Source organism: Sarcophilus harrisii, chromosome 1 (assembly GCF_902635505.1).
Source record: "Sarcophilus harrisii chromosome 1, mSarHar1.11, whole genome shotgun sequence".
Lineage (NCBI taxonomy): Eukaryota > Metazoa > Chordata > Mammalia > Dasyuromorphia > Dasyuridae > Sarcophilus > Sarcophilus harrisii.
In genome coordinates this window covers 431,277,779-431,412,817 of record NC_045426.1, presented here as the reverse complement: position 1 = coordinate 431,412,817, position 135,039 = coordinate 431,277,779, and the positions used below count along the sequence as shown (strand labels likewise).

General features: G+C 33.7%; 3 protein-coding genes across 8 annotated transcripts; 2 read left to right on the top strand and 1 right to left on the bottom strand.

Moving 5' to 3' along the window:
* The first annotated feature begins 42,406 nt into the window (after positions 1-42,406).
* LRRCC1 (leucine rich repeat and coiled-coil centrosomal protein 1) lies at positions 42,407-81,411 on the top strand. 4 transcript variants are annotated; one of them, XM_023495951.2, is made up of 19 exons: positions 42,416-42,548; positions 46,897-47,102; positions 47,404-47,469; positions 50,021-50,188; positions 51,105-51,274; positions 51,372-51,584; positions 52,450-52,643; positions 52,965-53,151; positions 54,654-54,802; positions 57,958-58,162; positions 58,938-59,077; positions 60,196-60,397; positions 68,294-68,476; positions 70,409-70,583; positions 73,939-74,102; positions 78,663-78,871; positions 79,238-79,375; positions 79,514-79,649; positions 81,046-81,411. In XM_023495951.2, the coding sequence occupies exons 1-19, from the start codon at positions 42,439-42,441 to the stop codon at positions 81,166-81,168; spliced, it is 3,138 nt and encodes a 1,045-aa protein (XP_023351719.2). In that variant the 5' UTR covers positions 42,416-42,438; the 3' UTR covers positions 81,169-81,411. The 4 variants fall into 4 exon arrangements, with proteins under 4 accessions (XP_031802068.1, XP_023351719.2, XP_031802069.1 ...); XM_031946208.1 differs by lacking the exons at positions 78,663-78,871; positions 79,238-79,375; positions 79,514-79,649; positions 81,046-81,411 and adding an exon at positions 77,028-77,203 and having other exon boundaries at positions 42,407-42,548; XM_031946209.1 differs by lacking the exons at positions 42,416-42,548; positions 46,897-47,102; positions 47,404-47,469; positions 51,105-51,274.
* A 6,999-nt stretch (positions 81,412-88,410) lies between these two features.
* On the top strand, positions 88,411-120,531 carry E2F5 (E2F transcription factor 5). 2 transcript variants are annotated; one of them, XM_031946205.1, is made up of 8 exons: positions 88,411-88,676; positions 103,108-103,217; positions 105,178-105,339; positions 107,162-107,205; positions 109,967-110,031; positions 111,398-111,662; positions 118,232-118,276; positions 120,177-120,531. In XM_031946205.1, the coding sequence occupies exons 1-8, from the start codon at positions 88,458-88,460 to the stop codon at positions 120,284-120,286; spliced, it is 1,020 nt and encodes a 339-aa protein (XP_031802065.1). In that variant the 5' UTR covers positions 88,411-88,457; the 3' UTR covers positions 120,287-120,531. The 2 variants fall into 2 exon arrangements, with proteins under 2 accessions (XP_031802065.1, XP_031802066.1); XM_031946206.1 differs by lacking the exon at positions 88,411-88,676 and adding an exon at positions 98,446-99,957.
* A 158-nt stretch (positions 120,532-120,689) lies between these two features.
* On the bottom strand, positions 120,690-124,943 carry RBIS (ribosomal biogenesis factor). 2 transcript variants are annotated; one of them, XM_003759667.4, is made up of 6 exons: positions 124,856-124,943; positions 123,980-124,087; positions 123,728-123,834; positions 122,870-122,983; positions 121,309-121,425; positions 120,690-121,104 (listed from the first exon to the last, which is right to left on the bottom strand). In XM_003759667.4, exons 4-6 carry the CDS (start codon positions 122,978-122,980, stop codon positions 121,045-121,047), a joined length of 288 nt encoding a protein of 95 aa, XP_003759715.1. In that variant the 5' UTR covers positions 122,981-122,983; positions 123,728-123,834; positions 123,980-124,087; positions 124,856-124,943; the 3' UTR covers positions 120,690-121,044. The 2 variants fall into 2 exon arrangements, with proteins under 2 accessions (XP_003759715.1, XP_031802067.1); XM_031946207.1 differs by lacking the exon at positions 124,856-124,943 and adding an exon at positions 124,404-124,423.
* Between the last annotated feature and the right edge of the window lie 10,096 nt (positions 124,944-135,039).

Below are 135,039 nucleotides of genomic sequence, written 5' to 3'. Positions count from 1 at the left end.
TCAATACATAAGAGCATGTCCCCAAATTTTAGTGCATACTAAATTTCAATGGTATTAACTATTGAAATGTTTAGCTATTGAAACTTAACATCACAATGATATTTTTAAGATACACTATATTTATTTATTTATTTATTGACATATTTAGATAATGACTAGATAAATTATTTGTCAAATTTCTTTTCAACCTCCTTCATGATATGGCCAATTTTCACATATTAAATTTGGAATATTGTAAAAAATTATTCACAATGACCTGAGAAACTTCCTTTAATCCAGGAGAATATGGTATTCAATCAATGGCATCTAACTCAAATGGAAAGGAATTTGGGAGAGAGGAAAATGGGAGAGATGCACACATATATAAGGATTCCTATGGGCTACCTATTGATTTAAAAAACCACATATTATCTCTTCTTACCACATTTTTATTTGTGTTGTTAAATACTTCCAAAATAACTGTAATTCTAATTATATTACATTTTAATTATATTTTAATCTGTTTCAGGAAACATTTGGAAATGTGGGTGGACATATCTTTGATTCCTCTGATATAGGTTAATTAGTTCAACTCCTCTATTTTAAAGATTTTTTTTTACAAAAGAATAGAATGATTTGTCCAAATACTTTTGGTGTCTATTAGAAAGGGAAGCAATTATAATGATTTGCTAACATTGAAAACCTTATTTAGAGAGCTGGCATAATGAGTATCTGTCTGCTTAGACTGCCTGGAGGATATGTTATATTATATGTGATTACAAATGAATTGACTGTATGGATACACACACACACACACACACACACACACACACACAGGCTTGATTGTTGTCTTTTGTCCTCTAGAAGGATCAAAATGACATCACTATGTTAGAGTATAGCTTCATTATATCTGACTATGACTGATCAGACCAATCAGAGATTGGGCACAAATAGTCCATGTGAATATTTGAGGTGGATTCTCTAAATTTGCAAATTGAGCATTTTTTCTCAGATAATTCAATTATGCTTTGCTCATAGAGCACAGAACCTTCTCTGATGAGGACATCCCATATTGGGCAGTCCCTTGGCAATGTCTCCCATGTCACACAATCAATTCCAAAGTACTTAAGAGAGATTTTGAGTGTCCTTCTATCACTTTTTCTAACTACCATATGAGGACTTACCGTGTGTGAGTTTTCTATAAAATAATCTTTTTGGCAAGCATATATTTGGCATTCAAACAAACCAGCCCATCAGAGCTGTACTCTCTACAATATTTACATATACATATGTTTACATATAAATACAAATATGCATGTATGTATACATAGATGTGTGTATTTCGGTATGTTATGTCCAAAATTATAATGATAAAAATAACAGCTTAAATTGACTGTGGTCCATCAATATTATATTGTACATATGAAATTGATAACTTTAAGTTATAGTCTTGAACTTGAGAATGTCAAAATATTTCTGAAAGGGTGATTTTTACAACTGAAAATTAGGATTTGAATCTCTGTTATCCAGTTATAAAGATATAACTTCATAACTTGTGGCAAGATGACAGCATGAGTAGTTATCCCTCAGCTCAGCTCCCATATTCTCCATACCAAATCAATAAGAACTTGAAGAGAAGAAAAGAAACATCTTCCTGTGATATTAAGCCTTTTAAAATAATAACAGAAGGTTGAGTGAAGGACTTTAAAAAGTAATTAATTGAAGTTCTGTTTGGAAAAGTAACTTGAAGATATACTTGGGAGAACCTTGAATAATGCGGTAAAGGATTTGGACTTTATCCAGTAAACAAAGAAAATAGGCAAGTAAAAATTTTTAAGCAGAAGAATGAGTTGTTAAAGAGGTACCCCAAGATTAGTCAAGTTTCTGGGTAAGGAATAAAATGAGTGGAGAGAAAGGAGGCAAACTGATTACCTAGGATAGTTTTGTTGTAATCAATAAGGTGAGATGATAAGAATTGTGATAGTGAAAATGGAAAAGAAGAGATGAATGCAAAGCATCTTTCGAAACAGCAACTTTTTCTTCTATATCTTCCTCTCTTTTCATCTCTACAAAGTCAATCCATCAGAACACAATTCAAATAGATTCTCTGTGAAACTTTCCCAGATCATTTCAGTCCACAGAGACATCCCTTCTCCAAATGTCCTTTAGCACTTATTGTCTGTGGTATTTGTTTGTCATAAGAGCTTAGATTTAGAGCTGAAAAGGACTTTAAAGAAGATTAAGTTCAGGATCCTCATTTTACAGATGAACAAAATATACTCTAAAGTAGAGAAAGGTTGTGTCTTGCTCAGAGTCACATGGCTAAGGTCTGAAGAAAGATTTCAACTAACTCCAAATCCTGTATTGTATCTACTGTACCATGATGCCTCTATGACATAAGACATCTAAGACATAAGATGATATACCACTGTTTTGTATTATAATTTAATTTTTCACAATTAGATCTTATTAGTCAAGTTAGGCCCAAATTCCTTGAATAGAGTGGAGTAAAAGGATAAAAGATAACACTTGAGCAGGTATTTGGTGTAGTACTTGGAGTGCCAAGGCTTAAAGTCAGAAGGACCTGACTTCACACATTTAATAACCATGTGACCATGGGCAAGACATTTTGCCTCCATTTGCCTTAGTTTCTCCATTTCTATCACAAGATTTTGGTGAAGAGCCACAACAAAATCTCAAATTCTAGAAATGAAAATATAAATAATAGTTTGATACTATAAATTGTATAACAGTAGATGATTACTTACCTAGAATGGTTCTCAAACTGTTGCTCTCTTTATATTATTAAAAATCTTTATATTATTAAAAATTATTGAGAATCCATGCAAAGAAATTTTAAGTAGGTTTATATTTAAAGATATTACCATCTTAAAAATAAATACTAATTTTGACTTTGTAGACCCTTTGAAAGAGTTTTAGAAATCCCCAGGATTCTCTGGATTATATAGTATAAGAACTGTTAGTCTGGTGAATGATACATATGATACTTCCTGTGAGTTATGAAGAAAAAAGATCACTATGAGATAGAAGTTGAAAAAAAAATAACGAGTTAATAATTATAAAGCACTTAACACAGTGTTTCACACATAGTAAGCACTATATAAGTGTTAGGTATTATGATTATTACTAGTAGTCATAATCCTGCATAAATTCTTCTCAGAGTGACGAATTCTATAAACAGGGCCTGAAGTTCCCTGACACAGGCTAAAACTTTCTTATATCAGAGAACAAGGAAAAGTTATTGTCAGAAGGTTATTTGGGTTAAAACCAGAAATACTGAGTCAGTCATGTTGGAATTGGTAACTAGAAATATAAATTGCTATGCAGATGGGTCAGGATCAAGAGGAAGGACATAGGTAAGTAGGGATAAATTATTATTATTTGATGATTACAGTATTTGAAGACCAGATGTAGAGATGTGTTTCAGATAAGGGGAGTAAAAGAAGGATTCCATTTTCACAGAATCCAAGGTAACTTACATTATTCAGAGTCTTACATGTTTATGACACAGAATGAGGAATCATTTACATGTTAAAGATTCTTCTAAATTAAATTCAGCTGGATGCCTCCATTCCCTATTCCATTCCCACGGCATCAGAATTGCCTTTAGAGAAAATGGTCACCTTTAAGTAAGTGCTTATCTATAAGTTAACAGTCTCTAAAGACTGGTAGAGATCCCATTTCTGTGATAGTCAATGTTTTGTTTTGTTTTTTTCTCCCATCAATGCACAACTACTGTACAACAACAACAACAAAAATGGAAAATACTATGCTTTGATCCACAGTTAGTATCCATCATTCTCTTTCTGAATGTGGATGGCATTTTCTATCCCAAGTCTATTGGAATTTCCTTGAGAAGAGCCAAATTCAGCTATGTGAAACTTTCTTGTTTCACATAATCTTGTTGTCATTATGTACAGTGTTTTCCTAGTTCTGCACACTTCACTCAGCATCAGTTCATATAAGTCTTTCCAGGTTTTTCTGAAATCAGCCTGCTCATCATTTCTTATAGAACATATATATTATGTTACAATCATATATTGTAACTTATTCAGTCATTCTCCAACTGATGGGCATCCACTCAGTTTTTAGTTCCTTGCCACTACAAAAAAAGGCTGCCACAAACATTTTTGCACATGTGGGTCCTTTTCTCTCTTTTACAATGTAGGATACAGACTGAGTAGTAACTGACAGTTTGATAACCCTTTAGGCATAGTTTCTGGACAGAATTTTTTCACTCCTGTTTCAAAAGTCTCCTCACCTTGGATATTCCTTTACCTCTTGGATTGATCTTGTCCTCCCTTCAGGGAGTTCCTATCCAGGGCCTCTATTTCCAGAAATAATGTGTGTGGGCTACAATTCATTTCTCTCGTGGCTCTACTTCTGCCTCTCTTGAATTTTCTACCTACCAGACAGTACTTCTCCCCTCCCCTTTCCTAGTCAGCTCTCTTTTACATGTTGTCCTCTTTCAGAATATAAATTTCTTGCAGAAATGGACTGTTTTTGCTTGTATTTGTATTCTCAACACTTAGCACAGTGCCTGTGCGATAAACATATTATAAAGTATTTATTAAATGCTTTGTTTATCTCTCTATTGGTCCATCTATTTATATATCTATATATCCTTCAGCTATATGAATATAGTCTCAAGAGAAAAATTTCACATTGTGGATTTGTCATCATAAGGGAATTTTACGCACAAGGGTTTAAATTATAATCCATCAAAAATAACTTCTCCCCACATGGTGTTTTCTAAAGCATTCTTACCTGAGTATAATTCATTAGCAACAATTTTAACAAGTTTACTTCCTGGATCAAAGTTTATAGAAAAGTAAATAACTACAATAGTGAACAAGAAAGTTTCTTTTCTACAGTCTCTTTTTTCTGTGTCCTCCACCTCCCTAACCTCCAAATAAAGCACATCTGGTGCTTAACAACCCCCTCCCTCCAATATTCAGTACTTTCTAGAATCAACCATTCCCTCTAGCAAAGTATGATATCAGAAATCATACATTCTGATATTCCATTTAGTTGTACTCCAAGTTGCACAACAGTTGATTAACCCCTCTTCACATTTCTACTTTAGTTTCTTTTCCTAGATTCCTACAAACTTTCCTGAAAAATTAACCTCTTACTTATATCTGTCTTTCCATCAAAATACTCAAATTAGATCATTAAAAAACAGTCTGAATTAGAGCCACTGGAGAAATTCCCCAATCTTATGCCTTCTTTTATCAATTTCAAAGTCCACTAAAATCTTATTCTGCCACTTCATCATATCTAGTTACTAATAATTCTGTTTTTTCATTCACTTTTCAACTTATGAAAAACTAAGTTCTTACTATCTATTCTCACAATAACCTTGTGAAATATGCAAAATAGTTATTATCATTCTGATCTTACACATGAAGAACCTGAGGCACAAATCAAATACTATTTTAAGACTACAACATTCTCTTCTATTTTACTAGTTACTAGACTTCTGACAGTTCTTCTGGCCTTTCAAAAGTCACAGTATTATATGACCTGCTGCATTTTGTCTCTATTCAATCTCTTAAGAGCAGGGAAGAATTAAATACAAAAGAGGCATAACCAACAGTGCCATGTGTTCATGACCTCATGGTGGCCAAGGAAGAATGAGAAGATAACTCACAGCAATGTTTAATAATTTTTGTCCCACCTGTAGGTTTAAAGCATTTCTTTTTCATTCAAAAGCAATCAGGAAGAAAAAGAACTTTCATCTATTTTAAATCAGGAGCCACTTAAAAGGTTTTTCATCATTATATTAGTAATCAACAGGAAACAAAGAATACCTATATATGTTTTGAGGTAGGGAGGTAAAGGATTATTCCTTCAAGATATACTTCCAGAGACAGGCTCACTAAGTTCCCCTTAGGTTGATATCAGGAAGAAAACAGCTTACCAAACTCCAAAGATTTAAGCTATTGTTGATCAATCCATTTTGCTCCATTAAATTTGCATTACCATGATGATTAACTCTATGAGAATTGACAAAATCACCCCAAAAGAGTGTCAAGAAATTAGTAGAAAACTCAAAACAGAGCCTTGGGATATAGTCACAGTTAAGCAATAGGTTATAAATAATGAACCATGAACCTAGAAAGGATTAGTCAAACATAGGAAAAGAATCAAGGCAGAGTAGTTTCATAAAAATCAAGAAATGACAGGATAGAGAGATAGACACCTAGATAGAAAGAGGTAGCAGATGGTAAAGCAAATGCTTCAGAGTGGTAACGAAATGAGAATTGGAACTAATACATTGGATTTGACAATGGAAATGGCCATTTCTGAATAAATGGATATTATTAATGGAGATTCTAATGCTGAGCAACAAACCTGAGCAAACGAAAGTACCTAAGCACTCTCTTGCTAATGGCCCTGATGCAATCAACCTGGTGCAAAAAAACAATTGTGTAAATTCTGAAATCTCAAATAGCATCTAAGTTACTTATGTCCTAAGAGTCCTTGGTACTATATCCTGAACTTAGTTGGTACTCAAGCAATGTTTTTAATTTCTATTCTAATATTTTCTTGGAGTAGGTTAATTTTTTTAAATGTCATAGAACTTTGAGAGTAAGTTTAGAACCCAAGAAATCTTTTGGCAATAATTTAAATTAAATATATATTTAATAGAAACCATATCATTGTTCCCACCACAGTGCACACACACACACACACACACACACACTCACAAACACACATATACATAGGCACACAAGCATGCAGACTTCACAAAGATTTAAATGACTCTTTGTTATAGAAAATTTTTTGATATCTGAAAAATCTCAGACTAATCAGAAAATTGTTTTAGATGTTTGTATGGAGCCATCTAGTGGGTAGTTTGTTTAGTACATTTAAAGAGAAATATAATCTATTGCTTATGATATTATAACCAAACCTACAAATATATCCAACACTAAAGAATCTAAAATCTTAATCTAGAAATATTTTCAGCATTAACTAGCCAGTTTTGGACCAGAATTGTTTCTGATCCTTACTCTGCAAAGGCTGTATAGCTAACTTCCTGGAGCTAGATTCAAATTCTCATTTATCTAAATGAATAGCAAACAGAAATCAGAGAAAGTGTACATTTGAGACTACATATCAAACAATTCATGGAGTAAATGAGACCTCCCATTATTCGTTAGATAACTTAGGTCCACTGTGCGGAGAGGAGAGGAGAGGAGAGGAGAGGAGAAGAGAGGAGAAGAAAGGGGGGGCGGGGCGCGAATATCTTAGATATCAGAGAGAATTTCCTTGAAGTTTCTTGTGCAGTATATTGGATAAGAACACAACTGAGGTTGTCAGCTCCTCTACATGTTGACCTCTTTCTAGTGTCTTTCTCACCCTTAAGAGACCTGAAGAGAATCTATAATCATGTGTTGAAAAACAAAAGATTAGGATTTCTCTTCTCTCAGGTTCTCATTAACTCCATGCCTCATACAGTTATGGGGCACAAAGTAATAAATCGCTACCAATGAGGAAAATTTTCTGCAAATAGACTATGAGCCAGGAGTTATACTCACTATTGTATATAGACTTTAACAGGCTATAACTACACCAAAACTTTTAAGACACCCTGTTTTATACTTACTCACATAAATGCCTATCTCCCCTAGTAAATTGTAAGATCCTTGATAATAAAGATAGTATTGGTTTTTATCTTTTTCGTCTTAGTGCCTAACAGCATTTTGTACATATTAAAGAATTAAATGGCAACAAAGACAATATTAATATTATGTGGGTCCCAGGGAGTTTGGGATAAGTATAAAGAAGTAGTGAAAGGTAAGGAGAACTGATGTCAAGCTTGGTCTATTGCATAATTTTGCCTAATGTCTGGACTGAATATTTCCTTCTGTGCAATGATACATGTAGGTGCTATCTCCTTCAATTTCTTCATGAAGTTTTTAGTTATATAAATCCCATCATCTCTCTTAATGGAAGCTAAACATTTCCTATGCTCATATGACAAGCCCTTCATTCTCTTGGTTGTTCTTCTCAAGTTGCTTTTCAGCTTTTAAACTACAATTTCTAAAATACAGCACTGAGAACTGAATATAGTAAATGACATGTGATATGACAAAAAGAGAGCAGAGTGCAAAGGGACTTTTTCCTCCTTGCTCCTAGAAATTTTGCCTATATTCATTTATATTTATCCCAGGATCACGTTAAATTTTTTAAAATTGAAACATCACACTACAGACTCATAGAATTTTCAATCCATTCTGGATGAAGTATCTTAAAGATGTAAAGAAAAACATCAAGAAATGGACTAGCTGATGCTGAATTCAGGATTGGCCAAAAACTAGATTCAAAGAGTAATCATTAATGGCTCAATATCAATGAGACAAGAGGTGTCCAGTGGTATGCCCCAGGGATTTGTGCTTGTCTGTATAAATTTTTATTTTCTACCTGACTAAAAGTACTAACTGCATCTCAACTCAAAAGCCGGACACAAAACTGGAAAGGATAGGTAACATATTGGATGACTTAGTATCCAAAAAGATTTTGACAGCCTAGAGTCCTGAATTCAAATAACATTAAATTCATTGTGGAGACATGTAATTGTCTTCCCTAATATAGAAAGGTGGAGATATAGACAGAACTTTGCCTGAAAAAGATCTACTTTTCATAAGTCATTTAAGCTTTCAGTCACTCTCAAAATCATTCAATCCCCCAGGCAACTTTCTAAGGTTAAAAATTACAGAGCAGGGTACTTCCACTGTTCCCCATGCCAATGAAAACACTGCTTTTGTCCAATACAAAAAATAAATAAGCATATATGAAAAATTCAAAGAAGTATGAAAAGACATATGAATTAACACAGAGTAAATAGAACCAGGAGAAATCAATATATGCAATAATCACAGCAATGGAAATGTAAAAAATGTATTTAAAAGAAAAATAACCCTTTCTAATAATAATGACCAGTCATATTAAGAAAATGCATCTTCCTCCCTCCATTGCAGAGGTAGAATACTATGAGTGTTGAATGTTATATACCCTATCATTTTTGGGCAATTAATTATTTGGTTTTGCTATATTATTGAAGGGAGGTGTTTTGCTCTTTCTTTTCTAAATCCCATATGGAAAGCATAGATCATTGAATGGGGAAGAAGTGGGTAATATATTCAGAAACAAAAATGATGTAAAAACAACAAAAAAAAGAAATTTAAAGAAAAGATAATTCTTTTAAAAATACAAATTAATTCAATGTATCTTTTTCTGCCAGGGTTATTAGACTACAAAGAAGTATTAAAATATTTTAAATTTGTAGATAAAATATGAAGTGAGTTGTTGTTGTTTGTTCTTCATTCTCAAAGATGTTTATGACACCAGGGAGGTAATGCCACAGCATGCAAGTGAATTGGGTGTAAGTGAAGAAAGACTATACAAAGTCACCAGCCTCACTTTCTCCTCCAGAGTCATCTGAGTCCGTGGCCAGATATAGATCAGGACAATAGGAGATGACCCTGGAGGTATATGAGTAGCTATTAGGCAAATTCAAAGCTAGTTGAACAAGAGTATCCAAAGAATAGCAACTGTTTGCATGTTGACATAGGGGAAGTTGTCTAGAGAAGTACTTCAAAATCTGATTATATTCAAATAGTTTATTGATTGATCAAAAGGATAAATAGCAATTATAGTTGATACTATATTGAACTTTACATATACTATCTCATTTAATCCTTACAACAACGGTGAGATAGATCAATAAAAATTAACTCACTTCATTTTACAGATGATTAAAATGAAGCTCAGAGAAGTTTAATTTTTTTGTCCCTGATCACATGGTTTTTTGGTGTTAGAGGAAATATTTCAATGTAGGTCTTTATACCAATTCCAAATCTAGTGTTTTTCTCATTGTACCACACTGATTCTTAAATCATAAGCTTATCAAACCTGTGAATAACATAAAGCTACAGGAAACAGTATTGGGGGAATATATTCAGGATACAAAAGCTATCAAAGAATTAAAATGATAGGCAGAAGCAAGTCTTATTTAAGTCTGGAGTCTTACTCTTTGTTTCAAAAAGACTAGTGCTGCAAATAGAGGATGAGGAAGATGTAATTAAACAGCAGATCATGTGCATGTGGATATTAATAGATTTTAAAATCAGCAGGAGCAACCACTGTGCAATATTAACTAAGAAGGATAATGCAATTTTAAGCTATATTGAAGTATATACTTCAATATATGAAGTGTATTGAAGTATAGTACCCAAAATCAGGGAAATGTTATTTCCATTATATATTCTGCCCTAGTCAGTCCACATAGGAAATATTATTTCCAGAATTGGTGGACTGTATTTTAGAAGAGATATTGTCAAGTAAAAGAATACCCAGATGCAAGTGACTAGCATAGTGAGGAAAAATGGAAGTTGTGCCATTTATGACTTGATTGAAGGAATGGAGACTGTTTCCCTTAGAGAAGAGATCATTTAAAAGGAATATGTTTATGAGCCTTCAAATATTTAAAGAGTTTTCATATTGAAGAAAGATTATACTGACTCTGTTTTGTCCCAGTGGGCATATATAGGAGTAACAGTTAAAAACTATAGAGCAGCAGTCTTGACTCAATATAAGGAAAAATAATTCCTGTTAATTAGGCTTGTCTAGAAAATGAATGGGCTGTCTCACAAAAGTAATGATTTCAACATTATAAAAGGCCTTCAGGCAGAGACTGAATGACTACTTTTCAGTAATACTGTAGATGCAATATTAGCTTTATGTAGAATTTGAAACAACTCTGAAATTCTATGACTTTGGAAAACATTGCCTTCACATTGGAAAATTGTTCTTCTAAATAAAATACTAAATAAATAATTAAAAAAAAAAAAGAAAATTACTCTTCTAATTAACCATCAGTAAGACAAATGGTTTGTTATTTTTCCAGCAATAATGATAAATAACTCTGGCTTTCTCACTCTGGAATAATTCACAACCCTACAGGCATCTTCTCCCATTGGTGAATTCTTCCCAGAAAATTCATTTTGGAGAGGACTCCAGACCAACTAGACTCCATTCTTCTTCCATCTTTATTTCTAACTCTTCAGTCTTCCCCAATGGACCATTGCATGGGTATTTCTTAGTAACCCTCATTTTCAGCTCCTTTTAATGTGCTATCTTCCTTGAGGATAAACACTGACTTTCTGCTTATATTTGTTGTATCTCCAATCAATCAAGCAATAAACAGTAATTAGCACTGTTTCATAGCTTACTGAGGTATTTTTAAGTTCAAAACTACTTACCATTAAACTTCAGAGCAATAATGTCTTCAAGATTAAAAACTTGAGTCAAGTTTAGAATTTTCAGCATTTAGATTTCTCATCTACTCAAGTAAGATTCAAAGACTAAACACACTAATAAATCTCTAGCATACTTTAAATATGGCCTATGATTTGATCACAAAAATAGAAGCCTAATAATTAATACTTAACATTGTAGTATGCACTATTTCAAGTAAGGCTGACTTTTTACACTGATTTTTTTTTGTTCAATAAAAGGACTACATAAGAGGCTATACAGCATAGTCCATAAGGATTTATTAAGCATTTACTATATGCCAAGTAATGTACTAAGTTCTGGGGTTACAAAAAAAAGGTAAAAGAAAGTCCTTGCCCTTAGAGAGCCCATAACCTAATAGTAAAGGAATTCTAGTTAGAAATATTTGGGTTCTGAAAATTAATGCTAATAAAAATATTGGTCATAATATTAAGAAGATATAAATATATTAGTTGAAAATATAATTGTCCAAATATGAAAATGAAAGTGAAGTCATTTGGATAAAAGTCAGTGTTGAACATAATCTGAAGAGGAAAAAAAAATTCTGATGAATTTAACATCTCAGTGCCCTAAATAACTCTGTAATGCAATAAATTAAGGAGTTGTTGCTTATTTCCATAGGTAAAAAGAGTTTCCACACTATGATTTCCTTATACTAATGAAATCACGGGTCCAGACAAGTCCAATCTATATACTACCACTACCACTACCACCAACACCCCAAAAAATAAAAATAAAAACTCTTAAAAGAAACTTGCTATATAAAATCTTTTGGTGTCTGGTTAGGCATTTGAATGGAACCATACAGCTATTTTACTTAGAACATTTTTTTAAAATTCAGATCTATGATTTCATTGGCTGTGAGCTTCCTCTACCAATGCAGATGAGTGTATTCTCCATCATTTGCATATAGTCTTAGAAAGTTGTTTGGAATCACTTGCCCAGGTGTTTTCAGTTAATACTTTCCAGGGCTGAGACTTGAACTTGGGTCTTCTTGACTCAAAGCCAACTCTCTACTTTGTCACAATGCTTTTTTTTTTCCTTTAACATCCTTGGATAACAATTCTGATATATCTGTGTATATGAATGTATGATTTGTGTGTGATTGTGTATATGTGCATGATTGTGTGTATATGTGTATTTATGATTGCATGTTGCCTAGAGCCACAAAGTACCTAATATTGGTGAATGTAAAATCTTGATTGAAAAGTATCACTTTGAACAATTTTTTTGGCCATTCTTACGATTAACTGACTAGAGTTACTTCTCTTCTTCACACTGGAGACTTTGTGTTAATTATTCTTAAATTCCAAGGACTGAAAAATATGTTGCATCCCATTTTGCCCTTTGCCAACTTGCTGGGCCTTATAATAAGAAATTCAGGTGGAGTTTTTCTGCAATGCACCATATGCAAGATCTGTGACCCAACTGACCTGCAGAGATCCAAAGGTGCTGTGTCAGTGTAGTTTGCTCAGGATTATAGGTTCTGGCAATTTTTATATTTACATCAGTAAATCATGTGTATTAACACAGATGTCTTTTCTGATGCCCCTTTTATGTTAGTGCCTTCTCTTTGAAAAATCATCTTCAAATCAATATATCCAGTATTTAGCTTGTTTATATATAGTTGCTTGTATACTGTTCCCCATTAGACTGGGAACTCCTTTAGAGCAGGGTATGCTTTTGACTTTCTTTGTATCTCTAGTATTTAGCCATGTGACACATAGTATGTGCTCAATAAGTATATGTTGATTACTTCTTTGGGGTTTTTAACTTTATCATCGAAGAAAACAACAAACTATATCATGTCTTTTAAAGGCAATGTGATATAGGAGAAAGAGCAGTGGGTAGAAAATCAGGAGACCTGATTTTGAAATCTGGCATTGGCTAGTTGTGTGACTCTGGGCAAATTATTTAACTTCTCTTCATCTCACTTTCCTTATCCAGCGTTTTTGAATAGAAAATAAAAGAGTTGGCCAAGGGTGAGAAAAATCTTTTCTGGTCTGGGGAGAAGTAGGGTAAAAATCTCAGGATACTCATCATGAGGATTCCTTTAAATCTAAATTATTTTATAAATCTGCATGTCTATTGGCAAGAAGCTTAAAATGTTTTTACCAGAGGTATCTTGCTATTCCACAAAAAAGGGTCCATAATTCTAAACTATTGACAAAGTTAAAGTTTAACTTTAAACAAAGTTAAAACTTACTTGGAGATAAGTACTTTTACTTCTTACCTCACCTTTACTTACTGTGAGAAAAGTGCTTTGTAAATCTTGAAGGGATGTGTGAATGACACATATGTGTGTATACACATATATTTTAACTCCAATATACATTTGTAATCGAGATCTATGATTTCATGAGAGTGGAGATCTCCTCCTACAAATTCATATTAGTACCTGCTCTTCAACTTATAATTTTGGATCATTGTTGGATATTAATTAACTTGGTAGAGTAAGTTTTCTCTTCCAGTAATTCCTTAGACCAGTGAAATCACAGGTCCAGTGCTGATTCCTAGCCTACTTTAGAGGAAATAAATGTGCAATGATAGAAGTCAATTTGACTATCTTCCATCCTACATTGTCCATATATATAATTTATATTTTTAAGAATAATATTTTTTCACATCCTGTAAAATTTGTCTGTATGACAACAGTAATACCAGAATCTTCCAGACACGGAAAAGGTATGAGGTCATGTACTAGGGTCAATCTAATGGGAGAATGGAAGAATTTCCTTACTAAAATCTTCCTCCCCCATCCATTCAAATGCCATAGAAACTGAAAGTCTATTATTAAAGATTTCTTCCCCTGGATTAAATATTATTCTATTCCTACAGCTCTTTCTTGAACTTCAAATACTTCCAAAAGGCATAATACATACCCACATAAGCAGAAACATCATCCCAATTACCCTACTCAGCAATCATGACCCTTCCCTAAGAAAAGGACCCAATTTAGCTTCCAACTTTTCTTATACTTATTGGAGCTGATCCAAAAATCATAGTATTTTAGCGACCTGAGGCATTTCAGAAATCATACAGTTCAGCCCATAACTAAAAAGGACTTCTAAAATATCTCCAACAAATGATAATGAAATGTTCATTTGAAGACCTCTTGTGAAAGGAAATCAACAACGTCTCAATAACCTAATTGTTAGAATGCTTCTCCTTGCATTAAACCACATCTGCAGCTTCTACCTATTACCCATCTGAGCAAGACACACTAAGTCTTCCCTCTTCCACAGAACAACACTTCAAAAATTTGAAAACAATTTTTGTATCCTCCTGAAGTCTTCCCTTCTCTAAACTAAACACCCCTCAAAGTTACCCAAGAACATCTGTCAATCAGCAAAACCTTTATTAGTTAAAGGCAGTAATTGCAGACCCTAAATAGCAATCCTTACAACAATCTGGATCTCAGATTCCCAATTAGGAGGTGCTCAAGAGACTTTTATAAACACCTGGAAATGCATGGCTGTATTTGGAACAACTGCCTCAAGCAGTGAGTAACCATCTGCACAATTCTTTTTCATGTGTATTTTCAAATCAATACTAGCTTTAATTACTTTTAGCAATTAAAAATGAGAACCTAATATGAAAACCAACTTCTGATATCTTTATTATTTATTTATGCATTTGGGCTTCCAGATTCACAATTTCTTTATGATTTTGGTTTTTAGTTTACATTTAGTGATGATGAAGATAATCTTTCAATAGTGTGAATTTTCTTAAAATCAGCTATAAAAATTGAGGCATTCTAAAATATATATCAAATTTTAAATTCTCAACATAATGCTATACATTCATAGTTTCAATGTCCTGCTGGACTTACTCTATCTGCATTTTAGCTTGGGAAAATTTTTCCTGGCTCCAAAGTTAGAGAAGAAAGAAAACAGATTGTGTTAAGAGACTGGATTTTCCATTTCCTAAGAATAGTCAGTAATGAAAATGAGGGTAGTAAATTGGATATAGAAATATGAAATCCTTAACCCTATCTAAACATGAATGACTCACATTAGTGCAACTAAAGAGTACCTTTCATGTAAAAGAAAAAAATCATGTTAATTCAAGCTTTTTGTTTCCTTTTCCAGAAGATAACTATTCTTTCTTTTCCTCCCCTCTCCAGTTTCACTACTACAATATAAATTGTGTGTGTGTGTGTGTGTGTGTGTGTTTTAAAAGTGACTTTTTATTTAAGCGTTTTTGAATAGAAAATAAAAGAGTTGGCCAAGGGTGAGAAAAATCTTTTCTGGTCTGGGGAGAAGTAGGGTAAAAATCTTAGGATACTCATCATGAGGATTCCTTTAAATCTAAATTATTTTATAAATCTGCATGTCTATTGGCAAGTATGCTTCTTGCCAATATTTTTACCAGAGGTATCTTGCTATTCCACAAAAAAGGGTCCAGAACTCTAAACTATTGACAAAGTGCTAAATAATTTGAATTAGTCTAAAACTACTCTAGCATTGAGTTGTGTGTGTTTTTTTTTTAATTTAGATATGTTAATTCACAAAGACACTTTTAAAAAATTAGTTATCATAGAAATTGCTTTGGTGAGAACATTTCTTAAGTAAATTATTAATATGGCACCAATTTTTAAAACTTGGAAAGTCATTTGAAAGTTTGTTCACTTTATTATGAGCTAAGTCAATTCACTTCTAATACTCTTGACATATTTGTCAGGCTCAGATTCTGTATAACTAAAATTGTAATTTTTATGTTTTGCAAATCTGTATTTAGTATCCCATTCTATGAATACAGTAGCAGATTGGGTCCCCAGAGCACAGTTGAATACAGAGGCATTCAGGATTCTAGGGGGGACATTAAGAAACTATGGGCTTTTCTCCAATTCTATTTGCTCAAGTCCCCATTCTGGTTGTATTTGCATTATTATAGATAATTAATTATAATTAATATTTCCTCTAAGTCATTAGCTAATAAAATAATTAGTGCCCCACTACTAATTTCACCAATTAAAATTAACTTTTACAAGGTGATATTAATTGAGTAGATATTGCAAAAACAAAAGTAACTATTCTTATAAAGTAAGAAATAAATAAGAATCTTAAACCTTCAGAGTTGAAAGATACCTCAATGATCCAGCCTGTCAACTCGTATTAAAAAACATTCCCACTATAACATACTGACAAATAGTTAATCGGTTTTTACTTGAAATTTCCCACAAGAGGACACTTAAGACTTCTGAAGGCGGGATGTTTTAGGTATTAAGGGAGGATTAGCACCTCTGGTGTGAGGGTTTGTCAAGTCCTTTTCAGGGCTGTTTATCTACACCATCTAGATAGACGAGTAAGCTAGGTTGAAGATAACCAAGAGATTTCAAATCCATCAATGAGGTAGGAGATATCCCCTTTGAGCATATGAAGACTTTTCCAGGTGGAGTGGGTAGATGAGAATACTTTGTTCCAATGGCCATCAAAGTGGCTGAAATAGGTATTTAGAGTTTGGTCAGAAGTCAAAGATGCCTAGGTCATCATCGATCATCCTGTCACTGCATTTCAATGACTCTGGAAGAGATAGTGAGACTAGCAATGTTGTGCAACTCTCTCTCTCACTTAAATCCAATTCATCCACAATTCAAGATTTCATCCCATGATGTCATTAGTCCACTTGGAAAATGAAGGACAAACAATAATAGCCACAAACTTCTGGAGGCAACCCATTCCACTTTGAGTTAACTCTGATTATAAGGAAATTTTCCTTATAATAAATCAAAATTTTCCTTTTTAAAATTTTCACCATTTCCTTTTGGTGTTTCTCTCTGGAGTAAAACAGAATAAGTATGATTCCTCTCGGAGGGATAATTCTTTTAAGTACTTGAAACACAGTTACTCTGTCTGTCCCAGCAATCAATTCTCCAAACTAAACATCTTAGTCACTTCACTCAGCCCTAGAAAAAAAGACTGAGCTTGACATCTTTACCATTCTGCTTTCCCTCGCATATGGACAATCTCCAGTTTATCAATTTCCATTTTAAAATGTGGTACCCATAACTGAACTTAACACAATGCCTAAGTAGGGCAGAATAGAATGGTATTATCACGTCCTTATTCCTAGAATTATACCTCTCTCAATCACCTTATATTAGGGCCTATCTCAGCCTGTTGCTTTTTTATGTTTTTAATAAAGTAGAATAAAGTTGAAGATAAAATAGTTATATTGACTTCAAAATGAGATTAGGATTCTTGTGGGACCATAAGCAAGGTAGAAGGAGTCTGTATGTGTGTATGTGTGTGTGTGTGTGTGTGTGTGTGTGTGTATGACAGTAAGACAATTTATTTAGGAAAGAATAATATAATGTCATAAAGTGATAGGATTTGAATTATGTGTTACAAATAAAGATATGTAGGAATTTGTTTGACACAATGGCACAATGAGCTACCTTGATCTAAAAATAGAAAAATAAAAAGTAACATTAAGAAACATTAGAAGCCAACAATTATATTATTTCTACTAATAATACAAAATTTAGACACACTAAACCAAGAATATTGAATTTGTTCTCTCCTATCCTCCAAGAACAACAAAATGGGAAAAGGTCCAGGAAAGACCAACTTAGATAATCAAATGGCTTCCATTTGAGGAGAGAATAAAAAATCAGATAAATCAACTTCTAACAACGTCTGAGAGACTACAAGAGCAGTGTTTTTTGAAACTATAGAAGCATATGAATATAGTGAAACTAAACATATTCACTAAATCCTGAAATACAGAATTTCTCTATGGCAGGCAATGAATATATGGGTATGAGTATTCCAAGAAGTGATGTAGACTGACTAAGAAATATTCCAAAAAGAGCTTGGGATAAACATGTCCCCATGTGGCATTTATGGTCTTATGTTAAAAAAAAATTGATTTTTCATTCTCATCATACAAGGTTCAAACTAAGATGAACTTATAAATAAGTCACAGAATCAGAATTGTAATGAACTTTAGTGATCTAAACAAATAAGAAAACTGAGGCCCATAGCAGGGAAGTGACTTACCCAGTCCTCATCATAAGTTACTTTCCCACCACCTCTTTAAAATATATTAGGATCACTTACAGGGGTCCTCAAACTTTTTAAATAGGGGACTAGTTCACTGTACCTCAGACTGTTGGAAGGCTGGACTGTAGTAAAAACAAAAACTTTGTTTTGTGGGACTTTAAATAAAGAAACTTCATAGCCCTGGGTGAGGGGGATAAATCTCCTCAGCTGCCACATCTGGTCTGCGGGTCATTCTAGTATCTGGAGGCATAGCAAACCATCTAAAAGGATAACTATCAAAAAGCAAACTTCTTGTTCTCTAGGTCGTTCAAAATGCAGCCCATGTTCTGATACCACCAACAGTACTGCAGTAGTTGAATTCAAACAAGTTAATTCCAATTTATCCAAAGCATTGTCTAGGGCTTAAAGATTCCTATGAAAATGGACTTATTTTATAATGGTTAGGCATTATCAGAGAGTGGTCCTTTTGGAAAGATAATAGGGATCAGAATAGATAAAAGGATGTGGACTTTTAAAATATGAGCAAGGTACTAACGATTTAAGGAAGAAGGCAATATGTTTTGTGGTGGTAGGCAGTAGATGAATACAGTGGAAGTTTTAATTGAGTTTCTATGAAATTTGTGCATTTTACCTTTTAGACAAAGTATCTATTCTTTCCACCCTTCCTTATTTTAGCTGTCATCTCTTTTTCCCTAAATGAACACAATTCTAGAAAATCCACTCTAAAAGAGGTTTTGCTTTTCCCTTAAGTATTCTCAGAATGTATTGTGACTTGAAGAGTCATATAAAATTTAAAATTCTTATTAAAACCTGTGGCAGCAATTGATGCATCATAATCTTCACATAGATAACTTGTGTTGAGGTTTTATCAAGATGAGTTTACAAAGATGCTCACTTCAGGGGTCTATGAACATTAGTCCTTTGTCACTTTCATAGTTTTAGTTGTGACTAAACAGTTTTCTCTATCAAAAGATGGTATCAAAGTCTTCTGTAATGTTGGTGTGAGAAAAATGATACTGATTGCTTTCTGATAGAATCCATAAATATACTTGGAAAAATGCACTATCACATCATGAACAAGAGTATAATTTGTTGAAGTAAAGAGATTCGCCTTTTCAAAATTGGGAGGGGGGAGAATGCATAGATACAAATTCCCTGAAATCAGAAAAATAGATATCCAACTCCTGCAAGTATCTATATTCAATCAAAGAAACGTGGAAACAATAAATGATAGACTAGTATGGGGACAGTTTTCAGATAAGACATATGGGTTCTGAGATATATCACTGTAAGAAACTTCCTTGCATCAATCATTGGATCAGACTGAATTAGACTGAGAAGGGAGTGTCAAGTGAGTTCAGCCAGAATCTGCCCTCTCTGGAAGCAAGAGAGATTCATTACAACTTTCACCTTGGTGCTGGCTGGAGGTTGAAGAAAGCAGAGGCAGAAGCAAAGGACAAAGCTGCAAGAGCTCTTAGAACCAAGGAGAGAGAGAGGTCTCTAAGAAAGCTAACCAGGCTATATTGAAGGACACAATAAAAGATTTGAACTTTTAGCACCTGGCTGCATTTGGGTGATTATTTATTTTTAACTGAAACTAAGGCTGCCTCCAGAAAACCTCCCCAAGAAACCTTCTCCCAGAGAGAACCATTATTATTTTCAAGAAGAAAAACACCACATTTTGGTGTCCAAATGTGGGGCAAAATCCTGATTCCAGTGGAAAAGCCTCTGATCCTGAATCCAGTGGAAAGAAAATAATTAATTAAATTCTTTCTACAGCATAACATAAAGTCCTAAGTTAAGAATTTCTAAACTGCAAGTAGAAATATTCCAGCCCCCCAGACATTCAGGGTTTGACTCAAACAATATAATAAAAGATTCCCACAATTCCCATAATTAAATAACATTTTCTCCCAAGAAAGAAGACATAACTAGATCCATAATTTAATAGAAAGGAAACTGAATTAGATTCAGAACTGAATCACAACATGGAGTCAATATGGTTCACTCAATTCCCCTAATTCCCTTGTAGGTACCATTTTTAGGAAGTCATATCATCAAGTATGTATTAAGTACCTAAGAAAACATTTACAACTACTAACAATCTATAGGAGGATAATAAGGATAGTGGGGGGAAATGGTAATGATGGGTATACAAAGATTATTTGAAGGAATTGAGAATGTTTAGCCTGGAGAAGAGAAGATTTAAGGGCGAAGTGTATTAGATCTGTCCAAAAGTGTAAGTGGCCTTCTCTCTGAAGCAACTGGGTGACACAGGAGATAGAGTGCTGGGCCAGAATAAGGAAGTCCTTATTCAAATCCCACCTCAAATTTTTAGTAGTTGTATGACTCTGGGCAAGTCAATTAAATCTCTAGGCTTTATCAACTGTAAAATTGGGATACTAATAGCACCTATTTCCCAGAGTTATTGTGAGGGTCAAATGAGATAATATTGTAAAACACTTAAGGCAGTACCAGTTTTATATAATAGGAATTTAATTAATTATTTTCTTTCCTTCAGATGATAATAGATTTCCTACCATAAAGCTTTTCAAGGGGAAACTAAATGATCACTTGGCAAGGATATTGTAAAGGTTTTTCCTGTTCTTTGATAGACTTGATTAAGTGAGCTCTGAGGTCTCATCCACTTCTCAAGAGTTTGTGAATTATTGATTCAGAGCTAGGACCTCAATTTCTTTTCTTCATTCCTCTTCCCATTCTCTAGAGGCTAGCAAAATGGATCAACAATGATGTCGTCGCTTTGCACAGGCAGAAGTTAGATTAAACATTGCTATTGCTTTAAATAAAAATAATATCCCCATCCCTGCACTCCTTCTTTTCCCTTTTATTCCAGAAGCATCTAGGCGTAGTAATTAATATGATGTCTTTTTCTTATGAATAGGATTACTAATCAGTTAACAACTTAATGTAAAATCCTAAGCATCTCTCTTTGCTATTTATTTTATCTCACAAAACAAAGATTCAAACTGGACAGGAAGAATAAATGGTCTGATCTCTCTGGGCTTAACTGAAAGCCATTTCTTAATACCCCAACTTTATGATAGAGGTTGATTATAAAATTATTCTTGTTTCATTTTTTCTTTTTTTAAAGTTTTATGATGATGATGTTTTGATGTTTTGATGTTTTGTTTTATATATTTCTAAATATCTTCTTAAGGTTAAATAACAGAAAAACTTTCCTTGTCCTAAGGAAAAATAATTAAAAACCAAATTAGTCTGGAAATTAACATTTGGTTTCTGGAGTCTCTCATCTCTTTACTGAGAGAAAGGAGATGTGTATCACTAGTGTGATATCTTGATTTCAGAGACCCAAGTTTTTCTGCTGCATCACACTGTCTGCTAATAACCTAAGATCACTTTCCCTTTTAGAGAGGTTGAAAGTGGGTGTGTTTTAAGAAAAAAGTTGAAAACCTATAAGTAGCAGACAGTAAGAAAAATATTTAGACTATTCCTAATTTTGTCTTAAAATTGATTTCCTTTGATAGACTGTAAATGTTTGACACAATTACTTTGAAAAGCAAGACAAGAGGTATGGTTTCTTTTTCTAAGATTAATATCCATGGCAAATGATGGCATTGATATTCTATTATAATAAGATCAATTTGCAGTATTTCCAGGCTTATTTAAAATGAAAATCTAGCTTAATTAGGTTTGACTAAAGAAAACCATGTCTTTCCCAAATGGGAAATGAGTCGATGTATGAAATGAACCTTGAAATTAAACTTGGATTCACCCCTCTTCTACTCACCATTTTACAATAACATTGGAAGTGAAAAGGACAATACATTCCACATATTTAGGACCAATTTGAAAAAATCAGACATATCACTGGCAATACTGCATCTGTATTATCTATACTAAACTGCTACCATTCTTTGAAATGTAGCATAGTTAAAAATAAACATCATTTTAAAGATCACTTTAAACTTTGATGGAGAATCACAAGCATTTTTGCAAACTGAGAAACCTTTGAAACCTTTACAAACAGAAAAAACTCAACTCATCTTTTTACCCCTTTTGTTCATCTGGAATGCTATCATTTTAATCTATTATGAACTACAAATCATTCCTGCCATCTGGTTGCTTGAGAATAAAAATCTCTTTGTTACTCTTTTTTAAGTAAACCAGGGCCAGAATCATGGCCTTATAAATAGTTAGGAGATTAGTTGGAACTGATCAATGCATTCAGAATCCTTTATTTAGTGAATCAATAGACTGTCTATGAATCTGTCTATGTCTATGCTTCTGGGCTCCAATTACCTGCCAAGGATCATTGCAAGAAATGACAACATATCTTTTTCTGTTGTGAAACACAATAAAAATAAGTTTGATTTTTTTAAAAAAAGCATTTCATAGTACAAAATCACAGTTTTCATCCCCCTTTAAACAAGGTCTAAAAAGTATATATGTTTGTGTTTGTATTTCAGGCTTTCTGTGAAATTAATGTCACTTAGTTTTCTTCTTGCCTGATTTTATTTTGGAATAATTGTTCAATTAACATCTTTTCAAATTAACAATTTGGATCCTAATTTAAAGGGAAGCCAATAAAAGTTCTTATCATTCAAAAAGGAAAATAGAATATTATTAGAATAATAACTTTTTTGTTAACATTGTTATATGGCCTAACAACAAAAATAGATTTAAATTTTAAAAAGTGATTACAAAACATATACTCCATTTTCACTTCTAGGTGTGGAATTTCTTTTCTAAGAGTCCCTTCCTCCTTTCAGGACATGAAATCATCATTGCCTTGTCAATTCACTGTTGCATTTGGTCAAAGGATTGTTCCTTGGGACTAAGTAGCCTTGGGTACCTTTAAACTCTGTTGTAGATTCCAGTTTGTAGATTTCTGATATCATTTACATATTGTCTATTGCATCAACTGAGCTTCTTAATAGATGGAGTTGCCTATTACCATTTTTATATCCTTAATGTTTACTTATGTACCTGGCACATAGTCAAGTATTCTTTATTTAGCATCTACTAACTCAACATAATCTATCTGATCCTCATTTCTGACAGACAGATTCAGATTCAATAAAGAGAAGGTTCTAAATTATTAGAACTTTCATATGATTTGTGCCCTGCTCTTATCCAAAGTGTCCCTCTTCATCCCTTTTGGGACTTTCAAATTTAGCTTGCTCTGAAATTCATACCTGAGCAATTCACTCAGGTACTTTATACCTTAGGATGTCTCTCACATAAACATTGCATATCTGACTTGACTGTCTAGGTAAAGAAGTGCTGACTATGACCACAAAATAGTTTTGTAGCTAGTTTCAAGCTAAACAATTAGATTGGGAATCTAATTCATCACTTTAATTTTAGCATTCATACTAACCAACTAAGCCAATGATTTAACCTTAAATCAACTTTGTCAATGTAAAACCCCTACAATCAAGCAAATTGCTTAGTTAAAATACATATCATATTAAGAAAATTTTGCTAAAATCATTTGTTAAGAATTTTGAGAAAATGGCTAGTCATAATAATTAACAGCTAACATTTTACATAGTGTTTTAAGACTTGCAATGTGATAAATATGTAACACCTTATTGGAGCCACACACCATCCCAGTGAAGTAAGCACTATTATTATCCCCATATAATAAATGAGAAAATTGAGATCGACAGAAGCTAAATCCAGTAAATGATTACATATCTTGTAAATATTATAGATATAATACTAACTCAGATCTTCCAGATTCCATATACTTCACTAGCTATCTGCCTCTATGTTATTTGTATTAAAGGATGGTTCTGGTAAAAAAGGGATCCCAGTGAATGGTTATAGAAATATTAAAAAGGGGGGAAATGTCAATAAAATATTTTAATTTTAAAAAATCAGGTCATTTCTCGCAACAATAACCAATTTTCTCCTATTATCAGGATTGATTTGATTAGGGTAATTCAGGAATCAGGAAGTATCTTACAACAAAACAAGTAATGCTGTGTTCATAGCTTTCATCAGTTTGTAGAAGCCATAATATTACAGAAGACAATAGCACCTCCTTTTGTCTTGAAGATAAGCTACAGGTAAGATATGGCATTAGTGATTCTATCAGAGATGCTTTTACAAATTCAGCCAGGTTGTCTTGCTTACTTCTGGCAGGATGCAAAAGTTACCTGCTCTGTCAAATTAAGCTAAATAATCTTTATAGTCATTGATTCAGTGATTGCTCTAGACAGCATTTTATCTGACTCTGGACTATTATTTGAACTACCCAAATGAAGATCTTGTTGTATACCTGTGCTAATATGTACATAAACATTTAAAAGGGTCCCTTCAAAAATAAAGACGATTCAATCAAACAATTAAATAAGTGATGTGGTGGCAGTGTTTAGTCATTGCAGTTATGTCTGGCTTTTCATCATCACATCTGGAGTTTTCTTGACAAAGAGACTGAAACAGTTTGCAAACTTCTTTCCCACTTCATTTTACAGATGAGGAAACTGAGGAAAATGGGATTAAATGACTTTCCCAGGATCACACTACTAGTAAATTTCTGGGACTAGGTTTAAACTCAGAAAGATGAGTCTTCCTGATTCCAGACCTGGATATGCTGCTCTAGCTAGTTGAAATTAAATAAGTTGACCAATGGATAAAATTATATAAAGCTACAGAGATGTACAGAGCATAATCTAAAAATATTTCTCCAATGTTTCAAAAGATCACAGAATGTATATCACATTATATATTATATAATGTATATCTGTCTATATATTAGTAGTTGTAAAGGGCTGAAAATATGAAAAGGTGTACTTAAATCAGACAACAGAGCACTTAAGGCTAATTACCTATTCAACATGAGACAATGACTCTATTAGCATATATTTGGAAAAATGGCTCTTCTCACCGTTGGTGCTGGCTCAATGTTTAGGGTTAAGATAATTTAGGCAAAAATTAGAGCGTAGGTGAGACAAGCCAGATTTACTTGGTGGCAGGACGAGGAGGAGAAAGGTGGAGATTCTGGACTCCAGAATGGAGAAGAGATCTTTGGCAAAACTCCTAGCAGTTTGCCTGCTTTTCCCCCTAAAGACCAAGGACTTTTATTTATCCTGACTCTGGCTGATCCTGAGGCCTCCAGGGAGCTAGCCCAGACTTTACAAGTAGTACTCCTCAGAGAAGATCATTTTACCTTCACATATGGATACATAAAACAGTTACAACTAGAGGTAGCTGACTAATACAATGGAGAGAATACTGGGCCTGGAGACAAGAAGATTTGAGATTCAGTATCAGATACTAACTATGAGACCCTGGTCAAGTCCCCAAACCTCAACCTGACTCAGTTTCTTCAATTATAAAGTTGTAATATCAGCTCCATGGTGTTTGACGAGGTTCAAATGAGAAAACATTTGAATAGCCAAAACTGAGCTCATTGTCTATTTCCCCAACCCTTCTCCTCTTCCAACTCCCCTATTCCAGTCAAGGGCACCATGATCCTTCCAGATCCCAGGGTAGCAACCTAGACATTATCCTCAAATTCTTACTTGCTCCCTCCTCCTATGCATATTTAATTTGTTGCCAAAATCTGTCCTTTCACAGTGTTTCTCAGATGATCTTGCCATACAGTGCTACAAGCCCTCACCATCTAACATTTGGCTTATTGAAGTAGCTACTTGTGGGTCTGCCTATCACAAGTCTTTTGCTTCTGCCAAAATGACTTTCCTAAAACTTGGGTTTAACTGTCACTCAGAAAATTCTAATGGCTCCCTGTTTCTTCTATGATAAAATACAAAGTTCTCTGGTATACAAAATCCTTTATAATCTCCTATCATGACCTTTCCAGTCATTTTACACCTTACACACCCATCACACACACACTTCAACCCAGAGACATTGGTCTCCATGCTTTTACTAACACAAAACATCCCATCTCCCGACTCTGGACATTTTCACTGGCTCTCTGCCAGTCTTGAATGCTCCCTTCCCTCAGTGTCTGCCTCCAGGCTTCCCTGGCTTCCCTGAAGTCTCAGATAAAATGCCACTTTCCCCTAAAGTACTTTTGCTATTTTTGTACTTCTGATATATTGTTTTATCCTCAGAATCAATGTACTATAGGATTACAGTGTACTGTGGTTCTGATTGTGGTTTTCTGTCTTTATATTTGTGATATGATTGTCTACAAAAACCCCACTGCCATTCTTTAGCATGGTATGAAGATGATCTTGGGTTATCAAAGGCTATCAGTGAAGGAAGTTTCTCTCATGCTGAGTACAATACTTAGAGTACAATGACACATAAGGATTGTTTTCTGAAAGCAGCCTAGTTAAGTGAAGAATGGCCCCTCAGCAGTTAGCCCTCTCAGTGACCAAAGGGCTGGACACAGCAATTAATGAAATGAAGAGGAATACTTAGTGGCTCTAAGTCTCATGTAGTAGCAACAGCAGAATGGGGAAAAGAAGTTCAGACATGTTAAAGAATCACATGTTTTTTTGAACCATAGGATCTTAGCAGGGGCAGTGAAAAGACCTTTAACGTAGAATCAGAAGAACTGGATCTGCTTTCTAATTTTGTCCCTTAATGTCCTGTGATTTTGGACAAAATTCTTAATCCTCTATCATTTTTCTCATCTGTAAAATGAGAGAGTTGAACTAGATGATTTCTAAGGGTCCTTCCGACCTCCAAATATGTGATCCTATGATGGTATTTTATTTTTTTATTATAGCTTTTTATATACAAAACACATATATGGTAATTTTTCAACACTGACCCTTGCAAAAACTTCTGTTTCAACTTTTCCCCTCCTTCCCTCCACCCCCTCCCCTAGATGGCAGTTAAATATGTTAAAGTATATGTTAAATACAATATATGTATACATATTTATACAGTTATCTTGTTGCATAGGAAAGATCAGATTTAGAAAGAAGGTGAAAATAACCTGAGAAGAAAAAAACAAAAATGCAAGCAAACAATATAACAGAAACAGTGGAAATGTATGTTGTGGTCCTTACTCATTTCCCAGTGTTCTTTCTCTGGGTGTAGCTGGTTCTGTTCATTACTGATCAATTGGAACTGATTTGGATCCTCTCATTGTTGAAGAGAGCCATGTCCATATGATGGTATTTTAAATGTATGATTCTTGTACTATTAGTGAATTGACACAATTTTTGGAGGAATTGAATTGTATTAATATTGACATTCTAATTATTAAATGTATTGTACTATATGTAATGTATTGTATTGAATGTAATGTATTGAAATACAAAAACAAAAAGTTGCATTAATAATTAATTATAATAATACTTAAATTAAATTTAAAATTAAAATAATAATAATAATTAATTAATAAAAATTAAAAGTTGGCTCACAGATTTTTAGATAACAAAAAGAATTATTTAAGATAATGAGAAATCTGTTTACCCTGAATGTAATACTTGGATCACTGCAGTAGTTGCAGAATTACAAATTGATCTATGTCTTGCTTCCCTAAGCCAGTAGGATGATAGTATGTTACTGCATTAATTATCCAGCAAGTAAGCATAATTATTCACCAAATGAATTTATCATAGTGGATATCCTCCTTGCTCTAGCTCTCCCATATCTACCTCAGTTTATTTAAAATTGTAGCCTTTTAATAGGCTACAATATCCTTTCTGGCCAACAGAGCAGCATATTTAGTTTACAGATATCCTGTTGCATGCCTTTTAGTACTAGCAACACTATGCTGTCTAAATCCATTCTGAATGAGTTCAATTATTAACTAGTGAATTTCATGGATTATTATTCCGAATATAAATACATGATAACTAGAGTTACTAAAGTGAATGAGGTCCAAATGCATATTGGGTGATTTAGTCAAGGAACTATCCCAATCCAATATCTAATCATAGAATATCAAAAAACAATGAACTATCATAAATTTAGTTGTTTCTTAATTCTTGTTTAGCGTTAAACATTAAAAATGTTGCACCACCATTGGAAAATCAAAGTTCTTTCTTTGGGTATGGATAGCATTCTTCATTAAAAGTCCTTCAGGAAACTCTGGGATCATTTTATTGCTGAGAATAGCTGTCATTCTCAGTTGATCATCCCACAATATTGCTATTACTTTGTACACAGTATATTTCAGTTTGCATGAGCTCATGGAAGTCTTTCCAGGTTTTTTGGGGAACATCCTGCTCACCATTTCTTTTGGAATAATAATATTTCATCATAGTCACATACTATATGATGGGATTACTATGATGTGACCTACTACAATTTAGTCAGCCATTTCCCAGTTGCTGGGCATGGGACAGTTATATCTTAAAGAGTACAAATCATTCTGCTAATTTCACTTCTGATTTACTCTCCAATCTGATCTACTTCTATGGCACCTTCTTGGAATCCATTCCCTCCATCCATTTTCAACACCTTCTCATTATATTCTCTTTCCCCTTTTTAGTCTCAGCATCTTGAGAGTAGGAATTATTTGGTTTTCTTGCTTTTTTATCCCCAGCTCACAGCACAGTGTGTGTGGCACTTTGTAAGTAATTGAAGATAATGTTCTATCTATCTATCCATCTATTGATTGATCTATTTATCTATCTAGAAGCTCTGATAGTCTGTGTTTCTCCAAGTAAGAATAAGAGTCAAAGGACTTACTAGAATTGGTTGAGACCCTAGCATCCCAGATGTCATAATGGCATCTACCTATAGACTACACAATCAGAATGCATATCTAATAGCATTTTTTAAAAGAATGTCTATGCTTTATAGAATAGAGATGTCAAACACATAGCCTACAATACTCCTAAATGTAGTCCAAACCAGATTAAAATATAATTGAGAAATATATGAAAAAATTAGTAAAAATACACTAACATATAGATAACATTACATTTTAAAAGTAAATCAACATGCAGCAGATTACATTTTATCTTGTAATATAATTATTCGCTGCTTATCTCTCCCAATAGATTATAAGCATCTCAAAAACTGGGACTAAGTTGCATTTATTTTAGCATGTCCCCTAGAACCCAGAACAATGTCACACGCATGCTTTATAAACATTGAGTGAATGCATATCTTTAAGGCTAAGAACTAAAACAATTGAATGTGCACCAGCAGAAATTTTAAAAAGGAAAAAATGCCCAGCTATGTCCTAGCCACATCACCTGCTGTTTAAAGCCTACATTCTTTACCTATGCTGATAAAGAAAGTCTAAATGGAGGGATTGTGGGAACTTCAAAGGAGGTATAGTGAAAAGGATAAATGAGGAAAATTTACGCTTCTAATAGGAAGAGGGGAGAATCCAGTATCTAACCTCCTCATTATAAACCTTAGTTTAACAGTTTTATTTTAAGAGGTTTTTTTTTCTATTTTGAGGGCTTACTTCACAGAAGAAGTCACATTGGAGGAATACATGCATAAAGAATATAAGTGATATCTTTGTAGAATTTGAGGGAACTCATGCTCCATGGGAAAAAGGAGCAGAGTGGAGAGAATGATCACCAGTCTAGTGTACTCTTGCACAGGTACTCAACTCCTGTGGGGGAGGTAGAAATGAAGAGGGGAGAAGTTCTAAAACAACCTTTTGGATCTATATACTGTAGATAGATATGTAATTCTTGATTGAAATATCTCTCAGGCCATCATGAAACTGCTTATGGCATATGTGAAGGAAAGATGATTTTAAATTAGAAGATAGACTTAGGAGGAGAAAAAAGTGGAGTTCTAAGAGAAATTAATAGGAGATGAGGCAAAAACTTTTGAAAGGCAAACAGAAGTCTCAAATTTCTGCTACATGTTGCTTCTTAACATGTCCCTTAATGCTCAGCACCTGCAATACATAAACTGCTCATGCTCAGAACTTTCCAAATAAGATTATTCTCTCCTTGAGACCTGAGATTTTAGATAAAATCTCAGACTTCAAGTCCAAGAGCCTACTTACTTTTGAATGCTCCATTACCTATTTTAATTGGTAAATTTACCAATTTCTTTTTTACTATTTGCTTAGATAAATGTGTTTGTTATCTGAGTATCTTTTATGAAACAAACATTTGGTAGGACAGAGCTAAATAATCTGTTATTCTCTCTCCTTGAGAGGAGAGGGCAAGTGGCATTTTTTCTGCTACTATATATTTTTTGAAAAGCAATTAGAGTTAAATCACTTGCTCAGGGTTATACAATTAGTACATATTATGTATCTGAGTTCAAATTTGAACCCAAGTCCTCTTGACTTCAGGGCTAGTGCTCTATTCACTGTTCTACCTACCTGCCCCTACGACATTTATTCTGAACATTCAATATGAATAGCTTCTTATCCACTAATAATGAAATAGAAATTTAAACAACTCTGAGGTTCTACTTCCCACATATCAAATTAGCAAAGATGACAAAAACGGAAAATGACTAATGTTGAAGATACTGTGGGAAACCAGGAGCATTAATGTGCTGCTGGAATAGCAGTGAAATGATTCAAGCATTTTGGAAAGCAATTTGGAAATATGCCTCAAAAGTTACTAAACTCTACTACCTCACACCTCTCAGATTGGCTAAAATGACAGAAAAAGACAATGATAAATGTTGAAAGACATATGGGAAAACAGGCACACTAATGCATTGTTGGTGGGAAGTGTGAAATGATCAAATCATTCTGGAGAGCAAACTATAACTATGCCTGAAGGATTATAAAACTGTACCCAGCAGTGCCATTACTGGATCTGTATCCCAAGAAAATCTTAAAGGAGGGAAAAGGACCCACATGTGCAAAACTGTCTGTAGCGGCTCTTTTTGTGGTAAGAAAGAATTGCAAAATGAGTAGATTCCCATCAATTAGAGAATGGCTGAATAAGTTGTGAATACAACTTATGTGGATAAGATAATGGAATATTAAAATTCTATAAAAAATGAAGAACAGGTTGATTTTAGAAAGGCCTGGAAACATTTACATGAACTAATGCTAAGTGAAACAAGCAGAACCAGAAATACATTGTACACAATAACATCAAGAATGTGCTATCCACTATGAAAGGCTCAGTTCTTTTCAGTGATGCAGTGACCCAAGGCAATCCCAATAAACTTTGGATAGAAAATACCACCTGCATCCAGATAGACAACTATGGAGATTGAATGTAAATAAATACATGTTACGTTTACTTCTTTTATCTGTTTTTTCCCCTGTCTTGTGGTTCTTTTTTTCCCTTTTGCTCTGATTTTCCTTTCTCAACATGATTCATAAAACAATGTATATTATAAATAAATAAATAAAAGAAAAAGCAAAAAAGTTACTAAACTCTACAAATATCATTGATCCAGGAATACCATCATAATACATGGAATGGAGAGAAAACAATTTTTTTTATTAAAAGAAAAAAACTGACTTAATTTTTTTTAAAAAATCATCATACCTCTAAACTACAAATATGTCATACCAAACTCAGTGCTTTCCCAAGCATGGAAGAAACATATACACCTCTGACCACCTAACAACAAAAATTCCTCTTTCCTTCTCCTCTCTTTTTGCTCCAAATCACAGCAGGCAGGGGAAGGGGTCCCTATGATTACTATTAATACCAAATGACACCAAATATTGAGTATGGAAGATAGAAGTTCAGAGATTGTAAGACCATTAAGCCAGTAAGATCCACAACAAAGTAGAAAAAAAATTTTATTAAAGAAATAGAAAAGAAGTTTGATTCAGAGAAGACTTACATTTCTAACAGCAGAGGGAAAGTTCTTCTATAACCAAATCATGATTCTAGTAAAGCCTGAGCATAAATATATCCAGGAAAGTGGAGCTCAGCAGTAGGAACCCAAAGGAGAACTAAATAGGACCTAATCACTCTACACAAAGTACAAGATGGGGCAGTGCACAAAAACACAAATCAGGTGCTGAATTTAGACATATGAGTAAAGAGAAGGCATCAAAAAACTATGAAGAATAATATAGATAACAAATACCCAAAAGATAAACCCAAAAGAGAGTAATCGTATACTGATTTTAAGTGGAACAAAGGAGGAATTTCTTCCTCCTCTCAGAGGAAGAAATGGCTTGGGAATAAGAACTATCAGTCTTTGAAGAAAAGACATAAAATATGGAATCAAAAGCAAACTATATGTTCTGGAGGAAAGAACTAAAAGGAAAATAAATAGCTTAAGTTAAAAGGTAGAAAATTTTCCTTCTAATGGATTCTGTGAAAATTAAAAATAGATCAAACAGAACTCAATGACTCCATAAGAAAACTAAATCTTAAAACAAAATAAAAAGTTAAAAAAGAAGAAAATATAAAATGTTTACTATTAAAAACAACTGACCTGGAAAAAATGGTATTCTTCTAAATTCTAAATTCTTCTAAAACCATGACCACAAAGCACCAGATGTATTTCAAGAAATTATAAATGAAAACTGTCCAGATTTCTAAAACAAAGGCAAGTGAAACTACCAAAAAGAAATCTACCAGTCTCCTACTTAAAAGTAATCTTAAAATGAAAAATTTTAGGATTGGTATAATTAAAATCCAGAGCTTCCATGTCAAAGAAAAAAAAATACTGCAAACAGCTAAAAAAGTGTAAGTTCAAATATGAATGAATCATAGTAAGAAACAACTTAGAAGGAGCTAACCAATGATAAAAAGAATATATTCCAGTAGAAGGAAAAGAGATGTCCCTTCAAAATCCACAAGTCACAAGGGTCACAAAGGGAATTAAATAAAACAAACAAAGAGGTAGGGGTGATGTTCTATTCTGATTGTCCAAAGAGATGAAATAAAATGGAGGAAAGGAATACCTAACACTATACTAGGAATGAAATGGGAGAAAAGGGGAGGGTGGAATTTACTGTATCTTATAATTGAGGTGCAAGAAAAGGAAAGTTTACAAGGTTTTGAGAGAAGCTTGCATCCTATGAACTTCATTCTTATTAAAAGAAAATAAAGAAGAATTGATCACACATACCCCAGGAGATGCAGAAACAGTTTGGTGTAGTAGTACATTAAATTCAACAGAGAACTAGGAGGGATAGGGATTGGGAAGAAAAAAATCTTGGAAAGAGGGTAGAATTGGGGAAGAAATAGTCACAAAACAAAGTTCAACTTTGAAGGATGGTTGCAAAAAAAAAAAAAAGATTAAAAGAAATAAAAACCAATGAGCAAGTTTTTGTTGAAAGAGAAGAGAACCAATAGAATATTTTTATTAATTTGATTGTACATATTACCAATGTTGATCACATTCTTTTTTTACAACTCTCTTATTTAAGAGGAACAAAGAGAGGAGAAAATATGAAGGTATCATGGTAGGAAATATGCAATTAACAATACCCAAAGCAGTCCATAAAGGGAAATTTTTCTAAAATTTTCATTAATATGGGAGAAAAGAACAATAAATAGAATTGACAACTTGAAAAAAACTAGAAAAGTAATAAATCTAAAAAAATCTCCAACTAAACACAAAAAATGAAAAGCAGACTAAGAAATAACAAGAAAAATCCCACTGAGTAATGAATAAGACAGAGCTACTTATTAAAAATCTAAATACAAATTTAAGATTTAGTAAATCATATAAAAAGGGATGAAAATCAAATTCTTAATATTAAAAACAAAAAAGAATTGACAACAAATGAATAAGGAATAAAAAATCATTAAACCATTTTGAATAATCATATGGCCACAAAACAACTGGTTTAAAGAAAAAGGATGAATATTTACAAAAATATGAAATACTTTAATTAGCAGAAAAATAAATAGAAAATTAATAACTCAATATCAGAAAAAGACATTGAACATACCACAAATGAGCTCCCAAAGAAAAAACTCCCATAACCAGATGGATTCACAAGAAAATTCTATCAATTCAAAAAATATTAATTTATACATTACATAATTATTTTTGTAAAAATAGGAAAAGAAAGGATAACTAGAAAATTCCTTAGATGATATACATTTAATGTTGATACCTATATTGAGACACAAAGCAGAAAAAGAAAACTATAAATTAACAACTGTAATGAGTATTGACATAAAAATGTCATGAAATAATAATATCTAATTACATAGTACTTAAGTTTTACAAAGTGTTTTGCTAGGTTATCTGTGATGACCTGTTAGCACCCCGGATACTTTAGAATCATCTGGAGTCAGGATAAGCAAAAGTCCTTAATCTTTATTATTTGTTGAATTAATTGGTAATTAGCCTTAAGTGCTCAGACCTCAGTGCATCAACTCAGTTTCAACCCATTACAGTTATGTTAATAAGATTAACAAGTGCTTCAACATATGGGAGTAAGTACCTATTCCATCTATCACATATTAGTACTAATCAAGACAAACCATACCACTGCTCCTTTTCCATCCTCACCCTCTTCCTCACTCCCACTCTAAATTTGTTCTCTATAAAAACCTGAATTTTTATAACTTGAGTTTTATTTCCTTTTTAATGTTTTACTGGTAGGAAAAATATATGCTAGTTTCCCTTTAAAAAGTGATAAAATTTTAAAAATCATTTCTTATTTTTAAAGAAATTTCAGCCAGAAATGTACATCTAGAAGGTATTCATTAGATTTTATTTAATACAGCTGAATGAAAAATATTATACACCAGTGATAGTTTAGGTCTAAAACTAGAAATTTGATAATCTCATCACTCAATAGTGAAGAAAAGGCTTACTCAAAAACAAAACAAAAAAGGATACTAGACAAATATATAAAATGTTAGCCCCTTTACCTATATAAAGAAATTAAGCAAGTGTTGGGGCTGAATCTGAAAGACCTCACCAGATATGGGATAACAGGAGGGAGAAAGAGCATTCAATATGACCATCAGGAGACCATGTCAATTCAGAATTGACTTGTGCCTTAGATTTTTGGTCTCCTCAAGTTCTGGGAACAGTCACCTTGCTTTTTAGGAAAATAAACAGCCAAATCTACATGAGCAGGATGGTGCTACCCCAGAAGTACAGACATCCAGTGGCACTACCTTCCGACTATTACACAAATAAAACATTCTATCTCTTGTATTCTGTGTATTTTCTGGCTCTCCCTCATTTGCTACATTTAACTTACCTAATAAGTTTTTAAGTCCCAACTAAAATTCATTTTTTTACTAGAAGTTTTCCCCAAACTATTTTATATCATTCTACGAACATTGATTTCTATGGGTTCCAGAACTGACAACGTTCTGCTTGGATTCTGCTGAGATTTCTTGGATTTGGCCAACTTGTCCTTCTTCTTAACTAATAGCCCTCTGCTTTTTAAACTTTCTGATTCTGGCTACTACTTTCTGGCGTAATCCTTCTAGGCCAAAACATCCTTCTAAGAAATGAAATTTTGAGACTTTATTTTGATTGATGTTCTTTGAATCTCTAGCATTATGAAAAATGCATTTAATTAAAATGAAGCTCATTCCCTCAGACTTGCCCCTATACTGCCATTATTAATTTTGCAATTATGATTATTTTTCATTTTATAATTGAAAAAAAATAAGTTGATTTGGGTACTTTTCAAATCATAGAGCAAATTAGAAAGAATCAGACGATTTTATTGTATCTACAAATCCCTCAAAAATAAAATTATTTGCAATATCCATTTCTTTTAGAAATTCAAACTATATTTCATCAATGTATTTTATTATTTCATTTACTTGTATCAATCATCAGTTTTTGGTAAGATTTGCCCATCTGATGAAACATTTTAATTTTAAATCAGTCATAATCTGATTTTTTTTTGTATGTGTTATTTTTAATAGATACCAATAGATACCATTGCAATGACATGGACTGATAGAGTAATTCCCTCCTGCCAATGGATCATTTACATAGGTGTTTCTACCTCAGTTCCAGCGGCCTTTTATCTACTATATTTTCAGCATCAAGACCATGCTATCATGCAAACCAAAAAGGACAGATGCCTTTGTTATTTTCTATGTTTAACATGCATTCCAGTCCAGCTTTAGCTATGATTCAAACACTCATCTTTGCATCCATTATGATTTTTCCCTCAGACTTAATCCAATTAATAAATCTTACAGGTTATACAGGATCAATTCAAGTTGGGTTGACATAATAGGTCTAATTAAGTTGAGATACCAGGAACCCAATTTACCTTGCCTTTTTAAGGTAAGGAAAGCAAAAAACAAAAACAAAAACAAACAAAAAAAACATGTTTTTTATTTCTTCCTTTTTCTATATGAACTTTTTCAGTGTGTTTAATATTTAGCAAAAGCTACATGACTTGGTAGAATCCTTCCAGACCAAAATGGGCTCATATAATGACCATGTTGCCTGGATCTTCATTTTTTGCTTTATTGGCATGTTCATTGTATGAATCATGTTTAACATGAAGGGCAGGGAACTTAGTAAAAATTCCAAATGTGTGTTCAGCAGGAAAAATAAATAGATGATTTATTGAATCCTACTGGGGCAGGAACAAAGAGATAATGGTTATTGAAAAAGCAAGCAGACCTATTATTTATCTCTACTTCACACGCTTGTAGAAGCATCCTACTAATCATCAGGTTCTAAATTTCAGTCATCCTTAATGTTTCCTTCTTTCATGACCTATATTCAATTACTTGGCAAATTCTATTGATTCTACCTACAAAGCATCTCGTAAATTCATTTCACTCTCTCCATGTACAAACTGGCTACCCTAAGTCAAGCCCTTCTCCTCTCTCACTTGTACTATTTAAATACTCTCCTAATGGGCTCCTAAGGGACAGCTAGGTGATACAGGGGATACAGTGCTAGCCCTATAATCAAGGGGAACTGACTCAAATCAAGACTCAGACACTTGTTAGCTGTAGGTCTCTACCTATTAAAATCTTTACCTTCCTGTAAAGCTTAGCTCAGATATTTCTTACTAAGTAAAGCATTTTCTGATTTTCCCAACTGTTACTGTTTTCTATTTTCTCAGCTAATCTTATTTTAAATAATGTATATTATTATATATGTTATCTCAAGTAGAATACAAACTCTTTAGGGACTGTTTTTGTCTTTGTATTTTCAGTGCCTTATGTGTATGCATGTATATATACAAATGTATATAAATATCTTAATACATTTCTTTATAAATGTAATAAATTATGTATTAAATAAATTTTGAGTTGTAGAATAAAAAACAAGTCCATACACTGAGAAATAGCTTTTCTCCTCATCTTTATCCATCCAGGAATGAATTAGGAATATTTTATTTTTTCTCCAATTACATGTTAAAACAATTTTTCAAACTTTTTTTAAAATTTTAAGTTTCAAATTCTCTCTCTCCCTTCTCCACCTGAGATGGTAAGCAATCAGACAAAGGTTAAAAATGTGCAATCATGTACAACATTTCCATATTAGATATTTTGTACAAAAAGACTCAAATAAAAGAAAAAAGAAAAAGAATGAAAGAGAAAAAGTAAAAAATAATCTGTATTCAAACAATATTAGTTCTTTCTCTGGAAGCAGATGGTATCATCATTGGTCCCTTAAGAGTTTCTTAGATCACTGTTTTGCTAAGAATAGTTGTCATATACAATTCTTCATTGAACAATATTGTTGTTACTGTGTATATTTTCCTGATTCTGTTCTCTTCACTTTGTATCATCAATTCATATAAGTTTTTCCAGGTTTTTTCTAAAATCACCCTGCTTGTCATTTCTTCTAGCACAATAATATCCCATTAAAATCATATGCCATAACTTGTTCAGTCATTTCCTAATTGATGGGCATCCCTGCAATTTCTAATTCTTAGGCACTGCAGAAAGAGCCACTATAAATATTTTGTACAAATAGATCTTTTTCCTCTTTTTATGTTTTTGGGATATAGAGCTAGTATGATATTGCTAAATCAAAGGATATATACAGCTATATAGCCCTTTGAGCATAGTTCCAAATTGCTCAAAGAAGAATATTTTTAAAGTATTATATGGTAATTATATAAGAAACTTAATAGAAATTAACTGTATTTAATTTCATCCTAAGTGTGATTTCTGTAGGGAAGGCTTCCAACCTTGTTTGCAATGGAACTTTAATTAAAGCAATATATCTTTACCTTTAGAAGTCATAATGTAGAAGATAGAGAAAGCCATTGGGATTGAGAAAATCAGACTTCCCAAAGTAGGGGAAAGTGCAGGAATGAGATGTGAGGCCAAATAGATCTTCTATACCTTCACTTTCTTGAACCTTTCTCACCATCCCCCTACACACACACACACACACACACACACACACACACACGATTCTTTCTCTCTCCAGAATCCTTTGTACTGAAAAAGAAGAGGGATGTATGTGCTGGTCATTTTGCATCTAAGTCATTGAGCAATATAGATGACAGTCTTTTCCTTACCTGAAATAGAATCCATATATAAAATGTACCCATTAATTCTTGAAAATAGAAATGTTTTTTCTATTTTAATAAATTAAGTCAAAAATGATAAATGACTATTATTTTAGGTAATGGGCCAGAACTCTGCACTTGAAACAAGGATTCTTACAAAGTGCTAACTCAGTGGAATTGATAAGACAATGGTTATCTAGTTTAGCATTAATAGTGATTAATATTTCTCTAGTTCAGTATGATTGATTTAATCTTACAACAAATAATGGTTTCCTAGTGATATAATGATTGGTTTAGACTCAATATACTGCATATAAGTTGGGACAAACTCAGCCAGAGAGATATTTCATCTCCCACCTTTGTGGTGGCTGGAGGCTAGAGCACAAGCCCTGAAACTGAAACAAACCTCAAGACAGAGACTGTCTTGTGGTCCTCCTGCCTCCCCCACAAAAACCAAGACACATTCCGGAGGACCTCAAGAAAACTAGCTCAGGCCCCAAGCAAGGAAACTAGATTGTGAAGGAGATAATAAAAAATTTGCACTTTAACACCTGGATATTCTCATGGTGATTAGTCTGCTGAAAGAAGGCTGCTCCAGAGACCTTCATCAAACCAACCAGAACATTACAATTTTATATCAAAGCTATTGAAGAATAATCCTTGGGAATTGTAGATATAGTATTTTTTAACTGAGCATATGGCACAAACTGATAGAGAAAGATGGAAGCCAAAAGTCACATAGGTTTGAAAATAACAAATCTGGAGTTTAAAACTGAGTCCTCTAATTTCAGAACTGGTACTCTTTCAATTACCTCTATATTCTTTCCACTTTAGGAAGATGTTATAATATGAGCTTCTGAAGATAACGTCACCTGTTCTTCTGAATACCTAGCATGGAGATGAACTCAAAATATGTTCACTAATGGTTTTGTTGTTGTTTGTTGTTCAGTTATGTCCGGCCCTTCTATCCTTCCCAATCTCTGTTTGTCCAAGTATATATCCATTGTTTCAGTGATACTATCTGTACATATACATAGATATGTACATATATAGATAGGCATAGATATCTATGTATGTGGCTCTATCCACATGTATATGAATATATATATATGTATATATATGTACACTAATATTACAGATGATAAATTTGATTGTAAAGTAATGCAACAAAACAAATTCCCACTCGGCAGGTGAAGTTTTTATAGAGTTTGAGGAAGGAGTGACAAAATATGTATAACTTGTACTTATATTTATAAGGAAAGGCTTTGTAGAAGAGATGGCAGTTGATTGAACTAAATCTTGAAGTACTAATAAAATATCAACAGGAAGAGATAGAGAAGGCCCATTCAGCCAGATCCAGGTCATTCCAAGGCAAAAGAATATCAGAACAAAGGCATAGAAGATAGAAAGTGAAATTTAAATAAGATGTTTCTCTGGAACATAGCATTTGCACAAAAGAATACATAGAAATGAAGGTTGGAGCCAGACTAAGGGCAACCTTAGATATCAAGTTTAGAAATTCATGGACAGAGTACTGGACTTGAAGCCAAGAAGATCAGAGTTCCAATCTTGCCTCAGACATTTAGTAGCTGTGGGGCACTCAGCTTGACTTCTCTGAAACTCAGTTTCCTCATCTGTAAAAATGGGCACAATAATATTACCTACCTCATAAGGTTATTGTGAAGGTAAAGTTAAATTATATATGTGAAGCACTTTGCAAACTCTAAAGTGTTATAAATGCTATTATTATTCCATAGGCAATAGGTACCTAATGAAGAATTTTGAGTTAGGTAGGACATGATCAAAGTGGTACTTTGAGAAGATCATATGGCTGAATTGATTGGAGGAGTCAAAGAGAAGGATTCCACTTAGGAGGCTGTAGTAATTGTTAAGTTATGGTATACTTAAAGGATGGGCTAGGATAATGGTAGCAGAAATGGAAAGGCTGAAGGGACGCTTAGTAGATACTGATTTTTTTTCCACAGCATCTAATGATACACATTGCAATCCATCTATGTAATGGTCACTTTTAAGCAATTTTTAGAATTTGGAAGAAGACTTTTGTGGAGGGAATGTTTTCATTCATTTGAATTAAAATGGGGTTTGGGTTTGATGAAGGTAAGCTACTCCAGTGTAAACTCCATTGAGGGCAGGAACTCTCTGTTATTAAGTGTCTAGAATAGTAATCTGCACACATTAGGGCCTTACATACATGTTCACTGACTGAAGAATAACAAGATGAAAACTAATTATCTCTCTCCTGAAGAATTAATTCATCTCCCTCTCTAGTCCCATATTAACCATTTTTAGGGGACAGTAAATGACTTTCCCAGAGTCAAAACAGTTTCTGAGGCAAGATCTGAACTCAGCTCTCCCTGATTCCAAATATATTAGAAAATCCATTACATACCTTAATTGTACATTAATGTTGAGGTTACCAACTATCCTATAGTCATGTTGTCTTCCAACTTGTCTATCAACCTCAGTTTCTCACTCTCATTTAAGCCATATAAAAATCTAATTTTTATCAAATTATATCTTATATAATTTTATAATATAAATATATATATATATATTCATTTTTTGCTACCATATCTTTTATGTAGGTCTCTTCAAAAAGCCACTATCCTAATTCAGATTCTGATCACCTCCCGCTTAGACTATTACAATAAGCTTCTAGTTGTTCTCCCTCTCTCATTCATGACCTACTCCATTCCATCCTATACTCAGCTGCCAGAGCGATTTTCTTAAAGTTCAGGTCTGTTCACATCACTCTCCCTCCAACCTTCCTTAGTAGGAACTCCAAGATAAATCATAAAACCTTTTGTTAGACATTTTAAAATCTTACATCCAGGCCTCTTCCCACGTTTCCAGTCTTCTTACACTTTACTCTTTTCCATATATTCTTTTTTTCCCCTCCTTTTTAAAATTATTCTTTTTTCTGGTTATACATCAACATTAATTTTTAAATACACATTTCTTTATGAATCATGTTGGGAAAGAAAAATCAGAATAAAAGGGGGAAAACCATGTGAGAAAAAAAAAAAGAAGGAAAAAAAATGAACATAGCATGTGTTGACTTAATCTCACAACATTGTCCTCCTTGCTGTTCCACAAACAAGACACTTGTGTATATCTTCAAATAAGGAATATCTGCATTAAAAACCTTCTCAAGTCACTTAATCTGTCTGCCTCAGCTTCCCCAATTATAAAATGTAGTTAGCAGCATCTTTCTCACAAGAGTGTTGTAATTTGTAACACAAACATTTGTAAAAGCTTATCTAGCACACAGGCAGCACTTAATAAAGCCGCGTTCTCTCTCCTCGCAATAAAACTCATCTTTTTTATAAGTGACAAAAACCCCTGAATTTCACAATTGCCGTTTCTCTCTTAATCTCTGCCCCGATTCTTGTTTTTTAGATTATTGTAAATTTTGCCTAGGACCTTGATGTGAGCAATACAATATGTGACTCTTCCAAAGCTTTGTAACTGAAATTAACACTTAATACGGCTTTATGACTGTGTATATTGCATGTACTTCATACTTCTATGCATAAGTATGCGAGCGTGTGCACGTATGCAGGCATACATACAAACACACTTGGTCAGATTAAAAAAGCCAGCTTTCCCCAGGACGGAAAGGAGAACTCCTCTTTTTCCGAGGATACTGCACGCTTAGAGCCTGTTCAATCCGCCGCACTTTACGACGGACCCCCGAAGTCGCGTTTACTGGCATTGCCGTAAAGCAGGCGGCGGCCGGGATTTCGTGACAGGTTTCCTAGCAACGGCTTAAACCCCAAACAGTCCTCTCTGGCCTGGGTTCGGCCCGTGCGCGCTTCCCCCCAGCACCAGTTGGCCCGGCCGCCCATGGAAGAAGAGGAGGAGGATGGGGAGGCGGCGGCGAGAGCCGGGGCAGCGGGAGCCGGCGGCGGCGGCTACTCGGGAGAGCTTTGCCTCATGGACAAGGCCATTGGCAGGTAAGAGACGGCTCCAACCGGGGCCAGAGCCCGGTCCTGTCTCTTGGTGCAGCCTGAGAGGTCCTCAGTACTCTTTCTCTCTCCACATCGCGGATGGGCCAAGTTGGATCTCCGCCGTCAGCATCTGGATGTCAAGAAGCGAGTCTTAAACGCTTACTGGGCCAAGCGCTGGGTACTAAAAGCGCTGGTGGAGCGCCAAAATGGTAACATACAGTTAGAAGATGTCAGCTTTATCTTACAGTGAAATGAATATCTTACTGTCATAACGCACTTCTGGCTGCTAGATGGCCCTGGAAATAGAGACCCAGCCTTAGATTCCTTAGGCACTAAGTGATCCTGGGCAAGACATTTAACCTCATTCTCAGTTTAATCATCTGGAAAATGGGGGTCGTAATAGCTCAAAGGAGACCATTTCACTGCCCTCTGCAAACGTTGAAGTGCTGTGTAAATCTTCCGCTGTTGTGATCCTCCCCACAGCCCCTCTTTGGCGGGTGAGCAAGCCGAGACTTGGAGGGAAGAGACGTGCAAGGCGCCAAACTCAGAACTGACTCTCGATGATTCAGCATTCTCTTCAAGCTCCCTAGCTAAACATTTCAGTGCTCTATATGTTTCACTAGTCCAAATCATAGCTCAGTAGGCCAAGATTCAACTTGGAGAGCATGTAGATCTATTCTCTTCTTTTATAAAAGAGGAAAAGGAAATACAGTGACTTAAGTGTTTTGCTGTAGAGGACAGGCTGTTGGCGTTGGAATTAGGAACTCCTGGGTTCAAGTTCCCCCCTTTGATATTGCCTAGCACTTAATTACTTCTGGAAAATCACTTATCTCTCCAATGTTCATTTTCTTATGTGTAAAATGGAAATGATAGTAATACTTTTTTTTTTTAGTACCTATTTCACAGCGTTATGATAATGTATTTAAAGAGCTTTGCAGGCTTTAAATTGTAATGAAAATGCCCGTTACTATCTTTTTAAATTTTATTTTATTGGTCCAGACCTGTGATTTCATTGGTAGAGGGAATTCATCCTGGCAAAATTCACTTTACCAAGGCATATTGATATCTCCTCTGCAACCAGAGGGAGTTCATTTAGTACAGTGGAATCAGGAACACCTGCTTTTTCTTTTTTCCTCCAAAACTTATTCTGGACAAATTACTTAATTTCTATTTGCCTCACTTTCCTCATCTGTAAAATAGAGATGATAATAATAGCATCTGCTTTCCAGAGTTGTTTTTAAGGATGAAATAAGATCCTTAAACCTTAAAACTTTTTACTTTAAAAAGCTATTTAAGCTTTGTGACTTACCCAGGAACACACATTCAGTATGGATGGGAAGGGTAGATGGGGAGTAGAGGACTGAATCTTCCAGACTGTTTTTACTATGCAGATTCACATGGATAGTGGCAGAGATGGCTGCTGAATCCCTGTCTCCTTGATTTCTTATCTTTGTTTCTTTTTTTTTTCACTGTTGTATGATGCTATGTTTAGGGATAGCAACTGTTTTGTGATTTCATTAGTATAAGGATCTCCCAGATTAACAAGACTCCCTTCACCACTTCAGGCTGGCACCTTCAAAATTTACAGCCAAAGATAGCTGCTCAATTCAGGCACTAAGAGATTGTGGCTTGCCCAGAGGCACATAGCCAGTTTGTGTCAGAGGTGGGTTTGAAGCCAATTCTGTTTACCCTAGCTTCTTATAACTGGTTCACGACCCCATATGGGGTCTCATAATGGGAATGTGGGGAATCACTCAATTGTGATTTATTATCAATAAATGTTTGATTTGTATACCTATTTTATATACCTATATACCAGGACATATGAAAATTTCTCAGGTATAAAGGGGTCACAAATTTAAGAAGCCCTGCTCTATACCACTTCAGGCTGACTCTCAGGGGATTTGAAGACAAAATAAAAAATGCTTCTTGCCCTCAGAGAGTTTACAGATTAATGGGAATATAAAGACATCCATATAGATAATGGTAGTGTAGAAGTACATAAAAAATGTTCTTTGGAGAAAGTTGAGAGATTCATGGAAGGAAGAGTTAATTCTGATTGAGATTCAAGAATGGTATGGAAAACTTAATGGAGAAGGTATTTCTTGGACCTTGAAGCAATATAATTTAAACAGGTAAAGATGTGGAAAGAAGGAAGTGCCTTGAAACACTGTGAGAGTTAGAGACTTGGGTAGAATGGGGAGTGGGAGCTGGGGATAGAAGGAGGAGGAGAGGGATGGCTTGACTGGGATTAGCTAGTGGTCTTAATTTGAATGGAATAAAGTTTTTTTTTTCCTTATATTCTTACAACAAAAACAGAAATTTTATACAATAGGCTAATCTAGGAAGTCAGTATACATTCAGCTTTTTCTGCTCCAGTCTTCCTCCTAGGGGACTTGAACATGTATGTTCATATTCCCTCAAATATCCTAACTTCATTAGGTCATTAAATTACTTATTTGTCATGACCTACCCATCTTGCCTATACTCAGAGATGTTCATGTCTTTGATCTTCCCATCACTGGAGTTTTCTATCTTTATGTTCATGAACACTTGAATTCCTTTGTCTGATTATTATCTTTTATCATTCCATCTTTATCTTTGCCCCCAAACTTGTAGCCCTATTCTTAAGTTTCAACTGACCTTTAATCTCCTCTATTCTTTAGTTCTTTTTCAAGCCATCAGGCCAGGCCACTGTACTGGCTGCCCTCTCTTCCCTTTCCCATCTTAATCCTTTTACTTGACTCAGCAGTAGTTCAGTCTTTTAAATACTTGTCTGACTCTCCATGACCCCATTTGGGGTTTTCCTGGCAAAAATACTGGAGTGGTATACCATATATTTCTCCAATTCGTTTTGCAGGTGAGGAAATTGAGGCGAACAGAGTTAAGTAACTTACCCACAGTATCAAAGTTAGTGTCTTACTAGAGATGATTAGGAGAGAGATGAAAGCTTGAAATCTAAGCCTGTTTAAGTCAGTGGCTTCGAGATGAATTTGTGTTACCTGCTGAGATCACTGAAAAAGTATATAGAGGAAAGAGGAAGAACAAGGTGCTGGAGTACAACTAGCCATATGATCAGGATATGGATGGTCTGGAAACGAAGGAAATGGAGGATTGATCAGACAGGAAATGGATTGTCACAGAGCAGAATGATAAACCAGTGGGAAAAAGTGCTTGGCAGGAGAGGCTAGTCAATAGTGCCAGACGCTGAAGAAAAATGAGAACTAAGAATATGTGATTAGATTTTTTAAATAAATCATTGGTGACCTCTGAGAGCAATTTCAGCCAAAGTGGTGAGGAAGGAAACCAAATTAGAAGAGATTGAGAAGTAAGTGGTAAGTGAGAAAGAAGAACATGTGTATATAGGTGTTAAGTTTGAAAATTAAGGTAAATTGAGGCAATAAAGTTCGAGCCTGTTCATTTTATTGGTGAGACAACAAGAAGATGGGTTCTTCTTAGCATGCCAAGACCATGACAATGAATTAGCCTTTATATTGTTTTGCGAAATACAAAAGAATAGAAAATAGAGAAGAGAAAGTATGGAAAACAATATGATTGATTACAAAGTTTGAAGTATCATAAGTGGCAATAACAATATGATTGGTTAGTAACAACTTTCATTCTGCTTTCCAGAAATGTTTTTGATAAGGTCCTTAGTTGAACAGAAATAACAGCCTTCTTGACTGCCATTTGCATCCATAAGGCTTGTGAGTAGGATAACAGACCTCCCGTAATTGTCTGTATATTAGAAATATATAGAGACAACATTTTTCAATTAAAGTGGTTTTTTCAGGAAACAGCTTTCAAATTTAATTCATAGAGGAATACTGCATTTCTGAACTTAACTCAGAGAAGTTCTGAACTTAGAGAAAGAGAAACATGGTTCAGGCAGTTAGTTTTCACTGATTTCATGAGTGATGCCAATAATGAGAAGTTACAAGACTTTTGCATTACAGTGGGAGAGACATTTGTAAGAAAAATCTGGTTCTTGAGGTACTGTCTTTTTGATCTATTAAGGTGGTTCATCAACTTGCTATAAAAATGATAGTAAGATTAAAAAATGTACGTATGTGACATGAGATACTAAGATAAAATAAAATACATAATATACATATAATACAAATCATAAAGTATAATATAATTATCAATTTTTGTTATTGTGGTTTTGCTGCATCTTGAGAAAAATAAATGTCAAGCACACTTGCCCCTGCTGTTATATTTTAATTATTATGAAACACTGGTTTAATTTCTAAAATCCACTAAATCATTTAGATAGTTAAATAGGAGAGCTTATTTCTATTAAATAACATTATAAACATATTAAAATTTATTTTATCAAACTTATTTTTCATAGTCTGCTGGAAGTATCTTTAAGTTCAAAACTTCATACCATCAACCTTCATTGCAATAATATCTCCAAGATTGAAGGCCTCTCTCATGTTTTAAATTTACGGCATTTAGATCTATCATCTAATCAAATAAGTCAGATTGAAGGACTCAACACACTGACAAATTTATGTACTTTAAACTTGGCCTGCAATTTCATCACAAAAGTGGAAGGTAAGTTATTGATACTTAATTTTGTATATTACTTCCAATTAGTTTTGACTACTTACACTGATTTGTGTGCATTTTATTATTATGATTCATTGAAAATTAACTATATGGTTTCTTACTAGACAGAATGCTTTTGCAAGAAAAATATCAAACCTATTGTCACAATTTAAAATTTATTAAATGTTTTAAAAATTTTCTCAACAATAATGGATTTTGTTTGTTTTTTTCCTAACTTCATGTTTGTTGGATTACCATGAAAATATCTAGGTTTATAATAATTGGCTTTTCATTTTAATTTTTTTAGGACTTGAAAAGTTATTGAATCTAACTAGACTGAATTTATCTTATAATCATATACACGATCTTCAAGGTAAGTGAATCTGGAAATAAATGTGATCATGCTTAAAAAAAAAATTAACTTTGCATCATGAAGTATTTCAGCACAGAGTAAGTCAATATTAATTTTTTGGTACAAATAAATTTTAAATATATCAACCAATGCTTCTAACAGAACGTATTGCTTTGGTACCTCATGGACAAAGTTAACGTTCTTTCTTATTGTCACTAAAAAATGGGCAATCTGGAAGCTAGCAAGAACAGACTACTGTATAGGTACACTGAAAGGTACAGTGATAATTTCTGTTATTTAACTTCAACTGTAAAGGATATCTTGGTGGGGATGGCTCAATTCTAGTATATTAGGTATATTAAATCAATTTCATTTTGAAATAAGATTAAAAAAACTTTCAAAGGTCAAATCAGAGACTTCTGTGCTTAATATAATGTAAAAATATATAATAGTTTGATACAGTACATATCAATTGAAGTTATTTTTTCTTATCTTTTGACTTAATATTATATATTAAAGAGTTAAAGTGATAAATATAATAATGAATGGTAAGTGAACCTCACTCATTTCTCATAGGAACCTAATTAATCCTTTGCTTCTGCTATTTACTACTGCATTGAGGTCTCTTGGAATGCCAAGGGCAAAAAACAATTATGCTATATTATTCTATTTTAGATTGATTGACCTTCTTGCTTCCCTGAGAATGAAAATAAGTTCTTAATAAGTTTTTGATTCCATTCTTAAATCCTCAAACTATCAAAGATAATTATTATTCTGCTTTTGGTTATATGTAACACATAATACCTGCAGTCATATTTCATCTTTCACTTTTAGTTGAGTGAAACACATGTGGGGCTGTGCATCCTTATCACAGATTATTTCCATTGAATATTTGTTTCTCAAATGTTTATTAAGCATTTACTTTGTGTGAGGCATCATGCTAAAGTGCCACAGAACATAAAAGGGAAGAATAAGACCTGATCCATGCTAACTACTCAGTTTTCTATAGGGAGATAAAACATGTAATCAGATAACTATGACCACCAAGTAGAATATGACAAGAAGAGTTAAAATAAAATTTCAGAGAATTGCAAAATCTGTAGATTAGAACAGTCAGCAAAGGTATATAGAATAGATAGCACATGAGCTGAGTTTGTAGAATCATGGAAAATTAGAGCTATTTCAACAAAATAGATTTTTAATATCTGTTTGTAATTAAAATGTAGTTATCTGTGGCTTTGTTGCAGACATATTTTCCTGAATGTGAATTATTCGCTTTTAATGGTAGAAGTGGCATTTCATTTTTAGGTTTTCAGTTGGCAACCAGAGTTTGCATTCTTACTGGAAAATTAATATAAAACAACTTAAATTTGCTCATCACCATAGTGAACTTCTAGTGGCATCTCGTACTCCAAACAGAAAGAAAATTACAACTGCTTAAGACTTCTGAGTTAATAAAATATCACAATGAAACTTTTAATGATACCTAATACCCTATTCTATAGTATAAAAATTCCTTAAAGGATACTAAACAAACACATTAATCAATGTAAACATACTTAGGGAGGATTATTATGTTAGCATTTAAGAATTATTTTTCAGCTTAAATCCCTTCAGAAGAAAAAACTAAAAATTTTGGACATAAACAAAATTATTTTGAAATAGTACAATCAATCAGTAACCCTCTGTTAAGCTCCTACTATTTCCTATTATGCTATATCCTGGGGATACTAAAACAAAAATTATACAATTCCCCCATCAATAAGAAGCTTAGATTTTTTGATGGAATTAACACACATGCACTTAGGTAGATACAAACTATATACAAAGCGTGTACAAAAAGTGTATTCAGGGGGAGAGGATTGGCATAAGCAGTTTGGCATATCAAAAAGTGTTGTGCTAGCCCTTAAAGCTTCACGTAGGCTGGGATTCTACTTTAAAAAAAAAAAAAAGGTTTTTTTTTTTTTTTTTTGAACCCAAGAGGGATACATACTGTAGTGGTAAATAGTTTATAAATGAAAAAAATGATACTTCTTACTGGTGTTTAAATTTTTTGATTATAAACCATGTTTCTAAGACTACGCTGAATTTTTCCCCAGGAATTTAGACTGAGAATGTGTTTTTGTTTTAATCTTCTATATGCTTACCAAATAAAGGTGAACTAAAATATAGCCTCAGTGGACGTCTCTTAACTGATAAATAATATCTTGAGAGAACCAAAACCAATTATGTTGAGACATATGGAGCTGACAGACTATATTGCAAATTAATTTATTGGAATATGTTTAATAATTTTAGCTAATGGAAGGTACCAACTGACTACTAGTTAGTAGAGACAGGATATCTTTCCTACAACTGAATATCTCATAAGTTGATACTGAATTTGAACTCTTTGTCATCTTACTTATTGTTAGTAAACTATAAGAAAAAAAACTTGAGGGGACAGATGAGCTCTTTTTATATAATAACAGTTAAGCTAATTCATAAGATAAATAAAACCCCCTTAATGCTTTTGTTGAATTAAACATTGCAAAAAATTCTGTGATAACTTGTTTGTATATGTGTATTACAGGTTTTTTATACCTTCGTGGAACTAGGCATAAAATTAGTCACATTGACCTACATAGCAATTATATAAGTAGTACTCATCACTTACTCCAGTGCATGGTAGGATTACATTTCTTGACTAATCTTACTTTGGAGAAAAATGGAAAAAATAATCCAATCTGTGACCAACCAGGTATGAGCAATTTATTTTTAGCACTATATTAATGACCTTTAGAGTTTGTTAATATATACTGCATTTTTCTTACAACTATTATATATTTTTTCATTATCCTTTGAGTCATTTAAAAAATTTTTAGATTGTGGTATTCTCTGATTTGTGTTCATATGACAGCATAAAGAGTAAAAATAAATTTTTGTTAAATTTTTATAAAATAATTACATTCAAAAGACAAACAGTATACTTAAAAATCTGAAAAATAATTGAAAAACCTTTTTTGTTTGGAAAAATAACCACCAGTGAAATCACACATGCTTTGAAATATTAAGATCCCAACATAAATCAGATGGTTTTTTTGTTGTTGTTTTTGGTGAGGCAATTGGGGTTAAGTGACTTGTCCAGGGTCACACAGCTAGGAAGTGTTAAGCATCTGAGACTGGATTTGAACTCAGGTACTCCTGCTTCAGGGCCAGTGCTCTATCCACTCGCCACCTAGTTGCCCCTTATAGAAGAAATCTTAGTGGACTAGCTATAACTGATACTACACCAGACCATTTCTTGACTATAAAAATAAGAAATAAGTACCATTCTCTGAGTGGCCATCCTAACAAAAAATAGCTCTTTGAGTACATATACATCAATAACTTTATGAACACTTAAGGGCAAAGAGGTTTGACTACTATTTTTTAAACTTCTTTAGTGTCTTCTACATAGTCTTTAATGAATACTTGGTGAATTAACTAAGATGTTTTAAGAAAAATTATTTGGTGTTAGAAAAAGCTTAAATGACTTTTTGTAGGAATATTTTAATTGTAATACTGAAAAATAGTTTTATCAACTGAAAGATATGAAGTATGATATTTTTATATTATTTTAGAAGTAAAAATATTTTAAATGTTAAATTTTAATATGAATTTTTTTTAAACATTAGGTTACAGAGGGATCATTCTCCAGACCTTGCCCCAGCTAACAGTCCTAGATGGGATGAATATATTTGGTGAACCAGTGTATATGGTAGAAGGAAATCCATCAGATCTACAATGTTTAGAAGATCTTTTGGATAATCTAGTTTATTCTGATTCACAGCTAGATAAAGAGGAGGTCTAATTTTTTTCTCTTTATAGAAAAGCTTTATAATTCCAACTTTTTTATTGCCAAAATTTTTTAAATTATTTTTTTTTTTTTTTTTTTTTAATAGAACTCTGGTAACTTACCAGGAATCATACACTACATCAATCAGGAAATGCCCCAGGATCAAAAGCCTGCAGCTACGCCAACAAAAAATACATTCTGTCCTTCTGTAGAAGTTACCTCATCTGAGCCAGAACAAAATAAGCTTGGCGAAAATAATTTGAACAGTGAGATGAGAATAAAAAAATTAGAAGATCAGATTTCACAACTCCTCAATAATGTAATTCATTTCTGTCTTATATTTTTCCCCTTTGGGAAAAGGAATTTAGGGAACTGTAAAAACTGGGAATTATTTGAGAAATTCATCTGTTTAAATGATTTTTATCACTTTAACATTAACATTTAATGAGGAAATAATTATTATGGGTGGGAAATAATGATTGGAGTGAAAATAATGCAATCCTGTGTGATGACCATCCTTGGAGTCTTATCAAGGATTCCTTTGAGATCAGTCCCTCTTATCCCCTCCATTGTCATATAGTGAAAACTAGAGAAGAGGAATGACTTGTGCTAGATACTTGATGCAGGTAGTCAGCAGCAGGGGATTCCTTATTTCCTGTCATTACTTAAGAGGCTTTCATGTCCCATTCTTGAACTTTTAAACCTCAGGACTGCTTTAGAATTTTTATTCTTATGTCCTCAGTGGCTTGCTGAGTAACAGTATTTCTTATTTTCTGTGAATTTACACATATATCTACAAGTGCACATATGTGTGTATATGTTTGTATATGCATATACACATACACATATAGTTAAAATATTTGCTTTTAAAGTTACTTTTATGATGGTTTGGGGTTAAGTAACAAATTCATATTAGATTATGATATCTGCATTTTGCTTAAGCAAGTAGAATTTATAAAACTTTTTACCATTAAACAATAAAAATATACTATCATATAATAAATGTTGTACATCAGATTGGACTAAAGATTTTCTTTTTTTCTTTCTCAGGAATTCTCTTTTGGAATTTTAATCAAACATCTAGTTTAATCAGTCTTTTATCATTGTACAGATGAAAATATGCTAACATTTTATATTTTATTTTACAAATTTTAAAAATAAACCATGTTTTTTTTTTGTTATAGGCATCTAATTCTCCCCCAAATCATACATTTTTGAAAGTTGTCAAACCAAAAAGAGAAACAACTATGACTTCTGAAAGTGATTATGAAAGTGGAAAAGAAAATCATAAGAAAATGCCTAGAAGAACAAAAATCCCTTATTATAGCAAAGCTGTACAGACTTCTAAGCACCATAACAAAAGCAAACTTTCTGACAGGTACCTCTTATAACTTTTTCTTTCCAGTTCTTCAACATACAGCATATACTCCAGTATTAAAGTATTTAGACAGTGTAGATTTTATTCAGTGGATGACTCAAGCCAAGAACCAAAAATTTTGCTTGAAAATGTTGAGAACTCAAAATGTTAAAATAGGAGAATTGTTATTCTTATTGCCAAAGAACTATTAGAGTACACTTAGACCCAAAATAAATGTCTCATAATGAAAGTATTTGGATTTATTATTCCAACCATGAATACTGAGGAGAAAATAGTGTAGACAGCATGTTAAATTATTTCTCAAATTTTCTTTCATTTTAGTGGCACAGAGCAGAGTTGCGCTAAGAAATCAAAAAATCCCTCCACTAAGAATTTGTCTTTAAGATCAACTTCAAGAAACTCAGATTTAAAGATGGAAAGATCAACAGGAAATCTGGTATCACAAAGTACTCAAACAAATAAAATAGAAAATAAAAGTTTAAGGTTCACAGAAGATTCTACATACAGGGTATGGTTTTAAAACATAAACTGGGAAAGTGTGGGGTAGGGTACTAAATGTAAATATTTTAAAATAGCTTGTATGTATTTTCTAGTTTAAGCCAAAATATTACACATACTTCTTTAGTTAGAATAATTTTTATGCATCTAAATAAACTGTAAGGTTTTGAATTTTGAACAATGCATTAATTTTATTTTAGGAATAGTCTTTTAAGAACTAAAATGTAGCTAAAATTCAACAAAACCTTCTAATTCAGACTTCACTCATTTGTTTTAATAATTGAAATTTAGTATTTATGGCAGTTATGAAGCAAAAGTGTAATGAAGCAAGAGTGATAGGGTACGTATAATACTAGCATGTAGGTAAGGACACCTAGTTCTTAGTGTGTCCGCTTCATGGCTTAACTTGGGCAAGTCACTTAAGTCTCTTTAGTCCAGATTTCTTCATCTATAAAATTAAGGTGGGGTGGAGTAAATTATGTCTTGGTTCCTTCTAACAGTAGGATTGTTATCTCAATCTTGTCTTTTTAATGAACTTTTTCAAAGTAAGATTTCTAGAAATTAAAGATTCTATGTAATTGGACTACTTGCCATCAAGGAGGGGGCATGGGGAGAGGAAAGGGATTGAAACACAGGGTTTTGCAAGGGATAACATTGAAGAATTGTCCATAGATATGTTTTGAAAAATAAAAAGCTTTAATGAAAAAAAGATTCTATATATACTTTTTAGTTTTGAGTCCAGCAATTTTTAAAAATGTTAAATTGTAATATCCTTTCTGTCACTACATACCCAACTTCTCTTTACATTGGCAGACCACTGGAGGGTGGCTGATTAGTTGTTACTCTCAGAGTTTAAGAGGTAATCCTTAGAGGGTGGATTTCTAGGACTGTCATTTATAAGCCCCTATTGGTTTGTTTGCCACTGATGATCAAATTTAATTTACTACTACAGTGGTATAGTAAAAATAGAAATAGACTCTTCCTTCTCCCCCCAAATTTTTCCCTCTCAGAAAATTGACTAACTCTCAAACTGGAATACTCCATATTAGTATTCCTTGATCACTAAAATGGGCTATTTTGAACTAGTCTGATGTTTTTATACATAGTCCAAGAGGTCTGCCTTAATCTTATCCAGTAGTCATAATATATTTTTCTGTGATCAAAGTCCCCTACAGCATCTCAAATTAAGAACTTTCACTTGGGTTACAGTTTTCCATTGCTCAATTCAACTGACGTGTCTAAGCTTTCTCACTTTTGTCATTTGGAGTGAGAATAGAACCTACCCTTACCAAAAAGATAGATATTTACACATAGTAAGCATTCTTGTCTTACATAAACTTTGAAATATACTTACAAAAAAGTTTTAATATTCTGTAATTATGAAGAAAATATTCTGTAATTAACAGATTTCTCCCCCCAAAAATTCAGCACTGTTTAATGATTTTTTTAAAAGATTTATTATATAGAATTAACATCTTATTAGAATTTTCCTATATTATATAACTATTTCAGACACTTGTGCAGAAACTAGACGAAGAGAGGGAGAAGAGATGGAAAGCTGAACAAGCTGAGAAGAAACTTGCAGATCATATTAAAGAATTACAGAAACAAGTGGAAGAAGAAAAGGGTATTCATAGTATGGCCCTGTTTACCACAGATAGGTAAAGAGAATATCCTGGTGAAAAGAGGCTGCAGGAATGAATGAAAGAAACTTCTATCTTGGGTACTAAGTTCAAGGTTTAGCTTGCCTTTCACTAGCATAACTTTGCACATAATCAGATCTTACTGTTTATTAACTGAAGAGAAGTTTAAAGGGACAACCTCTCTGAGTCTATTCCATCATCTGTAAAATAATTACAAAAAACCTTTTTCCCCACAGGATTCTTTTAGATTTAAATGAAATAATTTTATGAAAAAAGTACATTTAAAACAGTAAAATAATCAGCAAACATTTTAAAAATATTTTATTTTTCCCCAATTACATGTTAAAAGAAAAAAAAAAATATATATATATATATTCAAAGTTCTGAGTTTCAAATTCTATCCCTGCCTCCTCCCCCCCTCCTTCCTGAGATGGGGAACAATCAGACATAGATTACACATATATAGTCTGTAAAATATTTCCAAATTAGTCATTTTGTTCAAAAAAGACTCAAAAGAAAAAGAATGAAAGAAAGTGAACAAAAGCATATTTCAGTCTGTAGTCAAACAATATCCAGTTGTTGTTTTTTTTTCTTGTAGGCAGATAGTATGTTTCATTAGACTTTTGAAATTGTCTTGGATCATTGTATTGCTTACAATAGCTAATTCATTCATAATTCTTCATTGTGCAGTATTGCTGTTATTGTGTACAATGTTCTTTTTCATGGTTCTTTTTGCTTCACTTTGCATAGTTTGCTGTAGGTTCTTCCAGGTTTTTCTGAAATCATCTTTCAACAAGCATTTATTTAAGAAGCAAAACATGTATTTTAACTTATTAAGTAATAATAATTATTCATTAATTATTTCATTCAATTCAGCAAACATTAAGTGCCTAGATACCAAAATGTAAGCTGCTAACTATAAATTATAATTTATAGACAAACAAAATTATCCCTGCTCTCAAGGAAATTACATTCTCCTATGGAGAAATAACATGCACACAGATAGGTCAACACAATATGAAAGTGATTTCATGAGTATGGAAAGATAATAACAACTGAGGAGATCAGCAGTACATTTGCATGGGAGATAGCCCTTGAGTTCAGTGAGTTTTTAAAGGGAAGCAAGGAATACCAAGAGGTATGGAAGAAGAGCATTCCAGACATGGGGGATAGTTGCTGCAAAGGTATGGAGACAAAAACTGGACTTGAAAACTATGAAATCAGTTTGGAAAAGAAGGCTGGAACTAGATTGTAAAGGAATCAAATGCCCCAAAAAGGAACTTGAAGATTGTCTTAAGGGTAGTGGGAAGTCTTGAGCCAATAGAGTAACAGGGTCATTTCTGTGCTTTAGGCATATCAAGGTGAGTTTTTTTTAATTTAGTTTTTAGGTATTTTGCTGAAATGATTTCTAGTTACATGTAACCTTGGCTAATGAGTAATCTCTTGATTTAAGAAATAAAAATAGTTAAAGAAAACCAGCAAACACACAGACCATAAAAACAGCATTTACCTACAGAGGATGGATTGGACAGGAGAGAGATTTAATGCAGGTAAATCAATTACGAGCCTATTGTATAGTAGTCTAGACAAGTGGTAATTAAGGTCTGAACAAGGGTGATGACTGTGTAAGTAAACAGAAGTGAATGGATGAAAAAGTTGTTGAAGATAGAATCATTAGGGTTGGCAACTGTTTGGATATGTGAGGTGATGCAGAAAGAAGAGGATGACAAAGTTGAAAGCCTCAGTAATAGGGAGGATAGTTTTCTCTACAAAACAGCTAAGTTAGGAAGATTGATGGATTTAGGATGGAAAATAGTGATTTCATTTTGGAGCATGTCAGGTTTGAGATGCCCAGAATGAAAGACGGGAGCTGAATATGTAGGATTTTTGGAGTCAGCTGCAGAAATGATAATTTAACCCATTGAAGTTGATAACTAATAAAGAAGTTTACCAATGTATAGATGGCAGGTCACGAATGATGATCCATTTATAATAATAAAGGCATGCTGCTGGCACACAAGGATGAAAGGTGTCACACATTAAAATGCAAGCCATAACTCATGCCACATTGGAAAATAGACTGGTAAAAAAAAAAAAAAAAAAAAAAAAAAAAAGGTTTATTTTCTTTCCATGCTCCACAAGAGCAATTTAAAAGATTTCCTTAGGTTACCTTACACTAAAATTAATGCTTTTCCTCCTCCCCAATAAATGATGATGTTAATCCTTGAGTACACTGAAATGCTGATTTGTATTATTCTTTGTTTTCTGAAGTTCGAAGCAGACATACTCATAGGTATATTATGGAGGGGAAGTGAAAAATGAATTTTTTTTTTGTCAGATGAACAAGAGTAAAATCAGTGAAAAGAGAAACTATTAGTTATTCTTAGTACTTTCACTTTGGTACCTATTCATTCCATACTGTGTAATCTAGTTTTTGCTTCTAAAACACTTTTATTGTAACAATTCCCTTAGAAGTCATTAAAAATATGCTAATCCTCACTTCTTTGATCTTATTGAAACTTTTGATTACCTCTGCTTTCCTTGCTCAAATTCTCCTTTGTTGCCTATGCATTTTTTAAATTCTCTTGCCTTTGTCTCTTTGATAAACTTTTTCTCCTCTTGTCCTCAAAATGGGAGAATTTTTAGGGCTCTTACTTGGAGTTTTTTAAATCTTGTTATAACTACGTGGCTTATATGTGAATTGTATCATTGCTCTGGTCCTTTGGTTTCCTAATCTGTTAACAGGGGTCCTCAAACTATGGCCCGCAGGCTAGATGTGGCAGCTGAGGACATTTATCCCCCTCACCCAGGGCTATGAAGTTTCTTTATTTAAAGGCCCACAAAACAATATTTTTGTTTTTGCTATAGTCCGGCCCTCCAACAGTCTGAGGGACAGTGAACTGACCCCCTATTTAAAAAGTTTGAGGACCCCTGCTAAGTGGATGCCCTCTATGGGCAGGTATCAGAGATGCCTTCAGAGTAAGTAGAAATTTATGAAACTGAGTTCAGATCTTCTAAAGATTGCTAGGACAACATTGCTGTGTGATCCATTAATGACTAGCATAGTCTGTGGACTGTCTCAAGCTAAGTTATAAATTTTTATTTATATAGAGAATCTATATGCAATAGTTTTTTTTGTTTTGTTTTTTGTTTCATTTTTTTTTTTACTTTAGATTAAAGGAATTGATTTTGAAAGAGAGAAATGCTAAAGTAAAGCTCCAAAACATTGTCCATAAATTTAAGAATGAAATTGAGAAACTCAATAATGAATTAAATCAATCAAAAAATAAAGAAGAGGAACAAAATAGGGTTCTGCGAACTTTGGAACAAACTTTGACAAAAATAGAGAAACAAAAAGTTCAGCAGCAGGTTGCAGAGGTAAGTATTGGTTTATTTCAATACTGTTTTAAGTTACATGAAATAGTTTAAGTTCATAGGTCCAAATCCTAACATTTTATTGTTCAAATGTTATTAGCTCTTCATGGCCCCTTTGACCCACAGCAAGCCAGTAGTATCCATGGGTTCTCTTGGCGAACATACTAGAATAGTTTGCCATTCTTTCCACAGTGTTTAAAAGAAAACAAAGTTTAAGTGACTTGCCCAGGATCACACAGGTAGTATGAAGCTGGATTTAAACTCAGGTCTTCCTAACTCCTGGTCCCAGCACTTTATCCATCTAACTATACCGTAAAGTACATTATACTAAGCCTATAATATTTAATATCCACAAAAAAGAAGTTAAAAACACCTTGAAAGTATGACCTACAAAATTCATTCCATGTCAAGTCTATCTTTACTTTCTGAAATCACAACATAATTGTGATACCACTACATGTTATGGGAATGACCAATAAAAGCTCAATAAAAATTTTGTAGATTGACCAAATTCAGAAACAAAGACAGTTCTTAAGAATCTCTGTAGGGGAACAAAATTCACTCCATATTCCTTGCATGGAAATTAACATTACATGTGGACAAGTAGTTACTACCAAAGTTTCTATAAAGCATTTGGTAGTGTCATTACTTAATTTGATTAAGCTTGATGAAAACCATCAATACTTATTTATATTCTTGATTGGGCTTCTCAGATTGAAGGAGAGCTTATTAACAAATTATTATCAAAATTATCTCCATCACTACTTTTCTTATACAGGTGAAGCGAGTTCAAGAGATAGAACTCAAAGCTTCAGCTGCTGAGAGAGAAATACAACTGCTTAGAGCATCTCTTCATCAACAGAAAGAAAAGGTACAGCAACTTCATGAACTTCTGGCAATGAAAGAACAGGAACATAGGTAAGAAGTAACTAAATAGAAAAGATAAAAAGTTTCTTTTTTTATTATAGCTTTTTATTTATAAGATATATGCATGGGTAATTTTTCAGCATTGACAATTGCAAAACCTTTTGTTCCAATTTTTCTCTTCCTTCCCTCCACCCCTTCTCCCAGATGGCAGGTTGACCAATACATGTTAAACATATTATAAAGCATAATCTAAATACAGTATATGTATACGTGTCTATACAGTTATGATTAAAAAAAACAATTTCAAGCCATTAATAGTGATAGCAAGTATCCTAGTTTCTCCAGATTTCTAAAATTGATTTCTGAGCTGACTGAAAAAATTCTAAAGTACTCAGCATATTGAGTTAAATGTCTTGTCATTGAACACACAGTACTAGTTGAAATGAATGTCTCATAAACATACCTTTTTCTATCCTCATGAAACTTTTGCCATTCTTTGAATACAACCAAAAATCAGGTGAGAGATATTCTCAGTACTTCAGAAACAGAGCCAAACATAGTTACAGTGGGGCAAGACTTGAAGAAATAGCTCCAAATGAGAAATACTTATCAGTATTTTAAGTGCTATTAAAGAATGTCTTTTCTCAACAGTATTGGGTCTGGGTACCTTAGCCAACTTTTTCTTCAACTACGTACTTAGGTACAACTTTTTCTTTGTCTGCCTGATTTCTGTCTTTATTCAAAGAAAATAGCAACAGATCTTAAGTATTCATTTTACTAAATTCCAACAAGATTCAATATTGCAAGAAGTATTAAGGCTAATTTTTGGAATACTTTTTGGACCATTGAATTTTCATTGGATTTAGGTATAGACATAGTTTTATTTCCAATTTTAAATTAAATAGTGGTTAAAATACAATTCTTGAGATTTTTTAGTAGAATATTTAGTATTGTATTTCATTTATTAACATACTCTTCAGTTTCTCTTTCAAAATTTTTATTGGATGATTTGTAAAAAAGGAAAGAAAAGCTGTTTGGGGGGGAAATAAGGCATGAACAATGAAAACTAGATGAAATTAGAAGGGATTACAAAGAAAATTGTAAAAGCCTTTTTTTTAGTTTGTTTTTAAATAAAGACAGTAGGTATTTAAATTTGTTATTTTTTCCAGGAAAGAACTTGAAACAAGAGTAACTTTGAATGGCTCTGATTTCCAGGAAGCTTTGGCAAAAGAAATAGGAAAAGAAGAAAAGAAGCATGAAGAACAAGTGAAAGAATTTCAGGAGAAAATTAATATATTAAACCAACAATATTTAGAACTTGAAGATGAATTCCGTATGGCCTTAACTATTGAAGCCAAAAGATTTAAAGAAGTAAGAATGGTATTGTCTCGGTGGTAATATTAACTTATTAGTACTTATACTTTACAAGGCACTTTGTTTACAACAATCCTTTGAAAATGACAATTCAACAGTTATTCTCATTTTATAGATAAGGTCTTTGAGGTTCACAGATTGATTGGCCTGTTCAAAGCACTTTTTTATTATGGTATCCTTAGCAATTTGATACTAGTTTTTTTAATCTTTTGATTGCATTTTTTGTCATGTTCTCTTCTCTAAATTATAATGTTCTCTAGGTGCAGGTTTCTTGAGGGGCTTCTGGGAGCAGCCTTCATTTCATTTCAATGCAATAATCACCTCACATGCAGCCAGCTGTTAAAAAGTTCAGATCCTTTATTTTCTTCTTCAAAATAGCCCGGTTAGCTTTCTTAGAGGCCTATCTCTCTCCTTGGTTCTGATAGCTCTTGCCACTAGCCCTTTGTCTTTTCCAGCTTCAGCCTCTAGGTCCCTCTGAATCCAAAGCCTCCGGCCAGCACAAAGGTGGAAGTTGGAATGGATCTGACTCTGCCTCCAAGAGTGGGATCGTGGGTTTATGACTTGTGAATTTCCGGAAGTCTCCAGTTGGCTTGTCTTAGTGGATTTGTCCTTCTGACTTGTGAATCTCACACTGAATCCTGGCTCTGAATTTCCTGGAGCTTCCAGTGTGCTTGTCCTTTTATATGCTCTTTTAGAGGTGTGAACTCTTAAAGGTGTGAAAGGCATGAACTCTTGCAGAACTCTTAACAGGTAGTAAGCACATTAATGAACTGGAGAACTGCTAAGCACCATGCTAAAATTAGATAACCGACTTAGCACCTTGTAAGAATCCTAACATTTTTATTTAAATTAGTCCAAATACTTAATTTCTCTTCCTTCTGTCTCCTCCCAAAGAAATAAAAACGAAGTCCTTATAACAAATATGAATAAGCAAAAAAAAACAATCCCCAAATTGACCATGTCCAGAAATATATGTTCCTAGTATATTGAACATTACTTCTAAGGAAGTGGGCAGAATTCTTCCTTATGTTCTGGCATCATGGTTGGTCATTGAATTGATCCGAGTTAAATCTTTCAAAATTGTTGGTCATAAAACATTTATTAATCAGTTGTCATATGCCAGGGTTGTTGAGTGCTGAGGTTATATGGAAAGACAAAAGACAGCCTTTGTTTTTAAGGAACTTATAGTTTAATGGGAGAGACAACATGAAAACTGTTTACAAGCAAGGTAAGTGATAAATAGGGGGTTACCAATAGGAAAAAAGGCACTAAAATTTAAGAAGATTGGCAAAGCCTTCATGTAAAAGGGAAAATTATATCTGGAACTTGAAGGAAGGCAGGAGGTGAAGATGAGGAGAGAGATTTCCAAGTATGGAAGACAACCTGCAGTAGGAACATAGAGTATCTTATGTAAGGAATAAAAAGGAAAGCATTGCTAGATTGGAAAGGTACTGGGGAAGGGCACTAGGTTATATAAAAAGCTTTGAATGCCCAACATGATTTTATATTTGATTGTAGAGATGGAGAGGCACTGGAATTTATTGAAAGGAGGGAGAAAGGGGTAGGATTTATGTTTTTAGATCTGAACTTTGGAAAGATCATGATAGCATTGATTAGATGATAGATGGGAGTGGGAAGAGAGATGAGGCTGGCAGACTTAACTACCAAGCTATTGCAGTAGTCATAAAACACTAAGAACTAGTAGTAATGAGTGGAAGTTATCAAGAAGCAAACTTAGATTTGATGTGGAAAAACTTCCTAGTAGTTAGAACTAGGAAAAGTGGAATGTATTGTTTTGGGAGGAGTGGTCTATTCCTTAATAGGTTGTTTTTGGGCTAAAGCTGAATGAACACTTGTTGAGTATGAGTAAAGGGAATTATTTTTGAAATATGGGTGTAAGTAGATGTCTTCTTAGGTCCATTTTCACTCTAAAATTCTGTGATTTGCTGAGCTTATTAGAAGTGATTTTGTGAATAATTTTCTGTAATAGGCATTATTCTTTTGCCACACAATTACCTGGCAGGTATAGAGGAAGATAAATTTTCATTGTTTATTTTTTGATTTTTAAAAAAAATTAATTTAGTAAAGCAAAAGTATTATTTCCTCCAATATGGCTTCACACATATGTATTTTAAAACCATTATGTTTCACATTACTTGACAGATATGACATAAATTTGTTCAAGAGACCCATGGTCACCAAAAGTATTTGCCACTGTCATAGTTCAAAAAGTAAAGGAATTTTCTATAGATTAATATCTACGCTTCCAGATGTCATTGTTCTGATTTCATCAAGCCTTGAAACATTATTACAAAGTCTCATAAATATCTCATTTCTGAAAAGAGTTCTTCATAACTGTTCATATAAGGAAAAGTCAACAAGATAAAGAATATAGATTGTACATACTGTGGCATGCAATTGAATGGACAACCTGCAATACTAGTCCATTGGTATATATTTAAAAAAAAAAAACAAGCATAACAGAAAGATAGTGAATGGGCCCCAGAAATGAACAGGAGGAAAATACAGGACTAGAGATTACTTTTGAGAAATCATGCAGAATTAAAGAGCCATCTTTTTAATATCAGTAGCCTTCCAGTGATGTTGTATGGCTGAGTCATAGAAGTTTCAAATCACTCATAGCGCAATGGAAAAACATATGAATATACTCATGCACATTACCAATGAAGTGAATTGCAATATCATAGCATAAAGGAATGAGTGAACAGGCATTTAAAATACCTACTACCGGGCAACCATTTCACAAATATAAAGGGTAGTCCAAGCCCTTAAGCCTTAAGCTAAACATAATGAGGTAGGGTACATTACTGGTTAACTCAGCCAGTGGACTGAATCAAGCGTTGAGTATTCGGTCCCAGATAGAGGGAAAAGGGCTTATTGGCAGATCACAAGGCAGAGTGATGGACAATTTCTGATTTTCTGATGGATAATGGGATAGAATTTCATCAGAGAAATGCAAGAAAAAGAGAACAGACTAGTTATGTAAACAAGAGATAATTGATTGACAGTAATCATGCTTTTTCAGTATTCACACAATGCCAACAGATAAACAAAAAAATCACCACTGACATACTGGGGAGACCCTAGAGGATTTGCTGGAGGACATGGATGAAAGTAGGTTGTAATCTATATCATTAGAGAAAATAACCACATTGATGAATTCAGGTATCAATTGAAGTGACAAAATGTTATGAAAAGTAATTTTAAATTTACTTTTGTTGCACTTTTACTCAACTCTTTTGTGCAGGAAAGTATATATACCCATACATAATACATTTGGAGGAGGTAGAAATTTTACTTACGTGTAAATTCTGATTCATATACTCAAATACAAATAAATTTCTTAAATCCTTAGCATAAAAATAATGCTCTTAGCACTTGTTACATGACTGTTGAATTGTCTGTGTGTATGTGTCAGGATGAGAAGGTAAAATGCAATGAAGAAACCAGCCTTTGTATTTTTTCAGTGCCTGCAGCAAATTCTGCAAATAAAAAGTTTCTTTTTGCCTAGAGCAGAATGTTTACAGAATGTAAATTTCCTGATTATTTGAAAATTATGATTCTTGTACTTGTACATAGTATTTATCAACTATAATGCAAAGATAACATTGCTTAGGAGAGAAAAACGATTCTGCTACCTATTGTGTAACCTTTCACAAGGATGACTTAAATCTTTTTGATCCTTAGTTTCTTCATTTATAAAATGGAAACAATAAACTGTATTCCTCAAAATGTTGGTGTGATGAAAGCACTTTGTAAATTGAGACAAAATAAATATGAACTGTTATATAATCAAAATATTTGAAAAGAATATGAAAAAATTTACTGCTTTGATATAAATGCTATAAAAACAAAAAATAAAACCAAGTATTGAATCAAATTAATGAAAAAATAGAAAACAAAAAAATGAGAATTACTGATATGAATATAACTACTGCCTTGTATTCAGTTCTGGATATGACAGTTTACATCTTTCAGACCTTTTCATGTGAGTTTACTCCATTCTGCCTTTCCCTTCCTTTTTCTCCTAGTGAAATCTTCTTTCTCATCCTTAATTTTTTTATAGCATCCCATCAAAGTAAAAAAATATCCAAACCCTCCATCTATGTATATAATCCTTCTAAATGGCCTCATAGAAATATGATTTTTAGATGTCTCATTTTTCCCTTGGGATGTAAATAGTTGAATCTTATTAATGACATATTTGTTTCTCTCCTGTTTACTTTTTTTTTTTTTGTGCTTCTCTTGAGGCTTGTATTTGAAAATTGAATTTTCTGTTCAGCTGTGGTCTTTTCCTCAGGAATTTTTTAAAGTTCTCTATTTCATTAAATATCAATTTTATCTCTTGAAAGATTATACTTAATTTTGCTGAATAGGTGATTCTTGGTTTTAAAGATGAACTCTTTTACCTTCCGGAATGTTATATTCCAATCCTTTAATGTAGAATATGCTAAATCCTGTGTAATTCTGATTATGTGTTCTCAATATTTGAATTGTTTCCTTTCTGAAATCTTGCAGTATTTTTCTCTGTCCTGAGAACTCTGAAATTTGGATATAATACTCCTCTGAGAGTTTTCATTTTAGGATTTCTTTAAGCACTAGTTAGATTTTTTCAATTACTATTTTATCCTCTGGTTCTAGCATATCAGGGCACGTTTTCTTGATAATTTCTTGAAAGATGCCTTCCCAGGCTCTTTTTTTGATCATGGCTTTCAGGTAATCCAATAATTCTTAAATTGTTTCTCTTTTATTTATTTTCCAAGTTAGTTGTTTTGCCAGTGAGATATTTAACATTTCTTCTGTTTTTTTCATTCTTTTGATTTTATTTGATTTTTGATGTCTCATGGAGTCATTAGCTTCTATTTTTAAGGAATTATTTTATTCAGTTAACTTTAGTACCTCCTTTCTGCTTGACCAGTTTTGCTTTTTAAGGGATAGTTTTCTTCAGTGGATTTTTGTAACTCTCTTTCTGTTTGGCCATTTTTTTTAGGAGTCTTTTTTTTTTCTTTTATCTCTCAAATTTTTAAAATCCTTTTTGAGCTCTTCCATGAGGACTTTTTTGGCCTGAGACTATTTCTTATTTCTCTTTGCAGCTTTACATGTAGGCATTTTGAAATTGTTGTCCTCTTGTGAGTTTGTCTTGATCTTCGCTGTCATCATAATGGTTTTTCATGATTGGGGCTTTTGTTTGTTTTTTGCTCATTTTCTAGCCTATTCTGTAACTTTTAAAGTTGTTTTATTTCTAGAATACAGGGGGCACTGTTCCAAGCTTCTTATATCACACGCCAGGAAACTTGCCTGACCTAGTCTAGCCAGCTGTTCCAAGACCCCCAGGCCTACCAAACTTGACCACTACCATGCCATGTTAGGGTAAAAGTCTCCCAACTAGCCCACTGTGCAGCTGGCCTATTGAGCCAAGACCTAATTTGCTAATCTATGTATGGACTAGGAGCCTCCTACCAGTTTGCTAGATTCTGCCTGTGCTGGGCTTTGCTCCCCTTTTTTTTCTCCCACTTTACTCAAGTGAGAGAGATCTTTCCTATAGTCCTAAGTTTTCTCAGGCTGGAAAATTATTTCACCCTGTCTTTTTGTGGATTTTGTTGCTTTAGAATTTGTTTTGAGCATAATTTAAAGTTTTTTCAAGAGAAATCAGGGTGAGCTTAGGGCAACTTCTTGCCTTTTCTCTACTGTCTTGGCTCCACCTCTTAGATATGACAATTTAAAAGGGATAAAATATAACAAAGTGTCTAGATGTACATATCCAAAGTGGCTAAAGGCCTTGATTCCATGTCTTTTAAGGACTATTTGAAGCGATTGGGGATACTTAGCCAGAAGATAGAAGTGAGGGAAGGAGTAAGAGCTGTCTGCAAAGATCTGAAATACTCTTCTGTAGAAGAGGGATTAGATTTGTTCTATTTGCTCCTCAAATGACAAACCCAGCAGCAATGATGGAGACTTCAGACTTACTTAATGTTAAGCAAGAAGCAAGAGATTTGAATGTTTAGCAAAACTTAGATATGCATCATGAAATCCTTAAGGCAAGTTCTTACTATTCTAAAAAAGTTCTAATGTTAATTTTGATTACATTAAATTAAAAAGGTTTTGCACAGACAAAAGTGATGCATCCAAGATCAGAAGGGAAGCAGAAAGCTGGGAGGGAAACATTTTGCAGCTAATGTTTTTGACAAAGGCCTCATTTCTAAAATATATAAAGAACTGACTCAAATTTATAAGATACAAACTATTCCCCAGCTGATAAATGGTCAGATGATATGAATGGGCAATTTTCAGATGAAGAAATTAAAGCCATCTGTTGTTATTAAAAAATGCTCTACATCACTGTTGATTAGAGAAATACAAATTAAGACATCTCTGTGGCATCACTTGAAATCTCTCAGATTGGCTAAGATGACAGGAAGAGATAATGATAAGTGTTGGAGGGGATGTGGAAAAACTGGTACACTAATATTGTTGGTGGAGTTATGAACTAACTGATCCAACCATTCTGGAGAATAATTTGGAACTATGCCCAAAGGGTTCTAAAACTGTGCATACCTACAGATCCAGCAAGTGTCTCTACTGGGCATATATCCCAAAGAGATCTTAAAAGGAGAGAGGGACCACATGTACAAAAATGTTTGTAGTAGCCCTTTTTTGTAGTGGCAACAAACTGGAAATGGCTTTAATAAGTTAAGGTATATGAATGTAGTAGAATATTATTCAGAAAGGCTTGGGGAGACTTAGATGAATTGATGTTAAGAAAGCAGAACCAAGAGAACATTGTCCACAATAACAAGAAGATTACATGATGATCAAATATGGTGATTAAAGGCAATTCCATTAGATAGGGGATAGATAATGCCATATTCATCCAGTGAGAGAACTATGACGATTGACTAGATTGAAGTACTGTATTTTCACCTTTTTTTTGTAATTTGTTTTTTCCCTTTTTATCTAAATTTTCTTACACAATATGACAAATATGGAAATATGTTTAAAAGAATTGCACATATTTACCCTGTATCAGATTGCTTGCTGTCTTGCAGAGGGGCTAGTTAAGGTATGGAGGGAGAAAAATTTGGAACACAAAGTTTTACAGAAATGAATGTTAAAAACTCTCTTTACATGTAATTTGAAAAATAAAATACTATTTTAAAAAGTTCCAGTATTTTTCAAAAGATCCTTTATGTAATGCCAACACCTTTTCCAGTTGTTTTCAGGACAAATATTTTGTCTTATGTAGCCCTGTCCTTATTACTTCAGCCATCCAGATGAGAATTAGACTATCAGTAATAACATTTATTTTATTCTTGAGATTTATAAAACACTTTACATACACATACACACACACACACACACACATACACATAACTGATCTTATGAGCCATACAGCTCTGAGGTATATGATTATCCTCATTTCACAGATGAAAAAACTAAGGCTCAGTGACTTATGATTACTATTATTAATATCTAAAATTTGACTTGAGCCCAAATCTTTACAAGTCCTATAGTATTTCTAGTAGCCACGCTGCCTCTATAATCCTACCAACTTTTGTTTTCACATATTTCTAAATGCTGTAGTGTTACTGTCTTTGTATCTTTTTAAGTAGTGCCTCCATTGCTTTATAGTTAGTCTCAGTAGTTCTCAGCTACTTTGACTTATCAGTTGTCTGATTGACATGATCTGGATCGTTATTATGCCTTTTATAAAGATTACTTAATCACTAGTGCATTAACAACAACAAGAACTTATCAATACAACATACACCAGTTTATTACTCATATTAATATATTAACAATACTACTAAATAATTTTAAAATTATTTGCCAAATCTTTATTTGTATACATTTTGCTTTGATTATGAAATATAGGTTAAAGATGGCTTTGAAAATATCTCAGCTGAATTAGCAAAGAAAAACATTGCCCTGGCCCGAGCTCAGCAAAAAGAAAATGAATCATCTATTTTAATTCAAGATCTGACCTCATTGGTAAAAGAACAGAAAGCAAGAATTGCAGAAGTTTCCAAATCAAAATTGGAAACAACAAATTTAAAGGTAAGTATGACATTTTCTTTCTTTTTTCATACAGGTGTGGGGAAACTTTTAGAAACAACATCAAATTTAAAGGTAAGACTAACATTTTCTTTCTGCTTTCATACAGGTTTGGGCAAACATTTTAAAAATTAATTTTATATGATCCTTTAAAAATTCTGATGTTTCTCTCCCTTCAACTTCATAGTTCACATTTAGAACTTTACTGTCTTTGTCTACATTTCAAAATAACATTTAGTTGGGATTTGATGATAGGGTTTTTTCCACCAAATAAAGTAGAATTTAATTCATATATCTGCTTGTAAAATATTAGTTCCTGATTTTTATAGATGAATCTATCGTAACTTTTAAAGACTGTATTTAATTTAAAAATTGAACTTTTTTTTTAAATTATGAGAGATTCTTTAGAATCTTTCCTTTGTGTTGTTTTCTTAACATTTAATGCACAAACAAAATCAATGAAGCTAAGAGTAAAAAGGAAGTAGTTGAATTGAGGGAGAGGGAAATCATTGCAACATTTTTTCTCTATTAAGTATCATATTTGAGATATATAAGAAATTGATTAAAATTTATAGGAGTAAAAGCCATTTATCAGTTGATAAATGGTCAAAGGATATGCACAGTGGCTTCCCAAACAAAGAAATCCATACTATTAATGACCATATGAAAAATTGTTTCAAGTCACTAATAGGGAGATACAAATTTAAAGCAACTCTGAGGTTTCATCTTACATTCATCAGATTAGCAAAGTTGACAAAAAAAGAAAAATGATAAATACTGGAAGGGCAGAGTGGGAAAAACAGGAATATTCATATGCTATTGGTAAAGCTGTGAACTGGTCTAACTATTTGGAAAACAGTTTGAAACTATGCCTTAAAAGTTACTACCTTGTGCATACTGTATCTTTGACATCCCCAAAAAGATTAAAGAAAATAGAAAAGAACTCATATGTACAAAATATTTATATCTTTTTTTTTTTTTTTTGGTGGCAAAGAACTAGAAACTAAGGAATAGCTATAATTTGGGGAACAACTAAACAGATGTCATCTGAATGTACTAGAATATTGTGTCATTAGAAATGCTTGGTTTCGAGCAGGGCCAGGAGATCATTATATACTTCAACAACAATACTATATGACGATCAATTCTGATGGACCTGGCTATCCTCAGCAATGAGATGAACCAAATCAGTTCCAATGGAGCAGTAATGAACTGAACCAGCTACACCCAGAGAAAGAACTCTGGGAGATGACTAAAAACCATTACATAGAATTCCCAATCCCTCTATTTTTGCCCACCTGCATTTTTTATTTCCTTCACAAGCTAATTGTACAATATTTCAGAGTCCGATTCTTTTTGTACAGCAAAATAACGTTTTAGTCATGTATACTTATTGTGTATCTAATTTATATTTTAATATATTTAACATCTATTGGTCATCCTGCCATCTGAGGGAGGGAGTGGGGGGAAGGAGGGGAAAAATTGGAACAAGAGGTTTGGCAATTGTCAATGCTGTAAAGTTACCCATACATATAACCTGTAAATAAAAGGCTATTAAAAAAAAAAAAGAAAGAAAGAAAGAAATGCTTGGTTTCAAGAGAAATCTGAGAAGATCTGTATGTATTAGTTGATGCAGAGTTAAGTAAAAAAGCATAAACAATTTTAACAAAACTATAAAGACAAAATGACTTTGAAAAAGTTAAAATCTCTAAATAATATAGTGAAAACCAAGACTGCAGAATACCAACAATGATGATGTCATGAGACCTACATTTTCGACATTACCAATGTGGAAGTTTATTTTTCTTGATTGTAAATGTCTGTTATAAAGATTTTTGCTTTTCTTTCCTGGGGAGAAGGGAGAGAAATTGGTGGGAAGGAGGAAAGTAAATATCTATTAATTGAAAAAATAATTTAAATGTTTTATTTATGCAGAATCGAATTCATACCCTTGAAACCATGATTGAAGAGGACAAGCAAAAGAGTGTTCAAATAGAACTTCTCAAGCAGGAAAAATCACAGCTTACTTCTCAACTAACAGCCCAGGAATCAATACTTGATGGTTTAAGAGCAGAAAGAAAACTATGGGGACAGGAGCTGGCACAGCAGGGTAAAAATTCAGTTTTTGAAAGGGAAAATAAAATAGCAAAATTATGTTTTTTAATTTTAAATCAAAGGAGAAAGGAAAAAATAAGAATAAAACTAGTCTAATGATATTCTTTAATATGCTCAAATTATTTATCCTAATAACTGAATAATTAACTAAGAAAACTAGAATTCTTTGATGGGCATAAGTTATATGTGTTATAAGATCTAAAAAGTAGGAACCTTGATTGATTTATCAGAATTACAAAATGTCCCTCTGTTCATAATCTCCTATGCTTCTACCTTTTCCATTGTCTCAATCCTTCTGAATTACATTGTTTTGTAGAATATTCTTTAACATATTTATAGATGTTAAACTATTCTAATTGCATCCTCTCAGTCTTTGATATCCCCCTGTTTTCTCAGTTCATTCCTGTTACAGTTTCATTACAGTCATATAGTCAACATACATTTATTAAAACTATTTTGTGCCAGGCACTGAATGAGGCACAGGTGTACAAGAAATTAAAGTAAAACAGTTTTGCGGTGTTTAAGAGCCTATTACATTCTACTTTGTAGTTTTGACCCTGTAATTAACTATTTCAACATATAATGTCTTTAAGGACAAAAAGTATATACTGTATTTTCAGGCAATGCAATAAAATTAGAATTATGTATTTTATAAAATTAGAAGAAGCCCCTGAAACTGTAGCTTTATTTAAAAAATTATGAAATTATATTGTAACTGAAAAGTTAATTTATTAAAGTTTAAAAAGGAAATGAGAAAAAACAGTAAAAACATAGATGACAACAGTAGCATCATACATATTAAAATATGTAATATGTAGCCAAAGTAATTTTTAGAGATCAGTTTTATCTCATGAGATGCCTTTGAGAATGAGAATGAGAAATGAGAAAACAGGAAATTCAGTAAATTCATTTTATACTTAAAGGAATTAGAGGGAGTAGGGGGAAAGAAATTGTCTAGAGGAAGGTTTTTTCAAAAGTATAGGGTTAAGTAAAAATAGATGAAAATGAAATTTTTTTTTAATTGAACTGATGAATTCATAAACTTGTTCTTTGAAAAAGACAGCCACATCAGCAAACCCTTAGGAAAGTCACAAAGAGGGAAGGGAAAATATGAATTAGCAAAATTACAAATGAAAAACGAGAAACAACATAACAAATTTTGAATAGTGTTAGGAAATAGCATACTCAGTTATAATCATTATAGTGTAAAAGAACTTAAAGGAGGCTAATGTTTATCTTCAAATATAAATGATCAAAATTGAAAGAACAGGAAATAAATATTTTAAATAGACCTATCTTACAGAAAGAAACAAGATAGGTCAACAAAGAATTATGCAAAAAAGCAAAAACAAAAATCTTGCTCAAATGGAGTCATGGGTAAATTATTTCAAACCTTCTAAAAACAAATAGTCACATATTCTTAAACATAGGAGAAAAAGGAAATTCAGCAAAATACCTTTTACAAGGAAAATAATAGTTTTGATTTTAAAACTTGGGAAATATAACTAAAAATTGTTGCCTAGTTTCCTTAATGAATACAGATATAAAAATATTGTTAGTAGAGTCAACAGTCATTTATTAAGTGTTTCCTCTATGGCAGGCACCTTGCTAAACTCTGAGAATACAATTTATGCAGACAGATCATGATCTGTCATCAAGGAATTTCCATTTTAAAATAGAAGAAGATAACACAAAATAAATGAATGAATAACGAGCTAAATAGTGGGGGTTTCAAGGGAAGGGTACCCTTAAGGGGCCATAGTAGAGCCCAGGAATGGGTGGCTGGCTTGAGTGATTTTCTTAAAATTCAAGTTCATAGGAAGAATGAATTTCCAGGAAAAGAGGTTGCTATATAATATGATAGAGAAAATCTGGAGACTAAGGAGTAGAGCCTAGAGTGTCTAAGAGAATATTGTTATATTTTAACATGAATCATTATGACCAAACAAGCTTTATAGTAGACATGGCAGACTGGTTCAACATTTAAAAAATTATTCCTTCAATAACAAAAATTTCTATCAGTAGATGCAAAGAAAGGCCTTTGACAAAATCCAGCCTTCATTCATGATAAAAAACATTACAGTAGCAAGGAGTGCCTGTAATCTATCTCAAGGGAGGCTGAGGATGAAGTTCTAGTAGATGTGTAAATAGATTAGGTGTATTTACAGAATATCTGATAATGAATTATAATGTTTTTTTGGCTTGGTGATAGCATTTTATCTTCCCTCTACCAATGCTGACAGACAACAACTTTTAGTCTCAGAGCATTGCTTGGGGCACTGAGTTAAGTGACTAACTTGACCCAGTTCTTCCTGACAACAAGTAGGCCATTTTTCCAACTGTGATAATAAGAGCAGTATTAGTTACAATACTGTCAGGAAATACTATTGATATTTTATAAATCATACTGATATTCATTAGAACCACTAGTTTTCTTCAAAGCTCAGCTCAATACCACTATTAGACCTATACCCCAAAATGATCAAAGAAAGAGAAAAAGAATCTCATATGTACAAAAATATTTATGGCAACTCTTTATAGTAGAAATGAACTGGAAACTAAAAGAGTGCCCATCATTTGGGGAATAGAAGAATAATTTTGTATATGATTGCAATAGTGTCTTTTTGTCAAAGAAATAATAAACGTATCTTCTGAGAGAATTTAAAATGCAGAATAAGTCATATTTTTGATGTGGTAATTGTAGGGATTTGTTTTGCTTAATTATGCAAATTTGAGGAGCTTATTTTTATTTAATGATGGGGATGGGGGATATAAATATCTATTCATTGGAAACTTACCATTTTAAAGCCATTTTAAAAGAGGAAGGAAAAAATAAGCAAATTCTAATTCAAATGCCCCTTTCTATTTTAGGACACTTCTGATTTCCTGCAATTGCTAGTATCTCTTTCTCAACATTATTCTTTTTTTGTATTTACTTATATTTTCACTCAATAAAATATGTTCCTAGCTTAATGCCTGACATTTGGTTGATGTTTAAGAAGTGTTTCTTGATTGATTAATAACTGAAAATATAGTGCAATGCCATTTTGTCAATTGAATTTACTATGTAAATTTTTTAAAACTCATTTTGATTGTGCTGCATATTCCAGTACAGAAGTTATGAAATACCTGAAGTTTATAACACGATATATTCAAATTTGGTGGTTTTAAAAATAGCATTGGAAGTAATTAAAGGAACAACATTTTGAATTTTTTTCTACAGTTAAATATGGGAATTTCCTTAATTCAGAACTATTTCCTTTTTTAAAAAATAATTTCCTGTAATAAAAATGTTTTTGAAATATATGATGCATTACATTTTAATAATGCTTACATTTTTTTTAATTTAGGAGCATCGCTAGCCCAAAACTGTGGGAAACTGGAGGCAAAAATTGAAGTTTTAACTACAGAGAATGAATCTCTTCGGAAGCTAAATGAATGTGACAGTGATTCTTTAAAAATTAAGGTCAAAATTATAGAAGACCAAACTGAAACCATTAGAAAATTGAAAGAAGTGAGTTTGACATTATTTTTGATATTAAATATTTTTTCTTTAGCAAGAGACATGGCAGATTTGGCAAAATTTACAATAACTGCTGGAATTAGATACAGAATTATAGTAGCTAAAAGTGATTTTAAGAGTTTTTCAGTGTCATATTTTTATGACAGATTTCATGTCAACATCACAGTTTGTTCTTTGTTTAGCTACCAACTATTTATTTTCTTGTTTTTATCTTTCTAAATGTAACTTTTTGTGGACTCACAGGAGAGGTAACTGGTTCTTTTTTCCTACTATTTGTGAAGCAGCCTTTTGTAAACAGTAAGCTCTCTCCCTTTTTTAAAAATATGGCTTTTTTTAATCTTTTTGTAATTCTGCGTTCCATTCTCATCCCCTTGATTTCAATTTTAAATATATTGAATTCAAACCACTTGTTGAAATTTATTCAGGTAAACTTTTCCCTTTAGAATACTATTAGATATAGTATTTCAAGGCCCTAAGCATCAAGTATCCTCTTTCCTTCCATTTCTAACCCTCTTACTCATGCCGTGTATTCCATGCTTTTTTCCAAAGTAAAGAACAACTAGAATTATTAAACCAACTTAATCATAAGCTAGATGATGGGATAAATTCAAAATACATTATCTGCATTGTTTTTCAATTCTTGCTCTCCTAATTATAGACTGTCACTCAGTGGAACTCCAGAGGCTTTGGAGTTCAGTTGATTTTTTAAAATATATTTTTATTTATTTCATTAAATATTTCCCAATTAATTGTAAAAAAAAAATTAATATTCATTTTTAAAATTTTTGAGTTTCAAATTCTCTCCCACCTGCCTCTCCAATACCCTTTGAGAAGGTAAGCAGTGAGATATAACCTATATATATATGAAGTTATACAAAACATTTTCATATTAGTCATATTGTAAAATATACACACACACATGCACAGAAAAATAAAATAGAAAAAATTGTTTCAATCCTCACTCAGGAGATATATAGCAATTTTTCTTATTTGATCCTTTGAAATCACCTTAGATTAATGTATTGTTTAGAGTAGCAAAGACTTTCACTTCAGTTGATTGTCATAAAAATATTGCAATTACTGTGTACAATGATGTACTCTGTATATAATGCTCACATAAATTTACATCAGATCATATAAATCTTCCCAAATTTTTCTGAAACCATTCTCATCATTTCTAACAGCATAGAAATTTTACATCACAATCATATAGCATAGCTTGTTCAACAATTTCCCAAGAGGTTGCCCACCTCTCAGTTTCTGATTCTTTGCCACTACCAAAAGAGGAACCATAAATATTTTTCTACAAATTTTGTAGTTCCTTTTGCTCTTTTCTTTGATCTCTCTGGACCTACTAGTGATATTTCTGGTTCAAATGGTATGCAGTTTTATAGACTTCTGGGCAAAGTTACAGATTGTCCTCATGAGTAGTGAACAAGTTCATAATCCCATCAATGGTGCATTAATATTCCAATTTTTCCTGTTCTTCTACCATTTGTTATTTTCCTTTTCTGTCATATTAGCCCCAATTTGTCATGTTAGGTATAAGGTGGTATTTTAAGAGTTGTTTAAATTTTCATTTCTCTAATCAGTAGTAATTTTGAGCACTTTTTATGTGATTGTTGATAACTTTGCCGCCTTCTAAAAACTTCTTTTCATTTCTTTTTACCATTTATCAATTGGAGATGGTTTTTCTTTTCTCATAAATTTAGCATAGTTCTTTATATATTTGAGAAATGAATCTTTTTTCAGAGGAACTTGCCATAAATTTTTCCCTAATTTTCCGTTTTCCTACTAATTTTGGCTGCTTTATTTTTATTTGTACAAAACCTTTTTAATTTCATGTGATCAGAATTATACATTTTACTTTCCATGATCCTCTCATCTCTTGTTTGGTCATAAACCCTTCCCTTATCCCTATTTACTCCCACCTCTGATTTTGCATCTACATAGTCTATGGGCCGGCCTCCACTTCTGTTACAGATCTCTCCTCCCATCAGTAAAATAGGTTAGGTGTACACAAGACACAATAGTCAATGACTATAAACCCAAAGACTTCCCGCTTCTGGGATAAGAACTCGGTATTTGAAAGAAATTGCTAGGAAAATTGGAAAATAGTATGGCAGAAAATAGACATTGACCAACATCTTACACACATATCAGTATTAAGTTGAAATAGGTTCACAATTTAGACATAAAGGTTGGTATTATAAGCAAATTAGCAGAGCAAAGGATAGTTTACCTATCAGATCTGTGGAGAAGAGAGAAATTTATAGCCAAAGAAAAACTAAAGAACATTATGAAATACAAAATGGATAATTTTAATTACATTAAGTTAAAAAGGTTTTACACAAATACAATGCAGCCAAGATTAGAAAAGAAAGCAAAAAGGTGGTTTAAAAAAAAAAAAAACTGCAATCAGTATTTCTGATAAAGGCCTCATTTCTAAAATATATAGAGAATTGACTCGAATTCATAAGAATATGAGTCATTTCCCGATTGACAAATAGTCAAAGGATATAAACATAATTTTCAGATGAAGAAATTAAAATCTTTTCAAGTAATATTAAAAAAGCTCTAAATCATTATTGATTAGAGAAATGCAAATTAAGAGAATTCTGAGGTACCACTTCATATCTCTCAGATTGGCTAAGATGATAGGAAAAGATAATGATAAATGTTGCAAGGGATGTGGGAAAACTGGAACATATATTGCTAGTGGAGTTGTGAATTGATCTAACCATTCTGGAGAGCGATTTGGAACTATGTTCAAAGGGCTATAAAACTGTGCATACCCTTTGTCCAGCAGTGTCTTTACTAGATCTGAATTGCATAGAAATCACAGAAAGGGGGAAAGGACCCACATGTGCAAAAATGTTTGTAGCAGAATGTAATGGCATATTATTGTTCTTTAAGAAGATGAGCCGGCTAATTTCACAAAAGCCTGGAAAGACTTCATGAATTGATGTTAAGTGAAATGAGCAGAACCAGATCATTGTACAAAGTAACAAGATTATGTGATGATCAACTGATGAATGTGGCTGATTAAATTTCCAGTGGAAATGGAATGGAAAATGCCATCTGTATCCAGAAAGAAAACTATGGAGACTGAATGGATTGAAGCATAGACTTTTCATCTTTTTGTTTGTTTTATTCTTTCTCATGGTTTCCCTCCCCCCTTTGATCTTATTTTTCTTGCACAACAAGAAATATGTTTAAAAGAATTACACATATTTAACCTATATCAGATTGATTGCTGTCCTTGGGGAGGTGGGAAATAAAGGAGAGAAGAAGAGAGAAAAAATTAAAACACAAAGTTTGACAAAAATTAATGTTGAAAATTACCTATACATGTATTTGAAAAAATAAATACTATTGGAAGTTTAAAAATATCTCTCCTCCCAACATCCTGAGTCATCTTGGGTTGGTAAAATGTGTCTCCCTGATCTTTTGTTGGTTTTGCTGCTTTAGAATTCTATTTTTGAGATATTATTTCAAAGGTGTTTTTTGGGGAATATTGGGAGAGCTCCACCCTTCACTTGATGTCCTTAATAGATTTAGAAAATAATTATACTATATTACAATGGGGCACATGTCTCAGCAAAAGATGGCAGACCTCTACGCTTTGTGAACACCAAAATTGCCATTTTGATCATGCTTTTACTCATGTACTCATGGGGAGTTAAGGAGAAAGCTAGAAATTAAAAAGTACTAACTAATAGGATTTTGTTAATATCTGTAGTTACTGTTTTCAACACATCAGTCCTAATGTTAAGTGAAGAAAAGGGTAGTAAGTAGCAGGATCAGATGAAGTCCTTATCTGACTAAATGATGTACAATAGGATGGTAGCAATATTTCCTATTTTTTCCTTTGATAATATGAGATAGAGAGCTTCAGTTTTACCATATGCCTATCAATTTGCCAGATTAACAAGTATCCAACATCTTGGACACTGAGCCCCTTCCTCTTTTTTATAAAGCAACTGTAAATATCCCTCCATGGTTTTTTTTTTAAGCAGGTTGAAGCATATGAATCTATTTTTAATCTTTTTTCACAGCTCACATGTATTCATAATCCTTTTTAGAATTAATCATATATTTTATTTTAGTTTTTAACCTCTTCTACCTCCTAAAACTTCTACATAATATATATTTCTTAATTTTTATTTAATATGAATTAATTTTGCAAATCCTCCATATGTACAAGGGATTATTTTCATCATATTAGAACATTAAAACTGAGGTTCTAATGGGATCTTGGAGTTTGTTTTAAAAAACAAATGCATCTCATTCATAATTGATTACTTAGTAAAATAAAAATATAAAGGATTAAAAATCCTTGATAATTCTTATTCACATTTAATATAAACGTGTATTAGTTATTTGTACTTTTTATAAATTTCACAGTAAATAGTTCCTTAAATACCTTTCACAATAAACTTTCAAGTTATTTCTTAACTTTTAAGATATCCTTTTCTTACATTACCTTGTAAAGTAGCAAAATAACATTTCAGGGATAGTAAAAAATAACATACTGGTTTTTCTACAAAGAACTTACAGGAAAGAGATGACATTATTAGAAAGTTACGAGAAGAAATCATTGAAATACATAAAAATACTCAAGAACAGCTTGATGAAAAAGCTGCACAACTGGAAGAGCTAATGGAGAAACTGGAGCAGCAGTGTGAGAGGAAAGAGGATCTAAAACAACAGTTGAAAGAAAAGGAAGCAGAACTTGAGGATATTGAGAAAGCCTACAGGTATGTGACAGTTATCATCCTCATCATCATAGTTAGCATTTTTTAAGTACCTCATGTGCCAGGCATTGTACATTTAAAAAAAATTTTTAATCTTCACAATATTTCTGGGAAGTAGGTTTATTGTTGTTATTATTCCCATTTTACAGGTGAAGAAAGTGGAACAAACAGAGGCTAAATGACTGTAGCCTAAGATCATATAGCTATTACATACCTGTAGCTGGATTTGAACTCAGACTTTTCCTGACTTCAGAACCAAGCACTTTATCCTCTACACTACTTTGCTGCCTTCTAAATGAATGAAAAACGATTATGGCCTATTAAATTACCATACAAATTTCTTTCTAAAGCCTTTTGCTTTCATTTCAGTGCAATTAATAAGAAGTGGCAAGACAAAGGAGAACTATTAAGTGGTCTTGAGGTACAAGTTAAACAAATGAAAGAGAAATTTGAAACCAAAGAAAAGAAACTCATTGAAGAAAGAGACAAAAGTCTTCAAAATCAAAAGTAATATTTACTTTTAAATAACTCTTGGGATTTTTTGTGTTCAGAAGCAGATATTTATGTTTTAGAAAAAAATATCCTTTTAGAAAATAAGTAAAGCCACCAAAATAAGTAAAATGACTTTGTATGTGCTTCCTACAGGGCTACTATGGAAAGGCTTCATTCTATGGATGATAGTTTTAGAAAGCAACTTGAAACAATGGTTGCAGCCCATCAGGCAGAACTTCTTCAGCTGGCAAATGAAAAACAAAAGCAAATTGATGCTGCAAATGAAAAGGTAATGTTGATCAAGACATTTTTTAACTTCCATATCCAGTGTAACATTGTATAGTTAAGTGACATGACTCATACAATTGTGGTGGGGCAGATTTCAAGACTATATCAGTGTAAAGAATGACATCTAGAGGTAATTGATTCCAAACCAAGATGTTGGTAACACTTGAGTCAGTGAGAGTTGCTAATCAGGAGACAATTTTCTAAATTTTGATTTCAACATGGATTTGCTAATGTACTGTGTTCTGCAACAGAGCATTGTATCCTTATCCACAGGCAGCGATTTCACCAAAAAAATTTTGGTTAAATGTTAATGGATTAGCACAACCTATCCTGGCCCTTAGGAAAAAAAACTGCTCAAATAAAATGCTTTTCTGATGAAGGATTACAGGCATCTTTTTAGTTAGTGATTATTTGTGAAATAGGAAGTTTAGGAGAGGCCAACAAATAAAGTCTGATTTTTCTTATTAATTTTGATATGATTCTGAGAAATACAAGTATTTACATGAATATGACAGTTGGAGATTTAGAATTTTAAAATGGAAAGGTACAGAAATAGAAAGGCAAATAAATATCCAGAGTAAATGTGATACTTAAAGTTGTAGAATGAGATTGTATCAATTTTATTAGACCTAACCAAAGTGGAAATTTATTTGGCTCAACTATACATATTTGCAATAGGTTTTTTTTTTTGGGGGGGGGGGGTTGTTTGTTTGTTTTTGCTTTCTCAAAGGACTGGAGAATAGGAAAGTGAAAAGAGCGGCATTTGGAATTGAAAATAAAATTGAATTTTCTAAAAAAGTTGCAAGTAGAGATTAAGTGAACAAGAGGGCAGACTTGGCAGTCACACCACATAGAACTAATTGTTTTAGCTATGAGAGTAGAGTAGCTTTTTGAGAAAAAAAATTTAGAGAAAAATAGCAGGAGTCTAGCTAGTTTGGAGAAATAACAATCAAGGAGCTGGACAAGAAGATGTTAAAGGAAAGACATTTATTGAGCAATGAAGTAGGAAGAAAACCAGATGTGTTTTCAAAGAAATTAAGAGATGAATTTCACAAGAAGATAATTATGTTAGATATTTAAAAATTCTACCAAACAATGAAAATGGTGGAGAAAAACAAACATTTTTATTACAATGCCCCGGTTTAAAACCATCTTTAGAATATTTTTCTGTTTATAGAACACTCATCTTAATTTTTAAATAGATCCACTTTAGTAATTTTAACTTTCACTTTATTTTAGTAATAGTAATTTTAAAATGTCACAATAAAAAATTTCTAAGGGAACAGATTCTATGAACTAATTAGATTGACTCATACATTTTTTCTAATAGTTCTTTTATAAACACATTTTGATATTAAGAAAATTTAAAATGTTCTAAATCTTGGTTTTCTATTTAGGTTTCCCAGGTTGAAGATGAGATGCGTCAACTTCTGCATGAAACAGCACGAAACAAAAAGGCTATGGAGGAAAAAATAAAGCGACTTACTTTTGCTTTAAGTGATATTCAGGAAGAATTTTGATGGTCCTGAGATTTCATCAAGTTGAAAGGGTCTTGTAAATCTAATATAGATCATATTATCAGCAATCAAATATTCCAGCTGCTGTGCCTTTAAAAATCTCTTTCTATATATTCCAATATGAATATATTTTAAAGCCTTTTTTGATCAAGTATTTACTAAATATATGTATAGTTTTGTTAAATTATTTATACTTATATGTCAAAGAATGTATTGTCAAAATAAACTGAAGGCAATTTTGTCTTATTTCTTTTAGAAGTTGTTTCCAAATATATGTACTATTTTTAAAACAGGATTTTTTAGTTTTTCTATAAGAGAAAAGACATAAGTAAATCCAAAATATTTTTTAATCATTACTACCACCCTCATGATAACTGTTAAGATACTAATGGACTGGTAGGTTGATGTTTTTAGTAAAATACTTAAAGTAGCTGAAAAGCATTTTATTGACTAAGGTCAGTCAATCAGTACTGATTTAGTTTTTGTACTATATGCAGGCACAGTGCGAGGTGCTAGGGCTATGAAAACAAAGGTGAAACAATTTCCTTGAGAAGCTTACAATTTAGTGGAGGATATGGGAAAGCTAATAACATGTACCTAGGTCTCTAAATATATAGACAGTAAATAAAAGGTAACTGGCATGAGGAAGGCACTAGCAATTGAGATTGGTACAAGTTTCGTATAGAGGATGATACTGAGTTGAGCCTTGAAGAACACTAGGCATTCTACAAGACAAGGTGAGAAGTAAAGAGATTCTAGACACAGAGTAAAGTCCCAGAAATTGGAGATGGGAATTTGCCTTCTAAAGAACAGTGAGGAGGTCAGTTTGTCTGGAATGGAGTTTTCCTGAACTGTAGTCTTCCTGAATCTAAAAAGATTGAAAAGGTAAATCAGGGTCAGGTAATTAAGGGCTCTAAATGCTAACCAGAAGGTTCTGATCTTGACCTTAGAAGTAATAAGTGAGAAGTAATAAGTAATTAAGAAAAGCCTATGCTGAGTGAAATGAGCAGGACCAGGAGATCATTATATACTTCAACAACAATACTATATGATGATCAATTCTGATGGATGTGGCCCTCTTCAACAATGAGATGAACCAAATCAGTTCCAATAGAGCAGTAATGAATTGAATCAGGTACACCCAGCAAAAGAACTCTAGATGACTATGAACCACTACATAGAATTCCCAATCCTTCTATTTTCGTCTGCCTGCATTTTTTATTTCCTTCACAGGCTCATTGTACACTATTTCAGAGTCCTATTCTTTTTGTACAGCAAAATAACTGTATGGACATGTATTGTATTTAACATATTTAACATGTATTGGTCAACCTGCCATCTGGGGGAAGGGTTTGGAGGAAGGGAGGGGAAAAGTTGAAACAAAAGGTTTTGCAATTGTCAATGCTGAAAAATAATCCATGCATATATCTTGTAAATAAAAAGCTATAATAATAAAAAAAAAGTAACACCTTCCTTTTAAATTATGTCTTTTACCCTCAAACACTAAATGTTCCAGGTAACTGATCTATTTGCTTTGTACACAAGCTCACCATTTTATTCCCCCATCTCCCTACCTTTGTCCCCTATACTGAAATTCTCTCCCTCTCTCTTCAATTTTCAGTTTAGGTAGGAGCACCTACCTAAAAACCTTCAAAAATCTTTTATTCTCTTATTAGTGCCCCTTTTCAAAATCAGTTTATTTTATACATATACTAACTTGGAGCAGCTTGATAGTGCAGGGGATAGAATGCCAAGAATCAAAAGACTTCCTCAGTTCAAATGTGTAGTCTCACTAGCTGTGTGACCCTGAGCAAGTCACTTAGCCCTATGTGCCTCAGTTCCTTATCTGTAAAATGAGCTGGAGAATTGCTATTTCCTAATAGCAAATCAATCCAGTACCTCTGCCAAGAAAACTCCAAATGGAGTCACAAAGAATCAGACACAACAGAAAAACTACTCTGTAAATATGTCTGTAGTCCCCTTTCCAATAGAATATAAGCTTCTTGAGGCAAACTAATTTTTTTTTAACTTTGTGTCTCCAGCTGAGTAGTCCTTTAATAATAACTCTGTTGATCACTAATTTCTTTCCTTTTCTCCATTACCTGCAGTTGTATCCTATTTTTATCTGTGACTTCTTGTATAAGTCATAGTTTGCCACCCATATGTGGTCCACCCCCAGTTCTTTATTGACAGCTCCAGCTGAGCATTTTTATTTAGATATTCTGCCAACATTAAACATTTTTATCCAAATTCACCTTGCACAATCCTTTGTAATCTGATTTGTGTTAAAAAAAAAAAAAATTTCAGAACCTAGCTCCCTCCTATGTATCTAGTCTTTTTACACATACTATCCAACACTCTTGTCCAGTGACAGTGGACACTTCACTGTTCTATAAATAAGATATTTCCCCCCTTTTGTATGGGCTAGCTCCCTGGAGGGCCTTAGGGTCAGCCAGAGTCAGGACATTTCAGCAAGCACCAATGGTGAGGACAGCCATCATCCAAATATATGCTAATAGAGCCATTGTCTCACATCAAATAGGTAGCCTTAAGTGCTCTCTTGTCTAATTCTGAGTTTCAGCCCTCTACATAACTCCAGATATTTTCTCTGGAAATTTATGCCTCCATGCTCGGAATGCACACTCTCCTCATATTTGCTCGACTTCCCTGGCTTCTTTTAAGTCTCAACTAAAATCCCTTCTTCTACAGGAAGCCTATCCCAATCCCTCTTAAACAACATATACCTTACTTGTATGTGTGGTTACATACACACACACACACTTCTATATATCTATATGCTTCATGTATCTCCAACATATGTGTATATCTGTATGCATATATATATATATATATATATATATATATATATATATATAAACTTGATGGGTTATCTCCATATTAAAGGAATTTCTTGAGGGCAGGAGCTGTCTTTTGCTTCTTCATGTATCTCCAACATTTAGCAAAGTACCTGATGCATAGAAGAAACTTAATATTTACTAAGTAAGTTTTTCATCAGCTTTAATACTTCATTCATCCTCTAATCAGCATATCAAAAAAAAAGGATTATATCAATCCTTACTAAACTTGTCCTTCTAGTACACCAAACACACAGAAAGCAAGAACAACATTTTTTAAATACTGTTAGGTTTGTTACTCCCCTTCTCATAGCACCTTAATGGCTTTCAGTTCTTTCTATGATAAAATTAAAGTTCCTAATTATTGGTTTTAGGACTTAATCTTGTTCCTATTTACCTTAGTGCCACTATTTTTTGCTGGTCTTGTGGTATTAACTCCAAGAAAGCAAATCTATTTACTCTCCAGATTTTAAACCACCTGTTTCTACCTGAAATTATATATCACAAATGCCATTTCCCATACATCCTCTTTCCTCTGCCAAACCACATTCCTTCCTTCAAGGTGCTATTGAAAAATTTCTTTGTCCATGAAGCCTTTTCATCATAATCCCACCTGATTCCCGTCACTCCAACATTCTTCTTAGTACTTTTGTACATCTCTCTACAGCTGATTAATACTTTTAAGTTTTTTTTTTTCTATTGCCACTTTTGGAAGCAAAATCTTTGCAATTTGCCAAAGATTTTAGCAGACTGCAAGCTCAATACAAGGCAAGTGTCACATGACTATCCCCCCAAAAAACCAAACAAACCCTTAGGTGACCTTAGACTGCATCAAGAGGAATGTTTTCTAATATAAAGGATATGATTCCATTGTATTTAGTTCACATTTGGAGTATTGTATTCTGAAACACTTGCTGAATCTGAAAAGGATTCTGGAGAGGATGATTAGATGGTGAGGAGACTTTATTGCATGTCTTATCTGACCATAACACACTGGAGATGTTTAGCTTGGAGAAGATAACATTTAGGAGGCAAATAGAAGTTTTCTTAATTGAAGGATGGTCACATAGATAAATTCTTGACCCCAGAAGGTAGAACTCAAAGCAATGAGGGGAAATTGCAAAAAGGCAACTTAAGCTTAATAAAAAGACAAATTTTCTAACAATTAAGGGTCTCCAAAAATGGGAAAGATTGCCTAAGGATGTAGTAGGTTCTCACTCAAAGAGGTCTTTACCAAACTTATAAATGAAATAGGTACACAATAATAATGATAGTTACATCAAAAGGGAAAAGTTGTTACTGAGAAAGTGAACCAGAAAAAGGCTTCACTGGGGAGCAGTTTGGGAGTTTGAAGGATGAGTAGGAATTCAAAAAGCAAAGAGGCGTCTGGAACACTGAAATAACATTGGCTTGAGAAGCAAGGATATGGGGAAAGAGATTTAGAACAGAATAGTCCATTGGCTATGGAGAGAGTACATGGAGGAGAATAATATCTATTGAGTATTTATTAAATGCCTACTATATATCAGTTACTGAGCTAGGCACCAAAATACAATAAAGCTGGAAAGATCGTGTGTTACTAGGTTGTGGAGACCCTTGAATGTTAGGCAAAAGAATGGACACAAAAGGAAGTCCCTGAAGATTTTGAAGAGTTATATGTCATGACAATGTTTATGGCCTAGGAAGATTATTATAGCTGAATAAAGAAGTATGGATTCGAGGAAGAAGAGCTAAGAAGAAGCAGAAAGACTTATTAGGAAGATATAACAATAATCCAGAAGGAATCAAAATTCTTTTAGGGGAATGGAAATAGAGAGGAGGGGATGGGTAGGAGATCCTGTAATAAGACAGAATGTTCATATAGCACATTAAAGTTTAAAAAATATATTTGCTTCTAAAAGTATTATGATCACCATCTTACAGGCACAAATAGCCTTAGAAAAGCTGAGATTTGCTCAGTTACATGATTAGTGGTAGGCCCAGGAATCAAATCTGCTCACTCCAAGAACAGTAACTTTTCCTCTAATATACACCTATTATGGAATCATAGATCTAGCACTGGAAGGGATTTCTGAAGACATCTTGTCCAAGCTTCTAATTTTATATAATAAGAAAATGAAGCCAAGATTAAATGTTTGAACCAAAGATCACACAGGTATTAAACTTCAGAAGTGTAATTAGAATACAGGTCTTCTGACCCTAGAGCTTTTCTCCTAATCCATATTGCCCCAAAGGCAGATGAAGTAGAATTTATAATGTCAAACATAGGGAAATGTATGAGGTGTTGCCAACAGAAACAGTGAAATTAGATCGAAAAGCAGTTTTAGGAATTGAGGTAATAGGTTTTGTGGATCTGGAGCCCTGGAGAATAGAGATAATAATATTTGAGAGTTGTCTGAAAAAGGGACAAAGTTGTGAAGAATATTGCCAAAGGAGAAAGCATGTGCATATATACATGCATACATATATACATACATATTGAGAGAAGGAGAAGAAGAAAAATAAAGAAAAAAGGGAAAGAGAGGAGGATGGAGAGGGAATTTACAGAATTTTAGGGAATAACCAATTAAAGGCATGGAGAAGATTTGAGAAGGAACCAGCAAAGGAAGAAGTAACTGTGTAAGAAAACCAGGAAAAGGTGATGTGTCTAATACAAGGAAAGAAAACAGCCAGTAGGAGAGGGCTAGAAGGTGATCAGCTGCAAAAAAAAACTGCAGAGAAAGGATGAAAAGTCAAAACAATACAAAATTAAAAACAGCCTTGGTGATTAATTACATGCAGAAGCCAGATTGCAAAGGTTAGGGAGAAAGGAATGAAAGCTTTTGGAAGTAAGTCTTTCAATTTAGTAATGACTTTTCAAACTTCAAAACGGTGAGTGGCTGCACATCAATTGGGAAATTTGTTTAAAATTGTAGGACATGAAAGATATGTAACATTATTGTGCCATAAGAAACAATAAATATGTAAAATTCAGAGAACCTTGAAATGTGCATAAATTGATGCAAGTGAAAAGAAGCAGATTCAGGAAAATAATATACTTAGCTACGACAGCAATGTGCATAAAAAACAAAGCAGAATGATAATGTGTAATTGTGATGTCCAAGTTTAGGCCCAGAGAAGAAATGAAGAAAAAAAATCCCCTCTTTTGTTGAAAAAATGAACTATGGAATCTTTCTTATAGTCAGATGCTTTCCCTTATGTTGTTTGATTTTCTTTTGCAGTTTATTTATTATTATAAAAGAAGTTTCACTGTGTGATGAGGAGAAAGGGACACATTTGAAAATGATTTTGATGTAAAAACAAGACAGCCTTATTTTTTTTCAATTTCAGCAAAGGGGTAGAGGCAGGAGATAGCTGGATTTGATGGGAGGAAAAAGTCAAAGCTTTTTTTTTTTTTTTTTTTAAAGTAGAAGACAAACATTTTTGTAACCAGTAATAATGTGGAGAATGATTTCCAGCGACAGTCATTAAATCTACTAAGTTTCTAAGTATCAAAATACAAATTGTTTCCAGGATCTTAGCAGGAACATCGCCCATCAGGACACGTGGGGTGGGAATGGAGTTGAAAGTAGGGATTATTTTACCCTTTGTATTTATCTCCCAGGGTCTCTAGAACAGTGCCCATACATCGTAGAAATTTAATAAATATTTTGGTTGCTTAATTCATAGGAGAATTGGATGAAATCATTCCTAAGATTCCTTCCAGCACTAAAATTATTTGATTTTACTCGAGTATATTCCATTTTTTTATAACTTGTCCTAAGTCCTATACACAGGCTTCTCTAAAGCTGAACAAAATTCTGGGTAAGAACAACAGAAATCAGTTCAGGTAAAACGGGTGTTCAAGGATTTTTCTTTTTTCTTTCTTTCTTTTTTTTTTTTTAAGTTAAGACAACAGAACTCAACAACTTTAGTGTTCAGAAGTTTATGCTGGACGCAAACTTTACTTTTCCCCGCCTCCCTTGTCCCCCCTAATTTCTTTTTATCTCCTTTGATCATTTTCAAAGGAGGTGACAAGACCAGCTTCTTCTCGGAGCCAGAGGCTAACAGAAATAAAGCACGGATGTGAAATATTAATCACGCTCTTCTGGGACGACACTCATGCCATTATCTCAAGCATCTCCTCTCCATCTCCCACTCACCCAATCCCAAAGAGAAAAAAAAGCGTCTCCGAGCAACGGCGGGCTTTGGCGTCACTTCCGGCCATTTAAACTCCTTTCTCCACCCTGCGTTTCCCCTCTTCTTCCCTCGCTCGCTCGCCCCCAGCCCCCGGGCTAAAGCGTTTTAGTTCGCAGGAGGGCGGTGGGGTCGGGGCCCGAGCCATCGCGCGGGGCCGGGGGAGGGGCGCTGCTCGGGGCACCTGCGCTTTGCGGGCGCGCGGGGTCGGCCGCGGGGCTGAGGGCTTGGGGTCTGAGCCCCGAGGCGGCGGCGGGCGGCATGGCGGCGGCGGCGGAGCCCGTGAGCTCCGGCCAGCAGCAGCCGCCGGGTCAGGGGCAGCCCCCCCAGCCGCAACAGCCGCCGGCAGCGCCCCCAGGCGGTGGAGGCGGGAGCGGCGGCGGCGGCAGTAGCCGCCACGAGAAGAGCCTGGGGCTGCTCACTACCAAGTTCGTGTCGTTGCTGCAGGAGGCCAAGGACGGAGTCCTGGATCTCAAGGCGGTAAGAGCCCCTGGCGTCCTCCGAACCGGAGACGAGGCGACAACTCGTGCGCCTTAGGCCTCGCCATCCGGACCTCGGAGGTCCTCTCTCTGGCCCGGAAGGTGGCGCTTTCTGCAGCCGCCGCGAGCACGTAGTTTTAGAGAGCGCTATCTCTCCCTCCCTCAACCGTGCATCCCTAGGAGGGCCGACTCCCCGCCCCGGAGACGAAGCCTGCGCTCGAACCCGCCGCCGCAGCTGCGGTGCCCTGCTGGGGGAAGCGGGCGGAGGGTAACCTCCCGGGCTCACGCTGGGATTTAGAAATGAACCGTTCCCACTTAGCTGTAGGCTCCCTTATCCGTCTCTTCGGGCACTTGTTCCTGCTGTGATGCAGAGGGATGAGAGGGAGAATGTGGGCTTTGATCCCCCGACGCCAGAAACCCGGCCTCTAAGCCTTCCCTAGCTTTGTGGGGACCCCCGCCCCCCACACCCCCCCCCTAAGAAAGTTAGCATAGAGAAATCGCTTTGAGGGTGAGCTCTTGCTTGGTCCGTAGGGGAAAAAAATGAAATTCCGAAATTTAGCATCCAGCCTTTTAGTTGGAAACTTTTATCCAAGGAAATGAAAGCGGTCCCCACATAAATAAGCGATGCAAAAGGTTTCTCTGGCCCTTCCTTAGGCTTTGCAGTCAAAACAAAATCCCAATTACCGAAACCCTCCGGCCATGATTTGGAAAAATGCCATAGCCCGTTGGAACTTCGGGACGACCAGTTTATTTGCTTGAATTGAAATTCAGCCAGTCAGAGCACGAAGAATAAGACCAAGTAGGGGGTGGCTGAGGGGATTGTTGTTGATGGCTGATTCCAGGTGCTTCAGACTCCCAATTTTCCAGTTCACCTAACATAACTATAACTGAAAGCGGCGAGACGCCCAGTTGCTTTTTTTTTTTTTTTTTAATTAAGATTACACTTGTTACAACACCTGCGGACCTGCAAGACGAAAAATTATCAGACTTGAAAATGTTACCTAGTAATCCCTGGAAAGCGCCAACAGTTGTTCTGAAGAGCTACATTGTTTTGTAATTATGGAAACAATTGGAGTTTGGGATCTAGTTTATCTAATAAGATACTCAAAAAGATTGTTTGTGTGTTCATCAACATAAAACTGCTTTAGTTTTGTAGCAACAATATGCATACCCTTACTTGTCTGTGTAAAAGCTGCTGCTGAAGTTGCCTTGTACTTTTATTATCTTTATCTTGATTTTACATCTTGCTTTCACTCTCAAAAATATTGCTCTGGAGGATAAATTTTGCTTTTAACTTAAAGGGAACTTAATTTGATTTTTGCCTTGACTTGGAACACCTCTTGAATTTTAAGAGACACTTTGGGAGTTGCAAAACTAGGATTAGGAGGAATTGTCCTCCTCAATGGGAGTAGCAAGCCAGTTTTAAATAACTTCCAGTGCTCATTCAATAAATTAAAATGACATGGCATTCTTGCTATTTGATTTGGGAATTTTAGCTTACTGTTTCAATCAATAAACATCTATTAATCTTCTACTATTTGCCTTGGAACTGTGATAAGCCCTATCTATTCAAAAAGAGGCCTTTTAGATAGTAATACAGAAAGTTACAAAATGTTGTCTAATACTTTGATGTTTCACATAAACATAGTTTCACTAGTAATGGGAATTCCCCTGAAAGCACAAGGCTCTTGGCTTATGTTCTGTCAAGAAATACCTGAGTCAACTAAGTTAGAATTCTAACTTAGAATCCAAACTTGTTAGATATTTTTATTAGTCATTTTGTGAATGAAGTTGGGTTTATTTTTTTTCTTCCTATATGTAATTAGGAAGAAAAAAATATATGTAATTATGTTTATAGATATTTCTCTCATTCTTCATCCATGTCATTTCAGACTAAAAGATGTTGAGACCCTGGTGTAAATTAGGTCCATTCTGTCATACCACTTGTCATTTTTTAAAAATACATATAATGAAATTATAATTTTTACCTTGCTGATCATCCCTTGTAGCCTATTCATTTAAGTAGTATGAGAAACAGCATCTACTATGATCCAAGAATTTCAGCATCTTCAAATTACAGAAACATAAAAGTAGCAAATACTTTTCATTGAACTACTTGGCAAATAAGTATCAAAAAGACAGTATCGAGTTATAAATATGGATCATTATGTTAAATTCCAACTATTCTTAATAGAAAATTGTGATGACTATGTAAGATGTAGCATGCAGATTTTATATTTGTAATAATTATAACACATTGTGAAAGAATAAAGTCTTGCGGGGATGGTGCCACCAGAGAGACTACCAGTTTTGGAGTCATGAGGATCCAAGTTCAAATCTTGCTTCTGAGACTTGATACTATCTGTATGATCCTAGGCAGTCACTTAACCCTGACTCTCTTATCCTCCTCCAAAAAAATCTATTTTGTAGTGATCTAATTTCTTTACTAAAATTAAATAATACAAGTTAGAGCATTGTTTAACTGAACAAAGTTGTTCTTTAACATAGTTCAAAATTGGGATTGCCAAAAGTTGCAGAAAAGTTAGTCTCTTATACTACTTTTGACTAACAAAAAATTATTCTGAATATCCTTTTTTGTCCCCTCTTATGGATTTTGAATCTTTCCCCCTGGTGCAGATCACAACCCATCCATATTTTTTTAATATTTTATATGTTTCATATTTTTTTCATCCTGTTCATTTTTGTTCATTAAGGAATCTGCCCAAAGCATTGGAAGTTACTAGTGTAACACTGCAGTCTACATGGCTGACCTGATGTCTCTTTCTGTTCGTAAATACTTTAGATGGTGTCTTTTACGCTACTTTTTTTGGTAAAAGGTGATTAATATGTTGCAGCCTACTTTTACCCAGCTACTCTTTCAGTTACCTGCAGTTTTGATTGTAGAGAGAGAGCTAGCTTAGAATAACATGGACACAGGAAACCTGAGTTGTAATTCCACATCTTGATCTTCTGTAGCTTTGACATCTTAAACAAGTCGTAACCTTTTAAAGTTGATACTTGTACCTTGTTGGGTTTTTTTTTTCTTTTGTTTACTTTTTAAGACATTTTTTCCAAACCCACCACTCTTCCCAAATAGAAATATTCATTTTTAGTGACAGAGGCAGTCTGTGACAATAGTGTGGGAGTCCAGTACACAATCCCTTGCATAGTCCCAGCCTAGCTGCAGCACCAGCTAAGCAGGACTCTTGCTTTAGCATACCAGTTCTTACAGCTACAGTGGGATAGGGACACTTTTAGCAGTTCCAGGGCAGAAAAGAGGGCTTGTGTTCAGGTTCCCAGAAGAATCTCTGAAGACAGCTTGGGACTGTGCACTCTCCAACCTGGAAACGGAACCCTACTTTAAAAAGAGTTAAAAGATGAGTAACCAGCTAGGAAAATGAACAGGCAACAAAAAAGCTTCTGACTATAGAAAATTACTATTGTGACAAGGAAGATCACAATACCTTCAGAAGAAAATAACAGTCAAAGCTCTTCCATCCAAAGCCTCCAAGAAAAATAAGAATTGGTCTCAGGCTATGGAAGAGCTCAAAGGAGATTTTGAAAGTCAAGTAAGAAATAGAGGAAAAACTAAAAAAAAAGAATTTAGAGTGGTTGCAAAAAGAAATACAAAAAGCTAATGAGGAGAAGAATGCCTTAAAAGCAAAATTAGCCAAATGAGAAAGGAGGTACAAAAGGTCATTGAGGAAAATAATTCCTTAAAAATTAGAATTGAGCAAATGGAAGCTAATGACTTTATGAGAAATCAAGATATAATTACGCAAAACCCCCCCAAAAAATGAAAAAATATATCTCACTGGAAAAACAACTAATCTAGAAAATAGATCCAGGAGAGATAATTTAAAAATTATTGGTCTTCCTGAAAATCATAATAAAAAAAAGAGCCTGGATACCATTCTTCCAGAAATTATCAAGAAAAACCTGTCCTGATATTCTAGAACCAGAGGGTAAAATAGAAATTAAAAGAACCCACTGATCATCTCCTTAAAGAGATCCCAGAATAAAAACTCCCGGGAATATTAAAACCAAGTTCCAGGTCAAGGAGAAAATATTGCAAGCCTCCAGAAAGAACCAATTTAAGGATAACAGAAGATTTTGCAGCTTCTACATTAAAGGACCTGAGGACTTAGAATGTGATATTCTGGAGAGTAATGAAGCTAGGATTAAAACCAACAATCACCAGTCCAGCAAAACTGAGTGTAATTCTTCAGAGGAAAGTCATTCAATGAAACAGGATTTTCAAGCATTTGTGATGAAAAGACCTGAGCTGAATGGAAAATTTGATTTTCAAAGACAGGATTCAGGAAAAGCATAAGGAGATAATCAGGAAAAGTGATATAAGGAACTTAGTAAGATTTATCTGTTTATATTCCTACATGGGAGGATATTTGTAACTCATTAGGACTTTCTTATTATTGTGGCATATAGACAAAGGGCACAGGTTTGAGTGGAATATGAAGGGATAATATCTTTTTAAAATAATAAAATTAAGGGATAAGAGAAGAATGTACTTGGAGAAATTGAAAGAGAGCAGTGAATGGTATTAATTATCTGCCATAAAAAAAGAAGAAAAAACTTGCAGTACAAGGGGGGGTGGGGGGGAGAAAGTAAGTATGTGAACCTTACTCTTACTAGAATTGGCTCAGAGAGGAGAACATACATAATATGAGTATAGAAATCTCTCTGCCTAGGAGGAGAATGGGATGTGGAAGGGAAGGTGATAAAAGAAAGGGCATATGGGGGGAGGGAGTTGTAAGTAGCAAAACACTTTTGAGGAGAGACAGGGTGAAGGAGAGAGAAAATTAATTGGGGGAAATACAGTTAGCAATAATAAGCGTAAAAATTTTTTTTTGAAGCAAGTTTCTCTGATATGCTTAATTTCTCAAATATTGAGGGAACTGAATCAAATTTATTAATAAAAAAAAAAGAGGCATAAACTTCTGTAAACAGTGATTGGACCAGTGCATAGTTCTTATTTTTGGAAATTCACCTCAGTTCCTTATGTATTTTGAGAAATAAGGCTTTTATCAAAGAAAATTGCTGTAAAATTTTTCCCCCAATTCCCTGCTTTCCTTGTATTTTGATTGCATTGGTTGTACAAAAGCTCTTCAGTGTAATCAAAATTCTCCATTTTACTTTCCATTATCCTCTCTATCTCTTGTTTAGGCATAAACTTTTCTTTCCTTATCCAGATAGGTAATTTTGTTCCTCATACTTTCCTAATTTTCTTATCTTATCACCCTTAATATCCAAATGATGTGCCCATTTTGAGCTTATCTTGCTATACGATGTGAATTATTGATCTATGCCTGCTTCCTGCCAGACTGCTTTCCATTTTTCCCAGTAGTTTTTGTCAAATAGTGAATTTATAGCCCTGTGGGCACAGATCATGTTTTTTGATCATTTATCAATTGGGGCACATTTCTTATTTTTTATAAATTTGACTCAGTTCCCTATATGCTTGAGAAACTAGACTTTATCAGAGAAACTAACTTCAAAATTCTTTTTATAATTACTATTGCTAACTGTATTTCCTTCCCACTATCCCATTTATTTTCTCTTTTCTTCACCCTATCCCACCTCAAAAGAGTTTTGTTACTGACCACTCCCTCCCCCATAGAGGAGTTCAATAGAAGATGAGATAAGGAACTTGTAGTTTAGGGAGGGGAATAAGGGAACAAATAGGTTGTTGGGGAGAAAAAACTTTAGACATTGAGAAGAGCAGCAGTAAAAATGTGAAATGTGAAACATTTGGGAGAAAGAGCATTTATTTTCACGATAGTGTAAATCTCAAGTGAGGTATAATATGAGATAAGGCTTAAGTGTTAAATTAGAACCAAAGTCTGCTATTGAGACTTAGTTTGATCTTTGATCAGTAGACATGCAGAACCACAGAAAATTTTTGAGTAGTGAAGTAAAAGGCTCATCCAAGAAGTATGAGAAAGAAATAAGTTAGCAAAATTATAAGATGAATAGAAGAAGCTGTTAATTGAGACTTGAACATTGGTCCTCATATTTTTGCCAGGCCAGGCTATATCAGTGCTAGTTTGGGAGATCCATGAAGAAACTATATTCTTGTTATTTATTTGATTAGTTGTGTCTGACTCTGTTAAGACACTGGAGTGGTTTTGCCATTTCCTTTTCCAATTCATTTTATAGATGAAGAAGCTGAGGCAAACAGGGTTAAGTGACTTTCTCAGTCATGCAAATAGTAAGAGTTTGGAGCCAGATTTGAACTCAGGAAGATGAGTTTTCCTGACCCCAGGTCCAGCATTCAATCTACTATGCCACCCAGCTGCCTCAAAGAAGAGACTATTTAGGTGAAAAGTATTAAGGGCCTGGTAATATGAATGAGAAAAAGAAGAGAGTTTGAGAGGGAGAACCTAGAGATCACATTAATGAAAAAGCCTGTGGAAACAATATTGATTTTTATTTCCAAAACTGTAAAGACTTAGTAGACATGTTTTAGTTCTCTAATTTGATGGGACGAAGAGGAAAAAAAGAGTTCATTTGAAATATTCTATTTCTCCCAGGCATATTAAAAAGTATAGCATTTGAGTAGTCAGATGATGCTTATTAGGTTTTTTGTTTTATTTTTAGTAAGTCACAAAGAACTCATTTTTAGGACCTTAATCCATAAACCCTGATTGTATGTTCCATGGTTTTTTGTTTGGTTTTTGTTGTTTCCTGAGAAACAAGCAAGTTTATGCCTGGGTTAGGTATAATTGCCTTTTTAATTCCTGTTGTTGATATTAACAGGCTATGCAGTTTCCAAAACTTAATTCTTAAGGCATCTTTAAAAGATGTATTGGGAGAAATCCTAACTAATTTGTTGTGTTCAAGATCCTAGAAAACCTGCTTACCTGGTTCTTTCTCAACTGGCAATTTTACAACTTCCAGATGAAGTGAATTAGTTCAGACCTTAGCAGCTGTTTGGAATATTTCTGAACCACAGAAGTGGCAACTGCTCCTGAGATTTCATTAAGGGTAGAAGCAACAGAGGAAACTCCTCTCCTCTCCTCCCTTCTTTAGTAATGACAGCCAGCTTCTTTGTGGCAAAAAACATTTTCATTTCTTCATAACCTTATCCAGTGTTTATGGATATAAAATGACATATTTTAATTGTTTTGATTATTTTTCTGTTTTAATAGACTGAACATTTTAAAAGCCTACTCACAATTTATTTTCCTTAATTCTGGAATTACCTTTTTATGTTCTCAGAACATTTCTCCATTAAGGGAATAACTTACAGATTTGCCTCAACTATTTTAGACCCTGAAATTGGATTTTTATCAATGCATTTTATTACTGTGCCCTCAGTTCTTGAAAGCAATCCATTCTGTTGGTGAGTAGCTATTGATGTAAGAAGAATTTCCAATGTATCCTGGCAACAAACTATCTTTCTTCTGAGGACCATTTTCACTAAGTTTGGAAAAGCTCATCAAAGTAGACTGGCCACTTGAAAGAAAGAAAATATAAAATGTCCCCAAGTCCTGTGCATTCCACTTCTACAGTGATGATTATAGGGTGTTGGAAACCAAGTCAATCTAGACTATTTCTTGTTCAGATCGTAGTGTATAAATAGATGGACAAACAGCAGACCATGTTTATCATTGTGTAAGGATTGTGTGTGTATCATTTGTGTTTATAGATGGACAATTCACTAGGTTCAAAATTAAAAAGGAAAATAAAGTAGATTGTGTTTGTGAAATTGCAGAGGTTATTTATGATCCTAGGCCTCTGAGGCAGAAATTAATTTTTTTTAAAACTAATATTCTTTTAGAGATACAATAGTCTCCAAATAATTTAAGTTGAATATTGCTAAAAAGGTGATAATGAGGCTTGTGGTGGACATGAACGGACTTAAATAATAAGAAATTGTGCAGAATAAGTGATATAAGGATGTCATTAAAGAAATGTAGGAGCAGAAAAAAAGGATAGCCTATTCTTAAGGTGAGATGAAGGGATAACTTAAACATTGAGTGTGTAAGTGGTATTCACAAAATGGTAAAAAAAAAAAAAAAAAAATAAGGAAGGCACTGAGTATAACATGAGAAAGTTGTGGGAAGCACATGGGCAAAAATTATACCACATTTTGAAGGGAATATGCATATTGATAAGATCACAATGAATTCACCCCAATGAATTTGGGGTATTTTCCATAATAAACATTTTTATTTTAGTTTCTCATTTTGGAATCTTTGCTTTGGTCATGCATGGAAATTTTTTTATGTAATCATTCTGCCAGTTTTGTCCTCAATTATTTCTTCCTGTTTACTTGCTATCAAACTAGGCTTAGAAATATTAGTGGTTATAAGTCTTAAAAAAGCAATGATAATAAAGAAACAAAAATATTTCTAGTGGCTGCTGGTATTTCATGTCTAAAGAATATAAAGTACTCAATAAATGACTTGTAAAATGCCCCTCTTCCAATATAGCATTTTTACATGTCACAAATAAAATTTTAAAAACTGATAAATTCCATTTATAGTGAAAAATTTATCAAATACCTTTATGTTAATTTACCGAAACAGATAAAAGTCTGTTATATCAAAACATAGAAGCCCTGTATATATTAAGTCAACTTTAGAACTTTTTGGCAGAAATTTAAAAGGAATTTATTAGAGGATCATGATGACAACCATTATAGTAAAGTGTCTTATTTTTTCAAATTATTTTGTCAGTTTAAAAGAATGTCAATCAAGATACCACTGGACTGTATTACAGAATTACAGTGAATAAAAATCATGTAGAAAACATGGCTAACTATATCAAAAGGTACTATGAAAAAAAATTGATGAGAAATTTGACCTGTCAGAACTTAAGAAATAAATTTACTTTTATTAGCAACTAGGAAAAAAAAATATCTTGGGAAGAAAAAAAAGGGGAAAAAAAAGAAACTAAAGATATCCAGTATATGAGAATTTAAAATGGAATGGCAATAATTCTTTTTGTACAGCAAAATAACAATTTGGACACGTATACATATATTGTATTTAATTTCTACTTTAAAATATTTAATATGTATTGGTCAACCTGCCATCTGGGGGAAGGAATAGGGGGAAGGAGGGGAAAAGTTGGAACAAAAGGTTTTGCAATTGTCAATGCTGAAAAATTACCCATGCATATATCTTGTAAATAAAAAGCTATTTAAAAGAAAAGAAAAGAAAAGAAATGGAGTGTGATAACATATTGTAAAGAGTATGAAAGGAAGAGAAGATGGATTGTTATCTGATCCAGGTGAGAGGTGAAAGGTGGACAGCCAGAATGTTCTACCTCTAACAGTGTTGGGAGAGAGTGAGAAGGGCCACTAACATGTTGGGTGGAAGATCCAATGAGGAAAAGTTTTGGAAAAACAAAGATGAGTGTTACACAAAAGGGCGTGCATGAATTGTTTCTACCTCTACCATTGGAAGAAATTTTCAAGTAAGATCATAGCTCCATTTGAATATTTGAGAAATGTTTAGAATACTGAAATGCTATAAAAATTGTGCAGGGGGAATGGTGGCAAATATGAATTTTAGTATTATGGTAAGTTTTAAGAATTCCTTCATCCCAATCAGATCTAGATAGCTAGAAGATGATGACTAGAAGGACAGCCATCTAGCACATAAAGAGTGTAGATCTTGGAGTGAGGAAGACCTTAATTTGAATCCCACCATGTACAGATCACCATGAAACCCCTGGGCAAATCACTTAACATCTATTTGATGCAGTTTCCTCATTTTAAAATAGGGATAACAACATCATCTGTTTTTCAGGGTTATTGTGAGGATCAAATGAAAGTTGTCAAAATGAAGAGCATTTCATTGGGTTATAGACTAAAAAATAACATGTATGTGTACAAATAACTATATGTGGGGGTGGCATGTATATTTGTTATATTAACATATTTTAAACATATAGATAAAATCTCACAAAAATGAAGTGTGTACAATATATGTGTATATATTATTTCACCCAAGTAAACATATATTTGCCACTAAGAAATCATATTTGATTTCTTATTTGAAACAATGATACTCAGCCTTCTTTGCTAAAATAGTGAGGGAAGGGAGAGTTTTACTTGCAGTAAGAGGAAAAAGGAGATAGTGTATACTGCCTTATGTCGCTTTTAGTTGCCATTATTTGTTTCTCTTTCACTGCCAAATGTTATGAATGAGCTGTCTATATAACACTACCTCCATTTTCTCTGATCCCACTCTTAGTACTTTATTCAGACTACTGTTTTCTCTTTCCTTCAGAGAGCTCTAGTCTTATATACTTTATCACTTCTATGTTGATTGTCAAATCTATGTAGACCATCCTGTTTTTTCCTGATTGCTAATCTTATCCCTACATATTGAATTTTTTTTTCTTGAATGTCTTTTTAGTAACCCAAACTGATCATATCTCACTCATCATCCAGTTATTTCCATGCTCTAATTCATAAGTATTTTTGTGTTTATCTCTGTATAGCTATCTTTAGTGTTTGTTTTTATTGTGATGCTATTTTTTCTCTAAAATTCTCTCTAGAATAGAATATGTTCTCCAGACCTAGGGCAAAGACTTTGTAAGTTTTATCAACCTCCAAATCCCTACAGTAATTCTAGTTACAAATTATATACTTAGGTGTTGACAATAGAAAAATTATTAAAAGATATTTCTCCAAGTATTATATGCAATATTAATGAAAGAGGTTGTGATAGTTAATCAGTTTGTCATTTCAGCAAATTATTTTTTCCCCCAAAAACATAAATGTTTTATAGGCAAGCTGGTTTCACTTTCTTCTGTAAAACAAAGTGTGGTGTTATATGATAAGCCCTTTAAGGTCCCTGAATCTGTGCTCCTCTAATTTAGTGACAAGAATAGAGTGTTGGACTGAGGGTCACGAAAACTCAATTCAGTCCTGCCTGTGGCACTTAAAAAGTTGTATAATTCCATTCAAGTAATTCAAATAATTTTCTAGGACTGACCTGATAAGTCATAAATAGGTTTTGATCAGTGGTTCTCTATTACCTCATAGATCAAATATGGATTCTTATTTAGCATTTAGAATTCTTTGAAACCTAACCCAAGCTTGGCCCAGTGCTCTATCCACTGTCCTTCTATATGAAGACATGCTAGTGAGCTCAACAAAATTCTAGTACAAAAGCAATTGGACAACTCCTTAGATTCCAAGTCTAAATGGATTTGGTCTGGTAGTTACTTGGATGTTACTGTACTGTTGAGAAGCTTAATTGTGAAAACCTGTGATCAAATAGGAATTTGGGACAGTAAATAAGGTATGAACAGTATTGAAGAGGTAATGCTGAGTTGTAGCACTGAAATTTTCAAAAATTGATATTACTAACCAGTCAGAAATGTAAAATTGAATAGCTCTTCTGACTTTTTAATATGAAAATTAAAAAAAAAAATAATCCTTTGCTAAGCAAGTTAAGGATAAATTGAATTTGCAGTTGATTCATTAAAATGCATGTTATAATATCCAAACTAGCAAAGTGTTGCTATGGAGTTTTTGTATTGTGTGTATGAGAATTGCTTGGAGAACATTATGTAATCTTTTAAAGAACTCCTGTTTAGAGGAAAATAACCAGAAGAGGAAAATTTTATGAATATACAGATCAGTAGTAGTAGTAGTAGAAGACCAGTCTTGCCCCTTGATTATTGTATGAAACAGAGTAGGAAAATGAGCTATTTAACCAAAATTATTCACTGAAAATACCTGAGGTTGAGACAAGCATCATGAAGATTAACCACTGGCCCTCCAAAAATCAGTTATAGCTTGTTTTCCCCCATTATGTTAAAAGCTGCAGTTTCTGAATATTATACAGAAACTAGAAACATCTTTTTTGTCTGTTTTTTCCCCACTGCTCTGGGATCATAGGCTGTTGTCAATTTGTCAAAAAACATTTAAGTATCTTGTGTTCCAGTCACTTTGCCAGTGATACAAAGACGAAAATGGGACAGATCTAGCCTTCAGGAGCTTTAATTCTACTGGGAGATAAAACCTTTTGAAGAGATATAAATAGTACAGAAGCAAAATAATATGTAGTAATGAGAAACTATTGCAAGTAGCCAGAAAAATAAATTCAAATATTATGTAACCATATTCAGAATAACACAAGATTTTATTAGTTTCTATATTAAATTTTTGGAGGGCTTGGAATATATTATAGAGAGTAAAGGAGTTAGGATTGTAACCAAGAATTACCTACCCAGCAAAAATAAGTATAACCTTCAGGGGGGGAAATAGATATTTAATAAAATGAAGGATTTTCAAAGATTTTGGTAAAATAACAGAGTTGACTAGAAAATGTAACTTTCCAATATAAGACTCTAAAGAAACAAAAAGGCTAAACAGGAAAGAGAAAACTTAAAGAGACTCAGTAAGATTAAGCTGTTTACATTTCTATATGGGAAGGTGATACTTGTAACTTATAAGAACTTTCTTGTCATTATGGTAGTTAGGAGTATACATAGACAAAGGGCATGGGTGTGAATTGAATATGATGGGATGATATCCTACCGAGGAAAAAAAAGTAATGGGTGAAAAAGAGGAGTGCCCTGAAAGAAGGTAAAAGGGTAGAATGGGATAAATTATCTCACACAAAAGAGGCAGGAAAGCTTTTACACTGCAGGGAAAGATGTGGGATGTGGTGAGGAACTCTTGAATCTTATCCTCATCAGAATTGGTTCAAAAAAGATATAACATGCATGTTTAGTTGGGTATAGAAATTCCTTTCAGAATTATAGGGGGGAAAGGAATGGGAAAGGGGCTGATGGAAGGAAGAGTGGATTGGGGAAGGCATGATCGGAAAAATAGGGTAAGTATAGGTTGGAGGGAAATAACTAATCGTAACTGTGGAGGAAAGTTTGAGCAAATTTTCTGATAAAGGCCTCATTTCTCAAGGATGAGTCAAATTTATAAAAGTAAGAACCATTTCCCAATTAATAAATGATCAAAGGCAATTTTCAAAATAATCATATCTATCTAAAGCCATATGAGTAATATTCTACATACTGTTGATTAGAAAAATGCAAATTAAAGCAATTCTGAGGTACTACCTCATACCTATTAGATTAGCTAATGCTACAGAAAAGAAAAATGACAGATGTTGAAGAGGATATGGGAAAATTGAGACACTAATATATAGATGTTGGGAGTTGTGAACTGATCCAACCATTCTGTAAAGCAATTTGGAACTATGCCTAAAGGGCATAGTGTTTTCTTTTACTACATGACTAACATGGAAATGTTTTGCATGACTGGATATGTATAACCCATATCAAATTGTTTGCATTCTCAGTGAGGGGGAGGGAAGAGAGAATTTGGAACTCAAAAGTTTTTTTAAAATGTTAAAAATTGATTTATATGTAATTTGGGAAAAAATAATAAATATTTTAATTGAAAAATTTTAGTTTTTTGTTTGACTTGGACTCTAAGAAAATTTATTAAGTTCTAAATTTAGTAATAATTTCTTTTCTGGCCTCACACTAGTTGTATGTCCCTGATCAAGTGGCTTTAACCCTGTTTACCTCAGCATCCTTATCTGTAAAATGAGCTGGAATAAGTAAATGGCAAACTCTGCCAATAACTTAGTCAAGGAAACCCCAAAAGGTGTCACAAAGAGTTTGGATATAACTAAAATGCCTGAACAAAAAAAATTTTTGAAGTCACTGAACTTTCATATAAGTACAATAATTTGTGCTTAATAACTAGCATTTTATAACACTTAAAGTTTGCAGAGACTATCACATTTTATCTTTACTACCTTGAGAAGTAGGTACTGTTATTATTCCCATTTTAAAAGCAGATGGGGTGATGAGCTCAGGGTCACAAAGCTAGTAAATGTCAGGCTCAATTTGCCTTGACTCAAAGTGTCTACTAAAATGTTGTGTGTTTTGCATTGGTATTTCACTATTGTTTTTGCTTTGTTATAAAACATTAAAGTAGTAAAAAATCGACATACATCAAGACAATACAAATAATGTATGGTACCCAAGATTTTTCCCATAGTGTTTTTAATCTAAAATATCATTTATATGAAAAGTTCAAATTTTGCCGTTTGAATTGCCTTCAGTAACTACAATCGACTGTTATGAAATTAGATTTTGTTACATCAATTGGAGAAGCAAAGTAGATAGGAATTCTGTTCATCAGGCAAAGATTTTCTGAATTTTTTACATGTCTTTATGTACTTTGCATGATGACACCTGATTGTGTATGTGTGTGTTTTTCTTTAACAGCTGTTAACAGGCCATGAAATGAATGGTTTGGGGTTTTTTTTTTTGTGAATAGAAGATGACTTGAGCATATTGAGCCTTTGGATTACATTTGGGATTCTATTCATACTGTGATTTTAATAATCAGTTCCTTTTACCTTAAAATACGAATTTTTTATCTTTTTTTTTTCCCTTATTTTAAAAAACAGGCTGCAGATACTTTGGCTGTCAGGCAAAAAAGAAGAATTTATGATATTACCAATGTTTTGGAAGGAATTGATTTAATTGAAAAAAAGTCCAAAAATAGTATCCAGTGGAAGTAAGTTATAGACTACTGTTATAGTCTGAAATTTTGATTCTTCCTGCATATGTCCAAAATCTGGCCTCTGCCTACATTACTGTGTACCACTCTGTTGTATACTACTCTTCAATATGAACTTCCATTCTGGTCAAACCAATCTACTCTCTAACTTTCAAATATACATTTCATAATCTTGCCTCTGCCCTGGGACCATTTTCCCTACTCGGAATGCTTTTTTCCCTTCCCTGGCTCTTTGTCTTCAGTGTCTTTCAAGACCAAACTCAAAAGAGTTTCCTGACATTTCTGATGGTGATCTTTCTTTTTCTGAATTTTTTTCTGGAGAATTTTATTTTTTGTCATACTCATTTGACATTTAGATGCATATGCCCATATGCATAGCAGAATGGTATGGTGCACAGAGATCTAATCTTAGAATCTGGGTACAGATACTGTCTCTGAGGCATTTACCTTTGTGACTTAAGACAAAGCATTTAAGATTATAAATTATATATAAGATTATAAATTATGCCGAATAGCATTGGGAAGAGGGAGATTATTCACCAGAGAACTATTTAAATCAAAGAAATTAGAGGTCAGGATTTTTTTAAGTATGCCAATTATTCTATTATTTATTTTAGGTGTATATGAGTTCTCTACCCAACTGAAATTTTATAAATTCATTGGAACAGACTTTGTTAGCCATCTTAAATGTAATAAGTACTCAATATATAATTGATGGATCCTGTTACTTGACACTCTCATTAATTTAGTTCATTTAACTTGTAAGTATGGCAGAGTGGATAAAGGGCCAGCCTTGAAATTGGGAACACTTGGATTGGAGTCCTACATCTACATGTGCTAGCTGTGTGACCCCCTAAAAAAGTAGGATCAAGAGTCTCCTTCATTACCTTATTATACCATGTAGAAGGCCCTGGACTTTCAGTGTAATGCCAGTAAAGGCCTGTAATGCCAGAAGGGTTTAAGAGTGGGCTTGGAGATGGATTTAATATCTCTTTGATTACCAGTCTTAATCAATGCAGGACTGGTTTATTACCCAGCTGGCTACAATTTGAAAGCATACTATTTAGGCAGAAAGGGGTTTTGATCCATTTTGGAGAGAAAAGGACTCCCTCAGCAATGAAATCAGAGATCCAAATATTGGAAATAGAAATATTTAATACATTAATTAATTTATTTAATATTATTCATATATTATATTAGTTTATTTAATATATTAATGAATTTCTAATCACTGTCCATTTCCATAGGATAAGCCTTTCCCTTCTACCTAGTTTATTGATACTATGATTGGTATTCTTAAGAAGAGTTCTAGCATCTCAAATGAGAATAATTATCCAAAGTAAAATGATTTCAGAAACTGTAATATTGCTAAGAATTATTAAGAAATATGGAAATCTTTTACCATGGATCTTGGCCAATAAATTCTGTTTATGGATGTATATTGAGTTTCATGAAAATACAAGGATGAGTTTGAATATTATACATTGAAAAAAATCAGAATTATCCTTTTGGCCTCATTTTTTAAGACAGAAGTCCAATAAAAGACAAGTAAGAATATATGGATATGTGCCAGTCTACTGGAGCCTTTTTATAAACATATCTATAAGATTTATGATTTCAGAGTATGTTTATTTTGTGCCCTCTCTGTGCAAGACTTTATTATGAGATTCTTTTGGTACTTCATTAACTAATCCCTTTAGAATGGGAGCCAAGTCTAACCTGTCATAGCTAAGCAAATTGAGAGCTTAGAGCATATTAGCTCTTCCCCGAGGGATTTTCTAAATCAATATATTCAGATCCAGAGTTTTCTGCTTTATATTCTAATGCTCTGGGGAATTTGACTTTTTTTTTTTTAAATCATACTATGATGTAAATTATAATTGGCTGTGACCCAGATAATCATTTTATTAATGGAATTAATTGAAATTAACTTGATGGATATTCTGTATTTCTCAAGAGGTGTAGGTGCTGGATGTAATACAAAGGAAGTTATTGATAGACTAAGATATCTCAAAGCAGAAATTGAGGATCTGGAGCTAAAAGAGAGAGAACTTGATCAACAGAAATTATGGCTACAGCAAAGCATCAAAAATGTTATGGATGACTCCATTAACAACAGATATCCTTTTATTTAAATAACTTTATAACCCAACTATAGCTTTGTGTATATTTTTATTTAGGAAAGGTGCACTCAAGTGTAGGGTATTTTCAGAACGTAGGTCTTTTGAGTGAAAGCTAAGATTTACAATACTCTTTTAGTAATTTGTTAAGATATCTATTGATTTAAGTTTTGACTTGTGAACTTGCAAAGATGATGTCCAGCTGAATTAATTAGTTTATGAATGACATTATCTCTTAAGTTGGCAAGTTAAATTCTTTTATTAAATGTTGGAAACAAGAGACAAGAGAGACCCATTTCTTCAAAAAATAATTTTTTAATTGTATTTTTCCTTGCCCATCTTTTCTATTTCCCATCTTCCCTATTTCCATCATCTAACCAGAATAGATCATCAGTTTTTAGAAGTTATGCATGCTGTTTTGCAACCACAAAAAAGAATTTCCTTCACATCAAATTTTTAGTGATTTTGAGTTTACAAAGTGCTTTGTGGACATAACAACCTTATGAAGTAGGGCAAGTATTCTTTATAGAAGATAAAATCAAAGCTTACAGTATTACAGTCACACAGCTAATAATTCAAGCCTTCTGAGTCCAAGGTCAATGTTTTTTTCTACTACAGTAAAGTTGCTTCTTGGGATATAAACTGAATTTATGCTGAGGAGGGACAATGGGGCTTAGCTATTACAATACAAATGGTATTGTTAAATAATTATGGTCAGTGTCCTAAAAATTAGTCATTCAGTTAGTAAGCATTTGTCAGACACCTATTGTATGTGCAGGCACTGTACCAAGTGCTAGTGTTGCAAAGAAGCAAAAGACAGTCTGCTCTTAAGGACCTTGCAATCTAAAGTGGGGGGGGAAAGTGCCTACCACTAGGTACAGACAAGCTACATACAGGAAAAATTGGAAACAATCAACAGTCAAAATTCACCTATCTGAAGTTCTTGAACACAATATAAGTAAAGTAAATTATTATAAGATAATTCACAGCTTAAAATAAAAAATGTCTTAAGTTAATTTCATGACTCAAGTAGCTTTGATCCAACCTGTGCTTGACATGTTCCCCAAGCCGGAAGGTAAATTTTATGGAGGACACAGTTGTCTTCCATAACTTGAAAGATTAGAGAAACACACCTAGCCCAAGTTCTTACCTGCAGGTCCTAGGACTTTTCTGAAATTTTATTGAGTATTATATTTTCAGTTGGTTTTTAATATGTTCTAAAATTACCATTTTTGGCCAACAAATACCATTTAGTTCTGATAATCTGGGTTTTATAAATAACTATTTTTATTTTGAATATTCAACAATTTGAATTTGATATCCATTGATTTTATCAATTTGTTCATCAGTGTTCAAAGTCTTCTTTGGCCAGTACCTGGCCAAGCCCATGGTACAGCTAGTGAAGTTGCTTCTGATGGTACTTTCCAACCTTGTTTTTACCTCAAAACTTTAGTTGACCTATTTGTGCAGTTGACACTTGTGCACAACATTCTCTATCTATTTCCTAGTGCCTGGCAAATCTAAAACCCTTACAAAGTCAAAAATGAAACTTCTTTCATTAGAAAATTTTAAATTAAATATAACTTTGCCTAAATAAATATTTTCATTTGGTATTATAGGAAAAAATTTTAAATATACTTCTACACAAGTTGGACGATGAAGTAGGGACTAGCATGGTATGCAAAACTGCATTTCTGAATTTGTAGGGAGAAGAAAATTGTTTTTAAAAGTTGTTCTTTGTGTGGGGGCTGGCATTTTCTTACAAATTTAAAGTTACATCAAGAATACCATGCTGTTTCCCTTGACCTGTGATGACAGTACATTTTCTTACATAACTCATGAAGATATCTGTAACTGTTTTAATGGTAAGTATTGCTAGTAAATTCGTTTACCTTTTTTTTCTGTGTATCCCCAGGACTGAGCATTATGAGCATTATGCTCTGCACATTGTAGATGAAGATATCTCTTTGGTCAAGAAATTATAAAAATTAAACTTATGAAACCTTATATTACTATTGCTGATTTTGAAACATCTTATTCACTTCTCAACAGAAGCTATGATTTGGATTATTTAAAATTCTCCATGCCATTCTTCTGCTTTTTCAATATCTAAAAAAACCCAGATTCAACTAACTTGTTTATTTCCAATATTAATAAAATTTCCAATAATAATAATAATAATCAGTTCCTCTTTAACTTCAATGATATTAAAATAGAATGTAGCCATTTTTATATGTGATCTTAAAACTTTCTGGGATATAGTGAGGTCAAGATCAAGGGCTCATTTTTTATTTGAACCAGTTAGCTTTGTTTTGATTTAGACATTTTTAACTCTAGTGTCCATCCTTTTATTCAGCAAGTATTTGCTGATCATAGGGGAAGGACCAAGAAAGAGTATGGGTGTGTATTATATTATCATCACTAGTTGAAATGGATTCAAATAGATGTTCTTTGGTGACATGGCAGTAACCTTTTTTTACATATAAAGTTTTTAAACATGTTGCATTTCACTAAACATTCTTTTAGCAAATAAAATTCAACTTATTCCCTAAAGTTGTATAAAAAAAATGTTTAGCTTATGGTTCTTTACTCATCATCATAACTTAAAGAGTTTGTTAGGAAAAGTGACAGCAACGTCACAGAAAATCTTATTCATCAGCAGCTCAAAGATTATTTAAAGATATGATGCAGCTTAAAATAAAATTCCAAAATAACTCAATCAAGAATTTACTTTACCACAAGATTTCCTGTTATCCAGAAATATCCAGACACAGATTTTAGCAATCCCAATTACATCTGTTTTTAATTGAAAATTTCCTTTATTATAAATTTCACAAACACAAATGCATCATCTAATAGGACCATAAGCTACATTGCTTATGTTTCTTTCAGAGATGCTCTCTTCTGTGTATTTTTAGTGTTTTATAGATGCCTTTTTCTTTTTTATGAATCTTCATTACTATGTGCTACTGCAAAACGTCCCCGAAATCAATTGTACCAAGTATAATTAAGTAAAAACAACATGTTAGCCATATCTGAAAATTTGTTTCATTCTCCACCTCTAATATCAATCACCTGTTTATTAATTAAAAGTGGGAAGCATGCTTCTTCAATTTTCTGATAGATCATTACATTGATCAGAGTTCTTCTGAAGTCTTTCAAAGTCCAAATCCCACATTTAGTTTGCTTGTATGAAGGTCTTTCCATTTTATATTCATAGATTTAAAGGTGGAAGGGCTCTCAATGGGCCCCAAATTTAACCTCCCTCATTTTATAGATGAGGAAACTGAGACCCATTACTTATGTAACTTTTCCAAGATCCTATAGCTAGTAAATGTATGAGGAGAGATTTGAACCCAGCTCTTAAAAATTCCACATCTAATATCCTATTCAATGTCATGTTGTCTCTCATGCTAATAGGAATTGTCCCTTTTATATTTTATAATCATTTCTATAATTGCTCAATTAAGAACTGTTTCCCTAGCCATGGTTGTGAAATGTGTTTCCTCTTTTTGATTTATTTCCATTGTGACCCTTTATGTCCCTTTGGAGCTTCATAAGGTATTTTATGTGAAATATCAACCAAATTTCTGCCAAACTCTTTATCAATTTTCCTAGCAGGTTTTGTGAGATATAGATGGTCCTTACTCAAATAGTTGGTGTCTGTTCATTTACTGAACACTATGATACTAATTTGTTTGCTTCTAGGTCTTGATTGTTGAATCTATTCCACTGATCAATTCTCAATTAGTTTTGTTGGCTGCTAGTAGATCCACTTCATTTTTACTTTTTATTTCTTATTTCTCTTGAGATTCTTGATATGTTGTTCCCCCAAATGAATTTTCTGGTTATTCTGACTAGTTCTATAAAGTTGCCCCTTGGGAATTTGATTTGGTACTAAATGTGTAAGTTAAGTATAATCTATTAGTATAGTTCAATGCTGAGTGAGGGCAGCTAGATGATGCAGTGAGTGGATAGATTGACAAGACTAGAGTCAGGAAGGCTCATCTTTTTGAGTTCAAATCTGGCCTCAGTTACTTCCTGTGTGACTGGTTTAGCATTTAATTGTGTTTGCCTCAGTTCCTCATCTATAAAATGAGCTGGGGAAGGAATTGATAAATTACTCTAGTATCTTTGCCAAGAAAACCTCAAAACGGATTACAAAGAGTCAAACAGAACAGAAAAACAACTCAACTGAAACCATGAGTGACTAATATCTCTCTTATTATGTCTTCATTTCTGTAAAAGTGTTTTTGGTTGTATTCTATTTAAGTCAATAACTAGATAATGTTTAAATAATTCTGGGATCTGTGATTTCATTGGTGTGGATAAGTGAAGTAGATTGCAACCTCATTTGACTTAGATGATCTTCAGAGAGTCAAACAGTTTATTACCTTAGAGACTGGCTGTTGGTGAGTCTCCCTATTTAGCTAGGGTGTAATTGGACAACAGACATCTATTATTGACTCTTTCCTGGAAAGCAAGACTCATCTTTATTACAAAGCTAGCAAAGTCTAATATATATTGATCCTCAATACATGTGTAACTATTTGGAATGCAATAAGTATATAGATGATGAACCTGACCTAAAATAATTTTTTAAAATATATTTATATTTATACATAGGAGATACACTTCTTGCAATTCAAGCACCTTCTGGTACACAGCTAGAGGTACCTATTCCTGAAATGGTATGTATGAATGCAATATAATGTTTCTAAAGGGGCAAAGATTTTTTTAAACAACATCAAATTAGTATTTAAAGTCCATTTTTGGATTAACACCGTAAATCTGCATTGTCTGCATTGTTTCCATAATTACTATATTATTAAAGACCAGATTTTGGAGGGAAGTCAATAAATCACTTAACATTTGCCCAAAAAGATACTTATCAATATAATTTCTTTCTTCCAAAAGTGAATATCAGGAAATCAGTAATGATGTGAGGAATTAACTAAGGTGATCTAGTCAATGAAAGATATTCAAATCCTGGACAAGGGGGGAAAAATTTAAAAAAATATGTATAGTGATATATTACCCTAAATAATAGTAATAATATACAATAATGATGATGATTCCTAATATTTATATAGCTTATACTATGTGCCGTGTTCTCTGCTAAGTCTTTACATGTATTATTTAATCCTCACAACAATCTTGGGGTGTAAGTGATTCCCATTTTACAAATGAGGAAATCTGAATCAGACAGATTAATTAAGTCACTTGCCCACATAGCTTATACATATCATTGTTCTGTTCGTCTATGATTTATCTCTATATCTGTCAAATCAATCTGGAAGTGTAAAGGGACTTGAGTTTTCATTTGGAGAATTTGCTATATGTGCTCTTTGATTTGTTCATATGCTTTCCAGAGGAGCTAAGCATCTGCTCCTGTGAAAAGCTGCAGACTCGCATGACTAGTTGCTACATAGAAAACTGAGACCTCAAAGTGGGCTCAGGCCCAAGCCACAGTGACTTGGTGAAAGGCAGTAAAGTTAGCACTTTAACCCACAATGCGCCTAGAAGTATGGAGAGCCCCATATCTGAGAGTCCTGCTATTTATGGTCCAAGGCTCTCCAGAGATACTGTGCCCCCTGTACAGCAACTGTTGTGGGAAAGTTTGGAGTTCTCTCATCTGAACCTATTCCTGATTCATTCCAGGCAGCAATAACCCCTGGGCAGTGAGCTTGAGAAGCCAAAGGACCAGTCTGAGGGCCTGCTTTGCATAAAAAGAGAGGGAAAAGGAAAGGGAAGGAGAAAGGGAGGGGAAGGGAAGGGGAGAGTATAAGAGGGAGAGGGATTCATTCTTTTATCTGAACTTGATTATAATTCCTTCTAGCTTTATTGTATTATTTTGTATGTTAGAATATTGTAAAAATGATATTTAACCCTTCTGAGAAAGTTGCCATGTTACTAAATATATTTCACCTAATTCATTTCTTTCTGAAAACTGTATAATATCAATCTCCCATCAGTTGCTGATTTGCCTAAGTTCCAAAATAATAATATTAAATTTTTTAAATTTTGTTTTGAAACAAAATCATTTCAACTTTGAAGGGCCAGAATGGACAAAAGAAATATCAGATAAATTTAAAGAGTCACTCAGGACCTATCCACGTGCTGCTTATTAATAAAGAATCCAGTTCCTCTAAGCCTGTGGTTTTTCCTGTTCCTCCACCTGATGACCTCACACAACCTCCTCAAGTCTCTACTCCAGTCACTCCACAGAAACCTAATACAGAGACCCAGAATCTGCCTGAACAACACACCCTTACCAGAAGTCAACATCTTCAGCAGACACCAGTTTCAGACACACCCTCAGGTAAGTTTGAAGCTTTTGAGGTTTATTGGTGTTTTTTTTAAGGCAAAGCAAGAAGAGAGGCCTTAAAAAGCATGGTGTAATTATTAGTTATAATAAAATTGCTTCATTATTTAAGCTGTGTAAAGCATGATACCAAATATTCAATAAGCATTTTATTAAATACCTTCTTGTGCTCATTATTACACTAAGCATTGTGAAAATACAAAAGAAGCTGTAGAAACAGACTTCATTTCAAGGAGTTTACAGTTTATTTGAGGAGGAAATACATCTTCATCCAAGTAGAGAACAAATCAAAATTTTATATATATATATATATATATTTATCAATTATATAACAGCTCACACTTTTACATAGTTATTATAGAAATTCATAGTAAAAAATAAAAGGTGAATGTTGCCCAAATACTTTTTCCCTTCCTAAGTTTGCACTTTTGGTACTCTCAAACTCCATAACGTGAAATAGAAAGGCAGATTTTCCCTTCCCCCCCCCCCCCCCCCCCCCTCCAATTGCATGAAAGCTTTTTTAGAACCACTAAAACCTGTTAAATTTTGAAAATTAAAGACCAAAAATTCAAATGAGGAAGCCATGACTTCATGGCCCTTAGGAAGTCAAATTATAAGGAGCTTAGGAGCTTGGAGCTAATTGCTTTCTTCTGCCTCTGCTTGCTTCATTATTTCATTCATTGAACATGTGTTTTTAAAATTCCTATTACATTCAGATTCTTAGGGACGGGGAGGAAAAAATAGATGATGTGGTTTCTTCCCTCAGAGTTTACAGACTCTGTATGTGTATATATATGTGTATATATATATATATATATATATATATTTTTTTTTTTAATTTATTTTTTAAAAACTAGGAAAAAACCCCAAAAAAACAGAACAGAACATTGTCAAGTGCCCAGCAGAGAATCAGGGAGGATTCAAAATATATAACAGTAAATTACCAGTTCAAAAAAGGATATATAATAATAGAAGAAATTTTATTCACGAGAGTCCATTTTTACTTCCTTGTAAGTTATTCTTTTGTTCTCTGCTATGCACTTTTAAAAAATCTATTCTTTTTTTGTCTTTTCATCTTCCCTCCCCCCCACTTCCCCTAAGCAGGCTATAGTTAAACACAGATACACACACACACACACGTACACCCATGTCCTCATATACATCTACATCTATATACACACACACTTTCATACCTGCCCTCACATCTATATACACAAATACATAGCACATGCATATATTTCTACATATATTTAGACAACACATACACACACATATATACACACAAACACATACACAGGCTTCCACCCATATGCCAACATGCATCTAAAACACTAGTATGGTTGACATATACTATAGATTTCTCTTAATTGAATTTTTAAGGTTGACTTATCTCTTCTTTCCTATCTCTGTTAATTCTTCTGGTACAAATCTGCTCCTTAACTTGCCTTGCTATTGCTTAACCTCCCTCCCTCATCCCTCCTTTATTTTTTTCACCTATCCTTTGCCTCCTCTCTCCATCCATCCATCCATATTTTCTTATAAATTTTGGAGGGTGTCATATATATCCTTGATAGTACATATGTAATAATGACTATTTAACCTATTCCGGATGTGAGTCTTCCCCTTCTAATGCCTGCGTCTATTCTTCTGTACCTCATTTGTATAACATAATTACTATTTTTACCTTTTCCTAGGAAAGTCTACTCAACTTTGCCCCCCAGTCTTTCTTTTGAGTTGCCCAGTTGCAACTTAAGATATCAGTCTTAAACATATGGTAACATTTCCATGTGTCCATGTTAATTTTCTTGAAATGGATCTTTGATATTGGCTCTTATGTATTAAATTTTCTATTAAGTTTGGGTTTGATTGAAAATCCTTAAAATCTTCAAGTTTATTGGATATCCATTTCTTTCATTTCATATATGGATAACTTTGGATATATTTTTGGCCACAGACCTTGTTCTTTTGATTGCCAGTATATATAACAGGTCTTTTATTGTGGCTGCTGATAAGTCCTGTACAATTCTAATTGTAGCTCCAGAATATTTTAATTGGTTTTTGTTTGGTTTTTTGGAGAATTTTCTCTTTGATCTAGGGGTTTCAAAATTTGGCAGTAATTTTCTTCTATTTTCCACCAAGGACCCCTATAAGGTGATGATCAGAGGATTACTTCTATTTTCCTCTTACGTTTTGTCATGCCAGGACAATTTTCTTGGATTATTTGGTGTAACCCAAAGGGGTTCAGCAAAGATGGCATGAGCCATGGACAGAATTATAGGAGAAATTTAACCTCAGGGATTTGATGGAGAGCTCAGGTTTCTGACTGGATATAGCAAGGTGAGACTATCCATGACCTCCACAGAAGGTGGGGCTGTGAGGCTAAACTGATCCCCATCAGTATTTTTCCCTGATTGCTTCAGGGAGCAATTCCATCTATACTTTAGTCCTTCTCTGCCACCTTCACCTAGTTACCTAAGGCTTCATCAGATGGATTTTTGGAGTCATCAAGTTTTGAGTTGATAAAAGCTTGAGATAAGTTTTGACTATTGGGGTTCTTTATCTTTCTTCAATAGAAATGATGGGACTAGAGAGAGAAAAGGAAATATTTGAGTGAGATTGGTGAAAGGGAAGTCAAAAATGATTCCGGAGTTTCAAGAGTACTTTGGAATAATAATTGGGGAAAAGGGAATATAGGAAGTGGAGCCAGTTTTTCTAGGAAAAGGGTAATTTCCTCGGTTTTAGATTATTTAAATTTGAGGTGATGTTGGGGTTTCCAACAGAAACATAATTGGAGATAGAGGATCATGAGAGATAGATTTAGTGTTTTCTCAAATTAGAACTGATAGATGAAGTTATGAATATGAATTATGAGTAATTCTTTGAAGAAGGAACTAAAAGGGACTAAAAACTGCTTCGGGAATGCTCATTAAGAGAAGCTGAGGAGAGGTTAAAAATTCATTTTCAGGTAGGGTGTCCCATCACTAGGATTAAAGTAGCACACACTTAACAAAAGATCTCCTAATCCTTTTTGCTTATTTATTGTGAGGGGGAGGAAGAAGGGTTCATCAGCATTTTAAAGGAAGATGATTTTTTTTTTTTTTTTTTTTTAAGGAAGATGTTTTCACCTTCCTTGAAAACAAGTGGAGACTATGTAAAAACTAGACTAGTCAACCCTGGTTTTTAAAAGCTAAGCAGCCACAATATGATCTACCCTTCCATTTTCATTTAGGGAGGTTAAGAGTTTACTGATAAATTCTATGAGAACTTGCTATATAATATCACCTCCTTAAAAGGAACAATCTTCGTAATTGCAAAACAACTTAAGGAACTTTTTAGTAGATTTAAATTTAGAGACAGGTTTATAATAGATGTCTAGTGCTTTATGATTTAGTTAGTGGTAATAAACTTTGATCAGATGAACAATAATTGTTAACCCAGTTTTTTTCTACTCTAATCTACCCATCATAGCAGATCAGCACAGCTCCATCACCACCCTCATTCCAGTCTCCCAGACTCAGTTCTGTATACCAATCTTGCTATAGATGTAATACAAAACATCCACTAACTCAAATATATATCCCTCCCTGCTTCTCTTGGATGTTAATTCTATTTTTAAATCAAGCTCATTTGATCTGGCAAAAGTGAATGAGCCTGGAGGTGTAAGAATTCATCCTGTTATATTTTTTTCCCCATTAACCTTATATTTAAACTGGAGAAAGGTACAGCCAATTCTTTAATTTTACAATTTGGGAAAAGGGATCTATGATTGAAATATGTAGGTCATTTTAATGTATTAACTTCTGTCTCCACTGAACAAACTTTTTGCCTGAACTAAATAGTATTACTGCTTGTTGCTATTTGAATTTAATTCTCTTCTTACTTGTCAGCCTACCCTCTAGTGAAATGTTTAAGAGCAGTGAGAAGGGATAGTGTTGTATAAGCAATACTACTACTATTGTTGGTAGATAAGGAAATGAAGGAGAAAAGGGAAAAAGATAGAAATCTATAAACAAGATCTAATTAGTTCCTGAATAACTGAATCATCACTATTATTTTGGAATAAAAAATATCACTATTTGAACACTACGGCTTGAATACCAAAAAAAATATTGAATTCCTTAAGGTCTGTTGCTAATGATAAGGTTTAGATTTAGGGAACCAAAATGAAATTAGGGTTTCTGGTAATCAGGGAGTTAAATGATAAGATCTAGTGGCAGGTTCGGGGTTCAGGGAACCAAATGGAGAGGTTTGGCTCCCCTGTAACCCCTTGGGATTTGGCACAAGGATAAGGAGTTTTGGGGACTCCCTTCTGGTGGCGTGGAGGTTCTCTGTAAAAGAATTTACAGACCCGAAAACCTAGATTGATAAAAGGTATATTATGGGGATTGGAAATAAGGTTAGAAATCCTGACCGAGAGGCATAAAGTCTGGTTAGGAAATAAGTGAGGATAAAGAGAGGAGGGTGGCACTAGAAAGAGTATTCCAGTGGACAGAGGCCCTTGGCATCCCAAGCATGGCATAGCATGGCATGTTTGGAACCTCTGCAAAGAGAGGGTTTTAATTTGGCTCTTTTATAATGGGAGCTTTGGCTACAAGCAGAAGAGGGGGTTCATGGGTGGAGTCCCAAGTTAGCTCATGGCTGGGTTTCAGCTTGAGCTGAAATTTGAATTGAATTCAATGAGTTTCAGGACTGAGCTGACCCCACCTAGATAACTAGTATGAAACTGTTTATCCCTCGGGACAGAGTCCCTTACTGAGGCAGAGTTTAAGGAGATTTTCTCCTTTAAGGATTTTTGGAGTTTCCAGTCGCCTCTACACTGTTATTTATGAGAATTTGGTACCTTTAGAAAGAGAATCATAGCCTTGCAATTTATAGTTTTCAGAACACTTCTTTATTCCCTAGGCCTTTATGCAGTTTGCATTGCTAACTATACATCTTACCTACAGAAGTATAGAAACTTGTCCTTAAAGAAATTTTGCTTTGCGCCAAAGAGATAGTGATAGAACAGAAAACAAATTCCAGACCGTCAATTTTCCATTTACCATCATTATTCTAGTTATTGTAAGGAAATTTTTAAAAAATGAATTTCAAGAGCAGTCTCAAATTTAGAATACTACTGGGTAATATTTCCCATGGCCATCTTTTTTTTTTAATTCAGAAGAAAAAATCTACAGAGATGTCCATCCCTCTGACTAATTAAAATACTATTTTGCTATTAACTGATATGAGCAGAATGATATAATGGAAATACTTAGTTTGAGAGGTGGAGGAAGAGGGCTCCACACTCATGATAATTTTTATCTGTGTTAATCACAGATGAGCCACTTAATCTAATCCGAAAAATTCTAAATTTGGATGCTTATGAGAAATTAGTATTCTATTTTGATTTTTCTTCTAGTATCTTTACTTTAATAAAAATATGCCTCATTGTTAGTAAACTTGTCACTCAGTCAATGTTCAGAGTAGCTACATTATTTGCTTTAGTAAGACATTGTAGATTAACTTTAGCAGATGTTGTTTGTATCCCATTTGGCTATGCTTAAGAAATTCTAGAATTGTTTTAGTAATGTTGGGGGGAGGGGAAGAATGCCTTTACTATGAGAAATCTTAACAAATCAGTAAGTACAATAAGCTAGGTTTTAAATGAAATTAGGTTGTCTATGTATCTCCCAAAGTGGAACAAACCAGTACTTCATAATAATTTACTTCATGTTTAGTTTAGTTTTCTGAATTTTCTATCCTATAGATGCCAGTGGGAAAAGGATTTTCCATCCAACATACCTCATAGTAAACTATTAAAATGTATAAAGAGAAAAAACTTGATTTTTATAACTTACTAAAAGACTCTAGTGACTTTTGTATTGCTTTGCTTTTATTGTTACTTATGTGATTAATCTGGATGTAAGTGAAGTAGAATTGAATGTCATTTTAGTAAGAACTCAAGGTACCAAGTTCAATTTATCTACTAAAATGCCAGCTAGTAGTAAAGAATATGAATACCATAGTTCCATTTCATTTAGAACCCTAATTTTTATCATCTTCAAATTGTTGATTTTCCAAAATAAGATTTCACCCATTTATTTGCTGACATCAGCAAGGAGTTATTAGGTGTGTATAATGTGCCATAGGTTTTCTTTTGAAATGTGTATTATAAAACTAGGAAACAATATTCAAGTGAATCTTGGGAATGGGAATATCCACAATTTAACACTAGTAAAATATTCTTTGGTTATTCACAAGTTTTCCTTAATTTATTTTTCTTTTGAATCTGGGTCTGTCTCATCCAGCCTAGAAGTCAGTCACCACTTTGAAGCCTACAAGCTTCGACCTGCTATTTGTTTCCAATCTGGTCTGGTTTATCTACTTGTTCTTTAGTATCATGATAAAAGATTGGTGTACATACTCAATGGGGCTTAGCCTACATAATAATGGAGTTGCTGTTTTGGTTACCTGTTATGTAGTTATTATGTTATCTTTCACTGTTCTTTAATACTAAGTGAAATAACAACTAATTGAAATGTTAAATACCCCTCTCCCCCTTATCATCATATGCTTTTGTTTGACAGGATCTATTAGTGGTGATATCATTGATGAATTAATGTCTTCAGATGGTAAGTAGCCTAAACTCTTTACTTTATCCATGTCAGATACATACATAGAAGTGAACTTTTCTAAAAATTATGTTAATTATAAACCATTAATATAACTTCTATTCATAGAAAATGTTGCATTAATATTTACTTGCTCTTTAAATGATAAGCATGTGAGGACTTTTAATTCTATATGTATTTTGGATATGGCAAGAATATTGGATGCAGTTGTCAGTTTAGAGTAATTGTGAACTGTGAGGGCTATGTCTCACATTTGCTGACCAAATTCTAATTTGTTGGTCATGTGTATTACCCTATTTTCAATATTGAAGAGCAGCAGGTATGGAGAATAACAGTAGCATTAGTCAGCAACATCAAGGTAATCTGAAACACATAAGTCAATAACTCCTTTCAACGCTTGTTCTAGAGGCATATTGCCAGATTTCAGTTTCTCTTCTTTCATTTCCTTGTTGAGCTATAAAAAAATGTTCCACTAGAAGTTGTGGGGTGAAGAGAAATGACGTCAAAATATCTTTCCAAGTTAGAATTCTAACATTTAGCTGTCCTTGGTCATAGAATAATATCACTAATCATAAATCACTATGCAAATGTAACATAAGGACTGAACCTGTGGTTATAACTTCTAGATTAAAAAAAAACAACAAACCCTTTTGTTAATGCAGATTACCATTTCTCCGACAAGTTCGTAATTGTTCAAAGCCTTGAGGTTTTTTAACATGATTTATCCAATCACATAGTCAGCACACTTAAAAAAGGCAAGGGTCAACCTGCTTTTTCCTTTTCCAACACTCATTCTCTATTCACAAGGTCACATTGCCTCTATAAATACAAAGTATTATTGTGTCACTTTACTTTTTAAACAAAGTGAAGTGCATTCCCTATTGATAGTGTTAGTATAGTATTTCCAGTTATTCAGTAAAACATTTTTCCTTTATTTCAAATCCTAGTATTAGATGATTATAAAAGCCTGGTGCAAAAGTTAAAGGTAATTTTTGTATTGTATTCTATGTAATTTATAGTGTTATTTACAGAGAAGTTTCTCCTCATTCTAATTTTCTTTCAAGACTTAAATGGTGACAGACTTCATAGGATCATAGAGTTAAAGAAGGCAGGCCTGGTAGCATAATTCAGATTATAAATGAAGAAACTGAGACCCAGAGATGGATTTATCCAAGGTCATACAGTGATAGAGATGGAATTTGACTGTGGGTACTCTAGAATACATGCTCAATACTTTACAGGGTACTATGTTGCCTCTCTGTGGATGTAGGTATATATTTTACACTAATACCCCTCTATTAGCTATCCAGAGAATAGTGAAATCAGTCTTTGGGATACTGTTCACTAATTCAACGACTGTCATTTTCAGATACAGTTTCACTGCTACCTATAAACTTGAGCTCCTATTTAATATCTACCTAGAAAAGAGTGGTGAAAATACTAAATGCCAATATGAACTAGTGGGTCACTTAGATGTAAGGTTTAGTACAATCATGTTAAAATCATAAAGAACAATCACAAGTATAAGTTCACATAAATAAGGATTAACTGGGGAAAAGCAGATGAAATAAATATTTCAAATGCAAATAAATCTCCCACTTCATAATTAGGACTTGAGTTTCCACCACTTTCACTTGCTGATACCTTAAACAAAGCATCCTTCTTAACAGAAAAAATAAACAGAACTGATTCACAAATTTTGTCATTGTTTCCTATCATAAATATACATATGACATGCCATAATAGAATGAGGGGAAAATGCTTAATAAACTTTAAAGTACTATGTAGCATAAATTAGGCTTTGTGCCAAAGATACTTCATCTGTGTTGTAACATTCATATTTTGCACTCATTATCTTGAAATTCTTGTTCCCTTAAAATCTGAATGTGTTGTCTTACAGTGTTTCCATTATTACGGCTCTCTCCTACTCCTGCGGATGACTACAACTTTAACCTGGATGAGAATGAAGGAGTGTGTGATCTCTTTGATGTACAGATACTAAATTATTAGATTCCATAAGAACTGTTTGGCCTATTATCTACCTCTAACTATATAACATCCTAGACTTCTTCATAACCTAAGTATTTAAAATAATGAATGTAACAACTTTGTAGTTCACTGACTCTGGGAGTATTTTTCCTTTTGTTTAATTATTTACTTCACAAAACTGTACCCAAAAGAACAAAAGGGCTTTGATCTCTTCAGGGCAAAAAGTGATTTTGCAAGTTTTTGTTGTTTTTTTTTCTGAGAACAAATTTACGTTTTAAAAAAAAAATTGTTGGAGGGTGGGGAGTGGGAGGTTATATTATAATAATTCTGATCCCAAGACCTTAGGTTTCCCTCATGTGAGACAAATTAATACTAACTAAGCAGCCTTTTTAGGAAATTACAAAATAAAAGACCCAAGTCTCACCATTTAAAGTATCATTTTATAACATTACTGCCACCAGCTGTCCATATTTTTATTTATGTCCTTCTGGTCCAATGAGTTTTCACTGCCATTTGCGAAGTGAAGGATATAAAATGACACATGAATTGTTTAGGTGAACAAATTTTGTGAAGTGCCTTTCTGTTTTAGCACTTTAAGTTTTTCATGTTTTGTGTTGACTTCTTGACATTCCACTTTCCTAGATTTTAGGAAAGCCTTTGTAGTTTGCATTAAAATGTGCCAATGCCTGTACATTAACATTTTTTAAAAAATAAAACTATACAAAAGCACCAGTTTTGTTGGTCCATTTCTTAGAATCCAGATATTTCCAATATATATATTACAACTGAGCCATTAATCTTGTAGCATCATCCACCGTAATTGTTTCACCTGAAGAGCACTGAGAATACCAAGAGAGAAAGTTACAAAAATGTTAGACAAATTATTAACTTTTGTATATCTTTCTAATTTACTTATCTAGTTTAGTTTTATCTCAACACTTTTAAAAGTATAAATGTCTACAACTAAATATCCTTTGATCAATCATTATATGTTTAAAACATAATAAACTGTTAAGTTTAATTAATGTTATCATCAAACTTACCAAGTGATCAGGTAGTGGTTCAAGTGACAGCCTTTTCGAGAAGTGTGCAAGCTCTTTTTGGATATCTATGAATGCCTTATTTGCAGTTCTAACTTTTTCTTCATTCACAATGTTTATCTTTTAAATAAAAGAAAGTAAGGTTTAATCCTAAAACCCAAATCACTTTACCTAAAATGTAATGTAAAAGTTTACATTAAGAAAGGTAAAACAACTCATGCCAAAAGTACTATGAACTTATTGTCTGTATATTTTAAACAAAAGCAGTTCGTGTAAGTTAAATTATTTAGTCATTCAATTCTGCCCTTTGGTTTCCAAGTTAGGAACTGGCCAAATGGGCTTTTCCTCTTTAAAAAGAACACCATTTCTACCTTCTCTAAATACTTGGGCATATTTCTAGAATTAAAGGATGTTATGGGGGGGAAATGGCCAATGTGTTGGTTTGATTTACTTGACATTTCTAAACAAGCAATCAATGATGTAAAACTTTCATTATAATTTTTACTAAATCAGGTAATGTACCTTGGCCCTCGAAAGGATTCTTTGAATTCTGGTCTTTTTAGTGTTAGCTGAAAAGAACATCTTTTAATTCATCAATAAAACTTTTTTTCAAAGAAAAAGCTTCATAAAGTAGAGTTCATGTTAAGTATAAGATAATGAGTTTCACACAATTCTTAAATATATAGCTAGATTCAAAACTTTCCTGAGATTAGTTAACTTTACGTGACTATATGCTAGGAAAAGATAGTGAACACTAGAGCAGTGACTTTTAAAACTTTTTTGTAAATCCAGCTATGCTTAAGCATAGTACATCTGGCAAAGAGCAGGTACTTAATTAATATCATTGACTAATTGCCTTCTGAATAATGCCAAGTTCATTCGAGAGAAAAGCTGACTATAAAGAATTCAAGAGTAAATAGTAATTAAGATTTTTTTAGTATGAAAAAGAGACAGACAGGTGTTATCCACAAAAATCACATTAGAAACTAAAACTGCCTATGTTTATACTAAAAGAATTTGCTTAACATAACAATTACATTTTGTAGAATATTATCCTTTGTCCTATCTTTAAAGGACTACACGTACATCAAGATCAAAGAAAGGTCTCACATCAGTAAATATCGAAGGTAGTACATAATGTCATATTTTAGCAAATAAATGGAAAAGTAAATTTCCACCTATTGGGATGTGGTATTAATGAAAATTAAAAAAAAAAAAAAAAAAAAAAAAAAAGATGTGTAAAGAAAACAATCAGGAAAAGTTAAGAAAAGTGACTAGAATAACAAGACAAAACAATCTTGTAAATTATAAGGACCAATCTTGGCCCTTAGAAGAGATTTTCCTCCTTTCACTAGAGTGATAGAGAATGGATATAGTACTACATATGTTCTTAAGATGCAATGTGTCTGTTGATTTTATTTAGTAAGGTTTTTTTTTTTTTTTTGTGCCTAAGACAGAAATTCCTAGTGAAACAAGCATGGTTTGATTTAAAAAAATACATCAGGCCTGTGCTTAATGAAAAAAGGATTGTAAAGAAAATTATATTTACTCTTTTAACACTCACCTTCTTGAGATTTGTGGTAACTGGTTTTGCTTTATTTTTAGCCTTCAAATTCTTCTTAGCAATATGAAATACATCCTTGATCTTCTGCCCTTTCCCTTTGTTCTTCCCCATTATCTAAAAAAGCATAAAAGAGAAATCTAAGCTGTCTAAGTTTAATCTAAGTTTAAAACTGAAAAGCAATTTAATATCCCTTATGTATTTGGAATGCCAAGTCCAAATGTGTAGAAATTATATATGAGGTCATTTCTTAAAAGTTGTTCTTAGAACATATATTTAAAATTTGATAACATTCCCAAAAAAGACAATTTACAACCTAATACTTAGAAGGAAATGCTTGGATTCTTGCCTTCTCTGTTTTAGTTGACATTGGACCATTCCATCTTTTTCCCAAATATGTCCAACTCCTCCTCAGTAAAGAGCTTGGGGGCCATACTAAGCATCTTGTATCAAAACCTGGTTATTTCATAATTGTTTTGTTTGAAAAGAGTGGGACTGAATTTTTGGAAAGAGTTGTTGAGTATTTCTAGAAATGCTAATAGAATTTGTTAGTCTCATCTTACCTCTCTATTGTATGTTCTATTGAGACTTCTCATTGACTTCATTCCCTCTGAGAAAACCTCCAATTTACATTACATTACATATATATATATATATATCTTATATGTATATTAGTTTCTATGTTCCTCCTTCAGAATGTGAGGCACTTTCAAGAACAGGAACCGTCTTCCCTTTTTTGTATCCTCAGCACTTAGCACAGTGCTTGGCAGTGGAAGTAAGCCCTTAATAAAATGTTTTATTAGCAGTTTTTATGAGAAACTAATGTACTTGACTCTTTTACCCCAGGAAAAAACAAGTTACCTGGAGCTTGTTTTCTGATCATCTAAAAACAAGATAGTCTTAATGCTGCACTTCCTATGTACACTGGACACCAATGGTTATCTCAATCAGTTCAACAGTGGCAATTCCTGAAAAAATAAAGGCACTGCGTTAGTATTTAAATTTGACAAACTTCATTTCCTTCCTTAAATATATATATAGACTTATGTTTTTGCAAACATCCAAACAAAAATAACTAACTTCATATTCATCCTAAGTTATAGGGAAACTTACCCAAACCATCATGTTGCAGAAACTTCAAATATATACTTTTGTGTAGATTAGAATGCAGGGAAGAGAACTGACAGGAACTAAAATTCACAAGGCTTCTGGGGTGGTATGCTGGAAAGAAAATTTAATTAGAAAAATTTTAGGCATGAGAGTTTCCGTCCTGTTGTAGTGGGATAAATTGCAACTTCGGCAGCTCTCAGTTCCTCATCTGTCAGAGCGGGACTGGGCTACTGGAATTAGAAAGATCCCTTGCCAACCACTGGGATTTTATGAAATCCGAGAACCCAAGTTTATCCTACATCCTTCCAATTTATACTAAGAACTGCTTCCTTAAAACAAGGCTCAAAGCAACAGCATCCTTATTTTGAACTCGGAGGAATATTAACAAGGAGAATAAACATCAACAAAGCAAGGCTCCCAAACTCACTATGACCACAGGATAGGCAGAAAAACCTGCAGCTTATTAGGAAAAGTTGTCTAGACAACTCTTCTACTGATGACATCACGAAGGTTAAAGGTCGCCCCACTTACAAATATGGCGTAAATCTAACCTGGTGTCATCAGCTGGGGGGGGGGGTGTGTTAAAATTTGTCAGACGTAAAGCGACAAAGAAATGTAGCTGCAATCATTTGGTAAACATGCTGGCCTGGCCGCGTTTCTTTCTAGGGCAGGAGGGCTGGATCACAGTCTCCGTTTCTTCCCGGGTAAAATGTATCTAGACGGGCAGTGCAAGTTCCGGACCCCGGGACCCAGCAGCGGCGTGAGCGTGGCCTGTCTTGTGGGCAGCGGTGAAGAGGGACTCCCGGGACACAATTTCACGCAGCTGCCCAAGCTCGCCCTCGCCCCCGCCCCCAGCCGGTGCATCAGCCCTTTACTTACCGGCGTGCAAGTGGTATCCGGGGAACCCAGGCAGAGGAGCGCGGTAGCCCACGTGCAGCTCCACCAGTCGGGCTGACGTAAGCGGCGCTCCCGGACAAACGCACCCGAGAGGCACCGCCTTCCGGAAAAGCGGACGCCCCGCCCCTAGGGACGCTTCCGCTCCGTCCAGCTCCGCCCCCAGGAGAACTGCTTCCCTATCCCTGTTCTCGAAAGTTTCCGTCCCTCCCCTCCTCTAGCATGTTCTATCCTGGGGAGCCCAGGCCTTGGAAACGACTCCTGCTCCCCGGCAGGCAACACCCTTTACTAGAAAGCATCACGCGGCGTTTCTGAAACCGGGGAACCAAAGCATCCTTCGGAGCCAGCAGCTTTTGTCTGAAGTGCCCCAGAGCGGAGCGCTTGTGCGTGACTGGCATTCTCCGAGCGAACTGCAGGTGGCGCTGCTGCCCTACTTTAGTTACCTGAATCCCTGCTCACATGCTCACTACCCTAAAGCGGAAGGATGGAAGAAAGAAGGGGGAACCATCCAGACGGTTTCAAGCGTCCTGGACCTGAAACGGAAAATATGGATATCGAAACAGACAAAACCTAAGATCTAGATTTTGAGTTGGAGGCCAGTCCCCTAATTTTCCAAAGAGGAAATGTAAGCGGATGTCAGGTGACTAACAACGGAGTCAAACCTTGCCTCTAAAATTACCTCCCACTGACAGCGTACGTGTTATGTGTACAATAAGGGAGGGAGGGAGGGAGGAGGTTATCTTACTGCTGATTCCACTATGGGGATGTAAACTTCTTGAGGGCAGGTGCTGTTTTTGCTTTTCCTTACATCTTGACTTTTAAAACCAATACATAATAAATGCTTAATACATCCTTGTTGCAGGAGCTAGGATTTGGACTCAGGCTTTCGTGGTCAGTGTTCCATCCCTTGTCCCACCTAAAAATTTGGAGCTACTGGAATCAATCTTAAAGAGACGGTCATCTAGTATCGGGCCGCTAGGTGGCGCCATAGTGCACGGAGTGCCCTGGGCTGTTCACTTAATGCCGTTTGCTTCAGCTTTCTCGTCTGTAAAATGAGATGGAGAAGGAAAAGGCAGTAATTTCACCAAGATGACTCCTAAAAGGGTGACGAAGAAAAGTTGAGCAGATAAAAAGGACTCAAGGACCACAATCTGTATTACTTAAGAATGAGCACTGATCATTGTAGCTGTGAAAAAAAGTGTCTCTATCAATGCAAGTAACCATCCTCTCTGCAATTTATACTCAGAGTTGCCCAAAGCAGTGGTGTCAAACAAATACAAGCAAGGGCCACTAAAGTATACGTCTTTAGTTTTGCTTTATAAAGAACTGTGTGATCAAAAAAGAAAATGAGCTGGTCATGTGGTGAGAGTGAAGGCTTTCCTGATAGACAAGAGCTTTACAGGACGGGTAGACATTGGAAAGATCATTCACATAAACTCTTTTAACATCAAAATCCAATATCATGTTTCACCTTTTCCCCCCAACTACCCAGGAAAGTATTTTCTTCTTCCTCAAGTCATTCAATGTGTGTGTGTGTTTTTTTTTTCTTTTAGTTCCCAGCTACATTTTTTATTTTTTACAAGTGTTTTTTTAAATTTTTCCAAATACATGCAAAGATAGTTTTCATCATTTATCTTTGCAATACTTTGTGTTGTATCACAGTTTTCTCCCTTTCTCTATACCTCCTCCTCTAGAAAGCAAGCAATCTACTTAATTAAAGGTTAAATGTGTAATTCTTCTAAAAATATTTCCATATTTGTCATGTTACACAAGAAAAATCAGATCAAAAGGGAAAAAACAGAAAAAACAAAAAAGGTGAAGATACAATGCTGTAATCTACATTCAGTCTCTATAATTCTCACTCTGGATGAGGATGGCTTTTTCCATTACCAGTCTATTGGAATTGCCTTGAATTACCTCATTGTTGCAAAGAGCCATGCCCATCATAATTGGTTATCATCTAATCTTCTTGTTTCTGTCTACAATGTTCTCTTGGTTCTACTCACTTGGCTTAGCATCAGTTCATTTAAGTTTTACCAGGCTTTTCTTAAATCAGCCTGCTCATCATTTCTTATAGAATAATAATATTACATAACATTCATATATCATAACTTATTCATCCATTTTCCAACTGATGGACATCCATTAGTTTCCAGTTCCTTGCCACTACAAAAAGGGCTGCCACAAACATTTTTGCCTGTATAGGTCCTTTTCCTTTTTTTTTATGATCTCTTTGGGATACAGACCCAGTAGACACACTGTTGGCTCAAAGGGTATGCAGAGTTTGATACCATTTTGGGCATAGTTTCAAATTGCTCCCCGGAATGATTGGATTACTTCACAACTCTGTTAACAATGTTCCAATTTTCCCACATTCATCACTATCTTTTCTTATCATCTTAAACCAATCTGAGAGGTATATAATAGTACTTCAGAGATGTCTTAATTTGCATTTCTCTAATCAAGAGTGATTTAGCATTTTTTCATGTGACTAGAAATGACTTTAATTTCTTTATCTGAAAATGGTGTTTTCATATCCATTGATCATTTATCAGTTGAGTAATGACTTTTATTCTTTTAAATTTGAATGAATTCTCTACATATTTCAGAAATGAAACCTTTATCAGAAACACCAGATGTAGAAAATTTTCCTGGTTTTCTACTTCCCTTTTAATCTTGGCTACATTGTTTTTGTTTGTATAAAAATTTTTAAATTTAACATTAAAAAATTACCCATTTTGAATTTCATGTTTTCTAGTTCTTCTTTGGCTATAAATTCCTCTCTGCTCCACAGATCTGAGAGATAGACTATCTCTTGTTCTCCTAATTTGCTTATAGTATCACCCATTATGAATAAATCATAAACCCATTTTTATATTATTTTATTATAGGGTGTTAGGTGTTGGTCAATTCTAGTTTCTGTCATATTATTTTCCAGTTTTTCCAGAAATTTTTATCAAATATGAGTTCTTATTCCAGAAACTGGAGTCTTTGGGTTTATCAAGCATTAGACTAGACAATAGTCATTGTAGTATTGGGATTAGTAGTTCTTTAAATGTTTGGTAGAATTCACTTGTAAATACATCTGGCCCTGGAAATTTTTTCTTAGGGAGTACATTGATGATTTGTTCTATTTCTTTTTCTAAAATAGGCCTATTTAAGTAATTTAATTCCTCATCTGCTAATCTTGCCAATCTATATTTTTGCAACTACTTATCCATTTCTCTTAGATTATCAAATTTATTGGCATATAATTAGGCAAAATAGCTCCTATTTATTGCTTTGATTTCTTCTTCACTAATGGTAAGTTGACTCTTCCTTTTTGATACTGATATTTTGGTTTTCTTATTTCCTTTTTCTAATCAGATTAGTGAAAGGTTTATCTCTTTTGTTGGGGTTTTTTTTAATGAAATTAACTTTTAGAGTTGTTTATTAATTTAATAGTTTTCTTACTTTCAATTTTATTAATCTTCTTTGAGTTTCAGAATTTCTAATTTGGTATTTAATTGGGGGTTTTCAATTTGTTCTTTTTTCTAGATTTTTTAGTTGTGTTCCCAATTCATAGATCTTCTCTTTCTCTATTTTATTCATGTGAGTATCAGAGATATAAAATTTCCCTTAAGAACTGCTTTGGCTGCATCCCATAAGTTTTGATATGTTGTCTCATTATTATCATTCTCTTGAATGAAATTATCAGTTGTTTCTATGATTTATTGTTTCACCCACTCATTCTTTAGGATTAGATTATTTAATTTCCAATTTGTTTTTTAGTCTATCTTTCCCTGGTTCTTTATTGAATGTAATTTGTATTGCATTATGATCTAAAAAGCATGCATTTACTATTTCTGTCTTGCTACATTTGATTGTTATGTTTTTACGCTCTAATGCATGGTCAGTTTTTGCATAGGTGCCATATACCACTGAGAAAAAGATATATTACTTTCTCTCTCCATTCAGCTTTTTTATATCATACCTAATTTTTCTAAAATTCTATTCACTTTCTTAACTTCTTTCTTGTTTATTTTTTATTAGATTCATCTAGTTCTAATAGAGAAAGGTTGAGATTTCCACTAGTATAATTTGCTATTTCTTCTCACAACTTACCTAATTTCTCCTCTGAGCATTTGAATAATACATTATGATCAAATAAGATATATAGCACTATAACACTTGGTGCCTATATATTTGGTGTTGATATTATTTCATTATCTAGAAAGATGTAGTTTCCTTCCTTATCTTTTAAAAATAATCTATTTTTGCTTTTGCTTGATCTGAGATCAAGATTGCTAACACTGTTTTTTTTTTTTTTTTTTTTTTTTTTTTTTTACTTCAACTGAAGCATAATAGATTCTGCTCCAGCCTTTTTACTTTTACTCTGTATGTATCTCTCTACTTCATATGTGTTTCTTGTAAACAATATATTTTAGGATTCTGGTTTTTAATCCACTCGGCTATCTACTTCAGTTTTAGGAGAAGAGTCATTTCATTCACATTCACAGTTCAAATTACTAACTATATTTTTTGCCATCCGGTTTTTCCCAAGTTATACTTTTCTCTCTCCTTTTACTCTTTCCCTCTTCACTAGTGTTTTGCTTCTGACCACCACCTCCCTCAACTTGCCCTTCCTTTTTTCAGTCCCTCCTCCTTTCTTATATTTCTTTCAACTTCTACTTCTGCCCTCCCTTTTATCAGTCTCTTCCTTTCCTCTCCTCTTTCCCTTTCTACTTTTCTATAGGGTGAGACAAATTCCTATATCAAACTAGTATATATGTTATTCCTTCTTTGAGCCAAATCTAATGAGACAAAGGATAAAACAATGCTTATCCTGCTCCTTTCTTTCCCTCAATTGTAATAGGTTTTTTGTGCTTCATTATATGATGTAATTTATCATATTTTACCTCCCCTTTCCTCTTCTCCCAGTACCTTTTCCACTTCTAATATCTTTTAAATATCAGAACATTAAAATCAATTTATATCTATACCCACTAAATATACCCCTTTTAAGGGCCCTGACAAAGCTATAGTTCTCAAGAGTTACACATTATCTTCCCATGTAGGGATGAAAACATTTTAACCTTATAAAAAAGTTTTTTTTCTTCCCTTCCTTTTTTACGTTTTTATGTTTCTCTTGTGTCTTGTATTTGAAGATCAGATTTTCTGTTCAGCTCTGGTCTTTTCATCAAAAATGATTGAAAATTCCCTGTTTCATTGAATGTCCATGCTTTCCCTGAAAGATAATTCTAAGTTTTTCTGGATAGTTGATTCCTGGTTATAGTCCAAGCTCCTTTGCCTTCCAGAATATCATATTCCAGGTCTTTTTGTCCTTTAAAGTTAAAGCTGCTAGGTCTTGGATAATCCTGATTGTGGCTCCTCAATATTTGAATTGTTTTTTTCTGGCTGCTTGAAGTATTTTCTTCTTGATTTGATAATTTTGGAATTTAGCTATAATATTCCCTGGAGTTTTCATTTTAAGGTCTGAGGAGGTAATTGGAGGATTCTTTCAATGACTATTTTACCTTCTGGTTCTAGGATATCAGGGGAGTTTTCCTTGATAATTACTTGAAAAATGTTGCCCAGGCTCTTTTTTCATCATGGCTTTCAAGTAGTTCAATAATTTTTAGATTGCCTCTCCTGGATTTATTTTCTAGGTCAGTTGGTTTTTTCCAGTGAGGAATTTTACATTTTCTTAAATTTTCTTTTCATTTTTTTGATTTTCTTTGACTGATTCTTGATATCTCATATCATATTCACTTCCTTTTGTCCAGTTATAATTTTTAGTGAATTATTTTTTTCAGTTAGCTTTTTCATCTTTTTTTTTTCATTTGGCCAAATATACTTTTTAATTTCTTTTTGCAATTGTCCAATTAAGTTTTTAAATGAGTTGTTTTGTTGTATGGAATTTTTTTTCCATTTCACCAATTTTATTTTTAAGGAGTTAGTTTCATTTTCCAATTCACTAATTCTGTTTTTCAGGGAGTTTCCACTCTTTCTTTTAATGAGTTACATGCCTTAGCCCGACCCTCTTGCAAAGCTTCCCTTTCCTTTCCCCATTTTTCTTCTAGATCTCTTTTAAGAGCCTTTTTAATTTCTTCTATGAGAGCCTTATGTGGTGGGGATCAGATCATATCCACCTTTGGATCTAGAGACAAACTGTTATTAGTCTCCTCAGGGTTTGAAGTCTACTCCCTTTCAGTACAGAAGCTATCTATAGTTATAGCCCACTTTTCCTTTTTACTCATTTTAACAAAAAAATAAATCCTGCAATCTGCTTATGGGGTAGTGTAGGGTATTTCCAGGCTGCTTCTACAGACAACAGGAAGTGGCAGTTGAATGACAGTGGGACAGCAGTGGCTGGACTGGGATTAGAGGTTTCATGCTAAGATCGTGTTGAGTCCCTCCTGGTGCTGGCTGGGTGTCGCCAGGTCCTGAGAGACCCTAGCTTTTTGGGGTTATAGTCTTTACCCTCTGTGTTTATAGGTTCTCTGCTGATCTGGCTTGCTGCCAGGGCAAAGTAGCTGATACTGTGGTAGAGTTCTTCCCACAGATTTTCTGCTGGTAAAGACCATACCCTGCCCCACTCTGGTCTGCTTAGTGTGAGCTGTTTCTCATGCTCTCACTGCCTATTTGCCTGAGTCTGCGCCTAGCCTTGTTCTGACCCTGTGCATGAGTAAAAACAGACCTTTTCTGGTGAATTTTGAGATTACCTTCTGTTAGTAATGTGTTGTACTCCCAATATTGATGAATTTTAACAGTTAAGCACTAATTCTGAGGCTGAGTTTCATAAAAATACTTTGACAGTAAAGGAGAGCTCAGAAATGCATGTGTCTTTTCTAATTATATATCTCATGAGCTCTCATTAGTAGTGCTTTCCTCCATGATTGTCAATGAATATAATTTAATCACACAGATTAAAGGGACTATTAACTGAAGTGATATTGTTTTTGTATCCTCTACATCTACTTTGTGCCAGGGAACATTGTACCTAACACATATTAGGCATTCAATAAATGCTTCTTATATTCTAAGAGGTAATTTAGAACCTTGTGTCATCTGCAAGACCTCCCCCTTGGTGCATAACTATCACTTCTTCAAAGTCTTTCCTCTACCATCTGATGTGCTAGATGACATTTACCTCCTGGTACTGGATTTTAAGGAACTGAAACTTGATTGCAAACTCTATATAACAAACTACCAAGTTTATTGATAACATATAAAACTTCCTTCTTTCTCTCCTTCCCTCTTTCCCTCCTTCCTTTTCTTCTCCTTTCCTTTTATTCCCTTTGCTTATATAGGAAGCATAATCTTACATGTGAGTGCTTTGTCCAACAATTTTGATCAGTAAAACCTATCTTGGAGTTTATGGGCTAGATTTGTTTTAAGGACCATTCCTTAAACCAACATCATTCTGGCTCTCATCAATTGGCCAAAATAGGTCCTAGTCCAAACCTCCTTTGGTCATTTATTTTATGTTGTGATGGCTTAGAGCAAATGTAAATACCAGTTGTTTCTGTTTTGATCAGAAACCCTGAAGGTATTACCCTCTTAGATTGATTTTTTTTCTGACTAGGTAAAAGAGGTTATTCTTTGCTCCATTTCTTACCTAGTCTTAATCACTGAATGGTTATTGCTTCAGATAAACTGAGACCTGGAAAAGCATTTAGCTTAAAATGGCCAAGATTTAATTTCATCCATTTCATCCAGGGCCATCTTCAGTCTTTTTGATTTAGATCTTGCTAGTGGACACAGATGTCTCTGAAGAAGAAAATTAGTTTGGTGACTTTGCCTCACTTACAACCAAATCATTTGCAAATCATGATATCATTTTCCTGATGTTATTGGTCCTAACATCAACAGCAACATCATGTAATTCAGGAAGTTAATAGAGGCTGTTTTCTCACACTGAATAAAGATACCAGGTCATTTTTTTTTTTTCTAAGACAACTAGAAAGTTTTGAAATTATGGTCCCAAAATTTTAAATGATTTTTAAGCTTTATTCTATCACATTTGCCATTATCAAGGGATGGCTAATAGAAAATTGTGACAGACCTTATTCCTTTTAGAGAAAATCCAAATGAAGCCTGAAAGGATTAAAAATACCTTCTTCACAAGTGGAAAACACATAGATAATAACCAGGTCCAAGGTACTTTCCTGTTAAAGTCCCCAGAAATTTTAAGCTCAACTAATTAAAACCACAAAGAGTAGTTATAGCAGAACTATTTAAAGACTATAAAGTATAAAATGACATTAAGGAATGCTCAAACAATACAAAAAGGTCATTATATATTTTTATTGGTTGGTTAATAACCAGCCAATTCTAGTTTAGAGTAAGAGGAATGAAACTGATGGTGTAAAATATTTTTGATGAGATTATAAATCAGCTGAAAAAGATAGACTGCTCTGTATAGAATTTTAGCATTGTGGATCATCTTTTAGACAACAACAAAATAATAATTATATTGAATTCAACACACATGCAATAAGTACCTATAATATATTGGGCATAATGATAGATATACACATAGAGTTCTATCTACAACTGGCAGAATCTTTGCCCTTTAGGAGCTTACATTCTAATACAGAGGATTCCTTATAAATATAGATAAGTATAAAGTCAGGTACTGTGTGATATAGACAAAGGAGAAATCTAAGCCAAATGTAGGAGCATTGGAGAAGGGAGTGGTCCACTTACTTTGTGACCTCTACCACAGGTTCCTTAAATGGGAATAATGAGACCGACCTGGGAGGGTTGTAGTGACAATCAAGTGAAATTATATTTGTAAAAAGCACTTAACACAATGTCTGGAACATAGTAGGAGGTATATGAGCAACTTACAAATACTTATTCCCCCTCTTACTTGGAGATATCAGAGGAGGCTTCACTGTGGAGGTAGTATCATGAGCAAAGCTTAAAAGGAAGAGGATTCTGAAATTTTAATGAAGAAGTAATGTTTTATAGTTATGGAGAATATCTTTTGTTGTTGTTGAGTTATATCTGTCTCTTCATGATCTCATATGAGTTTTTCTTGGCAAAGTGGTTTGCCATTTCCTTCATTTTGCAGATGAGGAAACTGAGACAGAGTCAAGTGACTTGCTCCCAGTGACACAGCTAGTGAGTGTCTGAGACTGGATTTCAACCTACCTCTTCTTAACTTCAGGCCCAGGAATCAATCTACTTTTCCACCTATCTAATAGTTTCTAATAGCCTCATTTCTCTTTAGCATAGTGAATAGAAAGAAGAATAGAGTCAGATAAGAATGGAAATGTAAGATAAGAAGAAGCCAGACTGTAAAAAGTCTTAAAGGGTTTGGCCCTTGATACTAGAGACAAAAAGGAACTACTAAAAGTTTTTGAGCAGGAATGGCATAGGCAAACAGATAAATAATATTTGTCCTTAAGGGAAAAGCAATGATAGTTAGAAATAAATGCTTAAGGGTTGTAAATGCTGGTTTGAGGTTTGCAAATTGCTTTATTTATATTAACTCATTTGATCTTTGTAATAGAGAAAGAGATCAAGAGATTACACTATTTTGGATTTCCAGTCAATACCAGCTACACTATAGAAAATATTCTTCAAACCCCAGCCCCTATAGGCCCAAGAGAAATTTTTTTCTTGTTACATATATAGCCAGCATCAAGTATCCTTTCTAATCCTGCGAGAAAGTTATTTATTGGGTTTTTAAATCGTTTGTACCATAGACCAGGGCTTCTTAAATTTTTTCTTCTCATGATCCCTTTTTACCCAAGAAACTTTTATGTGACCCTGGTTATATAGGTATATAAAATAGGTATACAAACCAAATATTTACTGATAATAAGTCAAAAATTCACCATTCCCACATTCACTTATGAGATTCCATATTGGGTCATCATCCACAGTTTAAGAAGCTGGGCCATACACCACTTAAAACAATAGGTTCAAATCAGAATCTCATTGCTTTTTCTCTAAACCTACCCTGTCAGTGCTTGTCTCAGTTTCTGCAGAGAACACCCTGATTATTCCAATCTCTGAGATTTACAACTTCAGTAAACTCTCCAACTCCTTGGTTTTCCTTCACCCTACATGTCTAGTCATCAGTGTTGTCATTTCTACCTTCACAACATCTCTCACATTAGATTCTTTCTCTTTCCTCCCACAGTCACTACCCTAATTCAGGCCCTCAACATCTC

What these genes read in the sequence shown, in the direction of transcription:
- LRRCC1 (XM_023495951.2), top strand. Translation starts at nt 42,439, where the DNA reads ATGGAAGAAGAGGAGGAGGATGGGGAGGCGGCGGCGAGAGCCGGGGCA. An exon ending in AAGCCAAAAGATTTAAAGAA is followed by an intron (nt 60,398 to 68,293) that starts GTAAGAATGGTA and finishes TATGAAATATAG; the next exon opens with GTTAAAGATGGCTTTGAAAA. An exon ending in CCATTAGAAAATTGAAAGAA is followed by an intron (nt 74,103 to 78,662) that starts GTGAGTTTGACA and finishes TTTTCTACAAAG; the next exon opens with AACTTACAGGAAAGAGATGA.
- E2F5 (XM_031946205.1), top strand. Translation starts at nt 88,458, where the DNA reads ATGGCGGCGGCGGCGGAGCCCGTGAGCTCCGGCCAGCAGCAGCCGCCG. An exon ending in GAGTCCTGGATCTCAAGGCG is followed by an intron (nt 88,677 to 103,107) that starts GTAAGAGCCCCT and finishes TTTAAAAAACAG; the next exon opens with GCTGCAGATACTTTGGCTGT. An exon ending in AAAAATAGTATCCAGTGGAA is followed by an intron (nt 103,218 to 105,177) that starts GTAAGTTATAGA and finishes GTATTTCTCAAG; the next exon opens with AGGTGTAGGTGCTGGATGTA.
- RBIS (XM_003759667.4), bottom strand. Translation starts at nt 122,980, where the DNA reads ATGGGGAAGAACAAAGGGAAAGGGCAGAAGATCAAGGATGTATTTCAT. An exon ending in TTACCACAAATCTCAAGAAG is followed by an intron (nt 121,426 to 122,869) that starts GTGAGTGTTAAA and finishes TTTATTTAAAAG; the next exon opens with ATAAACATTGTGAATGAAGA. An exon ending in AACCACTACCTGATCACTTG is followed by an intron (nt 121,105 to 121,308) that starts GTAAGTTTGATG and finishes TGGTATTCTCAG; the next exon opens with TGCTCTTCAGGTGAAACAAT.